Source organism: Dermochelys coriacea, chromosome 2 (assembly GCF_009764565.3).
Source record: "Dermochelys coriacea isolate rDerCor1 chromosome 2, rDerCor1.pri.v4, whole genome shotgun sequence".
Taxonomy (NCBI): domain Eukaryota; kingdom Metazoa; phylum Chordata; order Testudines; family Dermochelyidae; genus Dermochelys; species Dermochelys coriacea.
Genome location: NC_050069.1, coordinates 123,447,326 through 123,565,347, shown reverse-complemented (window position 1 = coordinate 123,565,347; position 118,022 = coordinate 123,447,326). Strand labels below are relative to the sequence as shown.

At 42.1% G+C, this 118,022-nt stretch overlaps 3 protein-coding genes and 1 long non-coding RNA gene across 4 annotated transcripts; 3 read left to right on the top strand and 1 right to left on the bottom strand.

The window, feature by feature from the left end:
* Positions 1-21,146: 21,146 nt before the first annotated feature.
* On the top strand, positions 21,147-48,415 carry SERPINB5 (serpin family B member 5). Its single transcript, XM_043508413.1, has 7 exons — positions 21,147-21,228; positions 34,313-34,490; positions 37,547-37,684; positions 40,626-40,743; positions 42,723-42,865; positions 44,907-45,074; positions 46,811-48,415. The coding sequence occupies exons 2-7, from the start codon at positions 34,317-34,319 to the stop codon at positions 47,201-47,203; spliced, it is 1,134 nt and encodes a 377-aa protein (XP_043364348.1). The 5' UTR covers positions 21,147-21,228; positions 34,313-34,316; the 3' UTR covers positions 47,204-48,415.
* A 12,710-nt stretch (positions 48,416-61,125) lies between these two features.
* On the top strand, positions 61,126-72,509 carry LOC119850511 (leukocyte elastase inhibitor-like). Its single transcript, XM_043508407.1, is given in 15 exon segments — positions 61,126-61,293; positions 64,142-64,283; positions 64,698-64,745; positions 64,748-64,792; positions 64,795-64,829; positions 65,562-65,646; positions 65,649-65,678; positions 66,922-67,064; positions 71,428-71,473; positions 71,476-71,582; positions 71,728-71,825; positions 71,827-71,856; positions 71,858-72,010; positions 72,012-72,094; positions 72,097-72,509. Coding segments are annotated over 15 exon segments (1,242 nt in total). The 3' UTR covers positions 72,126-72,509.
* A 10,998-nt stretch (positions 72,510-83,507) lies between these two features.
* Positions 83,508-93,699, top strand: LOC119850509 (serpin B4-like). Its single transcript, XM_043507116.1, is given in 7 exon segments — positions 83,508-84,293; positions 86,771-86,914; positions 88,958-89,075; positions 89,848-89,949; positions 89,952-89,989; positions 91,992-92,147; positions 93,184-93,699. Coding segments are annotated over 7 exon segments (1,104 nt in total). The 5' UTR covers positions 83,508-84,125; the 3' UTR covers positions 93,562-93,699.
* A 9,723-nt stretch (positions 93,700-103,422) lies between these two features.
* Positions 103,423-106,780, bottom strand: LOC119850514. Its single transcript, XR_005290895.2, has 3 exons — positions 106,447-106,780; positions 105,442-105,585; positions 103,423-104,576 (listed from the first exon to the last, which is right to left on the bottom strand). It is a non-coding gene; the product is annotated as an uncharacterized LOC119850514 (long non-coding RNA).
* Positions 106,781-118,022: the final 11,242 nt, after the last annotated feature.

Genomic DNA, 118,022 nt, shown 5'->3' with positions numbered 1-118,022 from the left:
CCTGGCCATGGCTCTTTCGACCCTTTTGTGACTCCCCCCAGTCACCAGATCTTTAAAATTGGACTGTGAGCCGCTTCCAAGCTGGCCCCAGGATTTTCTGTTTGGACGTACAGTGCCTAGCACACTGGCGGGTGCTATGCAATCTTAGCGCTTACATATAGGCCCATGGATCAGTAACCAGCGTCTGGACCATGGAAAAGAAGCCCTTGAGGAATTCCACCAGGATTTCAACAATTTCCGTCCCACCGTCAACCTCAGCCTGGGCTAGTCCACACAAGAGATCCACTTCCTGGACGCTACGGTGCTAATACGCGATGGTCACATAAACACCACCTGAAGGACGAGCCATCACTCTCACAGATCTTGGGAGACAGGCCAGTCCTTGCTTACAGACAGCCCCCCAATCTGAAGCAAATACTCACCAGCAACCACACACCACACAACAGAACCACTAACCCAGGAACCTATCCTTGCAACAAAGCCCGTTGCCAACTCTGTCCACATATCTATTCAGGGGATACCATCATAGGGCCTAATCACATCAGCCACACTATCAGAGGCTCGTTCACCTGCGCATCTACCAATGTGATATATGCCATCATGTGCCAGCAATGCCCCTCTGCCATGTACATTGGCCAAACTGGACAGTCTCTACGTAAAAGAATGAATGGACACAAATCAGACGTCAAGAATTATAACATTCAAAAACCACTTGGAGAACACTTTAATCTCTCTGGTCACTCGATCACAGACCTAAGAGTGGCTATACTTCAACAAAAAAGCTTCAAAAACAGACTTTAATGAGAGACTGCTGAATTGGAATTAATTTGCAAACTGGACACCATTAACTTAGGCTTGAATAGAGACTGGGAATGGATGTGTCATTACACAAATTAAAACTATTTCCCCATGTTTATCCCCCCCCCACTGTTCCTCACACGTTCTTGTCAACTGCTGGAAATGGCCCACCTTGATTATCACTACAAAAGGTTCCCCCCCCCCCCGGCTCTCCTGCTGGAATAGCTCACCTTAAGTGATCACTCTCATTACAGTGTGTATGGTAACACCCATTGTTTCATGTTGTCTATGTATATAAATCTCCCCACTGTATTTTCCAATGAATGCATCTGATGAAGTGAGCTGTAGCTCACGAAAGCTTATGCTCAAATAAATTTGTTAGTCTCTAAGGTGCCACAAGTACTCCTTTTCTATTTCATTCACAGATATCAGGTTTTGTGTTACTCATTTCACTGCAGTATTTTTGTAAGTGTGCCTATGGATCATTACTCTTTATTCCTTTGCCATTGTTGAGCCAAATCCTGACATCCTTATTTTTTACTCAGTCTTTATTTAGTCAACCTCCCATTGACCAACTCAGTAAGTACTGAGTAAAAATTAAGTAAGGATCTCAGGATATGGCTGGTTGTTTCAAATAGATCAACTCTTATTATCTTATAGTGTTTTTTAAAGCAACCAAATATCTTTCCCTCTATGCCTCTTGTATTGTAATGATGCCATCTTGTGGTCAAACACAATCATATTTTGCTGTTAATTTTATATACGTATATATCACACAGTGGGGCAAGGTTCGTCAATATTTTGATTTTTAAAAAGCTGTTTGATCAACTTATACTTTTGTACCTTAATATCATAAAGAATCTTTAAAATAAATTCTGTCAAGACCTAAATCTATTGTGCAAAAAAAAAGAAAAAAAAGTGAGACAGCAAAAGGAGGCTGCCACATGTCATGCATTTTGTGTGAGAGTTGTTTTTTTCACTGGACAATGCTGATTTGTCAAACTATTCATGGGAAAAGATTGGTTTCAACAAATCTTCCACTATAAAATTTTTTTGAAAAACAAGTTTAGAAATGGTTGAAACAAGGCCAACATTTTCAAAATGAAAAGTTTGTTTTCCAGTTCAAAATGATATTTTTGTTTAAAATTTTAATTAATGTATACTAAAAAAAAGTTAAAAAAATTTTTAAAGGTCAAAATCAAAACAAATTGAAACAAACTGTTTTGATTCATCCAAAAATCCAGTGATTTTTTTTTCAGCTTCTCGGTTTGCAAAAATTTTTGAGATTGCAACTTGTCATCCCAGTTCAGGACAGGAAAAGATTTCAAAATCTTGTAAACTCTCATGGCATGGGGACACTGTTTCCTACCCAGCTCTAACAGTTACGCATCTGGTTCTATTACATCCAGCTGAACTTCAGAAAGTCAACAGCCATTCACCTGCAACTGTGCCTTCCTACTGCGTGAAGCTGGAGTGACACCTACTGAGCAATCAGCTCTCTGCCTTTTCTCTTGCTGCTCCCACAGTTGGATCAGAGCCAGGAGAAGATGGAGGTGATGTAGCAATGGCAGTGGCAGCACCAGAATCAGCACCATCAGAGGAATGGCCCAGTGCTGATCTTGGTCTCTCTCATCCCACTGTCAGCCCCCATCAAGCACCTTGCCATGCACCTAGGTACCCCATACGCTGCAGTCCTCATCCACCCACCAGCGTCCCAGGCACACAGCAAACATACTTAGCAAAGATCCCACCATTCCTTGCTACTCAAACACCCTTCTATCCAAACTTCCCTGCACCCAGAATCCACCCTCCAGTACCCCTCCACGTACCCCAGTACCCCTCCACGTACCCCAGTACCCCTCCACACTCTCTCACCTCCCCTACCGACAGAGGCCAAGTTCTGTGCAAGTTTTGTCCTATTTCTGCCAATACAAGCTGATGGTTGTGGTTATATGAACATTATCCCATTAAATGTTTTGCATGTAACGTACAGGTGGAGCTGCCCAAAGCCTGGCAGCTGTTGTGGCCATTTGGAATTTGTTAAGAGCCACTTGGTGGTGATCATACACCTGTGTGCAAGCAAGTGAGCTAACTGAACTTCATCTGTGCCCCAGTTCAAAAGTCAGATGATACCATGACAATTTACAGTGGCCACCAATGTTTAACACAGTGCAGCATTTCTCTATTCCTAGAATATAAAATGTTATCTTAGAAACCACAGTGTATTTGAGGCTGAAAGTCAATCAGGAACTCCTGAGTTCTAACTCCAGCTCTTTTTTCCACCAAATGCACCCGATGAAGTGAGCTGTAGCTCACGAAAACTTGTGCTCTAATAAATTTGTTAGTCTCTAAGGTGCCACAAGTACTCCTTTTCTTTTTGCGAATATAGACTAACACAGCTGCTACTCTGAAACTCCAGCTCTGACATTGACTTGCTCTAAGGTCTTGGGCAAGACCTGAGGCTAACAATATGCCGAGACCCAACTGTATATCACATTCTCCACCGACGCAACCATTGCCACTAAAAAGATGCCTGAATACCTGCAGATGAAGGGAATCTAAAAGTCTGTCTTTAGAAGATACTAAAGAAACCTTCCTCTTTGGCAAAACCTTTACACCATAACAAGAATGATGCTCACATTAATACCTCTTCTACCTGCCCGCAACAACAACACATTTAATCCCTGCCAAACCAATCCACCACCAACCTTACTCCAAACTTTATACCTTAAAAAGAGAGTACAGCCAAAGATTCCATGAAGTCTGTTAGAGACTTTGCTGCAGTACTGCTAATCCATTTTTCTTGGGCTGTGGCTACACTACAGAGCTTACAGTGGCGCAGCTGCACTGATGGGAAAGGGAAGGGGCCCCATGGTGTCTATACAATGAAGCTATTTCCTACATTTTGACATGAATTGTGCATTTCTTTGGATTTTCACTGCCATAGCAGTGTTTAGATGAGCTGTGTTTGTATTTTGAATGTACTAATACTTGAACTTTTTTTGTTTGTAATAGAGCTAGGTGACCCTTTTGGCAAATATTTTATTCATTGAAAAATGCAGTTTTGGATCAACCAAAACTGTTCATGAGTTCAGGTGGAATTCAGTACAAAGTTCTGACAGAAAAAAAAATATTTTTTTTCTGGGAAATTTTGGCAGTTTCACCGGAAGTGAAATGTTTCATTTGACCCGCAACAATTTTTTTCCTTTAGGTGAGGAAAAAGAGAAAAATTGCCATTTTGGGTTGACAGCACACACTTTTTTTTCTGGACTTTTGGGTTCAGCTACTGCTCCAGTTTATAAGCATGGGGAGGCAAAAATATGAAAATGTTTCAGCAAATGGGTGTGATGAGAAACTTCACTTGTAATACTATACCTTTGACTTGAAAATACAAGGTTTGGCTTTGATTTATATGTGTGTGAGAAATATTTTACCCCAGTGTGAAATGCTAAACTTAAAAGGAAATGTGGGCTGTTTAATTTCTTTAATCATTACACATTTCACATTGCATTATATTTTCAATATCTCTTTACTAAGATTTTCACACTAAAGACACAACAGCAATTGTAAGATAATGGTACCATTGTATGTCAACATAAGTTGAAAAGAGCATAGTATATTTTTGTAGGTAGTAAATCAACATTACCTGAGGGTGAGAAAGAAAAAAGAATCAAAGATACAAACAAGTGAAATTAACTCCTTTCTTTAGTAAGTTTAAACAATTGTCAGTGGGTCAAATTCATCCCTGATATAACACCAGTGAAATTATACCTGTATAAATCCAGAGTTATCTCCACTGCAGTTAATGGAGTTTTACACAGATGTAATTAAGAACTGAATTTAGTCCAGAACATCAGTAAAAGAAGTTGAATAGATAAATACAAAGCAGAAGTTAAGGAATGTTGTGCAGATGTTCATGTGATCTTTTGACAGAATGCAGCCACAACAAGTTTAGCTCTTTTTGTTTAGCTCGTAAACTCCATGGGCCAGGACTTTCCTGTGCCATTGTACAGTGCCTACTGCAATAGGAGCCTGAAACTGATTGGAACCCCCTTTTTTTTTAAACCACTATTCTACTTGAATACAAATAAAATCAAATCATGTTAATAATTTAAATAAAATGTACTACCTGATAGTTGCTTGGCCTATATGAAGTGAGCTGGGTGATTTGCAATCAATTCCTCATCACAAATTTGCCTCACGATTGGCACTAATTGGCACCCTTATTGGCAGTGCCAGTACTAGCCCATTGGGGCCCTAATCAGGAATATTTTTGGGCCCCTTCCCACACAACATGTAATAAAAAGCGAATAGCCGTGCTCTCCTCCCCCCCTGCCTTCCCGAGCTGCTCATGGCCCTAAGCAATTGCTTACTCTGTTTAGGCTTAGCGCCAGCTCTGCTCAGTGGCAATCTTTATAGAACAAAATTGGAATAGAGACTGAACTTTCTGGTTGCCCTGAGGGGTAGTTCCTCTAGAAATGGAAAGAGGCACATTGTTTGGAGAGGATCATGTTTTCTGGAGTTCCATTTTTTCTTTCAGCAGTTCTCATGAGATTCACTTCAAAAAATTAATTCAAGCCTCCTTTTCATACTGCTTCATATAAATTATCTAACCAACTAAGTACAATTGAGTGGAATAGTAGGATTCTTATATTTCCTGGTGACACCACTGATGCATACTTGACTAAGCAAACATGACTGGAGGTCTGAGTTGATTCATTGTTGCTCATTTGGGATAGTCAGTGAGAAAGATTTTGTCAACCACAGCTGCTGACTCCTCCATCATGTGGATTCTGTAATGTACATTGTTAAGTTAAGTGCATTGTTTTTCTTCTTGTCTCTTTTTCTTTTAAAATATCTTTACTAGCATCTCTTCAGTTGGGAGCACTTCACAGAGATTAAAAGTCAGTCTTAAGTTTCTACAAAAAACATTTTTTCTGGTTTAAAATGGATATTTATAAAACCTGTTTCATATTACCCTCATTTAATATTTTGATGACCTGTAGAACCATTGGAAAAACTTATCTAGGGACATGGTGGATTCTCCATCACTTGCAGTCAAGTCTTCATATCTTTCCAAAAGCTCAAACAGAAATTCTGGGCTTGATGCAGAAATTACTGGGTAAGATTCTGTGACTGGTGTTATGCAGGAGGTCAGATTAGATGATTATAGTGATATTTTCTGGCCTTAAAATCTACAAATCTAGAAATCTTGCAAAATCTTATTTGTGGGATTCTGCCCTCCAGCGCAAACCAGGTCCACATTCTTATCATAATACCACGACCTTAAGATGTACAGGAATACAGATGCAAACAGAAAGACAGTCACGTCCACTTAGTCTTTCCATAAATAGGTAACCAAATCCCTCTAGACAAATTATGGAAGAAAAATTGTACCATTGAAGCATGGAAGGAGTCCCATTGAGCCGGTAGGAGATGGCACACTGTCCTAACACTGCTCTTTACTACCTCATGAGTTTCTGCAGAATTTAAATTTTAATTAAAAAACCCCAAAATATTTCTAACCTTTATGACTGCAAAGGAAACCTTTTGGAATGACTGAGTTGGGAATAAACGGGAAAAGAAATGAACCAGATTCTTGGCTGTACTGTGAACCCTTTGAACCATTTTTCTTTCAAACTAGTACATACTGTGTTGATTCCTTGGATCAAGTATCTTAAGGAATAAAGGCCTAAATCTGCCCTTTGCTCCATGGGTGCAAAGAGCCCTAAATAGCATTTGGGTATCTGCAGGGAAGTGTGTAAACCTGGAGAGGCCATGAGGGTCTCTGCAAGCCAATCCAGTGCTTCTCTCCACAGTACTGGAGTAGTAGGGGTGTATCATCATGCCTAGGGCCCTACCAAATTCAGGGTCCATTTTGGTCAATTTCACAGTCATGGGATTTTTAAAATCATAACTTTCATGATTTCAGCTATTAAAATCTGAATTTCATGGTGGTGTAATTGTAGAGATCTTGACCCAAAAAGGAGTTGTGCAGTTGTCACAAGGGTATTGTAGGGAGGGTTGTGGTACTGCTACCCTTACTTCGGCGCTGCTGCTGACGGAGGCGTTGCCTTCAGAGCAGGGCAGTTGGAGAGCAGCGGCTGCTGGCCGGGAGACCAGCTCTGAAGGCAGAACCACCACCAGCAGCAGCACAGAAGGATGGCACGGTATGGTATTGCCACCCTTACTTCTGCACTGCTGCCTACAGAGCTGGGCCCCCACTCTCCGGCTGCCCAGCTCTGAAGGCAGCAGCGCAGAAATAAGGGTGGCATGATATGGTATTGCCACCCTTACTTCCGCGCTGCTGCTGGTAGGGCACTACCTTCAGAGCTGGGCACTGCTCTCTGGCCACCCATCTCTGAAGGCAGCACAGAAGTGAGGGTGGCAATACTGCAGCTCCCCCCTAAAATAACCTTGAAACCCCCTGCAATACCCTTTTGGGTCAGGAACCCCAACTTGAGAAACACTGGTCTCCCCCATGAAATCTGTATAGTATAAGGTAAAAGCACACAGAAGACCAGATTTCACAGGGGGAGACTAGATTTCACGGTCTGTGATGTGTTTTTCAGGGCCATGAATTTGGTAGGGCTGACTGAGTAGTTAAGTGGTGAGCAAGTTGCTAGTACAGCTACTAATTTGCAGATTCATGTGCCCAAACCCCTTCTAGGAGGCACACAGAGGCCCCATTTCTATAGTAAGATTATCAGTATCTACCAAACACTTGGGCTGGAAAAGGGAAGATTTCTTTTTCCCTCCCAATCCCTCTTTGATCCTCTGCTCAAAGTCCTTTTAATAGTGCTTTGCATGGGACTGGGAGGTGCCTGAATTTGGGACTAGTAGTCCTTTTCTTTCTCTCATTAATCAGAACATTCTTAGGAAAAAATCTTCATCTAAAGCAGGAGAACTTTTAAATGAGGTTCAGTAACACTTTCCGTGTCATTTTAGCAAACTTATAATCCAAATACAGGTACACTATCGCCTCTTCCTCATTCAATACACTTCTCACTGGCAGTAGGTGGGCAACACATCCCAGCTTATTATTTCATCTCCTTGCACACAGAGTCACAAATCACAAGCAGCCTGATCCAAAGGCCTTTGAAGCCAACAGGAATCTTTCTATTTTACATTGAATTAAAAATCGACTTCTCTCATGAGTTCTTGTAGACCCAATCTCAGACTTCCTAGCTCCTCATTTCAAGGTATCACTTTATGACTGTGACTGTAAAATATGTTAATTCACTGTGCAGCACCTTAAATGTCTTCAGAAGCTTTCCCAATAAACAGTAACAGGGCTTGTCGCAGTGCAGAAGAAATGAAGACGGACAGTTATCAATAGCTTATCCGCTTACTGAGGAAATGCTGTTGGGAGGAGGGGGGAGAACCCTCTCCAGAAAACACTTGTTATCTAGATCCATCACCAATTCCTTGTGCTGTCTTTTATAAAATTATGGAATGGTAGTGTCCTATAATGGCTAATATAATACTCTTTCAAGCATATTTTCTGGCGGAAATGTAGAGATGCTGGGATGATTGGGCAAGATCCTCAGCTGGTATAAATTGGTATAGCTCCAGTGACTTCAAGGGAGCTACACCAATTTACATCAGCTGAGGATTTGGCCCATTATTTCTAAATCTTACATCTGGGAATCAAGAATAGCTTCCATCATAACTTTTAAATCTGAGTATCTGATTTATATAAAGGTGAATGCACAGGGTGTGTTCCTTAAAGTAAAACTTCAAAGGACGGAGTGTGATTTTTGTTGCCCTTAACAGACTTGCCAAGTACCGACTGCAGAAGCAAGAAACAACATGCACACACCTAGCCCTGCCTGCATTCCTAAAATGCAAATTCAAATAAGAAGAAATTATTTGATTTTTTAGTTGGTACCTTTTGTAGACAAAAATTACAAGTTTATTTTCCATTTAACTGACAGAGGAAAGCCCAATGACTAGAAATGAAATCTGAGGTGTGGAAAGTTTGAGCAGATTTTGATGTTATAGTATGTGACTATCAATTGTTTCTTGTATAAGAATTTATGCAAAGCAATTGTGATAACCAATCCAGTAACACCATCTGAACAATCAGATACTGGAATATCTTTGAATAAAATAAAATGTCATATTTTTCGGGAAATGTAGACATGGCCTTAAATTGGAGTGTTGGCTCCAAATAATGCGTGCCCTTCCAAATATACATACACAGCAAGAGAAAACTGAGCTCCAGATTCAGACCAAAACTTTGTGATTCAGGCCCATTTTTAGTGAAACCTATAATAAATATTGATGCTAAAGAGTTGTTTTTTTTAAAATTACAGATATTCTCGAAACAAAATTATACCAGGATGTGTTGATAAAAAATCCCCCCCAAAAACTACTTGGGAAGGTGTATTTCTCCACCCAGATTAATCACTCAGACATTCTGTAACTACCTGGATTTTGGATTAAAGTGACTCATCAGCCCATAGCATTGCTGACGACATTGGATAAAAGAGAGGGTGGGGAGGAAACCCCAAACCCAGAGCTTACTAAAGAGAGAAGTGAGGGAACTTGGATGTTAACTCCTGTGAGCTGTCTTCTAATACATCTATCAACTCATCTTACCTCAGACTATTTAGTAACTTATTCTGAAAATGGATCAGCAATGCCTCATCAACAGCTGTAATTTTCTGGCATGCATGTGTTCAATTCATGGCTTGAATAATAAATATTTAACAAGGGGCGGGACAGGTGAGACTTTTCTTTCCTTTCTGTCCTTGCTTCTACATATTGTATGTTAAATTAGTTTCTATAGTTCAGGTTTAGCTCCCACTAGTTTCCCTCTTTACTAGTGTGACAAAGTTCCTCCTCTACCTTAGTGGATCTTGCACTTATTGGTGGATTTGCTCACTTTGGAGCTTCACAGCAGCCCTCAAAGTTTGGCCATTTTTGTGAACCCACAGTCCAGATCAACTCCTCCTGTGTCTGACCAGAAGTTGGGAGGTTTGGGGGGAACCCGGGCCCACCCTCTACTCAGGGTTCCAGCCCAGGGCCCTGTGGAATGCAGCTGTCTAGAGTGCCTCCTGGAACAGCTGTGCAACAGCTATGACTCCCTCGGCTACTTCCCCATGGCCTCCTCCCAACACCTTCTTTATCCTCACCGTAGGACCTTCCTCCTGGTGTCTGATAATGCTTGTACTCCTCAGTCCTCCAATAGTACGCGTTCTCACTCCTAGCGCCTCTTGCTCCTAGCTCCTCATACGTGCACCACAAACTGAAGTGAGCTCTTTTTTAAACCCAGGTGCCCCGATTAGTCTGCCTTAATTGATTCTATCAGCTTCTTGATTGGCTGCAGGTGTTCTAATCAGCCCGTCTGTCTTAATTGTTTCCAGAAGGTTCCTGATTGTTCTGGAACCTTCCCTGTTACCTTACCCAGGGAAAAGGGACCTACTTAACCTGGGGCTAATATATCTGCTGTGACAAAGCTCTGTCCTTGCCCCCGTGGGTCCTGCGTTTCCTGGTGGATTTCGCTAGCCTCAGAGGCTCACTGTGACCCTGCACGTAACCCTTCTCTCACTAGAGACAAGGGTCACAGTCTACTGAGCCATTTTCATCATAAGCCAGCGAGGTAGGTGAAGAGAAGTCATCCTTCCTTCACAGTCTCTGTTGTCTCCCAGTCTCAGTGCTTAATCAGGGGGCAAAGGTGTGTGTCGGGGGGGGAGCCTGGGCCCACCCTCTACTCCGGGCTCCAGTCTAGGGACCTTAATAGTATCAGCTATGGTAGCTGACCTTTTAGAAACATGACATGTACAATTCCCTGAGCTACTTCCCCCACAGCAGCCCTCACTTCCTCAAGCTCCACTTCACCCTTACCTCAGGGCCTCCTTCCTTGTGCCGGATATGGTGTGTACTACTCAGCCTCTCCAACAGCGCAACTTCCTCCCACAGCTCCTGACATGCACACCCACCTGACTAACTGGGAGGCTTTTAACTAGTTTCAGCCAGCCCCTGATTGGCTTCAGGTGTCCCTATCAATCTAGCTTTCTCCCTGCTTTCTGGAAAGTTCTTAATTGGCCCCAGGTGTCTTAATTGACCTGGAGCAGCTGCCATTTCACTTATCCTGGTACCAGGGATTTGTTTAGCCTGGAGCTAATATATCTATCTCCCACTACTTTTCTATAGCCATCTGGCCTTGCCCTGTCACATATCTCCCCCCACCCCCCCACTCAACACAATAGAGGCCAGGCAGTCCATCAGCATTGCCATGGTGGCATCCAGACCTGTGCCGTATGTGGAACTGGAATGGTTGGAGCAATAAGAACCACCTGGTGACCCTTGCATTCTTTTCCGTATTCTGCTGCATCCACTGGAGGGGTGCATGGTCCGTCACAAGAGTAAATCACTGGCCTTAGAGGTAATAACGCAGTGTCTCCATAGCCCATTTGACAGCAAGGCGTTCTCTCTCGACTACTGCGTATTTCTGTTCTCTTGGGAGAAGCTTTCTGCTTAGGTAGAGGATCGGGTGTTCCTCTTCTCCCACCATTTGTGACAGAACTGCCCCCAACCCCACCTTGGAAGCGTCTGTTTGTAAAATAAATTCCATGTTAAAGTTCAGGGCTATGAGTATGGGGTCATTACAGAGGGCCGTCCGAAAGTCTGTAAATGCCCCCTCTGCTGCATCGGTCCACTTTACCATGTCTGGACCTCGGGCCTTCACCAGGTCCGTTAGGGGACTTGATCTAGTAGTGAAGTGGGGAATAAAACGTTGGTAGTAGCCTACCACCGGATAGGAACACACGGATCTGCTTCTTTCAGGTTGGCAGGGGCCAGTTTTGCCTCTAGCTTATTAGTTTGGGGCTTCACTATGCCCCTTTCCACAATATATCCCAGTACCTAGCCTCTGCTAGCTCTATGGCGCATTTAGTGGGATGAGCAGTGAGGCCAGCCTGCCTTAAGGTGCACAGTACTGCCTCAATTTTCTCCAGGTGGGTTCCCCAGTCTGCCGTATGGATGATGATATCATCTACGTATGCAGCTGCATAACTAGTATGGGGGCTCAGCAGCTTATCCATGAGATGCTGGAATGTGGCTGGGGCCCCATGTAGCCCAAAAGGGAGGACTGTGTACTGGAATAGCCCATCCGGGGTGGAGAATGCTGTCTTTTCTTTAGCTTCTTTGGTCAGAGGAATCTGCCAGTGCCTTTTTGTCAGATCCAGTGTAGTCAAGAATCTGGCACTACCCAGTTGGTCAACCAGTTCGTTGATGCGTGGTATGGGATGTGCATCAAACTGGGATATTTCATTCAGTCGGCGAAAGTCATTACAGAATCTCATGGTACCGTCAGGTTTAGGCACTAGAACAATTGGACTGGACCACTGACTGTAAGATTCTTCAATAACCTCTAATTCTAACATTTTCTTTACTTCGGCCTTGATTTCTTCTGTTTTGGCTGCTGGGATTCGGTAGGGTCTCAATGTTACCTTGGCTCCAGGGATCATGGGATATGGTGATAGGTCTCAGTCATCTGCCCTGGTTTTGTAGAGAACACATCTCGGTTGCGATTAATCATGTCGGCTGCCTTGATCTTTTGGATTGGCGTCAAGTTGGATGATATCCTCACTTGCTCGTGTAAGTTATCCTCCTGGGGAAGGGTCTCCTGAATGACTAAGCATACCTCTCGATCATGCCAAGGTTTTAGAAGATTGATGTGGTAAATTTGCTCCGATTTCCGGCGGCCTGGCTGCCGCACCTTATAATTCACCTCTCCCACGGCTTCGATTATTTCATAGGGTCCCTGCCACTGGGCCAACAGTTTACTTTCTGCTGTGGGCACCAGTACCATCACCTGATCCCCTGGTTGGAACCGTCGAAGCTTCGCTTGGTGCTTATAATGGGTTCGTTGGGTCTCCTGTGCTCTCTCCAAGTGTTCCCATACAATGGGTGTAAGTCGGGCTATCCGATCTCTCAGTACATGCTCAACTATGTTCATTTTGGGATTTGGCTCCTCGTCCCAGGCTTCTCTGGCTATGTCCAATATGCCCCAAGGGTGGCGCCCATATAATAGTTCAAATGGAGAGAAACCCATGGAGGCTTGCAGAACCTCCTGGATGGCGAACATGAGGTAAGGCAATAGGGTAGCCCAATCTTTCCCAACCCGGCTCACCACTTTCCTGATCATGGCCTTGAGGGTCCTATCGAATCTTTCCACAAGGCCATCTGTTTGCGGGTGGTATATAGAGGTCCGTAGGGCTTGTACATGGAGCAATGAACAGAGATCTTTCATCAACTTGGACATGAAAGGTGTCCCTTGATCATTCAATATCTCCTTGTGTAGCCCAACCCGGGCAAAGATCTGTACTAGCTCCTTAGCTATTGTCTTGGAAGCTGTGTTGTGCAGGGAAACAGCTTCCGGGTACCGGGTTGCATAGTCCAGTACAACAAGCACATGTTGGTGGCCCCGAGCTGTCTTCTCTAGGGGCCCTACCAAATCCATGGCTATCTGTTCGAAAGGAACCTCTATTATTGGAAGAGGTATCAAAGGAGCCCGCAAGTGCAGGCGAGGGCTATGTAACTGACATTCCGGACAAGAGGTGCAATATCGCCAGACATCTTCATGTACTCCTGGCCAAAAGAACCTCTGCAGGATCCGTGCCTGGCTTTTCTCTACCCCTAGGTGTCCTCCAAACAGGTGACTGTGGGCAAGACTCAATATGGCTTTTTGATGTTTTCGTGGCACCAGAAGTTGTTGTCTCTCTTGCTCCTGCATTTGCACCTCGCGGTACAGGAGATCTTTCTTCACTATAAAGTAAGGTCCGGGACCCCAGACCTTCCCATTCACGGGTACCCATCGATCTCGGCCATCTCTGTCCTGGTGTTATCATATCTGGGGTCCTCCACCTGGTCCCGCCCAAAAGTCTCTCTCCCAGGACTAACCTGCCCAAGCTCCCAGGGGCCAGCCTGGCTCATCAATAGTTGATTGGTTTCCTGCTATAGCCACATAGACTCCTGTTGTGCCATTGCCTGAACCCGGATGGCCTCCTGCTGGCCTGCCGTGGCTTGTACCAGAGCTCTTACCACCTCTTCCATTGTGGTACAAAGCAAACAAACAAACCAAAACAAAAAAAAAATCCAAAACCCCAGTGCACTTTTTTTTTTAAAAACCTTTCTTCCGCCATACTGTGAACGAAGTCCCACTCCTGACACCAGTAGTGACAAAGCTCTGTCCTTTCCCCTGTGGGTCCCGCATTTCCTGGTGGATTTCGCTAGCCTCAGAGGCTCACTGTGACCCTGCATGTAACCCTTCTCTCACTAGAGACAAGGGTCACAGTCTGCTGAGCCATTTTCATCATAAGCAAGCGAGGGAGATGAGGAGAAGTTATCCTTCCTTCACAGTCTCTGTTGTCTCCCAGTCTCAGTGCTTAATCAGGGGGCAAAAGTGTGTGTCGGGGGGGGGGGAAAGTCCAGGCCCACCCTCTACTCTGGTCTCCAGCCCAGGGACCCTAATAGTATCAGCTATGGTAGCTGACCTTTTAGAAACATGACATGTACAATTCCCTGAGCTACTTCCCCCACAGCAGCCCTCACTTCCTCAAGCTCCACTTCACCCTTACCTCAGGGCCTCCTTCCTTGTGCCGGATATGGTGTGTACTACTCAGCCTGGAGCTAATATATCTATCTCCCACTACTTTTCTATAGCCATCTGGCCTTGCCCCATCACACTGCCTTCTATCACTCTCCTGTAGCCATATGGCCCGACCCTGTTACACTAGTTCAGAATGGTATTGTTGTTAAGGCACAAGATTGGGATTCAGGAAATAGGGTTCACTTCCTAGCTCTGCCATTGACTTTCTGTGACACTTTAGACAAGTCATTTATGGCCTAATTTACAAAAGAGCTCAGCTCCCATTTAGACACTTAAATGCAGTGGCTAGATTTCCAAAAGTGTTCCACATGCAGTAACTCCCGTTGTTCTCAAACGAAGCTGCTTGGTATTGGCTCTGGAGAATCTAGCCTCAATTGAGGGTGTTGAGCACCGTTGAACATCTATACCTAACCTCTCTCTGCCTCAGTTAGCCACCAGTAAACTGGGGAAAATACTACTTCCTGTCTCTCACCTTTTGTCCTTCTTATCTGCTTAGAGTGCATGATCTTCAAGACAAGAACTATCTCATCTCTCACTGTGTGTATCTACAGTGCCTAGCACAATGAGGCCAAGATGTTAGAGCTTGTGGATGCTCCTATGGTACAATAATAATAATAATCAGCGATTAATATTTATAAAGTGACATATGCCCATTGCCTGTGCCTCAAGGCACTTACAAAAATTAAGAACACAATCCTATATTTATCATTATGCTGCCAATCTAATCTCTCAAATTTACCACCACCACCAGCACAGTAAAATACATACACCTAGAGATAACACACTAAAGAATAATGTGGCTAACCTTAACCATAGAATCAATTCCATGGCCATAGGTGCTAACACTTTAGGAAGAAGAGAGAAAAAAGAGAGGGTTAACTGTTTACTGTCATGTTTATGTCCTTTTCAATGCAGCTGTAGGTATAATACATTATCACTCCTGGTCTGTTCTTTTTTAAATCACTTATAGGAGATATTACTGTTAAACAGGGATCAGCACCCTTGTTATTTGAGGAATACAAACCACATGCACAACTGGAGACTTTAAAAAAAACCTATTTTACTTATAGACATTGTATTTTTTAAATTTAGTTAAAAAACAAAAAGCTTGCAAATCAAAGTAAAACTGTAAAAATTATTTTGTATATAGATTCATAGATACTAAGGTCAGAAGGGACCATTCTGATCATCTAGTCCGACCTCCTGCACAGCGCAGGCCACAGAACGTCACCCACCCACTCCTATGAAAAACCTCACCCATGTCTGAGCTATTGAAGTCCTTAAATCATGGTTCAAAACTTCAAGGATCAGAGAAGCCTCCCTCCAGTCAACCATGCCCCATGCTACAGAGGAAGGCGAAAAACCTCCAGGGCCTCTCCAATCTGCCCTGGAGGAAAATTCCTTCCCGACCCCAAATATGGCAATCAGCTAAACCCTGAGCATATGGGCAAGTTTCACCAGCCAGATACCCAGGAAAGAATTTTCTATAGTAAATCAGATCCCATCCATCTAATATCCCATCTCAGGGGATTTGGCCTATTTACCCTGAATATTTAAAGATCAATTACTTACCAGAATCCCATTATCCCATCATACCATCTCCTCCATAAACTTATCGAGTAGAATCTTAAAACCAGATAGATCTTTTGCCCCCACTGCTTCCCTTGGAAGGTTATTCCAAAACTTCACTCCTCTGATGGTTAAAAACCTTCGTCTGATTTCAAGTCTAAACTTCCTGGTGGCCAGTTTATACCCATTTGTTCTTGTGTCCACATTGGTGCTGAGCTTAAATAATTCCTCTCCCTCTCCTATATTTATCCCTCTGATATATTTATAGAGAGCAATCATATCTCCCCTCAACCTTCTTTTAGTTAGGCTAAACAAGCCAAGCTCCTTAAGTCTCCTTTCATAAGACAAGTTTTCCATTCCTCGGATCATCCTAGTAGCCCTTCTCTGTACCTGCTCCAGTTTGAATTCATCCTTTTTTAACATGGGAGACCAGAACTGCACACAGTATTCTAGGTGAGGTCTCACCAGTGCCTTGTATAACGGTACTAAAACCTCCTTATCCCTACTGGAAATGCCTCTCCTGATGCATCCCAAAACCGCATTAGCTTTTTTCACAGCCATATCACATTGGCAGCTCATAGTCATCCTATGATCAACCAATACTCCAAGGTTCTTCTCCTCTTCCGTTACTTCTAATTGATGCGTCCCCAACTTATAACTAAAATTCTTGTTATTAATCCCTAAATGCATAACCTTACACTTCTCACTATTAAATTTCATCTTATTACTATTACTCCAGTTTACAAGGTCATCCAGATCCTCCTGTATAATATCCCGATCCTTCTCCGAATTGGCAATACCTCCCAGCTTTGTATCATCTGCAAACTTTATTAGCACACTCCCACTTTTTGTGCCAAGATCAGTAATAAAAAGATTAAATAAGATTGGTCCCAAAACCGATCCCTGAGGAACTCCACTGGTAACCTCCCTCCAACCTGACAGTTCGCCTTTCAGTAGGACCCGTTGCAGTCTCCCCTTTAACCAATTCCTTATCCACCTTTTGATGTTCATATTGATCCCCATCTTCTCCAATTTAACTAATAATTCCCCATGTGGCACGGTATCAAATGCCTTACTGAAATCTAGGTAAATTAGATCCACTGCATTTCCTTTATCTAAAAGATCTGTTACCTTTTCAAAAAAGGAGATTAGGTTGGTTAGTATATAACTGACTTCCTTGTAGCATCCTTTTAGACAAAAGTCCCAGTTGGATTACAAGACACTTTCAGGATGGGATGTTTTATTTAAGTGTTTTATTTGCTCATCAGTTCAGTTCATGGGTGATTTATCCTGCATCTAAGCCCAGCTTTCATTAATAGGGGTCAGACATGCTAATCCCCTGAACATCAAGGGGAGAAAAAATGTCCCCTAAAATTGATACTAATAATACTTCACATATACAGAATATACCGGGTTGGAGAGAAAAAAGTTTTTTATCAGAGCATGTTAGAACAAAGCTCTCATGAGTGTTCTGAGGGAGTGGCAGGGAGGGTCTGTCAAGAGATCCCTAGCCTGGAAAGCTGAGTAAATAAATGAGCAAACAGTTATAAGGTTACTTCTTACATGCAATGAAAAATACTCCATCTACCACTTTATTAAATAAACCTATATACCCCTTGTGTGTATCTGTTGACTATTAGCTCCCAATGAAGCATCAGATCACGCTCTTGAAAAAATTCCAGGGAGGAGTGCTCAATGGCTATGTATTAAGCTTATCAGCTATCTCAAACAAATCATTTGGTAAGTGAGACAAAGGGAAAGTGGAAAAAAAACGAAATTGGAAAATAACTTTTTGCGGTGAGGAGGGTATGTGCCACTGTACATTTTAAAAATATGGGAGAACTGTTTCTAAAATGAAAACATTTGGTCTATTAAAGGTGGAGAAATTATCTGGAAAAAAGACTTATCTGACAACAGATGATAATGCCAGTCCATGCGAAGTTTCAGACTTTATGTTTAAAATGCTTTCACATGATGTTTCCACTCCTCCAGTGCCTCCCAATTTCTTTCAAATTGTGTCTGTTTTCCTAGTTAAAGGAGTTAAATATGAGCTCTCTAATTCATTTGTTTCAGAGTAGCAGCCATGTTAGTCTGTATCCTCAAAAAGAAAAGGAGTACTTGTGGCACCTTAGAGACTAACAAATTTATTTGAGCATAAGCTTTCATGAGCTGAAGTGAGCTGTAGCTCACGAAAGCTTATACTCAAATAAATTTGTTAGTCTCTAAGGTGCCACAGGTAGTCCTTTTCTTTTTGTTAATTCATTTGTGGTGTTGTAGGCATGTTAGTTTCAGGATATGAGAGAGAGAGAGGATAAATGAGGCACTATCTTTTATTGGACCAACCTCTGTTGGTGGAAGGTACTAGCTTTCAAGCTTCACAGAGTTCTTCTTCAGACTGGGGGAAGGAAACCAGAGTATCTGAGCTAAATACAAGTTGGGATAGATTGTTAAGCATGACGGGATTGTCCCAACTTGTATGCAGCTCAGACTGGTTTCTTTCCCCAGACCTGAAGAACTCTGTGCAGCTCAAAAGCTTGTGCCTTCCACCAACAGAGGTTGGTCCAATAAAAGATATTACCCCTGCCCCCTCTCTCTCTCTCATTCATAACAGGGAAGATATTGTTATTACATTGTTAGTAAAAAAACTGTTTTGAATCTATTTATTTTTAACATAACGCGGGGGATTCAGGTCAAAATCTACAAGTCTTGTAAGTGCTTAGAGTAAATTGAACAAAAGTAATTGAATGAAGGCTAGATAGGCCTGTGGTAGTTGTAGAAGTTGGTAGAACTAACCATTCAGTCAACAGAGTAAGAAAATTTGCTAAGAAAGAGCCAGCAAGTTTTAGTTGGTGTCCCCTGCAAAAATCAAGTAAAGACTTGATGCTAGTTTCTTTTGCTTTTTCCCCTTCTCCCTGACAGAGCAACATTTAAGGCTATTCAAACCCTGCTCCTGAAACCACATATTGTTAATATGAAGGTGCCAGAATTTCAATGCCATGCTAGCACTAGCACTCACATCATGAAAGCTCTGCATATCCATAGGAAGGGGAGTGGGATATTTCACCTAACCCATGTGATATCAGCACTAGTGTCATATGATTACATCTGTAGATTCACAGGCACCATCATTCCAGTACAGCCTGTTGGTATCATAGTAATTGCAAACATAGTAAATTCCTTATTATTATTAAATGTATGCTAAATAACTTATGTATTGATTCTAATAACTTTAGAGGGTTTTGCCAGGGTTGTGAAGTGGATGTGAGTTTTGCTGTTGATTTCAATGGAATCAAGACATGGTTCATGGAGCCTCTCATCCTGGAAGCTTCCAAACTCCTTCAAAATGGACCAAATTCTATAATCTTTGGAAGTTTTGCCTTAATAAAGACTGCAAGCTTTGGCCTTGGATCACTCTGAGTGGAACCCAGTACCTTCTGTGTGCAGCAGGCAAGTCTATAGTCTAATTTTGCAATAATTTCTCCAGGGAAACTACAAATAGATATGTAATGATATTATACTTGGCTAGATCCCCAAGTTTACTATGGAGATTGTATATTTTTGTACTGGGGTGCTGTTGTGGGTAATTTATGATAATGCATTAAGTGTTTGCTACCTTTTTCCATCCACACAGAGCAAATATATTTGCAGTCAGAATGCCTTTTATTTTACATGAGGAAAAACAAGAAAAGAAGCAACACTTTGAGAGAGCATGCATGTGTTTGTGGGTGCTGCAACAAGTCTGAGAGCAAAATGGCTGTTGTCTTCACACAAGTGGAAAACAAAAGCAAAGGTTGCATAGCTTCATACAGCATGTTTGACTTGCTGGACCTTTTAATTAGCTTCTTTAAACAGACTACTATTTTCTCTGTTATGAAGTCACCTATTATTGCAAAGTGAAAACACTTTCCATTTCAATCTCTGGGAAACTGACTGAAAACAAATCCCATGTCACTTTATGGAATTTCACAGGATTTAATTTGGAGGGTTTGTTCAAAGAGCCTCTTTCGGAGCAAGTATTGCTGATTAGGAGTTCACAGTGTAGGCTGTTAATCGGAGCAATATGAAAAATGAAATGAGAAACTGCAGCTTCATAATGTTCCTCTCGGCTTTCAAATTCCGATTGTGTCTGAGTACGTATAACATTTGAAGTGAATGGGAAGAAGTTATCTTGTTTCCTATTCCTTCCCTTTAGACAACTCTAAATGTCAGAGTTTCAAGTTTGAAAATAGACTTTAATGATTATTTTTAGTAATCATTTTTTCTATTGCAATAGCACCCAATGGTCCCAGTACATATGGTCACATTGTGCTATTAAGGTACTAGCCTACACTGGAGGTGATGTGGAGCTCTACTGCCTCAAAAGAAGCTTAGACATTGTACCACAGAAATGCATGCTGCATCCAGGAGGTCCTGGGAAGCACAGATGCATACGCTCCCCTCTCCAGGCAGCTAGATCTGCGGGCCATTGCAAAGGTGTGGGGGAAAGGGACTCAGGCTTTGCCTCCTGGGTAGCTAGTGTCCCAGTGGGCGGTGCAGTCCTTTGCATTCACAAGAGCATGGTCTAGTTTCAGTAACCCTTATGCTAGAGGTGTAAGAAGAAGTGTGCAACTGGTTCTCTCCCCTATGCACCTGCACAGAGACCAATCCCAATCTGGCCATGTGCTTTTTAAGAAGAAAATCAAATGCACCCGGGGCCAATCTAAAATAGTGAAACCATTATTTGGGAGCTAACAAAAGGAAAGTATTTAAAGTGGCCATATGCACACATGTAATTTGCTTATTTTTCTGTGTGTCATTTTCCTAAGTGGCATGAGTTTACATGTATCCTGGAGCACTGGTTTTGGTAAGAAGATCTTTTACTTGCTCATTCGCTTCTATTTTCTATCTTTTAGACTCTTCCCCCCCACTCCAGTGCTCTTGTAATCTGAAGGCAACGTCCAAAGACTGCTTCTGCCTGCTGGAGCATGTTGTCAGTTATGAGAGCTGTGCAAGCAATAGCAGCACCAGTCTGAATCATTATTTTTCTGCTATGTGTGAGTTGCCAAGAAGGATTATTAAGGGGGAAAAAAAAGAGAGAGTCTATGCACAAATTAAGATTGGGAAAGTGGGAGTTGCCTTACTTGTCAGGTGAGTTAATAGATTCTTTCTGCTCTGTGGGGTGGCACCACAAACACTTAGTGCTTTCTGCTGTGCCGATTTAATTTTTGTCTCTTCATTTACCAGGATTATTGCCTAGCAAGGTAAGTGCAGATCAAAATTGTTTACTCACCTCTAACTAATATCCTTGTAAAATATCAGCAAGTGGGATAGAAAGGCCAGTAAGAAAAAAATAATATTTTAAACTGTGGGATGTATTTCTTTTGTTTCATTCAGTAGAGCTTTTCAGTTCCATCCAAAGCCAATTGCTTTTCCTAAGTTACCTTCCTTTCCACTGAAAGGGTGTATCATAAATAGTGAATAAGATCAGGTAGCCGTGGTTGAAAAGAGTAGGAATGATTAAAATCTTCATACTTTCTGTTGTAGAAATTACTTTCCCTGTGTTACAACTGGCTGATTGTGTATTACATGGTCAAGGCACCCTTCAAGTGTGTTTTAGGATTTAGACTATTAAATTGTTGTAAGAGCCTCTGCAGCAGAAGGAATTTTCCTGTCAATTTCTATATGGGTGTGTACACTCTGCTCTGCTTTCTGTGTACTATGACTACTCCTGACTAGGTTGCGCTGTGGGGCTGGGATGTTAACCTAATAATCATTTTGATTTTCAACCTGGCTGTTTAGTCTCCTTAATTCACTCCATATGTACTAGGCACAGTAAATTTTTTGGTTCAATTTGTCTCCTTTCCCCAAAGTTGCTTTCTCTTTCATATCCCCTGACACAGGACCTTATTCTTCTTCCAATAAAATCAGTGTAAAACTCTTTGCTCCCACTGAAGTCAACAGAGCAGGCCTGCACTTTTAAAGAAATGACAGTTCAGAGGAGATCATATCTTTCACGTGTTCTCCTTTATACATCACTGGATGATCTGCCAATATGAAAACTAGTTTTATTTTCTTCTTCTTCTTTTAAAAAGGACAAACAAAATCCTTCTAGTTCTTTTATACCTTTCTTCCTTAAGGGTTGAATTGAGCCCATTTTTGTTTTAAAGGTCAGTGTCCTACACATCAAGCATGGACATGGGAGGTTGACACTATTTACTCTACTCAGTGAAAACTTCCATTCAGTTTCAGTCTTAAAGTGAACATCTTGGTTATATTGACAGCTCCGGAAATTCAAGTCTGATCATTATTCCCATGTGTAGATAGCAGCAACACAGGGTTCCACGCACTACCCCACACAAGGGTGCCCTATGCTTCTTTCAGGGGACTGCTTCTCAGAATAGATGGTCCTTCTCCATAGCTGATTTAACTGCTTCTCCTCTACTTAGACTGCCGACAAGTATGTCTATTTGGTAGTTATTGTATTGTAGATTACTGTCCGATGAAGTGAGCTGTAGCTCACAAAAGCTTATGCTCAAATAAATTTGTTAGTCTCTAAGGTGCCACAAGTACTCTTTTTCTTTTTGCGAATACAGACTAACATGGCTGCTACTCTGAAACCTGTTTTTTACAAAGTGGCCTGAGACCAAAGTCATTTCCCACAGAGCACTTTCACAAAACTGGTTACTGCTGAGTCTGATTCATCTGGATTCAAAATGGGAGACGCAGAGATTAAGAGCTTCCTATCATATTACCAGTCCTCTGAACCATGCAGGTCTCAACATGAATATCAATATTCTCCTGGTTATTACCTATTGTAATAGAGTATGCTATGTGTAGATCTCTGATTAGGTTTGCTTTTTCTTTACTATCTGTGAAGATTTTTGTTGCATTCAGGAATGAAGTTAAAACTCTGTATTGCACCAAGAAACTCCTTTCTGTCAGGAGTCCTCAAACTTGTTCTAAAACCTCCCAGCTATTTTTGAAGCTTTTCTATAAAGTCTTGTCCTACCAGTTTTTTTTTTTTAAATCAAATGCAAGGTCACAAGCTAACTGTGCTTAAAAGATGCCACTATGCCTTGGCCAGCTGTACAGATGCTAACCTATTATTTCCATAGGGTGGGGAAGGAAGGACACAGAAGGAGTCTATGCTGCAGTTTTTTTATTCCCCATTCAATTTTTTCTTGACTCCTCCCTGTGATTATAGATAGATTCATAGATTGATAGATACTAAGGTCAGAAGGGACCATTCTGATCATCTAGTCCGACCTCCTGCACAGCGCAGGCCACAGAATCTCACCCACCCACTCCTATGAAAAACCTCACCCATTCTGAGCTATTGAAGTCCTTAAATCATGGTTCAAAGACTTCAAGGATCAGAGAAGCCTCCCTCAAGTCAACCATGCCCCATGCTACAGAGGAAGGCGAAAAACCTCCAGGGCCTCTCCAATCTGCTCTGGAGGAAAATTCCTTCCCGACCCCAAATATGGCAATCAGCTAAACCCTGAGCATATGGGCAAGTTTCACCAGCCAGATACCCAGGAAAGAATTTTCTATAGTAACTCAGATCCCATCCATCTAATATTCCATATCAGGGGATTTGGCCTATTTACCCTGAATATTTAAAGATCAATTACTTACCAAAATCCCATTATCCCATCATACCATCTGCTCCATAAACTTATCAAGTAGAATCTTAAAACCAGATAGATCATTTGTCCCCACTGCTTCCCTTGGAAGGCTATTCCAAAACTTCACTCCTCTGATGGTTAAAAACCTTCGTCTGATTTCAAGTCTAAACTTCCTGGTGGCCAGTTTATACCCATTTGTTCTTGTGTCCACATTGGTGCTGAGGTTAAATAATTCCTCTCCCTCTCCTGTATTTATCCCTCTGATATATTTATAGAGAGCAATCATATCTCCCCTCAACCTTCTTTTAGTTAGGCTAAACAAGCCAAGCTCCTTAAGTCTCCTTTCATAAGGCAAGTTTTCCATTCCTCGGATCATCCTAGTAGCCCTTCTCTGTACCTGCTCCAGTTTGAATTCATCCTTTTTAAACATGGGAGACCAGAACTGCACACAGTATTCTAGGTGAGGTCTCACCAGTGCCTTGTATAACGGTACTAAAACCTCCTTATCCCTACTGGAAATGCCTCTCCTGATGCATCCCAAAACCGCATTAGCTTTTTTCACAGCCATATCACATTGGCAGCTCATAGTCATCCTATGATCAACCAATACTCCAAGGTCCTTCTCCTCTTCCGTTACTTCTAATTGATGCGTCCCCAACTTATAACTAAAATTCTTGTTATTAATCCCTAAATGCATAACCTTACACTTCTCACTATTAAATTTCATCTTATTACTATTACTCCAGTTTACAAGGTCATCCAGATCCTCCTGTATAATATCCCGATCCTTCTCCGAATTGGCAATACCTCCCAGCTTTGTATCATCTGCAAACTTTATTAGCACACTCCCACTTTTTGTGCCAAGGTCAGTAATAAAAAGATTAAATAAGATTGGTCCCAAAACCGATCCCTGAGGAACTCCACTGGTAACCTCCCTCCAACCTGACAGTTCGCCTTTCAGTAGGACCCGTTGCAGTCTCCCCTTTAACCAATTCCTTATCCACCTTTTGATGTTCATATTGATCCCCATCTTCTCCAATTTAACTAATAATTCCCCATGTGGCACGGTATCAAATGCCTTACTGAAATCTAGGTAAATTAGATCCACTGCATTTCCTTTATCTAAAAGATCTGTTACCTTTTCAAAAAAGGAGATTAGGTTGGTTTGGCACGATCTACCTTTTGTAAAACCATGTTGTATTTTGTCCCATTTACCATTGACTTCAATGTCCTTAACTAATTTCTCCTTCAAAATTTTTTCCAGGACCTTGCATACTACAGATGTCAAACTAACTGGCCTGTAGTTACCCGGATCTTTTTTTTTCCCTTTCTTAAAAATAGGAACTATATTAGCAATTATCCAATCATTCAGTACTATTCCTGAGTTTACAGATTCATTAAAAATTCTTGCTAATGGGCTTGCAATTTCAGGTGCCAATTCCTTTAATATTCTTGGATGAAGATTATCTGGGCCCCCCGATTTAGTCCCATTAAGCTGTTTCAGTTTTGCTTCTACCTCCGATTTGGTAATATCTACCTCTATATCTTCCTTTCCATTTGTCATGCTACCATTATCCCCAAGATCCTCTTTAGCCTTATTAAAGACTGAGGCAAAGTATTTGTTTAGATATTGGGCCATGCCTAGATTATCTTTAACTTCCACTCCATCCTCAGTGTTAAGCGGCCCCACTTCTTCCTTCTTAGTTTTCTTCTTATTTATATGGCTATAGAACCTTTTACTATTGGTTTTAATTCCCTTTGCAAGGCCCAACTCTACTCGACTTTTAGCCTGTCTCACTTTATCCCTACATGTTCTGACCTCAATTAGGTAGCTTTCCTTGCTGATCCCTCCCATCTTCCACTCCCTGTATGCTTTCTGCTTCTTCTTAATCACCTCTCTAAGATGCTTGCTCATCCAGCTTGGTCTACAACTCCTTCCTATGAATTTTTTCCCCTTTCTTGGGATACAGGCTTCCGATAGCTTCTGCAGTTTTGATTTAAAGTAATCCCAGGCCTCCTCTACCTTTAGATCCATAAGTTCTTCAGTCCAATCCACTTCCCTAACTAATTTCCTTAATTTTTGAAAGTCAGCCCTTTTGAAATCAAAAACCCTAGTTGCAGATTTATTTTTGTTAATCCTTCCATTTAGTTTGAACTGAATTAGCTCATGATCACTTGAGCCAAGATGGTCCCCTACAACCATTTCTTCTATGAGGTCCTCGCTACTCACCAAAATTAAATCTAAAATGGCATCCCCTCTAGTCGGTTCAGCAACTACTTGATGAAGTAATCCATCAGCTATCGCATCTAGGAAAATCTGAGCCCTATTATTATTACTAGCACTGGTCCTCCAGTCTCTATCTGGGAAGTTAAAGTCTCCCATGATCACGCAGTTTCCATTAGTATTTACTTTATTAAAGACATTAAAAAGGGCTCTATCCATATCCAAATTAGATCCCGGAGGTCTATAGCACACCCCAAGCACTATCGTAGGAGAGGCTTTACTAGTTTTCTTCCCCAATGTAATTTTTGCCCAGACGGACTCTGTCTTATCCATTGCATCGCTTCTTATTTCTTTACATTCTACCTCATCATTGATATACAATGCTACTCCACCACCTTTACCTTTGTTTCTGTCTTTCCTAAACAGCACATACCCTTCAATAGCTGTAGTCCAGTCATGACTACTGTTCCACCATGTTTCTGTTATCCCTATAATATCTGGTTTCACTTCCTGCACCAGTAGCTCTAGTTCCTCCATTTTGTTACCTAGACTCCTCGCATTGTTGTACAAACATCTTAATTTTTGCTGTTTGGACTCGCTCACATTTTGTACCCTATTAGGCACAGTCATTCTACAGCCAGTATAACCTATTAGACTAGTATCCACACCGCCCTCGCTCCTTATATACATTCTCCTACCCACGGCTGTATCCTTTCTTACTTCATCTTCTTCCCTCTCAATGCTAAAATCTGGCGTGGAGATTTTCTGGACATCTCCCATCCATCTCCCCCCAATTCCTAGTTTAAAGCTCTCTTTATCAGTTGTGCCAGCCTCGATCCTAGAAGTCTATTTCCTTCCCTACTCAGATGAAGTCCATCCCGAGAGAACTGACCTCTGTCCGTGAATGCCTCCCAGTGGCCATACATCCCAAAGCCCTCCTTATAGCACCACTGCCTAAGCCATCTGTTGACAGTCATAATCTTGTCAGACTTTTGTTGCCCTTCTCTAGGAACAGGAAGGATCCCGCTAAAGATCACCTGAGCCTCAATTTCCTTAAGCGTCTTCCCCAGCCTAGCAGAGTCTCCCTTAATACTTTCCAGCGAGAATCTAGCTGTATCATTTGTTCCCACGTGAAGGATAATTAGGGGATTCTTTCCCGCTCCCTTTAGGATCCTTTTCAACCTCAAGATTAATGGCTTTACAGTTTGCTTCTTTTAGAAATACACCAGTATAGTCTTTCTAGGTCTGCTAATGGGCTTTCCTTCCGTAGAAGTCCCAAACCTCCTCTCTTTAGCTATTCCTGTTCCTGTTCCCAAGGCTTTAATGGCAAGGAAATGAGGGACATGGCCCAAGGCTTTCTAACCTTTAAAGGGCCCTGATATTCCATAATATTTAATACAGTAGCTTCCTTTCAAACATTAGATATCAAGTTAAAAGCCTCTAAATCTCATATATCTCTGATAGGAGAACCTCATTCACCCATAATCTGACCATGACTGCTCCGTGTGAAAGGATATTTAAAACCAATGATCTGAAGGTATTGATAGAGTTTGAAGCTGGTTCTGCGTGATGCTGAAATGATTTTATTAAGGAAGATAATGCAGACTTTGAATGGTTACCTTAAGCTTTTCCTCACTTTGAAGTCTTTAGCCTCCCTGTTTCTCTGATTCACATTCTTCTGCCTTCTTTTTGACCCAGATGGATTGTTTTCTTCTGATCCCATCTTTTCCCTTCCTCACTTGTTCCTCCCTCTTGATCCCTTCCCTCTGAATACAAAAGATCAATAGATTGAACATTCCAATCTGGACACAGGGTAATACTTCTTCTGTATTTTCTCTAATCTCTGTGTGGATCCAAGGCATGTCCTACCATCAATAGGGATCATAATCTTTGCTAACAGTCTGCCAACTCAGTTGGGTGTGGGGGATGGTGAGGCCTCAGCAGATCTCCCAGTCTCTCTTGGATGTGGACTAATTACTGTCTTCAGATCTGGTCTGCTGAGATTCCATGACTCAGAGGAAGCCTACCATGTTTGTCTTTGATTCCTATAGGACACCACAGTACTTTAGGTTTAAAGATTTGTGGTGGGCCAGCTGCTCTGATTTGATCACAGATGTTTATCCAGACTGATCCAAACCTTCCTTAACATTTGAATTTTATCTGGCTCAAGGTTTAGGGTGAAGTTCAGGCTGGGTATTTTTACTAACTCATTCATCCACCCCAATTAGGGCAGACAAGAGAGTGTGATGGATGTCACCAGAATGAAAGTGCCTTTTGCTTCCTCCCAGTGGGGATGCTCAGGAAGTAAGAACTAGCCCAACCCTAATGCTGAGTAACACTTGCATGGCTCCAGTGAGAGTTTTGGGAGTGGGGGTGGGGAGACTGGGACATCAGGAATAGATTCCTACACTTTCAAAAAGACAAATAAAACCCCACCCTTGTGGGGAAAAGGGTATTGCTGGGGGCTCTTTCCTTTTCCCCTTCTCTCCAAATGCCAGAAGGAAGGGTGGGGTTCAGCCTTTTTTCCTGGCTCCATTTTCAAGAGCTATAAGCCAAGGAGGTTTGTCTGCAGACACGCTGCCCAACTCAGCCACTCCTTGGCTAACTATCATTCATCCAGGAAAGATCTTGCCCACCTACTAGGAGATCAAGTGAGACACTATATGTGCTCTGTGCCTTCCCTGATGTCATTCCTTCATAATCTCCAACTTCTCCTTAGGGCATCATAAACCTATCTCTAGTGAAGACTATCTGTGATTTCTGCCTGCCCTAGAAATTCCAAAGAAGAGTAATACACTACCAGAAAGAACAGAACCAGATGAAAACCCTTTTGGTTTATAACCCACAGCAACAATCTTTGATACATGCATGTGAAAAAAATGATGGATTTGGCACTATTCTTCCAATCCCAATACAGTATCTTAGGGAAAATGATGACACTAGAGCCTTTTGAAATAAACATTCTATGTTTTACTGATGGCAGTCAGGTCACTAGAAAAAAGAAATTATAAATGTCGAGTAGTTTATCACCCAAAATAGAATCCATTTGGCAAACAGCCTCTCAAATAGGATTAATTATTGGATCAATATACAGTACAATGAAAGGTTCTTCATGCAATACTTTCAATTTTCAGTAAGAAATACACTTGATTACAAAAGAAGCATGAATCTTTGGTCATATCCATTCTTGTTTCTCCAACACTATCAGACTTAGCAAAAGAGATGGAAGGGAAGGATTTCAAAGTCATTGTTTTGCAGCTTTTTACTGGAATAAGCAAGAAGAATTTCACTCAATTTAGCAAAATTTTCGTACTCTTACTCTCTGGAAACCAAGTCAGACACTTAACTCACATGCATTTTCACAGAAGAATGATTTGCATTAAGTATGAGAATAATAATTCTATTATGGCTTTGTAGAATCTTCTAGTTACAATCTGGAAGGACCAAATTCAGGTGTAATATTCTATTCTGATGGTGAATAGTTTAGCATTTAAGAAGAAAATCTTTCAGATAAGTTGCACATTTCATTCTACATTTTGTTAAGTCTTGCCAAGGAAGCCAATTGTCCATTATCTTTTTGATGAGGTCACACTTGTACACCAACTCCCATTAGCACATGGCTGGGACCACATTACTGAAAATGAAACAAAATAATCCCTACTTTCATTATACTAGAAGGGTGGGAAAACGAGTTAAAACGTGTGTGCTGGTGATGGGAGAGATGTGTATGTAATAATGCAGGCTGCTTGGGAAGGGTATGGGTATGTAATATTTTACATATATGCACACACATAAAAGTGAATGTGTGTAACTAGCAAGTTCATAAGAGAGAAAGAGACTGTAGGAGAAATAAAAGGTCAATTTTCACCTGTTCTTTCCTCCCTGTCTCTCGTAACTGTTCTATATTTCATGTTTTGTTTAAAGTGGCTATTGAGCCCTAAACTACTACTGAAAGGGAAGCCTGGCTTTTGGGGTATGGAGAAGAAATTTAAATAAGTAAATCCTCACTTAACGTTGTAGTTATGTTCCTGGAAAATGTGACTTTATGCGAAACGATGTTGAGCAAATCCAATTTCCCCATAAGAATTAATGTAAATAGCGGGGGTTAGGTTCCAGGGAAACTTTTTTTGCCAGACAAAAGACATTGTATACATATACAGTATAAGTTTTAAACAATTTTAAACAAACAGTTTAATATTGTACACAGCAATGAATGATTGTGGAGATGGGTCAGACGGTGGGATATTTCCCAGGGAATGCCTTTCTGCTAAATGATGAACTAGCACTCAGCTGAGCCCTCAAGAATTAATATGCTGTTGTTAATGTAGCCTCACACTCTACAAGACAGCATGGACTGAGGTAGGAGGGAGGAATCACAATAGATACAGGGCAGTAGCTGCAAACACTTCCCTGCAAAAACTGAACATGATGATGAGCCCACGCTACCCAGCTGGAGCACACCACTCCCTTCTCCTGACAGCACATGCATGGCTGCACAGGCACTGACTTTCCAAAGTGCTGGGGGGGTGCGTGCATGAGTGAGAGAGAGAGAGATGTGCATTGCCCCTTTAAGTACGCTGACCACATTTCAAGTATGTTGCCCTTTTAAGCAGATCAGCCAGTTCAGACAGGAAGCAACAGATTCCTGCAAGCTTCCCCCGTTCTGGGGTACGGAGCGGGGGACAGGGGCAGGAACAGGGGGACATCAGCACCCCTCCCCTTCCCGCCCCCCAGCAAGCAGGAAGCTCTGGGGAGCAGCTCCAAGGCAGAGGGCAGGTCAGGAGCAGCACAGCAGTTGCGGGAGGACCACCTGAATTGCTGCTGGGCAGCTGCTGAGCCACATATCTTACAGGGAATTTAGGGGAGCTGATGCGGGGGCTGCTGGCCTCGCCTGGTTCTAATCCCCATGAGGAGGGGCTGGTCTTCCAGAGTATCCTGCAAGCAGTGGACAAAGCAGGCAGCTGCCAAAGGACATTATAAGGGAGCATTGCACAATTTTAAACGAGTATTTTCCCTAATTGATCAGCAACATAACAACGAAACAACGTTAACTGGGACAATGTTAAGTGAGGAGTTATTGTAGTCCAGGAAAAGGAAAAAAAGATAGAGAAACTTAAAAGCAAATAAGTCAAAACAATAAGTGCTTTTCTCTTTTCTTTTCTCTGCTATTTTCTCTGAATGCTTTTCTCACAATGGAAGGATACACTGCATAACTTTTGCTTCTCAAAATTTAAAAATACATTTATGTAAGAGCTCAATACAAAATGTAAAATTAATGAGCTATACTCTACTAGGAATAAGCCATGCCTGTCTGTGGGTCTGAGTGTGTGGCATAGATTTGGTTGCAATTCTTGGGTGGTAGCAGACACATGGCTCTCTGCCTTATGCCTCACAAAGCATAAGGCATGTTTCCAATGCCTTGTTTGCACACCACAATGTGGCATACAGCTTAGGTAAAAATGTGATAGAACATTCATGGCATATGTTTACCAAAACATTTGGTATACTTTGAAAGGTTGCTGGGAAACAGGTGCATCTTGGAAGCAAATTAATCCATTGCCAATAATCACTGACGCTAAGAAAACCTTGCAAGAATGCAGTATAAATTAGGTGTGTTTTTTAAACAGGAACCTGGTATGATGCCATTTGGTTGCTTATATTATTAAATTGTGCAATACATTTCAATAATCTTTTTACATAGTATCTTTTATAGACAAAAGCTATCTCCAAATTCTTTACAAAAGTGAGTCTAGAATTACATATAGAAGTTAATTAAAAAGCAATCAAAGCTATTTTTCTTATAAAAGGCCCTCTCTAATAAAATAACCTTGACTATTAAGATGACAAGTTAATTCTAGTGTACAGGAGACACTAATATGCACACATATGTAATCCCATACAATTTACAAATACTATTGTTTATTTCAGAAGTCTCTACTAAACAGCAACGGCCACATTTTCAACAGGTCCTCTATGCAGCATCTCTCTGCGTACATATAGCAATGTGCATGCACACCACACCTACATAGTTTGTGCATACAAATGTTAGAATTTACAGTCAGAAGTCTTTGCACTTACTATGTAAATGGAGGCAAGTGTGTACAAATTCTTTCACAATGTGCAAAAAAAAAGAGAATTTGCTACATGCAATATTGAATAGGCTAGTCCACATTGCTAGTGGTTCTCATTGCAGTTCCAATATACTCTGCTGCTTGTATCCACTGGGATTAGGGTTGCCAGGTGTCTGGTTCTCAAGTGGAACACCCAGTTGAAAAGGGACCCTGGTAGCTCTGGTCAGCACAGCTGTTAAAAGTCCAGTTGGCGGTGCAGCTGGGCTAAGGCAGGCTCCATGTCTGCCCTGTCTTCACGCGACTCCTGGAAGCAGCCAGCATGTCCCTGCAGCCCCTAGACAGAGAGGTGGCCATGGGAGCTCCACACGCTAACCCCACACAGAGCATTGACTCCACAGCTCCTATTGGCCGGGACTGCAGCCAATGGGAGCTACGGGGATGGTGCCTGTGGGCATGGGCAGTGCGCAGAGCTCCTTGGTCCCTCCATCTAGGGGCCGCAGGGACATGCCATCCGCTTCCGGGAGCCACGTGGAGCCAGGGTGGGCAGGGAGCCTGCCTCAGCCCCGCTGAGCTGCTGACCGGGAGCCTTCTGAGGTAAGTGCTGCCCGGCCAGAGCCCAGACCCCAACCTCCTGCCCCAGGTCAGAACCCCCTCCTGCACCCAAACTCCCTCTCAGAGCCTGCACCTCCTCCTGCACTTCAATCCCCTGCCCTGAGTTCTCTCCTGTACCCCAAACCCTTCATCCCCAGCCCCACCCCAGAGCCCACACCCCCAGCTGGAGCCCACAGGTCCTCCCGCACCCCAACCCACTGCCCCAGCTCTGAGCCCCCTCCCACACTCTGATCCCCTCAGCCCCAGCCCGAAGACACCTCCTGCATCCGCAGCCCCACCCCAGAGCCTGTACCCCTAGCCGGAGCCCTCACAACCTCCCTCACCCCAACCCCTTTCCCCAACCCAGTGAAAGTGAGTGAGGATGGAGGACAGCAAGCGATGGAAGGAAGGGGGAATGGAGTGAATGTGGGGGTGGAGCCTCAGAGAAGGGCAGGGCAGGGGTGTTCGGTATTGTGCGATTAGAAAGTTGGCAACCCTAATGGGATCTTTTCTGGTTATGATGACAGAGTTGTAAAATAGCTTAGTAAATGTTTGAGAATGCAGCAAAAGATTAAGTAGCTAGTCAAGTAAAAGGCCCATCTCAAATGGAAGTAAATAGACTGTGAAAGGTTCACTGAAACTTAGAGAAAACCTAAAGGTTCTTACAAAAGTAGCTTTCTCCCTTTCATGTTAAGGGGGGAAAATTCTGGATGTGGATCTTCAGGATCTGAACCTAGAACTTAACTTGGAGGCAATATATAAAAATGCGAGATTGTCTGGATTCACTTACGTTTTTAACAGCCCTACATGACAAATTTTTGTTATAATTTTGCTCTCTTTTCTGGTAACAGCACTCTCACAGCTAACATCCATCTTCTAGACATCATAGTATTGGCGACAGAAATGGCCCAAATTAACTAAACCAATGGGCCATATTCGTCTGTAAATTCAGAGGAACGCTTAAATCCTACTAATCAAATTTGGCTCATAGACTACAGTACAGCTGAGGTACACCTTCTTACACAAGGGCTGAATTTGGCCCAAATCTGTTCCCAATAACTTGACAGTCTACAAGATCAAAATGTTCCCAAACACTTTCATAGCAAGGACCACATTTTAATACAAAGATTGTCTCATGGACAATCCCTTCCTGATTTTACAGATCACCTAAACATCCCTGTGGCAATGACAGTAATTGCTTACATATAAAAAATCTTAGGAAAGCAATTGCAATGTAAACAGCTGGAAATGATAAGTCAGCACCCTAGCTGGGATTTCCATAGAAACCTAAGGGAGTTTGGTACCCAACTCCCATTGAATTTCAATGGGATTTAGTCTCAAAAGGATACAAAGTGCACTTAACTCATTTAGGCTTCTTTGAAAATCCCAGCCTACAGGACTAGCCTGCTCTTTGCTGAGCACTAGTGTGAGGACCGCCAGTCACAATCTGGGAATGGGAACTTCTGCTCTAGAAGATGGACATGCACAAAAATTCATCATAGGCTTTGATGGAACAGTTCATTGTGAACCAAGAGACACAAAGGTCAATGAAACAAATAAAGGGGTGTTTCAGTGTCCGGGGTACCTAGAGCACAGGAGAGGTACCTTTTAAATCTGTGTAGTTTAATTGTAGACATCAAAAATAGATTAAATACAGATTTGGCCCTTTGTGCCTCAACATGCACTGTTTTATCTTGATCTGACCAAACTTCCCCCGCTTCCCACTGCTGTTATGATGAACAAATCAGTGTTGCACCCCAGAAATCTTTACAGAATGAGCAAGTGGTAGATTTTTTAGTCACCTTGGTCTTTTTTTTTTTTTCCGTTTCAGGAAAATGGCTATCGATGCTTTGCGTCTAGCAAACACTACCTTTGCAGTTGATATGTTCAAAAAATTGTGTGAGAAGGACAAAACAGCCAATATTGTTTTTGCTCCACTGTGTACTTCAACTTCTCTTGCTTTGGCATATAAAGCTACCAAAGGTGACACCGCAACCCAAATGATAAAGGTGAGCCTCTAGTTTCACTTTTAGGTATAAAATTATGCAACTGGCCATTATAGACTATGTATTTACTTATTCTTTTTAAAGTTGAACTCCCCTGCTAGGTAATAGTATACAGTAAAATCTCTTCCAACCTGTGTATGTGGGGGAAAGCGCATGGTTTAGGTGATATTGGTCTATTGCACCAAGGCTTGCATCTCTTTCAGACCAGGGTTTACTCCTGGGGGAATTTTGTGCCCCAAATTTAAAATTTTGCACCAAAAAAATAAAAATTCTGTGCACAATATTTTAAAATTCTGCAAAATTCTGCGTATTTTATTTGTCAAAATAACACAATAATCATGCCAGTTTCAGTTGGTAATTTATTTAAAAATACCTCTCAACAGCTATGTCTATAACAATACAGACAACAAAAAAAGATTCAGGAAATGTTTTTTGACAAATAGATTCCTTACTAGACATAGCAATGCAGAACTCTGAGTAATAATTAATTAAAACTAAAATACAAAACCATATTTTCCCTCACCCCTCAGAAACAGTGCAGAGGCTTGGGGGAATCAGGGTTAATGGAGGAGCTTAGGGAGAGGAAAATAATTGCTGGGAAGGAGCCTGTGTATGAACTTGGAGGGTTGTAAACAAACCCTCCTGGCCTGTCAGCAGATTTCCCTGACGGGCCATGTGCCAAAGCTGCCAATCCCTGATCCATCGCCACACGTCCTTGCATCCTCACGCAGCCACCCCTCCTCCTCCCATCCCCATGTATCCCTTTATCCCCCTCTCCTCTGTATTCATGTGACCCAAACCCCCACTCAGCCACCCCCTCCCGCTGTGGCCCTGCATCCCCTCCCCCAATGTGGTCCTGTACTTCAGTCAGCTAGCCCCTCCTCCGTCCCCAGGTGTCCCTTGACTCTCTCCCCCATCACCATTTGTCCCTTTGTCTCCACTCAGCCACCCCCTCCTTCCATCCCTATGTGGCCTGAAACCCCCACTCAGCCATCCACTATCCCCATGAATTCCTGCATCCTTCTGGTTCCAAATGAAGTGTGTGGTTGACTGGTCAGTTTGTACTCTGGTGTTCATAACTCCGAGGTTCTACTCTAAAAGTACTTAATTCCATTGGCAATAAGATTCACCCTTTCCCCTGAAAGTAGTCAAGAGAAGCTTAATGCAGTAGAACAAGCAGTGATGACCCATGTGGACACAGCTACAGTGCACTGAAAGGTATGTAGTGTACTTTGATGTACTGCCTTTGTGCTCTGTAGCAGTGTGCTTTGATGTACTGGTAGTGCCCTGTTTCAGTGTCCACCCTGGGTGCTACTACGTGGCAAACTAGTGTGCCATAGACTCTTCCTTTCCAGGTGCCAGTGTCCCTGGATAAAATAAGCCCTGATATAGCTCTGGAAGTATTGCTGATGTGCAAACTGCTAAAGAGTCTCCCCCTGCTGGATAACTTACAGAGTTGCAGCTTTACTAACTACTTCATATATGCTGTATTGCCATACAGATATATTTCCCATGCTTAAACAATAGCAATCAAGGTATGGGGCTTTTCATGAGGAGATAATGGGTGAGGCTTGGCCAAGACAATTTTTCTATGGTTACAAAGACAAACTGGAAAGAAGATGACGTAGGCTTGGAGCTTTTCTTTTTTCTGTAGGAGATGCGCGCCTCATTGGTATTTACACAACATCTCCATAGAGATAATGCTCTATATATTAGCCAATCAAATTTCTGGAATCATACTTGAACATTTCATCAGTCATTTTGTGTTCTCTCTTATACCTGCTGAGGTGGGGCACTTAAAGGGTGACACTTGCAGGGGAATAAATAAGGTGGCGGGGGACATAGTGTATGCACACTGGCAGTGAACGGATTACATCTACTGGGGAAGGAATGATGTGGGGAAAAGGCAATTATACTCTACTATTGCCTGTCCCTCATTTCAGGAACTTGAAATAGACACTGTAATGACCAGTGGGGAGTCGATGAGAGCTGGGCGGGGCTTTTTATTTAAAACAGTGTGACAAACTTAATGCTATTGATTAATTTACATTTAGAAGGCGATCTTCAAATTGAAACTGCTAGAAATTCTCCTCCCACTGTCCAAAAGCAAAATCAGCGCTTACATTTAAAGGGGTAGCAGTATAGTCAATTCTCAGGATTTCATTGTGACTTTTGTAATATTTGGTGATTTTCTTAAAGCCCTGGCTCTTAGAGGAAGGCAATTAGTAAAAAAAACCCACTGCTTACATTAAAAAGAAAGTTTCTAGCCCTCATAGTTGCTGAGAAAAGCATAAAAACATGACCGGAGTTTACCTGAAAGGCTTAGAAACCAGAAGACAAAAAGAATCCACTTTTTTTTTTTTTTAAATCTCATGATCCTTTGGAACCTGACCATGATTTTTGAATGCTTGGACTTTGCATTTCTGAGTTAGCTACCCAATTGTCAGCTGTATTTTTCATGTCACTGTAGCTGCTGGCATATGATTACTCTTTAAGCAATTCTGCTTCCGCTTCCCCTCCACCCCCAAATAGTTTATATACCATTGGGTTGTTTAAAAACTGCTCTTCCCTGTTCACTAATTCTTTGGAAGGTGTAAATGCATAAGAAGTTTGAACTACTGATATTTCCCTACCTTAAAGTTATAATTTAATAAAGCTTCTGTAATTTGCTTCAAATGTTTAAAAAGTTTCAGCTGTCCTGATCCTAAGAATGATGTTTTCTCAAGCTACAAGAGGTTACTCGAAGTTTTTTTGGAGGGACTGGAATTTGTGGACACAGTGACAGCCCAATGCTGAAAAGACAAATGTGATTAGCATCACTTGCATGACTAGTCCTATTGATTTCAGTGGGACTACTTCCACAAATAACGTTGCAGGATCAGGACTTTAGCTTTATGTGAGATTTGCAAACAGGGCTTATAAGAGGAGAAAGAAGCTTTGTTACCATTGTAAATATAAGGAGCAATGACAGTGGCCACATACTAGTACTGTTTATTACTGAACAGCTAGGGGTTTTAAGTCAAGAAAAACGCATAATATCTTAACATGTTCATTAACAGGCACTCCATTTAGAAGATGTCAAAGATGTTTTATTTGGGTTCCAAACAGTAACGTCTGATGTTTCCAAACTCAGCTCTTTCTTTTCACTGAAAATGGTCAAACGGCTCTATGTAGAAAAGTCTCTTAACCCTACCACGGTAAGTAGTTAAGGAATACATTTGATAGGCTGCTTGGCCAGTGTATTGATTGGCCATACAGACCTTATGGTTATTTTAACATAATAGACTGTCTCTGTTTGGATGTTACTGTATTGGCCTCAGAATTAAAATGTCTTAAACTGCATTTTAAACAAGCCAACTTATCAAAATGCCTAGCCTACTGTTGACACTAAACAAGTTATTAATAATAAAAAATCTCTCCCTATCCATGCTATTGTAGTAACTTTAGAAAGCAAGCCCCCTTACTTAAAATTGACAGAATGGTAGTTTACTAATTTCTGTCTAGCTATACATTAGCATGGACTGTTGAAATAAAAAACAAAGTTACAAAGTCAAGTGCTCAGAAATTACAAAATGCCAGAATTAAAGTTGCCCATGCTGCCTTAACTCTGCTTCCTTGTGCACAATCATTATGATAATCTTTAAATATATGATTACATCAAAATTTTCCCCTTCCCCTGGGTCTCCCTTTCCCATCAAACATAAATGACTTTTCTGTGTCTTGAAGACCCTGCACAACATAGTAACACTATTAATCAGCTTTAAAATGTTACTGTCTGAAATTGTTTTACCTAGGACAGGGATTCTCAACCTTTTTCTTTCTGAGGCCCCCCAACATGCTATAAAAACTCCACAGCCCACCTGTGCCACAACAAATGGTTTTCTGCATATAAGAGCAAGGGCCAGCGTTAGGGGATAGCAAACAGGGCAATTTCCTGGGGCCCACAGCACAGGAGCCCCAGTGAAACTACATTGCTCAGGCTTCAGCTTCAGCCCTGGGTGGCAGGTCTCAGGGCCCTGGGCTTCAGGCCCATGTGGTGGGGCTTTGGCTTTCTGCCTTGGGCCCCAGTGAATCTAATGCTGGTCCTGCTTGGAGGACCCCCAGAAACCTGCTTGCAGCCCCCTAGGGGGCCCCAGACCCCTGCTTGAGAACCACTGACCTTGGAGACTGTAATCACTTAAAGATAGTTAAAAAATCTATTTCTCTGTTTTTCCAGGCTGAACATTTAACAGGATTCTGTGTAGTGTCAATTTCATCGTTTCTCCTAAAGAGTCAGTTTCACGTTTTCATTTTGGGTCATTTTCCTTGTGATTGTAAAACCACAATAATTAGAATGGGGAGCCAGGGGCAGTCTGTTACCTGAAACTATTTTTTTTACTGACATCTGGAAACTGATTTGATATCAAGTTAGTATCACTTTAAATTAAGAAAAACAAGACCAAATAATTACTCTATAACTTCCACCAATTACAATTTCTTTTCCCTAATATCAGGCTTGAAATTTTCAAGTACAAGACATGCTTACATTTTATTTTAAAGTATTGAGTGGTTAGTGGAAGCTAACTAAAAGGCTCTTGTGATAATACTCTTTAGCGGGTATATTAGTCTTTGTTAGATCTGTATCACCTGATGACTCCTATAAAGGGTCACCACATGGAGGACCATTCAATTTTTAGGGTCACCAGGAAGAGCTATAGTGTTATGATCTTAAATAGGCATGCATTATAGAATTACAATATTGTAAAAAAATAAATAAAATTGCCTATAAGCTGCACGCTATATAAGTATTATTGTATCTGCTCCCTATTTGTTTAGTAGTAATATTTGTTATTAGATGGAAACATTGTGTCAAATAAGAAACACCATCAATTAAGTAATGTACAAGGTAGAATGTTAAAGTTTTATTGTAATTTTACCTTTAAAAAAAGTTAAAAAAAACAAAAAAAGAAAGTGAAAAAAATTAAGTTTCTAGTAGCAGCATTAACACTTCTGCATTGCACATCCTGTGTGGTTTTATGCTAAGTCTTTTATGATGAACAGCTATATATTAAGCTACACGTTTATCCGACAAACAGGAGCTGAATTACTACATGCAATACTGGTACATCAGCATTACATTGGGAACCTTAACTTAGGCATTTCCTGATTTTTGGAGACTTCCACTGTGCAATTAACTTTGCATTAACAGGGTTTATTTGCATTTAATGTGCCAGATTGTTTTACAAAGGAAAATCATTAAGGCAGCATCAACTCTTAGAATAACCTCATATAATTAAGATGGTTAAGAACCTTTTCTGCTAACTTAAACATTTACATCAGGTACGAATGTCAGCTTCCTTACAGCTGCATAAATATTTAAACTTCCTGAAATCTTTACAGTAAAAAGGCTTTAAGGCACAATGGGCATTTATGCTGGGTTAAGGATTTATGTAACCTCAAGTTCTTCAGATCTTAAATTCGTGAGCCCAAAGGTTCAAAAAAAGAGGGTGTATAAGTGTGCCCCTAATTTACATACACACACATTATTATTACATATATCAAGTTTTGAAGCTCAGCTGTTTTTTTTTTTACTTGTGTGGGAAAAAACAAGTGTGACAAAAAGAAAAAGAAAGTGATTGTTTTTTCAACTTGCAAAACTCAAAAAGGGCTGAAGAGGTTTCATTCAAAATTTAAAACAAACAAACAAACCAACCAACCTTCTTTGGACAGAACTCAAACATGGAAAATTTCAGCCCCAAAGCTTTTTTTCAGAAAGCTAAAATCCAGTGAAAACAATCATGTAAACTGTAATCATGTAAACTGTTTTTCAGCCTTATTTTAGTGGAGACCTAAAAGCATCCATTAAACTCTTCAAATATATTGTCAGGATGTTGAGGATGTAGATTGTGTGAATAGTCTGTTTTTACCAATCATTTGCAATAGGAAGACCATGGATGTGATGTCATTTTATCTTCTCAAATTGTGGTAAAATGGGCACTTTTTAAAGGCCATAGGTCAGTTTATTCCCTCATGTAATACAATTGAATCTTTCTCCTGTTGAACCTCTGAGTTGATAACAATCACAGGATCTCTCTGTGTCAAATAAACCCCTGAGGTAGAATTGCACCAGGGATGTATTTGACTCTGTGTATCTTTCAGGAGTTTATCAATGCCACCAAGAGACCCTTTCCATCTGAACTGGAACTAGTAGACTTCAAAGAAAAAACTGAGGAAACCAGGCAGCAGATCAACAAATCTGTGTCGGAGCTAACCGATGGCAAGTATAGTTTAATACAGGAGACCCTAGTTAACGTCTCTGAAGAGAAATGCAAAAAGAAAAGGAGTACTTGTGGCACCTTAGAGACTAACAAATTTATTTGAGCATAAGCTTTCGTGAGCTACAGCTCACTTCATCGGATGCATCCGATGAAGTGAGCTGTAGCTCACGAAAGCTTATGCTCAAATAAATTTGTTAGTCTCTAAGGTGCCACAAGTACTCCTTTTCTTTTTGCAAATACAGACTAACACGGCTGCTACTCTGAAACCTGAAGAGAAATGGAAATTCTGTTCCCTTGTGACATTTTTTGTTAACATTTTCAGACATAAATATATAGTGAAAGAAACAGGAACATGCTTTTTTTAGCGTGATCCTTAAGATAAAGATGTTAAATATATTCTGATCTAGAAAAGATGCAGTAGTGAAACTGAACTAAAGGACTAGATTGTGAAAGCCTTCCTTATCCTGGTGAGAAATTACACATTTGACTTCAATGGGTCAATCTGAGAGTAATTGCTCTTTGATGTAAGGGGTTCACATTCTGGCCTAAAGAAACATTCAAAGAATCGTATTAATAATTTTAATCCAATATATGACCTGCTTTAAAGTTATATGCTAATGGAAAATGTTCCCCAGATTCCAGATTTTGTGGGGGTTTTTCAATTAATTTCATATAGGCCATTCATTCCTTGACCTGTTTGCTGACATAAAGGTGCCAAAAGGTAGAGATGTTTCCTTATCTGGATATGTCTTTATGTAAGAATTGGACTGAGATCACTTACTCATATCAAAAAGGCCACCAAACAGCTGTCAGAAGTTAATGATATTTTGGACACCGCCAATGGATACCAGATTTGAATCAGTGACCAGGAGACTAATGGTCCCAGGACAGAGCGTGCAGAATTCCTTAAGGGGGTTGCATTCCCAGCTCTTGCCAACCTGCTGCTGAGTTTGGTAGCACAGAGCTTGATAGCACTGTGTATTTATTGAGCACTCACAGGATTTCTTGGTCACTAGTAACCCCAGTGGTAGGTCTTTAAAGTTAGATGTACATGATTCAGGTTTTCATTCTTCCAGAACTGGCACAGATGGGATTGTGCAAGTAGCTTGTACTGCCTATTTTGTGCCTAAAACTGTGCATAAAGAGAAGTTATGAGTCTAGAATGCTGTCAATCCAGTTCCTTTCATGACATTATTAAAATTTTAGAGTGTCTGGAAAACAAAACAAAAACCACACTCATATGACTTTAAAGCATACCATGCGGTACTTAGTAGTGTACTATAACTGAAACAGCACTTCTTGCTTTTTTCCATTTGTCTGATACCATCTCAATCTGAAATTAGCAGCAACTGGCTTTGAACTTTGCCTTTTGCTCCCTGTATTACAAACTGTATCTCAAAGACACTTGCTATAGAAGGCTGCAGCTCACTAGCCCCTTACCCTTCTGTATCTAGTGTCTGAATGGCTGCAGCTCTCTCATAATAGCACTTGCTATTTACCCATGACCACAATGGATCAAATTCATTAAGCTCCTTTACTTCCAAGACAGTTACACCCAAGATGAATTTGGTCTCCAGTCCTTAAAATATTCCTTGTAAAAAATGTAACCAACTATAAAAATAAAATAAACACCTGTAACTATTTCACTAAAAATGAAAGTTCAATAGCTTTTAAGAAATTTATTTATTATAATATACCCAATATAGGAAAAATCATCTGGATTTCAACACCACATAAAACACAAAATAAATATTTTGCATCATTTCGAAGTGCAGGTTCTCCCCCCCCCCCCCCCGGGTTGTGCTACAAATACTAAAATCACAAGTAGGGTGTCTTCCTCTTGAATTAAATTTCCTCATCTGTGAGTACAGTATCTAGCCAACCCTAGTATTGTAATCTGGCAGAGTAATCAACTATTCGAACACCAATATTGCTGTATTCTATTAATGACATGCTTTTTTAAAAAACGTGTGCATAGGTAAAATGGAGAACATTTTGTATGAGGGGAGTATAAATGACCAGACTAAGATCCTCCTGGTTAACACAGCTTATTTTGTAACAAACTGGATGAAGAAGTTCCCAGAGGCACAAATCAAAGAATGTTCTTTTAAAATCAACAAGGTATGTTTAAAAAAGGCATTTAAATAATCCTGTTTCAAAGTAAGTAAATGTTTGGAAGAATTGAAATAGAAATCTTCAGTATTTCTATGCTGTCATGGAGCTCTCTACTGAAACTTGTTTTGTAGCCTGGGTGCTTAAACGAGTTAACATTTTAATGGGTTGGTGGTTTTATATAAACCTTTCAAAGACTCAGTTTCAAAGACCCCACTTCATTAGTTTCTATGATCTGAAAAAAACTTACCAGATATATTTTTCTCTATGCTGTGAAGTTTACTGCACCACGTGTTCTCAACCTTCTTCTTTCTGAGTCCCCCCTCTCCAACATGCTATAAAAACTCCATGGCCCACCAGTGCCACAACAACTGTTTTTCTGCATATAAAAGCCTGGGCCGGCGTTAGAGGGTAGCAAGCAGGGCAATTGCCTGGGGACCCACAAAGCTCAGTTGCTCAGGCTTTGGCTTCAGCTCCAGGTAGCAGAGCTCAGGGCCCTGGGCTTCAGCCCTGCATGGCTTTCTGCCCAGGGCCTCAGTGAATCTAACACTGTCCCTGCTTGGAGGACCCCTGAAACCTGCTTGCAGCCCTCCAGGGGGCCCCAGACCCCTGGTTGAGAACCGCAGTAGTACACTAATAAATTTGTTAGTCTCTAAGGTGCCACAAGTACTCCTTTTCTTTTTATGACTAGAGTGTCATTGACAGAAAGGGTGACCGTTAACTGCCATTATGTGAGCAAGGGAGAAGTGCAATCTCACAGGCAACTGCACCCCAGAGATTGTAACCAATACCAGAAACTGCACCCTAAACCAAAGAGGTAGCCAGTGCAGGGCACAGAATATTGGTGTTATATACTCAGAATGGCTCCCCAGCTCGAGACAAATCACTGCACTAGCTGAAGACTTCACATACTCGTGAAGTAACCTTAAATAGCTCAGATTATGGAAATCCAGTCTAGAAGTTACAGAACAGTAGATCACTGTGGTGGGATTTGTGTCAAAGAGAATGGTCACAGCCTGTGGGCCACGCAGAGACTGAAAAAAGTACAACACACTACAACTAACTCCTGGTGATCCAGAGACATCAATGACTCCATCATAACCCAGAGACTGTTAACAGCACTGGTGAAGGCTAGTTGCACCTCCCAGAGAAGGCATACTCACAGTTCCTGCCCATTCCTTAGTCCAAATGCTTCCCCCTACCCATCAGCAACATTTCCATTTTATCAGAGTGGAGACACTAAGCTGGTTTCTAAAGGGAAAGCACAGACAACAGTGTCTGGGCTCTGCAGGGAGATGGTGCAAAGCTATCTAGATCTTCACGTTAGAGCTTTGGAGCACCTAGCTGAAGGTCATCTACAAACTAGGAACATTTCAGGCCAATGAAATGTCATCTAGTGAAATAGCATGTCCTTGGCATGTGTAATGTGGACCGTTATTTTCTTACTGGGTCAATGATATGTTGGTCCAGCTCAAGATCAGTTAATAGTTTTGTTTGACAGTAGTCAAAATGTTAATGACAGGGAACATTTGGCTGTATTGTATGGTTGGACCCCCAAAGTTCCTTCCAGACTAGTACTAAAACAGTTTATGGAAATTGTAAGGTTCTTTATAAAATAGGGGCACTCTTATTGCTTTCCGCTTGTAGCAGAGTTGTTGCTAATTTTTTGCTACCCCATGCTGATTATGTTGTGCCTCAGCCATTGGCATGTCTTCAGTGCTTTAGGGTACTGATATTGCAATGCCCTTTAGATGTTATACATTGTAATTTACAGTGAAATTGGTACCAGAGGCCACCCATCTGAGGCAACCTCCTGTCTTCAGAAACCTCCCCAAAGTGTCCCCCAGTCTATTAAGTAGAATCCTGATCCACCATTATTAGAAGGCCATTTCCACCCATGTTTGTCATTCTGGAATGAAGGCAAACAAATGCCCCAATCCAAAGAAATGATGCATAGGTACCACTCTCATCCAAGCACACACGCTTTCCTTCCTTCCATCCCATTTGTGAAAGAAAGGGGCTGCCAAGTTGTTCCCTGTATGTTTTACAGACTGAAACGAAACCAGTGCAAATGATGAACCTGGAAGCTACATTTTGCTTGGGCTATGTAAAGGAATTAAAAATGGCAATCCTTGAGCTCCCTTGCCTCAACAAGCACATGAGCATGCTCATTCTGCTACCAAAGGAGATTGAGGATGATACCACTGGCTTGGAACAGGTAAGAGAAATAGACAAGGTTTAAGTGTTATTTCCAAGGGAAGCATTTCATTTACAATAATTCTGCTTCTAATGTATATTTTCTGTATTACTCTCAAGTTACTAAGAAGGGAACAAGATATTGGTTCCTTAGGAGTTAATCGTCTCCTTCTGCTTCTCTGCACCTGATGTCATGTTTGTGAAATTGTATTTCCACCTCAGCTAAAGGAAATGAATCACTTGGAGTGCTGTGTCTAGGACTAAGTGTTTTTGTAGAGCCCACTAGGTGCCTTACTGCATCTTTAGGCACCTAAATACCTTTAAAAATCTGGCCCAGAGATCTAGTTTCCATATTAATGTATGTGTAGCCTGGTGATTATAGCAAAGCACTTAGACCCAGATCCACAAAGATACTTAGGCTTCTAACTTTCACTGAAATTAAAATTCGCAGTGTATTTGAAGCCATGTTGGACCCAGGATGTCAGGGAGACAAGGTGGGTGAGGTAATATCTGTTATTGGACCAACTTCTGTTGGTGAGAGAGACAAGCTTTAGAACTTACTCAGCATTCTCAAAGTTTGTCTCTTTCACCAACAGAAGTTGGTTCAATAAAAGATACTATCTCACCCACCTTGTCTCTCTATTGAAATAGAAGGTTGTTAGGAACCTAACTATCTTTGTAGGTCTGGGCATTCCAGTCATGATTATTGGGTTCTCTTATCAGCTCTGACCCAAACTTGTTCAAAGTAAAAAAACAAGTCACTTCACTTTTCATGCCCCAGTCTCCCTCATTTGACAATGGGTATGTACTAGTGATTTATTATACAGATGAGAGGCTTAATTAAGGCTTTTAATGTCTAATTTTGAGCAGAGGGTGCCTGACTATCTCTAACAATTTGCTTTTTCACTGTAACTGCACACAAACTGGAAGAAATTTTTAAAAGCATCCTCTAAAGAGGAACGACATTAGTGTCATTTTATTATAAAGTTATAAATTGATGTGGTTCACCACCATTCACAGCTCAGACATTAAGGGTCAAGGAGCCCCACTTACCTCTGTGCTACTCACTGTGAGTAAGGATCTCAGAATCTGGCCCTAATCATGTTAGCACAAGCATAAGCACATGCAGGTCTGTGGGTAGTAGCATTTATACATGGAATTTGTGTTCAGATCATGAGCCTTCCTTTAATTCAAGTTCATCGTGGATTCCAATGAAATTGCCTGCTCTGCACACCCCTCAGGTATTGGGCCAAATAAAATATCTGAAAACAAACACTGACAAAGCTGATCTAGATCCAGATCAGAATTTTGAAGCTTGAGTCTGTTGTCTAGTTCAAATGGCAGCAATTCCTTTGCTCGTGGGCTTGGGAATCAAGAGGCCTTGGCTCACGTATCAGCTTTGCCTTTTCACTTTCTACATGGCCTTGGGCAAATCACTTAACCTGTCCTTCCCAATTTCCCTGAGGTACCTACCTCACAGAACTATTGTGATGATTACTCACACAGTACTTGTAATGTGCTAAGGACCAGATTATACTCATTTAATGGAGTTACTGTAGAAACCTACACCAGTGAGTTAAACCAGAGTTCTATCAATGGAACTGAAAGCACCATTTACCCTTAGGCATGATAATTACTATATATCAAGGGCAATTTTAAGTCCCTTATCTTTGGTTTTTGAAGGGAGGAGGACAGTGAGGAGGGTCTTTTTTCCCCTTAAACTGACCATTGATATGCTCACTTGCCTTATTCTTTCAGCTTGAACAGGTGCTCACTCCTGAGACGTTAGTACAATGGACCAATCCCAGTGTGATGGCCAATACCAAAGTGAACGTGTTTCTTCCCAAATTTAAGATGGAAGGGGATTACGATCTGAAGCCTGTTCTGGAAAGCTTGGGGATGACAGATATTTTTAATGAGAATGTAGCAGACTTCTCTGAAATGTCCGAGACTAAGGGCGTAGTTTTGTCACAGATCATCCATAGAGTCTCTCTGGAAGTAAATGAAGAAGGTGCTGAATTGAGAGAGGTACCAGGATATCGGATCCTGCAACACAAAGATGAATTTAAAGCTGACCATCCATTCATCTTCTTGTTTAGGCACAACAAAACTCGCAACATTATTCTTTCTGGCAGATTCTGTTCTCCTTAAATAGGGCATATATTGAGAAAAGCAGAATCCGTTTGTTGTGATTCTTATTTCTGTAAAGCTTTGCACTCTGAGTACCACCACTGAAAGGTAATCTAAGATGTTCATATATCAAACAGGCAGCACCATGTACTTTTCACATGCAGCAGTCATATAAAACGATGCAATTTAACTCCTTTTGTTTCACTCACCTAAAATAAGGAATTTACCACCACACAGGAAATCTCATGTCTTTTATCAGGAAATACCCCATCTCCAGCAGCAAACAAACATTCTCTGATGCATTTCTTTTTCTTTTCTGATGTTTCTCTGATGCATTTCTTTTTCTAAAAGAAAATTAAATCAAAGTACATTTTCCTCGAGGAAGGTGAATTGGAATTGGTGAGGGATCTGGAATTTCATAATGAAAGCTGGCTCAGTTTTCTATAAATTTACCTTGTGATGTATCCAGAATCTTCCCAAACCTTTAAAGTATTCCTACTTCCAAAAAAGTAAATAAATAAGTATGTTGACATTTGGGATTATAGCTCTGATCCTTCGGTTGACTGTGCACTGGTGTGCTTGAGTGGAACAGTGAGACTCTATCTGGGTTGAGCAGTGTGTCTACACAGTCTATTGGAGGACTGGGGCTGCCATCTGTAATACGGAGTTAACAATTCTTATTCACCTTCATAAACTGCAGCGATATCTAGGGAAGAAATGTGCTAGACAATAAAATAATTAATGATATTACCTTACCTAAAGTGGGTAAATTAACCTAGACTGAACTCCATATTCCCCAAGTGAGAAGCAGGTAAAGTCAGTTTACCCTCGACTACACTACTGCTCAGTGGCAGTTCCAGCTATAAAGAGCCTATGTTGTGCATATTCTGAAAATGAAAACTGGAAATACTGAATGCACCAAACATTTTCTATGGAGCTAGAACTGCCACACGTCTCAGGCTTGTGTTGCCTGTCATTTCTGACTTCAGAGGAGTAGTTAAAGACAATCCCCGCAATTAATGTGATGTGTAAAAAGGAAATCCAGACATTAACATGGATTAGATTAATATATTTAATTCTTTATGCAAGAATGGAAAAATGATATTTTTTTATGAACAAGGTCTTCAAGCTAAATATAACAGCACTGTAAGTAGGTTTAATTTTTGGCTAAGGTCTTCCTGCTGCATGTGTTCAGTATTAGTTTACCTTATACCATTCAGAATAAAGCATTATAAAAAGAAGTGTGAGTTGTCTACTTTTAAACTGTGGTTCAAAGGCCAAAAATTGGTTTCTGTTATATTCATGCCCACCCTTTAATCCTGTTCTATTGATATTGCAGACAGATAGGAGCTAGACACACTTTGGATATATTTTTTTTGTTTAAAAAATTGTTTTGTGGTGAAAACAGGAGATCAGAAGGGTGGTTACTGCATCTCCAAATACTGAATGAGTTTTTTAAAGATATTGTGCTAAAGCGGGTTATGTAATGAATGGATCACTGATGGGGAGAGATTGGTTAAATAGCGCGTCTCTTCCAGCTGTTCAGATCAAATGTAAACTGGAACTTTATTTGGAGTTCTGCGTTTTTCTAGGAATGAGTTTTCAGCCAAATGCCTGCAAAGCCCCCAAAGTCAGTATGGTGCAATTGGTCCTTGTCTTCCGGTAGATTGTGGGGTTCTGAAAATTCACCTAAGCCTAAGAGCCAACAGACCTAACTGTTCTGGATCACCATGGGAACCAATATATCAGCATTTCACTGTCAAATGTACAATGCTAACGGTTCAAAATCTGCAGTAAGTCCAAACAGATGTGAACACTACAAACAAAAGACTTCTCTTGGTACTTCTAAACTGAAAGTAAAGTCCCTCTCAGTGGGAATGCATGTGACTCAGGCTATGTCTACACTACCACTTATGTTGGTATAACTTATGTCGCTCAGGGGTGTGAATGAGCCCCCACAAGCAACTTAAGCTACACTGACCTAGGTGCCAATGTTATGCTGCCGCGCTATGCTGGAGGGAGAGCTTCTTCCGCCGACATAGCTACCGCTGCTCATTGTGGGTGATGGGAGATCTTTCCCATCAGCGTAGAGCAGCTCCACTACAGAGCTGACAGCAGCGCAGATGCATAGGTGAAGCCAATGGTGGATTTAGAGTTAGTGGGGCCCTGTGCTCAGCTCCATTTTTAGGACCCCTCCTTGGGACCCAGCCAAAAAAAAAGGAACATTGTCTCTTATCCCCCCGCCACCGTTTTTCATTCTTTTTTCTTCCTCCTATAAGTAATAGGAAGTAAATGAAAATAAAGTGAGGTACCTTGATTGTTCTTGTAGTCTAACTGATTCTTCCACAGACCACTTGAAAATCGCTGAGGGTCTCGACGGACCACTTAATGATCTTTCCAAATATTGTTTGTACAGTTAGCTAACTATTGTAAAGTGCTTCGGTTTAGTGCGCTTTATAAAAAAAATGTAAAAAAGCATTGAGGTGCAGGGTCTGGCCAGGATCTAGGGTGAGGGAGGGGGCTCAGGGTTGGGGCAGGAGGTTGGGGGGTGGAGTGCTTACCTGGGGCAGCTCCCATTTGGTGCGAGGGGTGCAGGTGGGAATGTGGGGGGGGGGGTGCAGGAGCTCCTGTTTGGTGCTCAGGGTGGGGGAGGGATGTGGAGGAACAGGAATCAGGGAGGGCAGGGGGTTAGGGGGGATATGTGTAGGGGGAGTGCAGGGGCCTCGTCTTTGCTCCACCCTGCTCTGATTCCACCTCCTTCCCTAAGGCCCTGCCCCTGCCTCTTCCCCGCCTCCTCCCCGAGCGTGCTGCAGCCCCGCTTCTTCCCCTCCCTCCTGGAGCGACCTGAGCACTGCCAAACAGCTGTTTGGTGGCAGGGGAAGTACTGGGAGGGATGGAGAGGGGCAGGAACGCGGCATGCTCAGGAGAGGAGGTGGGAGCTTGGCTGTTGGTGGGTGCAGAGCCTGCAGCAGGAGCCCCAGGAGCCGGCAAGCTTCTGTCCCCGCAGCTGCCTGGCCCTGGGGCCCCCTGTCCTTGGGGGCCCCATGCCAGGGCACCCTGTGTTTCACTGTAAATCCACCTCTTGGTGCAGCTGTGCCATTGTAAGCTCTTTAGTGTAGCCATAGCCTCAGAACATATAGGCATCTACCTTCCAGAAACAACATTTCTGCAACACAGGGGAAACCCTGGGTCTAGTGGTTAGAGAGTTGGTTTGAAGACAGGAGTTCTGGGTTTTACTCACAGCTGTACTATAGACTGTGCGTAACTGTGAGCAAGCCACGAAAGCCCTGTGCTTCAGTTTCTGCATTTCTAAAGTGATGGCAATAACACTTAGCAACCTTAGTAGCATATCTAGAGACTATACAGGCTTGAAGGTGCGACCATAATACGTAGCCATCACCGCTGTGAAATGAGGGATGGCAATCATTTAGTAGAATCCTTGTCTGGGCCTACAGAAAAGGAAATAGTTCACTTCCCAGCAGCCTGCAAATATCTAAATATCTCTCTCCTTCTGAATGGATGTTCTCAATGACAATCAGCTAACACTGTGTAATAAAGTGAGACTCAACTAAGGGTATGTCTACACTGCAATAAAAAACCTGCACTTCTAGCATCCTGTGAGGAAGGAGGGTCCCTGAACTGGGGCTGCAGCCCAAGCCTGAACACTTACACTGCAATCAAACAGCCCCGCAGCCCGAGAGCCCAAGTGAGCTGGCACGGGCCAACAGTGGTGTCTAATTGCAGTGTAGACATACTCTAACTGGCTAATCCTTTTGGAGAAGTGATCTTGTGACCAGGAAACCCAGAGCAATAATTATTTTGGCTACAACTATGACTTTCCAAATTCCTTTTTTCACACCTCCTGCCAGTTTCAGAAGAACAGAGAATGAAAATATTGTATTTCAGAAGAACAGAGAGTAAGGCCCAGTTCCACAAAGTGATTTAGGTTCCTAACTTCCATGGATGTCAATGGAAGTTAGGAGCCTAAATATCTAAATATTCACTTGCTGCAACTTGCTTGCTGTTTGAATTAGAAATAGAACCTTATACACATACTCCATTACAATTAGAAATCAAAGCTTCTCAGACCTAATGCCACCCCACTGTGAGCTGTTATCTCATCTGACCTCACCACCTAATCAGAATTGGGCTTGGACTGTATTTGATGGGAAATATCATAAGAAATACATCTGGCAGGTATTGCAGAAAGTGCTGTTGCTGATTCAATAGGTGATGTGATATCCTTGGAGACACAGTGGAGTGCCAGAGGGTGCAGCTGAAGAAGAATCCCATCTACTTGCAAGTCCATGGAACTGATTGGTTTGCCCACTGATACCAAGCTTCGCCCACCCACTTCCTGGATCCCAATAGGATACCAAGCATTGTTTCATTGTACACATCTTCAATCTCCACGTAGCCCCCATTACCACAGTGTCTGATACCTCACAGACTTTAGAGTATTTATGCTCACAATACCCTTGTGAGATGGGGAAAGTGGAAAAATACACACCACCCCTGAGTGCTTCTAAAAGGCTATACTTCCCCTCTCGCAAGCAGGCTGTGTATGGAAAAGAAAACTTTTAATGAGAAAGGAAAAGGAACCCAGCATTAATTTGAGAAAATGCTACAATCATGATTCAGAAGCATATAACCATAAGCAAAACTCCCAACCCAGAGTACACTGGGCAATGCCCTTTGCCTCAGTTTCTCACAGTCCAGTGTGAAAGTCCGACAAACTAATGTTCTTTTACCATGCCATTCCCCTCTCCCTTCATTGCACCCCACTCACAGTTGTGGTCCTTGGCCAACAGTGACCCAGAGTTCAGAGGTGCGTACATGTGAGTTCACCTCCTGCCCAAGGGGGATGAAAGGCATCAAGTAATGCCTTAACTGCTGCTGCCATGCTATCGTTCACTTCGGTCACTGACCTCCACGCTGCCATTCGCTGCTGTATCGTTTTTCCCTCTGTGACTGTGCTGTTGTTCACTCCACTGCTGTTGGCCGCTGAGCCATCACTTTCTCTGCTGCCACCAGCCTCCCTACTACAACCTTGGGGGTTCTTGAGGTCCACCACTTAACAGAGCTCTCTAATTTCAGCAGAGGCCATACCACAAGGTATAAACACTTGTCACCACACCTCTCTCCCTTTTACTGCCATTTGGCCTCCCTACCCCATGCTTAGCAATTGCAGTTCAGTTGAGGGTGAACCGTTCAGCCAGGGCAGGCCAAGCTCAGCCTCCTGCCCCCCAACTCACATACCAAGGACAACAACCTTTCATCACTCCTGCACTCAACACCGACATGACTTGCAATCCAACACCAGTCAAAAGTGATCATTTGGGCAAATCTGCTCCATGATGCTGAGCATGTAGGTGAAGTAGGCATGTCTATGCAAACAAGGTTGGTTCCTAAAGTCTTTTTCCCCAGCTCATCACTAGATGTCAGTGGAGAGCTCATTCAGACCCTGCTTAGACATAGTTCGTATTCGTATAAGCAAGGAGTCAGATAACTATCACAGAATGTATTCCAAGACAAAGATGTGTACTAGGATGGAGTGCAATGTAAATATAGGCAGTTCAATAGTAAGAAGAGGCTTAGCAGAACATTGCCTTTATCATTAATAAAGAAGCAACCATTAGATTATTCAGAGTGAAGGTTAAACTCAAAAGAACCCAAACATTTGAAATATGGAATCCAGAGTTAAGGTCAATTGTAACTCTGCCCCATAGTGACATCAGCCATCCTGCTTTCTTTTTTTTGTTCCTGATGATCCTACTGCTTAAGTTGTGTTATTTTTGCACCAAGAATTTTTCCTAAGGGCTTTAAGAAGTTACAGCCTACTTTTTTTGAAAAGCATCATATGCTTTCTTCTCATTCCTCTGCTTTCATATTTACCTCCACTTTTTTGGATCATATTGTCTTCTCCCTTCCTTTGCTTCTTCTGTTTCTGTCTGTTTCCCTGCTCCATGTTGCTTTCCTTCCATCTTTTTGCTGTTTCTCTCTTTCCCTCCTTTTTCTTCCTTCTCAAATTCTCCCTGAGGGTCTTCCCACAGGTTGCTATTACTAATACTATTATTTGTATTACCATAGCACATGGGAGCCCTAATCAGGGACCAGCGTCCCATTGTGTTAGGTGCACAAACAAAGAACAGAAACATAGTCTGGGACGCAAAGAGTTTACAAACTAAGTAAGAGCTTATGTCTCCCTGCTCTGAATTTCTTTGCTCCTCCTTCTCCTCCTCCAACTTCTCCCCAGCATCTACCCCCTTTACTCTCCAATTCCTGAGGATCTCTGGAGACCCATGGGTGGAGGGAGGGAATCTGTGATGATAGAGGAAAATGCTTCATGGATCCTGTTCTATGTTCTCCAGCCCACTCTTAAATTTGATTCTCCCCTAAAAAGTGACTTCAAGTGACCTCTCAGTTCTGTATCCAGATGGCTCACTGATTACCACATCTGATTTTCTCAGTTTGCAAGCAAAGAGATTATTGTTTTCATCACCCCAAGATCCAAGAGTCGTGCTGAGTTCTTTTCATCTTGTGCACCACACCCAGTAATAGAGATTCTGCTGAATGATGCCATCAGCTACACCCATGCAAACAAAGGCATTCATGGCAATGGAGCTGCACTGAGACATTACTTAAGGCAGAACTGGATCTGCAGAGTTTTTATTTCTGGTGATGCTACACAAGATGGGAGGAACGCACCTGGCTGGCCACTATGTGGGGCAAGATGAGAAACAAATAAACAAACCACCACCATCATTGTATTTGCTCTGCCACAGAGTGAGCATTTGGAAGTCAGGGAAAAGCCTCCTGTTGAATAAGCTTTACATCAAGTCCCAGGTGGGCTAGACTCCCTCTTGTAAGCTTTACCAGCTGTTGCTCACTGACCAGAATCTGACAGGAAGACCCGTGTTCCGGAAGAAAGTTTGCTCAGGTCCTGATGTTGTTAATTAGGTTGTAAGCACCTGAGAACAGGGACCATGTGTGTTTGGCACCTAACACAACAGGTCTCTGACTGGGTCTTTTTGGTGATACAGTAATATCAATCTGTTGGAGTTTTATCTCCGAGGTGAAATCCTGGCCCCACTAAGTCAATGGCAAAACCCACATTGACCTCAGTAAGGTCAGGATGTCACCTACTGTGCCCAGGCCAAATTTCTAAACTGGGTAGTTCCAGTCTGCCTCCCTAAATTCTGAAAATTAATTTGGATAAGATGTTGTTATGGAGTTGCATCCAACTCTTCTTTCTATTAAAAAGATTAGCAGCATATGACTGAAAAATGGTTTGGCACACCCTGCTTTGAGTAATTATATATCATAGGTTCCCAAACTCATTTCATGTTTTATGAAATGTGCTGTTATGCTCATCATGAAAAGTTTGCAACTCTCCTTGTATTCAGCTTTTCCTTCTTTTTCTCAAGCCCAATGCTGGCTTTAGGGGACAATGTTTAAGGGATATCCAAAAACAGTCCAAAATTAATAATGCAAAACTAGACTCTCCTCCACCTGCTCCCTTATTGATTCCACAAACTTTTTTATTCCCCTACTCCCGTGGCCATGATACTCTGGTTATCTGGGTTCCTGATTCTCCACTGCCCAGCAACAGAAAGGATTCACAACACATGCACAATATAGTTAAAAGAAAAGAGTTTGTGATCTTGTTTTTCCTTTTCCCTTCCCCATTTCTTTGGTTCCTTCTTTCTCTTCTTTTACCTAATGTTTTTCTTATTTCACAGCCATTCTCTTTTTTCTTGATATATGTCACTATTTTGTCCTTTTATACTATTTTACCTTGAGTCTCTCCCTATTCCTCTTTCCTTTTTCTCACCCCACGCACATCTTTCTTTCTCCTTTGGGCCTCTTTCACTGCCCACTCTTTCCACATAATTCCTTCTGCCATTGAGTCTCCTATATCTTTCCCCCTTGTCCCCCCCACCAGTTTTCCCCTTTCCTCATTACATTCCCAACATTCCCCTATCTCTTTCCCTTTTTCTTCATAGCTCACATTTCCTCCCTGGCCCTCATACCAACCCTATTTTGTCCATTAATCTATCCACTGCTTCTTAAAAACATCCCCTCAGCTCTCCTAATTCTCTAACCCTGTTTTGTCTGAATCCTGTACTCTGAAACTTCTTTTCCCCCTCAATACTGCCTTGCTATCCTTCAGCCTTTGTCCTTTTCCCGCAACAGCTGCCATCTCTCCCCATAAAGTTTACACACATTTTCCCAAGGCCTCCCCAAACAATCCTCTCATGACATTCCTTCCCTTCCTTCACCTGCCTGCAGACCTACACGATAGAAGCAGCAAAGATAGTGATTGCTCAGGTTTGAAATTCTGGCAGTTTCCTTCTGGAGATGGGCTTCTAGAAAGCCAGGAGAAAGGGGGTGCTTGCCCTTCCACCAGCCATCGCCTGTTGCTCCATTGTTGGCCTCCACATCAGTAAATCTTGGAAGTCCAGTTGCCTGTGCTGGGTGCTTGATAGCTGAACTGCCCTCCAGTGAGCTTCCTCAAACCTTCTGTAGCTGCAGGATGGGTTTGTGGCTCTGCTGAGGAGCAACTAGCTGCACTTCTTTGTCCAGAATCTCAGAGGACTGTGCTGGCCCACATGACCAGTGGAGGGGACCTTATAAACTGGATGTCCTTAAAGTCAGTCTTGTCTAACTACCTGCCATGTTCCACTACAGAGCTGGCTGTTCTTGTGTGGTAGAACGTACAATGTTGTCACTCACTGGGATAGCTGTAGATAAGACGGTAGTCAGCAGAAGTATGAAGAGGAGTTGTCATTGATACCCATCAGGTTTCCCCCCCCCCCTTTCTAATGTTACTACTGGAGTCAGGGAGAAGGTGGTTTTTAATCAGGTTTTGTTGCAGGGGGAGCTACAACTCAAAAAAAATGTCCAGCTTTTAGAAACACACCCAAGCTGCCACTCCTGATCTATTTTTACTTGTAACTTAACATTTAAAAGCTGTTCTGACTTTGGATTTTTTTTTGTTCAAGGAGACAATTTTCTCTTGATTAAAATCTTTAAATACAAATTAAAACTAGCTTTCTGTATTATCTTCAAATAAAATAAAATAAAATAAAATAAAATAAAAAGAGAGAGAGAGATGCTCCTAGGCAATGGAAAAGTAACACATCTCAATTGTTTCCTCTATTACTGCAATTAGACTGAATTCCAAGCAAGGAGTCTCTGAAGATAATATCACCTTCAGTCTCAACCCATGAAATGAGCTCTGCCTGGACAGATTTCTGTGCACATGCAGAGCCCCATTGACTTCAAAGGGGTGCCCCGAGGGATTCACCTTCACCAAGCTCATTGCAGGTCTGGATCCTGAGTTTCCATGTGAAGAGTATCTTGGTTTTGTGATCAGGAGATGTTGACAACAGATACAGACTGTTAGACTTGCCAGGCAAAATAGTCAAAATAAAGCTCTAATTGCAGATAGTTGGACACTCTGTTCCTCTAAAATGCTGCAAGAAACTACAAGATGATGGGCCTTTGACATGACTAAATTATAATGATTTCACCACCACCGCAGAGAGTGGGTAGACCATTATGCAGGGGGAGTGGCAGAGACTTTTATATTCTAGCAGCCACAGAAAGCTGATTGGAGCTCACTTACTCAGCAGACAAGAAGCAGACAAGAAGGTAAACAATTTTAAAACAATTTTGTTTTTTAACTATGAACTGTGATTGGTGAAGAAGGCTGTTTTAAAAGCAAACTTTTAAAATTAAGGAATTCTGTAGGTTTGCAAAATAAACAATGTTTCAGAGGGGACAGATAGTATGATCTTTTAAGTTGTTCATCTTTTGGAGAACTAGGCAACAAAAGCACCATGAAAAATCTGAATGTGGAGGAGATAAGTTCAAAATCCTTAGAAGCGTATGTTGTGTGATAAAATCTGTTGTGACATATGTATGTATCTGCATGTGATACTGTTGAATTTGTAATTAGTGGAAGCCCTTGGCTAAAATAACCCAAATCTGTTGATTTGCATGGCACAATGCAAATCCTATTCCCTCTCTTTGGCTTTTGGAGAGCTAGAGGTGAAAGGTGGGAGAGTTGAGTATCTTTAGTTTTTCAGTATTGATTGGGAGGTTAATGTTGGCTCTGGAAGTATCGATGTTGGCTTTGATATTTGGATTATGCTTTAATGTTTGGTAAAAAGCACACAGAGCTCAGGATAGATGTAGGTAAATACACAGATATAAAAGATCTTCATTCAGGAACAAACAGAGTCAGAAAGTAGCTGAAGGGATGTATTTTCAAGGCACTAGCTACTAATTAGTGGAGCATTGCCAACGGCTTTACCAAAGAGGATGATCCACATTATTTCATTTTACAAATGGGGAAATTGAGGGACAGAGGTTAAGTGTCTTGTGCAAGGCCACTCAAAGGTAATGGTACAGCTGGGATGAGAATCCAAGTTTCCTGACTTAAGCACAGTGCCACTATGCTGTCTCTCAGTGAAATCCAGTACAGCAACATGGGCACAACAAACGAGAAACCCACAATAGGTCTCTTTAAAGGCAGCTTTGATGACTGAACAGTGCTTGCTTTGCTCATGCCCATAGTTCTATTTAATGGGATAAATCTTATAAATAAGACAAACAGGTTTGTGCAGAAGTCCATAAAAATGGGAGTGTTAGTGACATGATTCTCAGATTAGGAGATTAGGAATCTATCTGGCCCAAAACCAACACAGAGGGGAAGTAGGAGTGCACAACTCATATTCCACTCCCAACAGTAACCAGCACCCTGACCCCATAATATAGAATCATAGAATATCAGGGCTGGAAAGGACTTCAGGAGGTTATCTAGTCCAACCCCTGCTCAAAGCAGGACCAATCCCCAACTAAATCATCCCAATCAGAGCTTTGTCAAGCCTGACCTTAAAAACTTCAAAGGAAGGAGATTCCACCACCTCCCTAGGTAACACATTCCAGTGCTTCACCACCCTCCTAGTGAAAAAGTTTTTCCTAATATCCAACCTCCCCCACTGCAACTTGAGACCATTACTTCTCGTTCTGTCATCTGCTACCACTGAGAACAGTCTAGATCCATCCTCTTTGGAACCCCCTTTCATGTAGTTGAAAGCAGCTATCAAATCCCCCCTCATTCTTCTCTTCTGCAAACTAAACAATCCCAGTTCCCTCAGCCTCTCCTCATAAGTCATGTGTTCGAGTCCCCTAATCATTTTTGTTGCCCTCTGCTGGATGTTGGGAGACACATCTAGACCCCTCCTGACAAGGGTGATAAGATTAAGACATCTCCATTAGCATACAGAATGGAAAACAGAGATAACTCCCCTAGCCTCATCTGCATGAAAGATGGGACAGGAAGACATCACCATTTGCATAAAGAATGGAGAACAGAGACCTGCACTGAACTCTGGGACCAGAAAAGCAGGGACGCACTGCATCATGGGAATCTCTGCTCCAGATGTTACTGAACCTATGCCTGCACACACCCAGCTCAGCAGTTATCAGACCAATTCTAGTAATGAATCCTTCATTGATATCCAAAATACTGAAGCAGACTAGTTGCATTGTGAGCTCCCTGGAAGAAAACACCACCCATAGCCAAGAGTGATCAGATCCTATTGTCTAGCCTAAAGAAAACCCTTGAGTCATCAGTTTACCTATAAACAAATCTAGTGTTCTCCCTTGAACCATTGTATTTTCTCTACAAAAATCCCTGCTCACCCTCCAGTCAGTGTTCTGATGCATGGACGCAAACTCTGCATCAGTTCCACTGGGACTCCATCTTCTCCTGAGTGATCACGCTGGGGGCTCTGCCTGTCTTCTCCACTCAGGACCCTGAGCTACCACTATCACATGGGAACCCCAACCAGTTCATGCTTCTGGGAGCAGTGAGATCCTTTTCTTTCTCTCTCTCTGTTTTCCTTTCTAACTCAGGTATTGACCTTTAATAATGTATGTTATGCTGGTTTAGGCTTTCCTTGTTTAGTTATCACTATTATTCAATAAAAGCTTTTATGGTTAAGCTGGTTGCTTCTCTCTCTCTCTCTTAACTTTACTCTTTTGTGTTTTTAGCTTCCCTCATTTACTCTGCAGCAACGCTTCTTTTACCTAAGCTAAAGATCCTTGTAGCGCCCAAAAATATTGTGGGGTTTGCTCATCAAGTGGGTTATTACCAGTACAATTGTGACATGAAACTGGAGATAGGGACATGTTAAATCTGTGGCATATAAGGGTGGACAGCTGAAAGTGCTGCTTGGCCCAGCCTATTGAGTACAGGGACATATAAGGGGGTCAGCTTGAGAGTGCTGATTGACCTGGTCCACTCAGTCTTGATCTGTTAGTGTATATGTGTGTGTGTGTGTGTGTTCATCTGGTTCTAGGGGTGGAGGAACCCAGTCCTGGGGAACCTAGGTCCTGCAGGATAGCTCCATTGGAAGGGGACTTGCAGAAGGAAGGACTAGAGCTCCATGTGAACATACAAGTGACATAAGCAGTACATTAATAGAATTACAGAACCCTCCCCCCCCCAGAAAAGTAACCCTAATAAATGAGCATACCCCAAAGTAATGGGCACACCTGGTAACAGGGAGGAAATATCTTTTATTGGACTAACTTCTGTTGTTGAGAGAGACAAGCTCTGGAGCTGACACAGAGCTCTTCTTCAGGTCCTCTCACCAACAGAAGGGGGTCCAATAAAAGATATTATCCCACCCACCTTGTCTCTCTAATGTCCTGAGACTGACACGGCTACAACAGCACTGCAGACCATTCAGTAAGGCAGAGAAGAATCATAGAATATCAGGGTTGGAAGGGACCTCAGGAAGTCATCTAGTCTAACCCCCTGCTCAAAGCAGGACCAATCCCCAACTAAATCATCGCAGACAGGGCTTTGTCAAGCCTGACCTTAAAAACTTCTAAGGAAGGAGATTCCACCACCTCCCTAGGTAACACATTCCAGTGCTTCACCACCCTCCTAGTGAAAAAGTTTTTCCTAATATCAACCTAAACCTCCCCCACTGCAACTTGAGACCATTACTCCTTGTTCTGTCATCTGCTACCATTAAGAACAGTCTAGGTTCATCCTCTTTGGAACCCCCTTTCATGTAGTTGAAAGCAGCTATCAAATCCCCCCTCATTCTTCTCTTCTGCAGACTAAACAATCCCAGTTCCCTCAGCCTCTCCTCATAAGTCATGTGTTCCAGTCTCCTAATCATTTTTGTTGCCCTTCGCTGGACATTTTCCAATTTTTCCACATCCTTCTTGTAGTGTGGGGCCCAAAACTAGACACAGTACTCCAGATGAGGCCTCACCAATGTTGAATAGAGAGGAATGATCACGTTCCTCGATCTGCTGGCAATGCCCCTACTTATACAGCCCAAAATGCCATTGGCCTTCTTGGCAATGAGGGCACACTGTTGACTCATATCCAGCTTCTCGTCCACTATAACCCCTAGGTCCTTTTCTGCAGAACTGCTGCCTAGCCATTCGGTCCCTAGTCTGTAGCGGTGCATGGGATTCTTCCGTCCTAAGTGCAGGACTCTGCACTTGTCCTTGTTGAACCTCATCAGATTTCTTTTGGCCCAATCCTCTAATTTGTCTAGGTCCCTCTATAATCCAGTCCTACATTAGGAAATCAGAGTATGTCCAGTGCTGGATCGAGTATCATTGCCCAGGCCCAGCTGCATTCTTGCTGCTAAGCTGGGCACAATCAGGAGCTGTACCTTGGAAAGTGGAGAAGAGTGGAAAGAAGATGGCTCATGGCTATACAAGATGGTTTATGATGATCAGTAGTAGCCTCCTTGGCTCAGGTGCACCTAAGCTTCTGTTGGTTAGCAATCAGATATAGTAATTTCAGTTGAACTCAGGCTTTAGTCTCACAAAGTTGAGCAAAGTAAATTATTCAGATTTGGTTCTCTTCTTTTTTGTTCCTAGCCATCTGTGACTTCACAATGGGCTCCATTTCTCAAGCAATTACTGAAATGGGCCTTGATCTTTACAATGAACTGAACAAAAATGCTGCAAACAAAAATATCTTCTTCTCCCCTATGAGTATCTCTACTGGCCTGGTCATGGTCCTTTTGGGTGCCAGAGGTAACACTGCTAATCAGATGCAAACGGTAAGTGTCAACAAAACACATGTACATGCTTTTATATTTTACATGCTTTTTTCTGCTAAGGCAAACATTAAAAGTAATGACAAACTATGTGAGAATTTTATTAAAAAGTGCATTTTCCAAGGATAATGCAGAATTAAGAAAAGAAACACTGTTTTCAAAATTGCTGCATCATAATTTCTATCACCTGCTTGTAGTGTCTGACTAATGATATGATTAGGATTCAGCGGCGTAGAGGCAGGGCTTAACTCACATGGTGACATGGCAGTCTGCCACCATTCCCTTGCCACCATCTTGGGCTCCATTTTAAAAATAATGTTTTTAGTAGTTATGTTTGTCAAGAAATCCTTAAAACTTATAACCAGTGCAGAGATGTCTGCAGAAAGCCTGGAGCAATTGTTCTGAGAGGTGTGAACTATCCTGTTCATTTTAGTGAGGTGTTAGCTCAGCTGCTCAATGTTGACATTTTGGGGTCTAATTTTCTGAAGTGCTGAGCCCCACAGCTCCTTTTAAAGACAAAGGAACCCGCAGAAGGTCTACTTCTCTGAAAATTAGGCCCTCAAGTTTTTCACTGCTCATCAGAAAGTCAGAAAAGACAGAGTTTAGTTTGCCACTGTGTAGGACTCATCCTCTCAGAAAGCCCTTCAAACTTCCTGTCCACTAGCAAAGTTGTAAGAGTTGGTCAGAAATCAGGATTTTTTTCCTCTGTCAAAAAAGTTTGCCTTTTCAGCCGAAAACCAAAATATTTTAGCCAAAAGCTGCTGAAAAACCAAAAACGTGGTCAAAAACTTCTGAAAGACTGAAAAATTTTACTTCAGGTGTTTTTGGTTTGCTGACATCAACAGTAATCACCTTTTGAAGGAAACAGACGCTTTCCACAAAATTTTGTTTAACTGAGACCCCAATTTTCCTTTTTTTTTTTTAAGGAAAATTTCAACCAGCCCTTTAAAGGATGTCCTTTTGTTTAAGCTACCTACCAATAAGTGGCTCTAGAGTGTATTTACAAATATTGTAGCATCTACATTGTGTGGGCTGTCCTTTAAAAAACAAAAAACTAAATTTTGTCCTGTATTTTCATATCAGTCCCCTTTATTTCCTTGAAACGATAGTCATCCTCTCAAACAAAAAATGGGAGAGGACTTGATTCTACTCTTACACCAGTATTAATTTGTAGTAGTTGCACTATAGTCAGTGGATTTATTTTGCTGTAAAACTGATGTGAGATCAGAATCAGGCTTTTAGTGTGTGAACCACTTCTTAGTCTTAATCTTAGATTTGAAGAAAAATTCAGAATAAAACTATGAAATGCTGGATTACTTAAAATTAGACTATGGGTTAAGAACAATGGGCTGCCTCCTCAACTGTTTCAAATTGGTAGAGCACCATTCAAGACAGGTCCCCGCAGTTCAGATTTGACCCAGTGATTTAATCTCTTTATTTAGAAGAAGATATTGAGAACCATAAAGATAGGAAAACCTTCTGACATATTCAGAAGTACCTAGCAACATCCTAATTCAGTAGAAGTAAAAGGGCTTGGATTCTAGAAACTCTATGATATGGACCCTTTAATTATCTTTACCAATCGAAGTCTAGCACAATTTTTCAACCTAGGTGCCAAAAGTAGGTTCTTAAATCCATATTTATGTACATAAATTGCTGAGCAGCACGAATCCCACTGAAGTCAAGAGAACGTGCAGTATATGATAAAGATGTGAACAAATTAGAGAAAGTCCAGAGGAGAGTGACAAATAATAAAAAGGTGTAGAAAACCTGACCTATGAGGAAAGGTTAAAAACACTGGGCATGTTGAGTCTTGAGAAAAGAAGACTGAAGGGGGAACCTGATAATAGTCTTCAAATATGGTAAGGGATATTATAAGAGTATGGTGATCAATTGTTCTCCCTGTCCACTGAAGGTAGGACAAAAAATAATGGGCTTAATCTGAAGCAAGGGAGATTTAAATTAGATATTAGGACAAAGTTTCTATCTATCCGGATGGTTAAGCTCTGGAATAGACTTCCAAAGGAGGTTGTGGGATCTCCGCCACTGGAGGCACAAGAGCAGACAAGACAAACACCTGTTGGATGGTCTTGGTTTCCTTGGACCAGTCTTATTGCAGGAGGCTGGAAGAGATCAGTGTTTCTCAACCTTTTTGATACCAGCTTGCTGCCTTCCTAAGTGTGTCAGGAAGATCTCAGGACCTGGCGCTGGTCCATGGATAGGTTGTTGAGAAACACTGGACTAGATGACCTCTTGAGGTCCCTTCCAGCCCTACATTTCTATGATTGGTATTCTTAGGTTACCATGTGCTGAACCTGACTGCTGGGCAGAGCTTGCTCCCTTTTCACCCACCCAGCGGCCTTGACAGCTATACTGAATACGCTTATGTTGAAACAGGGATGGAGTTCCAATCATCCCCAGAAAGGGGCTAATACCTCCTCTTCTTTCTGAATTCAAGTGTCAATCTCAAATTGAGATTCACACCTTGAACATTTTCAAAATGAAAATTTTGTTTTCCTGTCAAAATGACTAATTTAGAAACAATTTACTTATAGTTAAAAATGTAAAGTAGAACTTGAAGTGTTTCAAAATCGTCAGAACAAGATGTTTTGATTGACTCAAAATGATTTTTTTTTTTTTGCTTGTCGGTTCAAAAATTTTAGATTTAGACATTTTATCCCAATTTGGGACTGGAAAAATCTCAAAATCTCAAATATTTGTCAGGACAGGAAAACTGTTTCCTGCTCAGCTGGTATCTAATGTAACAAGTGTCTTAAGATAAGAAAAAGCCTTTCTGTGGAATGCATTTATGCTGCTTACAGCTGCCGTAATGTTACAATTTCAATCACAGGTTCTTCATTTGAATAGAGCTGCAGTAAGTGCAAACCTTGGAACTGGGCCTGTCTCGGAAAGTGGGATGACAGAAGCTGAGCCCAAACATCTCAATGAAGGGCAATATCATGAACTTCCTCACTTCCCAAATGGTACTTCTTCTGAACAAGATAGAGTAGCATTTTCATAGTTGTAAGGGGAGCTGCAGGCTGTATAATGGCCAGTGACAGCCATTAGAGGAGTCAGGATCACAGGCAGGAGGCCACTGTAGTATACTAAGAAATACTTGACCTGGAGGTCATGATTGATTGATTAAGGGCCCAGTCCTGGAGAAATCAGTGCGCGCACGCACACACACACACACACACACACACACACACTCTCTCTTTCTCTCTACTAAGAGCCAGGGGAGCAATTCCCCTGCTTTTGTACACTTACTCATGCTAGCTCCCAATGATAGCGATACTCAAACATCTGTATAATGTAACTATCAGTCCTGTTATTTAACTTTATACAAATTAACAAAGAGAAAATTAAGTGTCTTTATTTCTACTTCGTTTGAAGCTGCCTCCTTCCCCGATGTGACTTGGTTGGAGGAATCCACACAGAGTTCCAGACACTCCTTTCCAACTGAAAAATCTCAACAAGAGCTATGTATTGAGCCTGGCCAACGTCTGTTTGCACAAAAGGGATATAATTTTCACCAGGTAAGTTACCTGTGTTTGTTACACTGAGAATTGAATCAAAGCTCACCTTTATACCAGAGATTCAGGGATGCCAACTGTTGTTATTTATTCATAAGTTTCACAATATTTGGCTGTTTTCCTTAAAGCCCTAACTCCTGGACTTACGATTCGGTGAAAATCTCAGCTTTGTGTTTTGTGTTGTTTAAGCAAGCTTCTAGTCCTCAGGAAACTTGAAAACAGACCCCAAGTACCCTAGAGGCTAGAAACCAGAAGGCAAAGAAAAAGGAATCCAAACTTTTGTTAATTAAAAAAAAAAAAGATGTTTGGTGGGAGTTGGCTGCCTAATTCCTCTTTGTGGCCTTGGGAAATCTTCCGTCATGGTCAGGAGACTTTTCCCTTTTTGTCACTACGTTAGTGGGCTGAATGCACCAGATCTCAACATAAATAATAACAACAGTAACTTTCTATGTCTGATCTAATCCTTATTTTTACACTTATTGTAGATAAGCAATTCTCCATGAAAAATCACCAATGTAATAAGGGTCCAGTTCATGATTGTACTATAAGGCAATTAGCTCCATCCAGATGCTCAATGAATAAACTTCTAGTGCTTTAGTTCCCTATCAAATTCAGTCCTGAACAAATTGTAAAAGAGCAGGGCTTTTTTCTAATTGGCTTGAGTGACCCAGTTCATATGGAGGATCTGGTTTATGGATTCTAACATTAATTAATGATCTTTATTTTACTGTACAGCAATATTTAGAAGGCACTAAGGAATTATATGGAGCAATGCTGCAAACAGTTGATTTTGAAACTGCTACGGAAGCAACCAGACAGACGATAATTCCTGGGTTGAAAGCAAGACACAAGGTAAGAAAGCATAGGTCGGATTGTCATTCGCTTTTCTCACCGTTTCAACAAAAGAAGAATCAGGATTGAAAGCAAAAGGTTTCCACCTCTGTGGGTGTGTTTGTGTGTGTGTGTGTGTGAGTCCTCGTCTAAATATTTTAACATTAAAAATATGAATTTGCTATCACATTCTCATTTTATGACATTGCTTACATATCCTGGTTTATGGCAAGAATATGGGTCCACAGTGCTGGGGCAACAAATGGGGGCAACAGAAGCTGGGGTCTAGCTGTGAGGTGCAGCAAAGCCAGGGAATGGGAGAAGACGATCAAGAGTCTGATCACGTGGAAAGTAGAGCCTACAGAGGAATGCCCAGGGCGTGGATGATATCCTAACTGCCCGGGAGGGTCACCTCATGAGTAACTTACATTTTTCGTTACCATCTCATTAAGAACCCTAACATGAGTAATGATCTCTTGCACACTGGCTTGAACAAATATATGGGCAAATTCCCTTTACCTAGGCTGCAGTCTCACCTAGCAAAGAATAATCAAGCTTTGAAATTTCCAAGCTGAATGTGGACAGAATGGCCCAGGAGATTGGTTTTGAGCAGTGGAGCTTTTTCTCTAATCGAGATTTGTCTTTGTCTCTGTAAACAAGTCAGTTGTGACTAGAAGTTATCAACTGATGACTGTCCAGTGACCCATGTGGAAAGAGTGTTGTTTTCAGTCAGGTTCCTAGTATCAGAACCTGAGGTTCCACCTTTCAAAAGCAGCCTCACAACACTGGAAATGCATGCTTGTGCAGAGAACCAGCCCAAGGGCTTTGCATCAATTAACTACAACTTCAGTCCTCAGAATGGAAGTAAAAACTACACAGATTATTACCAATCCCCAGAGCCATTCTGTCCATATTTGGAATAAAAAAATGCAACTGAAATGGTCCTGGGCCCCTACACAGGGGTGAATGTCTGTACCCTCATTGAATGAGATGGATTTTGTGAATTATCTACTTAATCCTTCTAAATCAGGGCTGAGTCATATTAGTAGCAATGCACAGAGAAGCTTACAATGCAGCTGGCTATTTCATCCCTGTTGGTGGAAAAAACGGAAAGATTTAATTTGCAGAGCCAAGAACTAGATTTTCCACATGTTAAATTAACCTTGCAAATAAATAAATATTGATAAATGACAATTCAGCTAGATCTATCTGTCTCGAATAATAATGTAGATTTAGCTTGTTTTTCTCTGACTGTTTTTTTAAGGTAAAATTAGGGAACTTTTTGTTCCTGGTGTTATTGACTCAACTGCTGTGCTCGTGCTAGTGAATGCAATCTACTTCAAAGCAACCTGGGAATACAAGTTTGAAGAAAAACACACAATGCCAAGAGACTTTAGGATAAACCAGGTACTGTAGCAGAATTCTATATTTCTAGCTTTGTTTATCTTAGACACCTTCACCAATGTCACTGCAGAGCACAACTTAGATATGGACCTACAGACACTGGCATATTAACCTTACAAGCAAAATGAGGGTATATATTAAGCATAACCCGACTCTTCTACTATATGAAAGATGTTTTTCAGTAGAGGCCAGTGATCGAAGTGAATGAAGAAAACAAGAGCAAAAACTGTAGCAATGTTAGCTGCTTAGTACGCTACAAACTTGGAACATGGTATAAACACTAGGATACAGATTTATTTATTTTTAACTGCACCATCACTTCCCATAGGCCATGATCCTGGAAAGACTTACACATGTAAGTAATTTCAGCATAGGTCCATGACTCGTGAGTTAAGTTGAGCACATGCAGAAATTTGAGCTTCGACTTCAGAATCTTAAGTCCAGTCCTGCAGGTGCTAGTAACACCAGATAAGTGCCAGAAATCTTAGGGAAGGAAGGTCGGGTTTAGCCATGAATTGGTTTATGGTACTAGTGATGTCACACACAACTGGCAGAGAAACAAGAAAATCTGAAGTTCAGATTTCTCACAATCTTAAGGCCAATTATGATCAGATTTATGAATTGTTCATTCTACTTTAACAAAAAGCATAAGTTTTGGGACTTTAAAAAATAAAATCAGCAACAAATGCCCATTATACTTCACATTGAAAGGCAAACTGCAAAGCATAAACAAAACAAACACCACGAGGTTTGGGTTTGCTTTTCTATCAGGGTCCAAAAAAGCCCTTTTTAAAGAAAAAAAAAATGGTAACTTTTTTCTTTGTTTGCCATAGGATTTCAGGGAATGTCAGCTGGCGTTCCTGTTAGCTGACGCGTCTTATGAGGCCTCAGTGGCCCAGTTTCAAAAAAAGTGGTATGAACTGGAGAGAAGGTCACTAATGATGGAGAGTTACACCGTCATGGTTAACAAAAGAAAAGGAGTACTTGTGGCAACTTAGAGACTAACAAATTTATTTGAGGCATAAGCTTTCGTGAGCTACAGCTCACTTCATGCATCTGATGAAGTGAGCTGTAGCTCACGAAAGCTTATGCTCAAATAAATTTGTTAGTCTCTAAGGTGCCACAAGTACTCCTTTCTTTTTGCGGATACAGACAAACACAGCTGCTACTCTGAACTATCAGTTAACAATTGGCCAGATATTCATATAGATTGGAACCCATTACAATCCTAGATCCAAATTCTCCAGTCATTAGGAAACTTCCAGGGACCTCAGCTAGAGGAAAAACAAAATAGATAAGACGAGACCTGAATTTCTACAGTAATAAAACAGGCAGATTTTTGTTGAGAGTCCTGTTTAAATCTTCTTTACACATTAAAAAAACAAAAAAAGGTCAGCAACCTATATTCCCACCCACCCCTTAGCAGGATTAAGAGATTAGCAAGATGGTGTTGCTAGAATATCTAATGGGTTCATTTATATCCAAAGGGTTTACTATTTCTTCAGAATATGGAAAAAGAGTCTGTTCTATAGCTGAGAACAGTCAATGGTTTTGTGAGCACCATATCACGTACAAATCTCAGCTACACCTTTTTATTTTAATACAAATTAGCAGGGAGGAGAATTTTATTGAACAGTAAAAGAGGGTGTCACCTTAAAGATTCTTCTCTGAGCAAATTGGTTACACCTAAAATAAGACTTGAGCAACAACCTAAACAAAAGACATAAAAAAAAAGGATGAGACGTGTATTAAAGATGGTAACTTCTAGAAGATGAATGATATGAATGAATGACTGCCAGAAAACCTAGATATGATTAAAAGAAAAGGAGGACTTGTGGCACCTTAGAGACTAACAAATTTAATTGAGCATAAGCTTTCGTGGGCTTTAGCCCACTTCATTAGATGCATAGAATGGAACATAGAGTAAGTGTGTATATATATATTTACACACACACACACACACACACACAGAGATAATTGGAAGTTACCATACAAACTGTGAGAGGCTAATTAGGTAAGATGAGCTATTATCAGCAGGAGAAAAAAAACTTTGTAGTGATAATCAAGATGGCCCATTTAGACAGTTGACAAGAAGGTGTGGGGATACTTAATTTAAGGAAATAGATTCAATATGTGTAATGACCCAGCCACTCCCAGTCTCTATTCAAACCCCCCCAAAAAAGGAGAACTTGTGGCACCTTAGAGACTAACAAATTTATTTGAGCATAAGCTTTCGTGAGCTACAGCTCACTTCATCGGATGCATGAAGTGAGCTGTAGCTCACGAAAGCTTATGCTCAATAAATTTGTTAGTCTCTAAGGTGCCACAGTACTCCTTTTCTTTTGCGAATACAGATTAACACGGCTGCGACTCTGAAACCATTCAAACCCAAGTTAATGGTATCAAGTTTGCATATTAATTCAAGCTCAGCAGTTTCTTGTTGGAGTCTGTTTCTGAAGCTTTTCTGTTGCAAAATTACCACCCTTAAATCTTTTACTGAGTGACCAGAGAGGTTGAAGTGTCTCCTACCAGTTTTTGAATGTTATGATACCTGTTATTAAGCTCTGTCTTGTGGGGACAAGGTACAAACAAATGGGGGACCTTCCTGAGTTGAAGTGCTCAGGATTCTAGGAGACAAACTATGGTTTGGTTGCACGGTTCAAAAACAGGGAGGTTACACTTTTACGGCTTGTCAGACATCAGCATTTTTTCCAATCTAAGTCATTCCACAGCTCTTCCTGTGTGGAGCCTCTGAAGAAGCTGTGTCACAGGCAGAACAGGGAGGGCGGAAGTCTCCCTTCCAGAAAGCTTCTATTCTATGGCTTTCAGCAACATTACAATTCTCCTTTACCTAACAGTGCCATAGAGATGTTACTTAAATGACTGGTTAGCAATGATTTTCACCTTTCCTGTGTTGTTTTATTCAAGCCAAGTATTTCCAATGACATACAATGTTTGAAAGATAGCAGGAAGGTAAACTGAACCAGTCAGGGTGTGTGTATTTTCCTTGATGTTGCTATTTGAGTACTGATCCCACTTATGCTGGTTTTATACCAGCATAACTCCAGTAGACCTGATTCTCCTCCCACTTAGTCAGTTAAAACTGGTGTTTCATGGAAACAAAATAGTGGGGGCTCAGCACCCTTCAGCCACCCACTGATCAGCTGTTGGCGTCAGGCAGGAGACGCTGGAGGGATGGCGCAGAGGGGGTGGGAAGAGGCGGACCAAAGGTGGGGGCTTGGGAGAATGGATGGTGTGGGGCAGGTGCTCAGGGCAGAGTGAGGGTGAAGCACCCTCCCAGAAAGAAGAAAGGCCTAGTTTCCCCTACCTTTGCATCCTGTTCTCCTCCACCTCGTGTGTTTATTAAAACAAGAGAAGTCAATAACCTTCACACATCGGGACGGAGAGTAAAAAATAATTCTCTTTTTCATCAAAGAACGGTTGCTGAAACATGGGAGACCAATATTTCACCTCCTGCAAAAGGAAACAAACTTTAATAGGTTTTAATTAAGTTTGTTTTGCATAATCACTCAATTCCAGTTTCACTGTAAATGCTTGTTTTAATGTCTCATTCCTTCTTGTGTTTAATTAATAAACTTTCAACTTTAGAATGAATGTTTTTGGGTGATTGTCAAGGAACAGAGTAAATCCAAGCCATCTGCAGAAAATGACGCATCGTGGGACAGAATGAAAGAGTTGATAAACATTTATCTCTTTCGGCCCTTGATATCAGTTCAACAGCCCCACTGACTTTCAATGATAGTAGGCTCCTAAGTGCCTTAATAATGCTTGAAATGGGACTTAGGCGCCTAAACCTTTCACAGTTTTTGAACATTTTACCCTAAGTTAACATTGCCAGACCACTTGTCTATGATCTGCATTAGGTCCAACTTCTTGTCTCCATTATACTACTTTAATCTGCAGTAATTCCACTGAAGTCAATGGAGTTACTCTGGAATTACATCAACGCTCTGAAAGCAGAATTTGGCCTTTGCACTGGAACTCAGCTGCCTGATTTTTGAGAGTTGATTCTATACCAGAACAGTACTGACTTCAGTAGGGCTATACTGATTTACAGCAATGTTTGAGATCCACATCAGGCCCGGGATCTTTAGGTGTGAAAGATCTACTACATCCTCATTTGTTCAGTTTTCAGCACCTTCTGTCTGTTAAATGATAATCTCATTTAAACACTAGCTTGAGCAATACTTGCTATGCCTTGATTTATAGTTTTTCATTTACTAATATAAATGACTTATAAAATATTTATCCTATCTGCAACCAGTGTTCTGTGAGCACTTCACATTGTCTTTTGTCAAATGCAGGAGGGCACTGTCAGTTGTATTTATGTATTTCTTTTAAATAGAATGAGAGCAAATCTGTGCAGATGATGTATCAGAAAGACACATTTAAAATGCCCACATACAGGAGATGAATGCTCAGATTCTTATGATCCCTTATGCTGGAAAAGCACTGAATATGTTCATACTTCTACCTGATGACATCATTGGTCTGGAACAGGTAAAGGACATTACATCACTGAATATCTGTGAAGTAGCCATGTTGGCTCTCCTTTTATCTGAATTAAACTTGGATAAAGATGTGAAGTGTTCAGAACTTCTCAGTTCCTTTGTCATTATCATGATCTCTCTTTTGGACCCTATAGGTTGAAAGGGCAATGACTTATGAGAAATTAACACGCTGGACTTCCTTGGAAAGTATGAGAGAGAGAGAAGTGGAGGTGTATTTGCCCCGTTTCAAACTGAAATACCTTTGAGCTCAACTTACCTTTACAAGATGGGGATGATTGATGTCTTTGAGCAATCAAAAGCTGATCTCTCTGGAATGGCTCCCTCACAACGGCTGTTTCTGTCAAAGGCTGTCCACAAGGCCTATGTGGAAGTTAATGAGGAAGGCACTTTGGCAGCAGCTGCTACAGGAAGTGTTGTTGAATAGATCCTATCCATCTGGTGATCTGTTTATGGCTGACCATCCTTTCCTTTTCTTTATACAGCATAATCCCACCAATACCATACTTTCTTGGGAAAACTCTGCTCTCCTTAAAATCAAGGCAATTTCTACCTCAGCAAGCACAGACAGATTTGTTATATTCTTCTACATGAATACTAGGACAGGTTTATATTCTTAGTGTTTTATAATCCTTTGAAATAACAAGCTAAGAATTTTGGTGATGGCTCTTTAGATCCTTTCCATAGAGAGGAGAGAATTAGGGTCCATTTCAGGTGCACAGGACATTCCGACAAAGCAGAACCTTTTGCTAAATAGGTCAGCAGATCAGATGAGCTCAAATTCAAGAAGTACTTGGCATAGCACCTTCATGCTTATGATCAGCGTAGTTATAACGGAGCTTATTCTGTTATTATTTTAACCAACCCACATACTACCCAATTGCAGCTCATGTGGCATCTTTGAACCAGGTCTTAAAACATCGTCGGCCAGATTCTTGATCCCAACTAAGAACACTTCATAGCAAAGCAGGCACACAGTTGCTCTGAAAGTGTAGCCAAGGACTCCTGTTGGTAGGTCCTAGGCCCTATGTCATTTCCCCTCCCTCGTCCACATAGGGTACGTCTACAAACAACTTAAACAATCGAGTCTGGCCCAGATCAGCTGACTGAGGTTCGCGGAACTCTAAAACTGCTGTGTAGATTTTTAAGCTTTGGCTAGAGCCTAAGCTCTGGGACCCCATAAGTGGGGAAGAGTCCCTGAGCCTGAATGTCTACACAGCAAATTTTAGCCCCTCAGCCTGAGCCCAAGTCAGCTGACTCACGCCAGCTGCAGCTGTGCTGAAGGTCCTTTATTCCAGTGTATACATCTCCCTAGAGGACATGGTGGGGTTAGAGAAAGGAAAAGTGACTAGTGCTCCACTGATCTGGTCCCTATGTCACGTTGTTACTGCAGCCATTCTAATTTAGGACAGTGATTAGGATGCATTAAATCAGCATAGGGGCTGTTTGGGGCCCTGGCCAGCCCAGTATCAGAAATAGAAAAATGTAGAGAAGGGTCACATTTCTCCCTACCCCTCTTTCTGCGCTGTGTGCCAAGTCTGTACTTGACTCAGATGGCAGTCCAGCCTGAAATTCTCTTTTCTCATTCATATTCAAATAAGAAATATTTCCCTACAGCAAATAACCATGTATGTGCATAAATGCAACGCCTTACTGTGATAATGGATGCTTGATTTGTCTTTGTGCTATTTTACACTACATAAAAATCATTGCACATAAAGTCCCCCCACCCTCTTTTTTTTTTTGGCACATAAACCCACAAGATTTCAGTTTACAAAGGTTTAAACAGGAGAATGATGCAATGTGACTTGGGTGTGTCTTATCTATAGGTATCTGAATTTGTCTCATAGCTGGAGTTGTTTTATTATAGCAGCACATAGGCCCCATATCACAACTGCAACTCCTATCACAGCTCAATGGCTACCCAGTGTACCACACTGGCCTGGTTCGTATGGTCTCACAATCACAACCATATGCTAGGTTGTAACCCTTTCATCATTGTATTATATCCTTACAAAGTATAACAGTGTATGCAAGGCTTACAGTAGGAGAAAGCTTCCGTGCAGCCATCACTCCTCAGCCCAAACTCACCCTCTAAACTTAGAGTCATAGGATTAGAAGTGACAGAAAGGGTCAAGCTTCCCCTTCCTGTTCCTCCCACTGATAGCCTTTCAGTTACTGAGCCCATTGCCCGATTTGTCCAGCAATTGTCATCCCAGTGTTAGTAATCCCCAACAGAAATCTTAATTGGCTTCAATTAAGCCTGCACTCTTCCCAGTGCTGCAGCAACCTCCATGACCAGGGTGCTACTAATAGTGCCCTGTCACAGAGCCCCATCTGTACACATTTTAGAAGATAAGTTCTTCAGGGCAGGAGTTGCAAGACAAAAACAGGGGGGGGAATGGAAGTGCCATCTCTGCTCTACAGATGGGGAACAGAGACAGAGATTAAAGATTTTCCCAAGAATATACAGGAAGTTTGTGGTAGAGCAGGAAATTTAACCCAGATCACCTGTATTCCAGTCCCACATCAGAATCCCCAAACCATCCTTCCAGGGGTATGTTATTATCAGAGGCATGAAAGTACAAAGTCCAGAAATGAGGCCAGGAAAAAAAATAGAGGAAATAGTCCACTACTCATGATCAACAAGCACTTACTATACTGTATCTAAGGGCATTTATCATTCTAAGTCCTACGGGCTTAGGCATTTAGCCATGCCAAACTGTTTCTCCATGTTTCACTCTGTACAAGAGCCACCCCACAATATTTGTTACCATATCACATTCATGTGCACTATTGCAAGGCAACTTTGAAGGAAAATGAAAATCACTAGTTATGGTTATGATTTGGTATTGTCTCTTGCAGTCACAGAGACTGTAGTAAAGAGGCAGGTATGAACTGGGAGAAGGTCACTAATGAGGAAGTTACACATCAGTTAAAAAGTCATTGGCCAGATATTCATGTAGATTGGAACTCATTACAATCCTAGACCCAAATTCTCCAGTCATTAGGCAACTTCTAGGGACCTCAGCTAGAGAAAATCTTTAAAAAGGCTACCAGATTGGCCTAGAAAGGAGTGAAATTGGTACATTTCATGGAATTTCATCTTACTTATTGGTCTTGACCCAATATTCATCCCATAAATGGGATTCTTCCCACAAGCTAGATTGGGCCTATAAAAAAAAAAGCTTCGCTATATTTACAGTGAAGTTTCACTCTGCCATGGTAATTCTTTGGAAGGCAACAATTATCAACTAATAGACATGAATTAAGTGCACCATGCCACTGCTTAATATTACTTAGGCATCTAATCTATGTGTGCAGAGTGTGACAGTATATTATTACTGGTTTATCCAGCCCAACTTTAAATGATTCAGGCAATGGATCCTCCAGCCTTGCAGCGACAAAGTGCCCAGTCTTTGCTGAGCAACAAAGCCAGTAGCAATGCAGTTGTTATAGATGGAAGCATCTGAACAACCCTCAGATTTTAAGCAAGACATAATGCCCCTTGTTTTAGCCAATCTCCAGGGACAGCTCCTCAGCCACTATCCATACTCTAACTCAAAGCCTGATACATGCAAATAAGTGTTTCCCATACCTGACCTGAGTTATTTTGATTTGACTTGGAAGACATTATTCCTTTTTCTCACATTTTCCGATAATGGGAAGAGAGGAAGTCTGTTCCCTTTTCATCTTTCTGTGAAAGTCAATGGCACAGACCCCATAAACTGTAGGGAATTCAGAAAATTATGGTTAAAAATGCATATAAGAGGCATTGCAACAAAATGCATGGATTAACATAAGACTGACTTAATTCATTTGTTTGCACTAATAAAGAGAAGCATTTAGTACTCCTCCCAGGACCTGTAAAGCTACTAGCAGTGCTGCATATATGCAGTGGGTGAGAGCCCCTTGCACTCTGTCCAACTCATGGGCCCCATTTAACAAGACTGTGGGTGGGAGCTGGCTTGTAGACTATAGTTTGGGCAGCTCTGGCATAAAGTACACTATAATCTTTATGGAAGTTCCTTGGAGCAAGCTCCCATGAATTACAGTTTTGTTTTCTACTAGATCAAAAAACCTTTAAGTAGACCAAAAAACTGCAAGTTTTGATGTGTACAGTTACAGCAGAAAGTAGAACTGGTGAAATCAGTTATACTAAAAGGCAATATTAAAGGGACATTCAGGTGGCAAAGTCAAACATTCAGAAGCTAGGAAATACTCAACTTAAAGTTGCCTCTGAAACCTTAATTTTGCACCTTTGTGGCTATGAAACAGTCTTTAATTACAGTAACATCACTTAAAGTAATCTTCGATCAATTAGGGAACATGCTCGTTTAAAGTTGTGCAATGCTCCACTATTACGTTGTTTGGCTGCCTGCTTTCTCCACAACTGGCAGCCTCCCCCCCCCACACAGCGCCTCCTGCTGGCAGACCCCACAGATCAGCCTTCCCTCTGCCCCCCGCCTCCTGCCAGTGGCAATCAGCTGGCTTGTGGCATTTAGGAGGCAGGAGGGAGTGGGGAGGAGCAAGGACTCGGTGCTCAGGCTCCCCTTCCCTCCTGAACACCACAAACCAGCTGATTGCCCGGGCAGGAGACAGGGGGAAGGTCGGGGAGCCTGCGCGCTGAGTCCTCATCCTCCCTCCTAAACACCACAAGCTAGCTGATTGCCCTGGGCAGGATGGAGGTGGGGGAGCAAGGACTCGGCGCGCCCCCCTTCCCTCCCCTACCTCCTGCCCGCGGTAATCAGCGGGCTTGCCGCGTTCGGGGGGGGGAGAAGCGAGGATGCAGAGTGCAAAGTAAAGGGGGGGGAGAAGAGGTGGGTCAAGGGTGAGGGTTTGGGGGAAAGGGTCGAGTGGGCAGGCTGAGGGTTGAGTGATGGCGATCCTGACAGGGAACGCAGCTCCAAAATAATTAGGGGAGTTGGTCATCTAACGACTTGCTATAAAGAAATTTACCAAGAAAAAAAAAAGGAAATAAAAAAACAATCTCTAGATGTGTTTTTTCGAGTTCAGAAAGTTCAGCAAGAGGAGCAGCCAGACAATCCACCCTCTTCCACTCTCTGACTCCACCACCTCAACCAAGCTTCATACTCAGCAATGATGATTGCAGTATTAAACTGCATGTTTAAAATGTATATAATGCCTTTTGTCCCGCAAAATTTTTTCCCCCTAGAATCTAACTCCCCTTTATTTATAATCATTCTTATGGGGAAATTGGATTCACTTAAAGTCACATTTTTCAGGAACATAACTACAACATTAAGAGAGGAGTTACTGTACCTGATACGAATACCCAAACCCAAACCAAACCCCCAGTAAGTCCATCCTGTGGAACCATCCTGACTCCCATCTGGCTCATCAACTGCACTGCAATGCCAAGCAGGCACCGCAGCAGGCTTTTTGAATAAGAGGTTTTCAGATTTCAGCTGAAAACCAAAATGTTTTAGGTTTTGGGCTAGGACATAAAGTCAACATCTGCTGCACAAAGCTGGCGCTTTTTGTAAAATCTTTTAGTCAATGTCACAGCCCCAGTCAACATCCCTCTGAGATTAGACTACTTGATACCCCTTCTTGGAAGTGACCTCAGCCCGATGGCCACTGCTGAACCCCCACAGGCAAGCTCACTCTGCCCACAGCTCCGCCCTCCCAGTGGGCACTCTGGTTTACAGTTTAACCCTTCTGGGGAACCCTTGATGAAGCCAATAAGACACTTTGCAGAGGGATTTCTAAACCAATCCAGTATCGCCAACCCCCCAGGCTCAAAAATCATGAGTCTGTCCCCTAGCCCAATGAGCTTTAAGGGGAACGGAGAGAAATAAATTTTGTATTTATTTTAATCTGACTTTTGATATTTGACCTCCATTGCTCATTTGTGTGTGGTGTGTGTGTGTGTATATATTAGCAATGCCAATACTCCCATATTTATTAAAGTGATTTTCACCCCTGCTGCAGGAACTCACACTCCCTGTCCCCCACCCCGTATCAATTGTGTTTCACCCACAGCTTCACCTCTGCTCTTCCTGAAGCTTCAGGGGCTCTTCAGTCCTCTCTCCCTGGGAAGGGGGATTGCAGCAGGTCCCCCCTTTTCCCTTTATAGACTGGGGACAGCTCTGGGGGATTTTCATCCCCTTCTGCCCTTCCCAGGCCAGGTGCTGCAGGGAGAGAGGGGAGGAGCTGTCCCCATTGCTCACAGGGGGAAGGGGAGCCATCCTGAGCTGCAGGGCTCTTTTGCTTCTTCCTCATTCTCGCCTCCCCCTTGTGAGAATGGCCTCAGCTTCTAAGGAAAGGGGGACGTGAGGTCTGCCTGATTCAGGCAGTCTGGGTATTTTTCCCCCAGGTAAGCTGGAGCTTATGATGTTAACACAGCCTGGCTGCAACCCCAGCCCAACTCTTGTGAATCAGGGGAATATTGCGAGAGTTGACAGAGCTGCCAATCACACTTTCTTTTCAACAGCACAAGCAAAATGGTAGAGCTCCATGCAAAATACAGGACACTTGTATGTCATTCCCTGCCTCAGTTCCTCACCACTCCAGAATGTACCCACTCCTGCATGTCACTCCACCAGCTCAGGGGGCTCTTTCTGTTCTGGTTGGTGAGGGAAAGCGGACGCTGCTCTAAGCAGTCCTGGTCTTTGATAACTTTCAGTCCCCTCTACTGTGGCAAACCTTGTGGTCAGCCTCAAGGCACTCCTCAGGAGATCAAGATCCCACATCATGTGGGCTGTGCTTGGTTACCACCCACCTGGCCGCCAAGGAGGAGTCCAAACTCAAAAAAACTGGCTCTAAGTAGGCTATTGCCCCACCAGCTCCAGTGTTCTGACTAGTTGTAGATCATCTTGAAGGATAATCTAATTCAGAGGCACACCCCCAAGCATGACAACCCTCTCCTTATCACGATTAGTATGGTGAAAGAAGTAGAGCAAGACATCCATAAGACAGTCCCCAAAGTTTACCTTGCCTCCACATTGAACAAACAAAGGCAGAGTTCCTGTGTGAACTGGGAAAACAAAATATCTAGGTCTTTTTTCTTCAGAGGAAAGTAGCACAATTCCAATAACCTTCTCCCAGGATTTAAACCAAGTCTTTAGCTTCTATTTCCTTCAGGGAAGAGATCTGGGAAAAGTTCCAAATGATATTTAAAAAGTCCAATTTTTTTCTTTCTTCATAGAAAAGGTAAGGAAATTCCAAACAGATCTTGAACAATGATGAGCATCTTAGAAAAAAGCCCTCTGTGGCCCATCAGTTTCATACTGCTAGCTAGTCAATGTCAGATCCTAAAAGCTAACTTCCTCTTTCTTTTACCTGCTGCAGCCTGGCTCCGGAGGCCAATCAGCTCCAGCTGTTTCTTGATCCCTGCATCACAACCCTATCTGGAGTTTCTGACCCAGCTACTCTTCTGACCTTCCTGAGCCCCAGAGGGGTAGCAAATTATTCTTGTTACACAAGAATCCTTATTATTTGCACAGAAGGGTCCTCCATTTTGTAAGAAATCATTTAAAAAGTAAATACCCCATTGTGAAAGAGTGATTATATATTATAGAAATATAATATAGAAATTTATATTTTTGCAAATTTACATATATATATATAACAAAACATAACAAAATTCTAGAGTTTTGGTTAAATTGGACAGACTCTTGCAGCAACAGTAAGAAGTGCAGCAGCTTAAGTAGCTCAATTAGCAGAGTCCACACCTCAAAATGGATGCTGAAAATTGGAATATGTTCAGAAAAGAGCTAAAGAATGTTTGAGGTATGGAGAACATACCACGTTGTGAGACACTTAAGGTCAACCTGGTTAGTTTATCCAAGAGAAGGTTTAGCGTTGACTTAATCACAGTCTACATCTACCTACATGGGTATGATTCTCCATCACATGACATCTTTAAATCAAGACTGGTGATTTTTCTGAACGATATGCTATACATAGCTCAGACAGAAGTTATGGGCTTGAAGAACAGTTTAATGGGGGAGGTTCTTTGGCCTGTGTTATGCAGGAGACCAACTAGATCAGTGTTTCCCAGATGGTGGGTCCTGACCCACCAGTGGGTCATGGAAGGTTACAGATCGGTTATCACGTCCAGGGCCAGAACTGGCCTAGACAAACATATACTTCTCCCAGCCCAGCCAGTTTGGAGGGGAAGCCCTGGGGGCGTGTGCAGGCTTGGAGAGCAAGCCCACCCCTTGCTCAGCCCACAATAGCTGGGGCAGGCTTTCTTTCCAAAACCTGTCCCCAGTTGTGCTTCCCACCACACCAGACTGGGATTTGGGTTGTGGAGCCAGGCAGAGGGTACACATATGTATTAATGGATTACCAAAAAAGAAAAGAAAAGAAAATGCAGTTGGTGGTTGCCTTGGTGCAATATTTGGGAACCACTGAGCCAGATGATCATAATGGTCCCTTGTGGCCTTAAAACTGATAAATCTGTTATCCAATCTCGTGCCTTGTCAGATCTCTCAGCTACAAAATAAAACACCACTAGATAATCTCAGAACAGAAATCTGATAATTTATGCGATTGGTGCAAGTATAAAGATTCAGGTCCCAATCCTACAAAAAATTAATCACATATACAACTTTATTCATGTGAATTAAATGGGCCTTCTCATGTTAATAAAGTTATGAACATTCACTTTTCCCTAGCCACACTCTGTTCATTAATCATGGCTACTGTGACTCTATGGCAGTGGAGGAGGATTCCCAAGGGGGCCTAATCCACCATATTTAGGGCAGATTTGTGTTGGAGGATCAGTGAAATATACAGCAGAGGTAGCCTCTGACAAATAGTGTCTTATCTTTTCAGGAGTATAAGAGATAATTATATTTTATGACTAACAAAAATATTTTGTGGATTGCATTCTAATTACTTATGCAAGATACTTTTAAGAAATCGTACATTTAATAATTTCAACATATTATAATGCCAGTGGGCGTTGCAAATGCTTTATGTTCCAGCACCCTGCAAGACACCACACCAAATATCTAGCAAGTTTCAAACTTCCTCTCTACAGCCAGGTAAGCATTTCTTCTTTGTAAGTTTATGGTTTTAGTTACAGTTATGATTTGTGAAGGGAATATTTATAAATCCTTTTGCTATACCCAGTCCAGTTTAGGATTGCATGGATTAGTTCAGCTGTCCAGAATGTTACATCCCCAGTGGAGTGTGTGCTCCTGGTACATGGCTGAGGTTCAGGAGTCTATTCCTGTCTCTGCCATTATATTCCAGTGTGACTGTGGGCAAGTCACTTTGGCAAAATTTTCAGATGTGGGTGCCTAAAGGTAATCACTTAAACCCAGATTTATGTACCTAAATAAACAGCATGATTTTCAGAATGTCTGATCCCCACAGATCTTGTTGGTTTAAGGTAAGTTACGATGCATTTATATCAGTGTAAGAGCAAAATTTGGCTTGCAGAATTTCCATAAGATGTTGCAGGTGTCACCACTTTCCAAAGCATATCACATAGATTCATAGATACTAAGGTCAGAAGGGACCATTCTGATCATCTAGTCCGACCTCCTGCACAGCGCAGGCCACAGAATCTCACCCACCCACTCCTATGAAAAACCTCACCCATGTCTGAGCTATTGAAGTCCTTAAATCATGGTTCAAAGACTTCAAGGAGCAGAGAAGCCTCCCTCAAGTCAACCATGCCCCATGCTACAGAGGAAGGCGAAAAACCTCCAGGGCCTCTCCAATCTGCCCTGGAGGAAAATTCCTTCCCGACCCCAAATATGGCAATCAGCTAAACCCTGAGCATATGGGCAAGATTCACCAGCCAGATACCCAGGAAAGAATTTCTATAGTAACTCAGATCCCATCCATCTAATATCCCATCTCAGGGGATTTGGCCTATTTACCCTGAATATTTAAAGATCAATTACTTATTATGTGTCATTATCCCATCATACCCATTACATACCCACCCAATCCCATTATCCCATCATACCATCTCCTCCATAAACTTATTGAATAGAATCTTAAAACCAGATAGATCTTTTGCCCCCACTGCTTCCCTTGGAAGGCTATTCCAAAACTTCACTCCTCTGATGGTTAAAAACCTTCGTCTGATTTCAAGTCTAAACTTCCTGGTGGCCAGTTTATACCCATTTGTTCTTGTGTCCACATTGGTGCTGAGCTTAAATAATTCCTCTCCCTCTCCTATATTTATCCCTCTGATATATTTATAGAGAGCAATCATATCTCCCCTCAACCTTCTTTTAGTTAGGCTAAACATTGCTACATAAAACCATCAACTCTTGTGAAATCTGTAATTTGCCAGCTTTTGATTAGGAAAAGAAATTCTCAGCAGTCTTCTTATTTTTTCCATAACAAAGCATGTTGTACTAACAATAATACACAAATTTTCTTCTCAACTTCAGACATCAGTAAATCTGTGCATATTTTTGAAAAGAGTCCGAGATGGAAACAATATATTTAAGTAAGGAAATCATATAATGAAGGACCAGAAGGAAACTCAACAGGTCATCTAGTCTAGTGTCCTGCCCTGAGACAGGACTAAGTATAATCTAGGTCATCCCTGACTCGTTTGTCTAACTGGTTTTTAAAAACTCAGTGTTGGGGTATCAGTCCATGATCCGTTCCATCTTGCATTTTACTATGATGGGAGAACTTTCCCAGACCTGAAGAAGAGCTGTGTGTGGTTCAAAGGCCTGTCTCTCTCTCTCACCAACAGAAGCTGGTCCAATAAAAGATATTACCTTGCCTACCCTGTCTCTCTAATATCCTTGCAGTTAGGAGATTTTTCCTAATGTTAAATCTAAATATCCCTTGCTGTGATTTAAGTCCCTTACTTCTTGTCCTGTCCTCAGTGACTAAGGAGAACAATTTATCATTTTCCTCATTATAACAACCTTTTACATACTTGAAGGCTGTGATCATGTCCCCCCTCAGTCTTCTCTTCTGCACACCAAACAACCCAACTTTTTCAATCTTCCCTCATAGGTCATGTTTTCTAGACTTTTTATCACTTTTTTTGCTCGTCTCTGAACTTTCTCCAATTTGTTCACATCTTTCCCAAATGTGGTGCCCAGAACTGGACGCAGTACTCCAGTTGGGGCCTTATCAGTGGTGAGTAGAGTGGAAAAATTATTTTCTCGTGTCTTTCTTACAATGAAGGTGATGTGTATAACACAATTTCGAGGAACAGTAGATTAGAATTTGGAAGAGGAGAACCACTACATTGTTCACTTTGTCAAGGAACAGTAGATTAGAAGAAGAGAGACCACTACATTGCATTGTGTAAAGAAGACAGGGGCTCAATTCAGTCCCTGACCAATGACTATTTAATTTACACAAAGATGAACAGCTTCAGTGGGAAGCTGACTCCACTCCACTCCAGAATATCTGATGGCCTAGTCATTATGGCAATCTCTTGATCGGTGAGAGATTCAAATTGAACTCTCTGTTCCAAACCAGGGAGAGGGATAATTGAACCTGGGTCTCCCACATCCAGGTGAATTCCCTAACCTTCAGGCAGAAGTTATAAGGGAGAGCACCACCACCTAAATACTGGGCTAAAGCTAGAGAGGAGCAAGGACCACGCCACCAACCACTTAACAAATCTAACCTGAAATGTTTTTTGGCCCAACTCTGGTAAATGTGTCAAATTTACAAATAGTTTCAGGTCAACCAGATTACATTTTTTTAGCAGATAAACTATTTGTCAGAAAAACTCCCCCCGCCCCGGATCTTTTAATCAATTTGTGAAAGTCTTGAAATAGTTACCTGGGAAGAAATCAAGGGTATCCCTTTTCAGAGTTAATGGAGATGGATTAGAGTAATTTTCCTCTGAGTCAATCCCAGTTGCAAAATGTATTGCAATAAATAGATGTTCACACATCTTACATAGTGTATATTTCTTTTATAATAGAATAAACTAATTTGGTGATACCCTATCCCATATTAATCAAATAATTTTCTACCCATTGTCTGTTGTTGTTACTTAGATACCAGGGGTCAAATTAGACTCTCATTTACACCCGTGTATATCTGGATTCACTCCTCTGAAGTTGCTCTAGCTATAACTGGGTGCAAAAGAGAGCATAGTATGGCCCTTATCACATACAAACAGAAATTGGAGCATCCAATAATCCCTCTCAGGAAGCCTGATTTTGAACTCAGACTGCTGTAAATCATGAGTAACTCCCCTGAAGTCCGATGGGGAGATGCATCAGTGTATTTCATTGCTCTAAGAAACTGTGAGGGTAGAAGATTTTACTCCTTGTAGCATTCTACATTAGCCCCAGAAGTGGAAGAAAAAGGAGAGTCTCAATTTCCTGAGTGGAGGATTGGAGAGGAGGCTGTTTTCTTAATGGGAATTCTTTTTTTAAAAGTCTGTATCGCAATGTTCCCAAAACTTATGCCCATGCCCATCCTGAGGCTAGACATGAGTGTATAACTAGCAAGAAAGCCACTGAAACCTTCTGATGCAGTAAGAGGTTGAGAAAAGAGATTGTTGAACTCTATTGATTTGGTTTATTTTTTTCCTTGGCAGCTTTTCATTTTCACAATGAAGTCCATCAGTGAAGCAACTACAAAATTTTGCCTTGACTTTTTCAAAGTATTGAACAAAGATTTTGCATCTGAAAATATCATCTATTCTCCTCTGAGTAACTCAGCTGCCCTGGGCATGGTCCTTCTTGGGTCCAGAGGTAATACTGCCACCCAGATAGAAACAGTAGGCAACAATAAATCATTTGTTTTATTCCTTTGTATTTGTTCAGCAATGGAAGATCATTCCCACGTGCAATGTTAGCTGAGCTCCTCAAGGCTTTTCTTTTAATGCAGAGCGTTTTGCTTTACCATGTGTAATATAGCCTGCACAAGTAGCAATTGTCCTAGTTAAGGTCTCAAAGGCACTTTTATATTGAATAGAATTAAACTTTATAGAGTTGAAAAGGTGCCTGGTAGAAGCTGCAGGCTGAGACCATCATTATAAACTGGAAATAACATTTCCAGTCCAAGAGCAAGAGATTTTCCCCCCTCAAGCCCTGATCCTGCAAACCGCTCCATACATGAGTGACATCATGTACATGAGTAGTGCACAATGATACTTGGGTGTGTTATCGTTGTGAGACTATGGCCTATGGTGCAGCTTCACTTACCTTCTGCCTAGGCTGGTCTATTTTGGCCCAGGAAGTTTAAACCTCTTTGCCAATAAGCACAGCCCCAGCAGCAGAAGTCATCTTTGATAAAACCCGAGAAACATTTCCTCAATGTTTGAAATTTCCAGCCCCTCACATTCACTTTACACATACATTTCTGTTGTAATGTTATTGTGAACTGCCTGGTGCCTCTGGTTTTAAACTTTTATTTATTTTGTTTTGGTGACATTTTTGTGTTCTGCATTGTACCAAAAAGAGATATAGAATAAATGGTTATTTCAGAAATGTGTGGATCTCAGATGCAGGGTCCTTTTTAGTTGCTTACTATGGATGTGCTGAGCATCAGACTTACTAGTGCCAAAGTGTCACAATTTTGGGTCATAGTTATTAAAAAAATAAACTGAACATCTAGTTTGGCAAAAGTATTACTTATTTCAGATCCCATGAGCCTGTATGAGTCAACTTTTTTCATTGGAAAATTTTGTACTGCTCAAGCTTGCATTGCACGGAGTTAGTACTAATCAAGCATCACGTATCATCAGTCTTTGAATAAATCAACTGTCATTATTAGAGCTTTGAGATGAATATTTTTCTTTGAAGGCTAGATGTGTGACCCAATACAGTTAGCAGATGTAAAGGGATCTGCAGACGACAGGAATGAAATTAAAAAAACCACACAGGTTCCAATAATGCTGGCACTGAAGTCAATGGCAAAACTCATGTCCAATTAAATATGGGCAGCAATTAATTCTACATTTGACAAACAAACACTGCACTTGTTGGAATTAAACCTAGAAAACTCTGAAAGCATTTCCAGTGGTCTTCAGAGTGTTCCTTACATTTAGGTTTTGTAAAAAAAAAAAAAAAAAAATAAGCTTTTATCCAAGTCCCAAACATGTGATAGGATCCACTATTGCAGATTGCTGTGTGCCTGCAGAACCCTACTGAATTTATTGCCCTATTGCAACACAGTGTAAAAAGATCTAACAAACTGAATATTATGAGCAGTGATTACCTCAATCATAGAAATATAGCTCACTCTTCTAGTGATTTTAAGTAGAATTCACAAAACTGCTTGCTGATTTTGAGGTCAATGGATGGACTGGAGCATCCAGTGATAAAAAGTTGAGAACACCTGCCTTTTGAAAGTGTGATGTCCATCTGCAGTAGAAAGGACAGTAAGTAAGACAGACAACTGAATTTTCTGTGACAAATTCAGTTTCACACATTATCATAAGTAAATCAAAATAGAGTATGACTGTTGCAATGTTACATTTCTACTTCATTTTCTGCAAATTCAAGGAAGTGAAGCACCTGAAAATCCAGGAAGAGGAAGCTCTTTTGAAGCAACAAGAAGTGATGACAATTCAGAGAGCAGACAAACTCTTCATCCCCACATGCTGGTATCTTAGAACAAGTGTTGGAGCTGGAGAAACTTTGGGGAATTTGAATAAAAATTCAAAATTGCCAGATTTGAATTAAAACAAAAAAGGGGTGAAATGCTGTGATATTGGGTGACAAAGTACAGAGAGAAGGATAAAAATGTATACAAGATCGCAAAAAGTAAGGTTTATATTTGTTTTTTTTAATTGAAAATATTGTACAATTATATGCTTTGTGAATGCAATAGTCATAACCGCATTTACAAGCAATAAGTTCAGTTTGCATCTTATTTTATGAGTTTCTACCATGATTGTGAGCACATTTGCATGTATAAATCAGACATACAGAAAGCATTTGAAACTCTTCTACCCTGAACATTTTTCATTGTTCAACAAATTTTCACGTGTGGTGCTCCGTAAGTAATGAGTGGAACATCCCAAAAGAGCCACAAAATACTTAGGCCTTATAACAGGCTTTTGCGCCACAGATCTGCACTGTCAGGAACAAGGACAAGTCAGAGAAGGCAAAGCAAGTTAAGTTATTGAATCTGAATGGTTTAATAGGAGAACAATTATTAAACAAAACAAAAAAAAAAAAACCCACCAACCAGTATTGGTCACTCCCAGCTTTCTTCAGTCAGAAATAAACAACTTTGTATTATTTGAAGGATCCTGATGATCAGTGTGATATACCTGGAGGGATTCATTCCCAGTTTCATGACATCTTCTCAGCAATCAACAAACTCACCACTTCTTATGAGCTGGCTATTGCCAACAGACTGCATGGAGAAAAGACATTCGATTTTCTTCAGGTGAGTTGCATTGGGATTCACATTTATGGCCTCTGACATTGTAGGACAGATAGAGATGATCAACATGGGCTTTATTCATTTGAGGTCCCATTTCCTGCTGACTTGGATGGGAGTTGTGTCCACTTACACAAGGAGTGGAGTTGATTCCAAGGAGGTACTGAATAGTAGGACAGAACAACCAATCATCTTGAAATAAATCCATCTGGTTCCAGAATACAATGTTTAAGAGAACTTTAAAGTCTTAGTTACAGGCTCTGCTCATTTCCCCCGGTCACACCAGCTTTGGAACCTGGTCACAGGAGCATTGTAATTACGTGTGTTGTATTTGTATTTTGGCAGTGCTTACAGGCCAGGGTCTCATTGGGCTAGACACTGTACAAAATATAATAAAGAGACAATGTTATGCAAGCCTGTCCCTCAAAAGCTGTTTTATACAGTACACTGTTACCTATGTTTTTCTTCAGCTTTGTAACTATTAAATTACTTCCATATTTCAACAGCAAAATAAAGTTCAAAGGGTGGCTATAATAAAAAAAAAACACTTTAATTGTGGCACCAGCTAACTCAACAGATATATATATATTCGGAGTTATATCAGCTTATTTGACTGACAAAATTAAGATTTAATGCTTTCTATTCTTGTTAGCACTCTAGAAGTAACACAGTGATAGGAAAGTGAGCTAGAATTATTCTGGCTCATGCGTCAACAACAGAATTACTTATCATGTTCTGGAATGAATTATTCCTCCACAAAGTTTCATGCTACATTTTTAACCAATTCATTTCACGTTATTTACAAGATCTCACCATTTGATTGTGTGAAATTTCATACGCCCCAAAACCATTCACAAATCAGTTTTCAAAATTTACTTCTAGTTTTAAATTTCTTCTGGCTTGCAGTCATCTTTAGTTATCTTGGTTGGTGGGGAAAAACAAACATTAAGAGACAGTAATTCAAAGACATTCATGAATTACATATAAATATACAGTCAGTGACACATAGGTTAGACAGGGACAGAAGTGGCCAGAAACATATATAAGGGATTCTACCTCCAGGATAAATACAAGGTTCTACCTGTCTACCTCTAACTAACAGAAAGACCTGTAGTGGGTCTTGTTCCACCAGTTTCTCTTGTTCTGCAGTCCACCCAGAATGGAAAGTAAAATTGAGACCTAAGCACTGGCTGCTGCAAGAGGAGGCAGCTTTATCAGATCTGGAGCACCCACAGAGTTGAAGCCTATGAGTGGGACTCCAACCAAAACATGCCAACTTCCCAATGGACTATAGCTAGCGTATCCCCCCCGGGCCATATTGTCTGGAGCTGGAGCTGAGGAATGGTCACCAGGGCCAGATTTACACCTTATGCATTCCTAGGCACAGCATCTTCAGTGCTCCCCCTGCCTACAGCTGACCTTTGTGTCGTAAACTGTTTTAGAGAGGTAAGATGCCCCTGGAATGCTGGTGCCCCTAGGCACATGCCTAACTGGAAATCCGGCCCTGATCGTCAGGGACTCGGGGCTTTTCAGCATGTGCGGTTCTGGGTGACTCAGATCCCTCTCGGATGTCCACATGCACTTCGGTGCTGGTCTGAGTCTCCATGGCTCCAGCTTCCACTATCAGGAGTTCCATCTGCTCCTTGGTGGGAGCCAGTAAGGAGCATCCTTCCTCCCAGAAAGTCAGCCCAGACTGAGCTGGGCTACTCCCTTTTATACTAGTGCTGCATCTAGAGCATGCCCAGTAGGGATGTGGGGGCGTGGCTTCCACAGCCCACAGTGAGAAGTTAACCCTTCCCTGTTCAGTGCGATGTGAGTACATAAAACAGTCTGTGACGGGGTGAAAACTCTCCAAACCTATGAAGCCCTTTATCCCTATGGTATACCCAATTGGTCCAGTTCATTCTGCTAGTCCATCCTATCTCTAGGATAAACAAAAACAGTTTTGCAGAACTAAAAAACAGGAACATTTTATTTTTTAGCACACAGTCTAAAAAAAAAAAAGACCTGTTTTCTGATGTATTCTTCTGACATTCTCTTATTGTACAGCAATACCTATTCTGCATACAAAAGTTATACCAGGCAGAATTGGAACCAGCTGATTTTCTGAATGCTACAGAGGAAACCAGAGAACAGATAAATCTGTGGGTTGAAATCTTTACAAACGGTAAGGAGAAGCCAGCCATTGGCTGCTATTTCTTGATATTTAATCACTTAAAGTGTACAAGGTGCTTAAGAACCTGGAGAAGAAAAATGTTTCCTCATAATTGGAGCATGCCCACTATGGGGCTGCAGTGGCAGCTCTCCACAATTTGACCACCTGAGTGACCTAGAGCTAGATCATTACTTCCCACAGAGAAAACATATCTGAGGAGAACAGAGTAGCCAGCAAACTCTGGACCCTACTACAACACCCATTGAAATCAATAGGAATTCTTCTGACAACTTCAGAGGGTGCTGGATGAGACCACCTGTGTGGTAGATCACATGGAGTTTAAGGAACTATCAAATCAGATGCAAGAGGTACTAGAGCAAGTAGTGGGGACCTTGTGAAAGCACCTTGATTTATACAGATAAGGTAAATTGCAGCACCCTACTTAAAATTTGACCTGGAGCCAAGAGTAGTCAGGAAAAGTAAAGAATAAAATTGCCATTTTAGGAGACATCTACTCTCCATTGTACACTTGAGGCACATTAGTGGGTCAGTTTGGGGAAAGTCATAGTGACGCTGCTTGGGTTGCCCTTGTTCTGTGAATAGATAGAGGACTTCAGCTTCTCAGGGCTGTCAGTCTAACGTCTTTCACGTGTGTCCAGTATCAAATGGATATTCTTACACCCAGGTACATACAAGCACTATACATCAGTGTTATTACAACAGATAAATGGAACTAGAGTTACTGATCTGCCAAAACAAACTAATTTGCCTCCCTTTCTTTAAGGTAAATTCAAGGATGTCTTTGCCCCGGACATTCTTTCAGCTCTGACTGTGTTAGTTCTTGTGAATGCTGTCTACTTCAAAGGGCAATGGGCAGTGGAATTTAAGGAAAAAACACCGAAGAAAAACCTTTTCAAATAAATGAGGTAGATTACAGAAGTACACATCACATCACTGCTCCTACTACTTCACATGCTTGGCAGACTACGAGCTACTGGGGGACATCGCCCTTTAAATGTAGTGCTCTATTATGGCCTAGGGACCAGCTTTGGGGGTGGAGAGGGATTTTTTCCCCAAAGCTTCTGCTAGGAGAGTGCATCATGCCTGACACAGGTACAATGCATTACAAAGCCACCGGGGGCACAGGGGAAGCCAGTGTATAAGAAGCTGCAGCATCTGACCTCTCTGTGGCCTGTCAGCTTTTCCGGCAGGAATGGAAGTAGCCCCATCATAGGCACCAGGTTCTCTCTACTCCCCTCTGCTTGACCCCCTCTGCCCGAGGCCCGTCCCCACTCCACCTCTTCCTCCAAGCCCCCACCCCCGCCCCACTTCTTCCCGTCTGTGCTCTGCCCCCAGTCCCACCCCCACTCCACTCCTTCCCCCAAGGCCCCACTCCACCTCTTCCTCCAAGCCCCCAACCCCACCCCGCTTCTACCTGTCCATGCTCTGCCCCCAGCCCCACCCTCACTCCACCCCTTCCCCCAAGGCCCCACTCCACCTCTTCCTGCCCCTCCCCTGAGTACACCCCATCCCTGGCCCTTCCCCTCCCTCCCAGTGCCTCCTGCATACTGCAGAACAGCTGTTTCACAGCATGCAGAAGGTGCTCGGAGGGAGGGGGAGGGGTTGATCAGTGGGGCCGACTGTGGCTGGAAGGAAGTGGGGAAGTGGCTGCTGGTGGGTGCTAAGCGCCTGCTAATTTTTTTCCATGGGTGCTCCAGCTCAGGAGCACCCCTGGAGTCAGTGCCTGTGCTCCCCATCCCCTTTGGGGTTGCTGCCGCAGTTAGGTTCACTACCCTTGTATAGTTTTGCACTCAGAAGAGCAAAGACTGACAGGCCCTTGAGCAGAGGCCTAGCATAAAGATGCATCTTGTACTTTCCCCCACTACGTATCTAATTTGGAGCAGTCCACAATCTGGCATCTAATAATTTTCTACATAGACTCTTAACTGGTTTGCTTGTATTCAGACCTACAATGAGTTGTTCTGCTGCCATGTTTACAATGACTGCCACCAAGAGATCCATTTAGTCTGTATTCAGGTTCCATATTCTGTCACCAGATTGATTTCTCTCCTCATTTTTCTCATTAAGATTAAATATTGAAAGTGGGATATATATTTTTTAGTTTACATTCTGTACACGGTCCCTGTGCTATTCCACCACATGTTGTGTGGGCAATGAATGTAGAGTAGCCAGCTTCGTATTTGCTTCAATTCAGTTTCATCTTCTGTTGGTCACACATTAGCACAATGTAGCAAAAATAGGTTGGCAACCTTGCGAGGGAAACATTTGTTTAGCTAAAGGAAAATTGTTCTTAGTGGAATTTGTTTCCATGAAATTGTTTTGTGGATGTCTGTTGATTTTAGGTTTTGTAAATTTCTGGGTCAACTTGAGCTAAGAACATGCTATTATATTGAAATTTAAATTAAATTAAACAGAAGATGAAAAGCCTGTAGTTTTAATGTCCTTAGCATGATTCTCAAGCTCGATAACCTAACTGTGAGGCACACACTATCAGTTACAACTTCTGAAATTGTTGGTTCTAGGAAATAGCATTAACTGTTCTTCTAAATCTTCTATTCATCGTGGGGTGGGTGCGCCTGAGTGTGGGCACAGGGAGATGATAAATGGTATCTCAGCTTTTAAGGGGCGGGGAGAAGCAGCATGGTGGAATCCTGGATCATGGGGATGGGCTTTATGGGTTTTCCTAGTCTCCATGTTCCCATACCTCACAGTAACCCCTTTCCCTTGACACAGAGATGGAGAAAAAAAAAACTGCTGTGAGATGCTTGAAGAGATTCAAGAGGACTATATTCACCTTTCTTTAGAAGCATTTGGGTCCAAGTGAAGATGTAATAAGAGGAAAAACATGTAAATATAGGAGGATATATTGTATGTAGTTCATTTGTTACTAATTGTCATTGCTTTCAGACTACAAGCAAACCTGTGCAGATGATGTACAATATGGGCAAGTATAGAATAGCTACAATAGAGGAGAATGATTGTCAGGTGCTTGAACTCCCGTACAAGGGTGATGACCTGAGTATGTATATACTGCTGCCAAAAGACTACAAGGGTCTAACACAGGTAAAGTTACCTATGATGAGATGATAACCTTATAACCAGAATATGAGCAATGTTTCTCTGATCACCTGGACAGACAGTATAGAAGAAAATTACCTTTCCTCCTCCTTGTTGCAGAGTATGCAGCATGTTGAATAGTAAATCTGAAGGCAGGCTGCTTATGCTGTTCCTGTGTCTATTGAATTTTCAGAAAACAAACAATTAGTCAGCCTTTTTATTCTCCAAATAGGGCACAATGACAATGTAATTAATAGCTAATTGCTACATTTTTGTATTATCAACCTTTCTAAACAGACTCACACAGACTCGTCTAAAAATGAATGAATAATAAATGCAAACAATATAGGTAACGCATCGGCAGATCCCCAGAGGCTGTCTGCCACATATTGCTGCCAGACTTAACATCTGATCCAGCTCCCTAACCCTTCTCCCATACAATTCAGTTGCAAAACACCCACTGAATTCACTGGTGCAAAATCAAGTCCTTTAGCTTTAATGGTAGAGGTCTGAGCACTGAAGTTAGAAGTTCCACCATTGACTTCCACTGTTGACCCAGCATTGTGGTCATTATATTTACAATGGTGATAGAATCTTATCTTCTTCTTTCCAAATACTGCACACATACTTATTTGGAAAGCTTTAGGGGTACAGCTAGAGGGAGATAAAAGCCCTGTGGGCTGAGAGGCTAAAAAGTGCTGTGCAGATATTGAGGCTCAGTCTGGAGTCAAAGCTCTGGGACCCTGAGGGAGGAGGGTCCAGAGCTTGGACTAGAGCCTGAGCCCAAATGTCCACACAGCAATTTTTCAACCCTGGAGCCTGAGCCTTGTGATTCTGAGTCAGCAGACACGGGCCAACCATGGGGTTTTTTTTAAAATCCCTTTGTAGAAATACCTCAGTAGCATTCTAAGAATTCTACCTGATGTGGCTACCACAGTATGAATGAAAGTCACTTTTCCAACCTGCTCACATAGTTCCATGTCTTGTTGATTTTGATGCGTAACCACAAGATTCTGATTCCCATGTATCTTTATACTTGTAGCTGGAAAAGGAACTTACCCATGAGAAATTAACAACTTGGATCAGCCCCTGTTATATGAAAGAAGATAAAGTGGAGGTGTCTCTTCCTCAGTTCAAAATTGAGACAGAAGCTGAACTCAAGCAATATTTAAAAGCTTTAGGAATAACTGATGTATTTAGCCATGAATCAGATCTATCTGGAATAGCAGAAGCAGATGTCCTGTCTGTCAGTGAAGCTATCCATAAAGCTTATATAGAGGTTAATGAAGAGGGCACTGAGGCAGCAGCTGCAACTGGAATTAGCATAGGTACAATTGTGGCTGATCACCCTTTCCTCTTCTTTATTAGACACCAAAAAACCGAATGCATTCTCTTCTATGGTAGATTCTCTTCCCCTTAAGAAAAATTCTAATTAACATGAATGAGATTATGGACCACAGAACCATGATATGGAAAATACAATGGAAATGTTTATTTTCTTCATTTTTCTCTTTTCCTTCCACTGTATCTAGCCAGTGACTCCATAGTTATGGGTGAAAATGCACACTATACTCATGGCAGGACTCATGTGACATTCTTTTGATGATGCATCCGATGAAGTGAGCTGTAGCTCACGAAAGCTTATGCTCAAATAAATTTGTTAGTCTCTAAGGTGCCACAAGTACTCCTTCTCTTTTTTGCGAATACAGACTAACACGGCTGCTACTCTGAAACCTGTCATTATGTTCTTAAAGTCTGTGTCTGGGGGTTGGTCACCAGCAAAGGTAAAAAACAGGTTTTTTGTCAAACAAGTGATGTTCAGCCACCTACATATTTACATGTAAATTGAGCGTTGTCTCATTCACAATGGGTCTCCTATCACCAGTTTGAATGGAATGCAAATAAAAGGATTGCGAGAACTTCAGAAAGGAACTAATAGGAAGAAAACAGCAGGGAAGGAGAACCTTATCTTGAAGTGCACCTCAAAGGTTTTTTCTACTATATTTGGGGGGCAAAGACAACACCCAGGCATCCCTCAGCTAGGAAGCAAATGGACAGCGGATTTGCTTCATGAAAGTGGGATCTCAGGCAGGCTGGGCTGAAAACTGGAGAGAACTTTGGGTGAGATAAGTTTCTTTAACAGGAGGTCAACCTGTTAGTTAAGTCTAGCTAGTCTATAGAAAGAGCATTATTTTGCTTTATATGTAACCATTTGATTTCAATATTCTTGCTCACTTTTACTTGAATCTTTAGTCTTTGATAATAAATGTATTCTTTTTTTCACTATAAACATATCTAAGTGCTGGGGTGTTAAGTAAAGTGATGATTTGAATTTTACAAGCTAGTGTTTAATGTTTTCTTGGGAATTGCAGGCCTGGTAATTCTGTGAGTGTTCAGTGGATCAGGGACCGGACACTGCAGGGAATGCTCTGAGGACTTGAGGGTTGATGTGTGTCCATCACTACTTGTGCAGAGAAAACAAGGGCTAGAGGGCAGTGCTTGTGTTGTAAGATGCTGTTGGTTTCAGGGAACTGATCCACAGCAGGCACAGAGATGACTTCTTCACACTAAGGGCAGGTGGTGGTGAGGCACCTTACAATCCTGGGTACCCTGAGGAAGTGTCACAGTTGCATTAGCTCTTTTTAAAATGATTTAGTTTTTTATAATTTAACTAAGTCCAGGTGTTTTCCACAGCTGAGAGACTATGTGAACCGGAATATGGGATCTTCCAAAATTTCATGTAGTGATTCCTTCCAGTTGTTAGAGTTTAACACAAAATTAGCAAATTTTGTAGACTTGTCAGAAAAATCTAAATTGTAATTAACCATTGTCTTCCAAAAGGGCAACTGGGGAAAATAAATCTTTCACAGTGCTCTTGAGATTGTAATTTTATGGCTTTTCTTTGTGCAGTATTATAGATGATTTTGCTTTTGACCTTTTAATTTGTGCAATTGCAGTGCATCTATACAGCTATCAAGTCAAGGATCAATAAATCACTACATATTTTGTCATTTTCAGTAGTGGCAGGGAACTAAGCGGAACAGAAGTTGAAGACATACTTCTGTGCATTCAGTAAGACCGAAAGCAGCAAGTGTATAACATACTGCTAGTGTCACCATGGTGATAGACAGCATATTGATCCCTGTTCCAGACAGCACTTGGCCATGCATTTGAGTGTCCCACTGATTGCCATGGGACTCAAGCAGGTGTTTAAGTGCTGTTCTGAATACAGATGCATTCCTTGGGGCCGTAACATACATCTTCTTCTAATCATTCTTAAGTAGACAAGTGAGTATTACTAATACATATGATATTTTGGCAATTCTACTCAGTTTCATTTTTCAGTTTTATACTCCCTTGGTTCTAACCATAAATGGTTAATCTTAAAACATTGTTTCTGTAATAAATCAATATAATCTACCTAGAACTAGTGTTTAGATAATTTATGTCCCCTGAGAAATGATCAAAAGAAAGACATTCTAATCTACAAGGTACTAAGCGTTTCTCATATATGAGGTGAGAAACAAGAAAGCATCCTCCTGTCCATAAATTAGGGCTTGTAGCAATCTGCATGGAACTGGGAGGGAAGAGTTTGGAGCAGGCACTGGGAAGCCAGTCTGTGTGCACATGGCTGGAAATGTCACTGCAGTTACAGCATTGTGTAAAAGTTGTACTCATCGCAGGTGCACCCTAGTGCCTGGGTGTTGTGTAGCAGCTCATCATCTAGCATCCCTTGCTGACAGCTGCTACGGTCTTAGGGTAGCCTCTTTTCTCAGGACTTGGCCTTCTGCCAGGTCTCTTTAGAGTCTCTATCCTGCCAGGGTTTCTGTGTGCTACATGGACAATGCCCTATACAATACTGGTCATCAATCTGCCATCTTCCTCCCCTCACAGACTCCTCTTCCACTCTACTCTTCTATCAGACTAGCAGCCCGAGGGCTTCTCCCTGGAGTTTGTTAACCCAACTCAAAAGCAAACCACAAATTTTAAGGAAAGCAGCATCAGGCCCTTTTCCTGCCTTGAACTTTTAAAACCATCCTTGTCCACTCCCTCTTCCACTGCAGCTTTTTATTCTTCTGCAAAGTGCTGACTTTCAGGGACTATCCTCCTTAGTCTTGCCCTGTTTGGATCCTCAACTCCAGTCCCCTCCCAAGGCTTTCTGCATGTGGGGTGGCCTTCTCTCAGGCCCACTTCAAGATTCCCCATCACCCCTCCTCCCTCTTCCATCCAACTCCTTCCTGAACTTCCTCCATGCTCTACTACCCAGACTACAGGTTTCTTCCCCTTTCTCTTTCTCCCTAAAGCTCTTTTCTACTCTGGGCTTCCTCTCTTTATAAAAACCACCCACATCCTTCACCAGCTGAAAGGTCATCTTTAACTGGTCCTGGCCTGCTCTCCAAGTGCCATCACCTGCGTGTGATGATCTCTCAGGCCCACATTAACCATTTCATCACCTGTGTGCAGTAAACACCACCTCACACACCACTGCTCTCTTCAAAAAGAGAAATTTAGTTTTAGGATCATGGAGTCTTCTCATCTTATTGCCCTGTACATGGTACATGAAACATGGTGTCAATGGTCAGTCTAGAAAGAGAGACAATAAGGAAGAGTGTGTGATTAACAGGCCTACAAAGCACACCTAGAAAGAGAGGAAACAGCGGCATGCAGGTAGTCAGAACAGCAAAAAGGTTGCCAGCCATTCAACTGCCATACTTGCAGCTACAGCAGTAGATCAGTGATTGCTTCCATTCCAGGAAGATTAACTGGAACATAGAGGCTGTGTCTACTCTACAAACGCTACAGATGTAGCTGCACCTCTGTAGTACTGTTACATCAACACTCGCTACAGCAATAGAAGGGGTTCTTCCATTGCTGTAGTAAACCCACCTCTCTGAGTGGCGGTGGTGAGGTTGATGGAAGAATGCTTCTGTCAAACTAGCAGTGTCTTAACTACATTGCAGAGGGTATGAAATTTTTCACAGCCCTGAGCAATGTAGCTAAACTGACCTAACTTTGTAGGGTACTTCAACCCTGATAAACAACACTATTAGACTGGAGAAATGTGAGCAGATGTGGTTATGTATAATAGAACCATTTGGAGGTCAGTGGGAAAATACAGATGGTTGATAAGAAACCCACAAAATGAGAGACAGCTTGGAACTTATAGTAGTTGACACATAGATGCACCACCCACTACTGGACAGTGTAAGCCATGGATTTGATCTTAGTACAACACTAGAATATCTTTAATGTGAGAGAGGAGAGATACCAGTCACCATGCGCCCTGTCCAGCATTCTAACAGAACGCAAGGATGAAATGCAAGAAGATGGACACCTAGAGAGCAAGCTGAAGTTAGAAATATATCCCCACATGCAGCCCAGGATACTACTGAAATGCAGGTTTCAGAGTAGCAGCCGTGTTAGTCTGTATTCGCAAAAAGAAAAGGAGTACTTGTGGCACCTTAGAGACTAACAAATTTATTAGAGCATAAGCTTTCGTGAGCTACAGCTCACTTCATCGGATGCATTTGGTGGAAAAAACAGAGGAGAGATTTATATACACACACACAGAGAACATGAAACAATGGGTTTATCATACACACTGTAAGGAGAGTGATCACTTAAGATAAGCCATCACCCACCGCAGGGGGGGGAAAGGAGGAAAACCTTCCATGGTGACAAGCAGGTAGGCTAATTCCAGCAGTTAACAAGAATAATCAGAGGAACAGTGGGGGGGGGGGGGGGGGGGAGAAATACCATGGGGAAATAGTTTTACTTTGTGTAATGACTCATCCATTCCCAGTCTCTATTCAAGCCTAAGTTAATTGATCCAGTTTGCAAATTAATTCCAATTCAGCAGTCTCTCGTTGGAGTCTGTTTTTGAAGCTTTTTTGTTGAAGTATAGCCACTCTTAGGTCTGTGATCGAGTGACCAGAGAGATTGAAGTGTTCTCCAACTGGTTTTTGAATGTTATAATTCTTGACGTCTGATTTGTGTCCATTCATTCTTTTACGTAGAGACTGTCCAGTTTGGCCAATGTACATGGCAGAGGGGCATTGCTGGCACATGATGGCATATATCACATTGGTAGATGCAGCCATTTACAAAACACACTTTGATTCTCTACAAAAGAAAAAGGACACTAAGCTATCTAAACTACTATATGCCACAAGGCGCCACAACAATGGTTCCCGTAACCCACCCAACAATATTGTTAATCTATCCAACTATACTCTTAGCCCAGCGGAAGAATCTGTCCTATCTCGGGGCCTCTCCTTTTGCCCCTCCACCCCCACGAACATGATACAGTTCTGTGGTGACCTAGAATCCTATTTTCGACGTCTCAGACTCAAGGAATATTTCCAACACACCTCTGACCAACATATTAACCCACAGAGACCTTCCTGCCAACACTACAAAAAGAAGGATTCTGGGTGGACTCCTCCTGAAGGTCGAAACAGCAGCCTGGATTTCTACATAGACTGCTTCCGCCGACGTGCACGAGCTGAAATTGTGGAAAAGCAGCATCGCTTACCCCATAACCTCAGCCATGCAGAACACAGTGCCATCCACAGCCTCAGAAACAACTCTGACATCATAATCAAAAAGGCTGACAAAGGAGGTGCTGTCGTCATCATGAATAGGTCGGAGTATGAACAAGAGGCTACTAGGCAGCTCTCCAACACCACTTTCTACAAGCCATTACCCTCTGATCCCACTGAGAGTTACCAAAAGAAACTACAGCATTTGCTCAAGAAACTCCCTGAAAAAGCACAAGAACAAATCCGCACAGACACACCCCTGGAGCCCCGACCTGGGGTATTCTATCTGCTACCCAAGATCCATAAACCTGGAAATCCTGGACGCCCCATCATCTCAGGCATTGGCACCCTGACAGCAGGATTGTCTGGCTATGTAGACTCCCTCCTCAGGCCCTTCGTTACCAGCACTCCAGCTATCTTCGAGACACCACCGATTTCCTGAGGAAACTACAGTCCATTGGTGATCTTCCTAAAACACCATCCTAGCCACTATGGATGTAGAAGCCCTCTACACCAACATTCCACACAAAGATGGACTACAAGCCGTCAGAACAGTATCCCCGATACTGTCACGGCTAACCTGGTGGCTGAACTTTGTGACTTTGTCCTGACCCATAACTATTTCACATTTGGTGACAATGTATACCTTCAATCAGCGGCACTGCGATGGGTACCCGCATGGCCCCACAGTATGCCAACATTTTTATGGCTGACTTAGAACAACGCTTCCTCAGCTCTCGTTCCCTAATGCCCCTACTCTACTTGCGCTACATTGATGACATCTTCATCATCTGGACCCATGGAAAAGAAGCTCTTGAGGAATTCCACCATGATTTCAACAATTTCCATCCCACCATCAACCTCAGCCTGGACCAGTCCACACAAGAGATCCACTTCCTGGACACTACGGTGCTAATAAGCGATGGTCACATAAACACCACCCTATATCGGAAACCTACTGACCGCTATTCCTACCTACATGCCTCTAGCTTTCATCCAGATCATACCACTCGATCCATTGTCTACAGCCAAGCGCTACGATATAACCGCATTTGCTCCAACCCCTCAGACAGAGACAAACACCTACAAGATCTCTATCATGCATTCCTACAACTACAATACCCACCTGCTGAAGTGAAGAAACAGATTGACAGAGCCAGAAGAGTACCCAGAAGTCACCTACTACAGGACAGGCCCAACAAAGAAAACAACAGAACGCCACTAGCCATCACCTTCAGCCCCCAACTAAAACCTCTCCAACGCATCATCAAGGATCTACAACCTATCCTGAAGGACGAGCCATCGCTCTCTCAGATCTTGGGAGACAGACCAGTCCTTGCTTACAGACAGCCCCCAATCTGAAGCAAATACTCACCAGCAACCACACAACAGAACCACTAACCCAGGAACCTATCCTTGCAACAAAGCCCGTTGCCAACTCTGTCCACATATCTATTCAGGGGATACCATCATAGGGCCTAATCACATCAGCCACACTATCAGAGGCTCGTCACCTGCGCATCTACCAATGTGATATATGCCATCATGCGCCAGCAATGCCCCTCTGCCATGTACATTGGCCAAACTGGACAGTCTCTACGTAAAAGAATGAATGGACACAAATCAGACGTCAAGAATTATAACATTCAAAACCATTGGAGAACACTTCAATCTCTCTGGTCACTCGATCACAGACCTAAGAGTGGCTATACTTCAACAAAAAAGCTTCAAAAACAGACTCCAACGAGAGACTGCTGAATTGGAATTAATTTGCAAACTGGATACAATTAACTTAGGCTTGAATAGAGACTGGGAATGGATGAGTCATTACACAAAGTAAAACTATTTCCCCATGGTATTTCTCCCCCCCACCCCACCCCCCACTGTTCCTCTGATATTCTTGTTAACTGCTGGAATTAGCCTACCTGCTTGTCACCATGGAAGGTTTCCCTCCTTTCCCCCCCCTGCTGTGGGTGATGGCTTATCTTAAGTGATCACTCTCCTTACAGTGTGTATGATAAACCCATTGTTTCATGTTCTCTGTGTGTGTGTATATAAATCTCTCCTCTGTTTTTTCCACCAAATGCATCCGATGAAGTGAGCTGTAGCTCACGAAAGCTTATGCTCTAATAAATTTGTTAGTCTCTAAGGTGCCACAAGTACTCCTTTTCTTTTTACTGAAATGCAGAGTTTCATTACCACGGTTGAAGTCACTGAAGAAGAATCTGTCAAGCCTTCCAAGAAGAGGCATCATTACTCCCATAGAAACTAGCACAGAGTGGATAAGCTGCCTAGTCATGGTGAGAAAACTAACAGGTAAACTGAGGATCTCCATGGACCCCAAACCATTGAAAACAAGTCACTAGCCATTGCCAGTGACTGAGGATATACTACGTGATATATCCAGGGGAAATGCATTCGCTGCTTGTGATGTCAAGAACAGGTTCTGGTGTACTGAGCTAGATGAGCCATCCAGCCACCTGACAACTTGTGTCACACTTTTTGCCAGGTGCCGTGGGTATAAAAGCTTATGGGCATCAGCCTGGCCCCAGAAGTGTTCCAACGGAAAATTGAACTGGGTACCTCAAGAGTATAGTTGACAACATTCTTATTGCAGAGGAAGGAGATATTAAGGAAGCGGCAATCCAAATCCTCAAAACTAAGCTGTGGCAACTTCTAAACAGGTGCCAGGAGCGCAATATTACGCTGAATACAGGCAGGCTGAAAATGAGAAGAACAGAGGTTCTCTACTCCAGGAATTTGACTTCTGAGGGATTTGGTGGCACACTGAGAGACGTTTTGACTGCCATTAAGGAAATGCTCAGACCAAAGGGAGTCCAGCAATTTATAGGGTTGGCCAACGATTTTTCCAGATTCTGTTCCCACCTGTTAGAAGCCTATGACCCTTTGAGACCATTAACATATAATGATGCACCCTGGGAATGATCAGAGACCCAAAATCAGGCTGTGATGCTGGCAAACCAGGTGCCAGTTCTTGCCAAGGCTTTAGGCCTCAGCTGAGTACTGATTCCTTACTGGAAACCAGACCAGCTCACCTGTGTGTTAGTATGGTTAAGATGGATATTAGACTTATAACATGTGTTTAGTCTTTATGAAATGCTTGTAAGTTGCTGCATGTATTAATCCTACTGATAATGTCTGTTTTCCATGCTGTAAGGTAATACTTAGATATTTCAGAACAAACATTTTACAACTGTATAGCAAATACATAACTTATTAACCAAGAAAAAAAACCCATTACCTAGTGCAAAATGCTAAATCCCTATGAAAGGTTTTACCTCTTGTGCATCAGGAGAGGCTATCCAAAACTAAAATGGGCTAGTGTGAGACATCAGAGTATAAAGACTTTGCTAATTGTCCCTGCATACCCATGAAGAGGCTCCATGCAAAAGGACTTGTCCCATCAGCTTGAATTCTGGAAGAAGGAAATAAGTTTGCTTGCTTTAACCTTGTAAAAATCCTCATTTCTTTTCTTAGTTAATAAGTCTTTAGTTAATTAATTACAGGATTGGCTATAAGTGTTTGTCTTTGGTGAAAGATCTAAGGTACAAATTGACCTGGGGTAAGTGACTGGTCTCTTGGGACTGGGAGCAACCTGAATATTTTGTAATCTGTGGTGTATAGCAACCATCTGCCACATAATCCAGTTTGCCTGAGTGGCAAGATAGATCGGAATGCCCAAGAGGACTGCCTGTGACTCCATGGTAAGACAGTTACAGAGATTTAGAAATTCACATTTGTTAGTGGGTTTGTGAAATCTAATTATAACATCTAACCAGTTTGGCGTCTCGGCCCTGCTTCTTGACAGTCTGCCCTAAGGTTGGCACACATGGTTGTGAAACTGGATACAATTAACTTAGGCTTGAATAGAGACTGGGAATGGATAAGTCATTACACAAAGTAAAACTATTTCCCCATGGTATTTCTCCCTCCCACCCCACCCCCCACTGTTCCTCTGATATTCTTGTTAACTGCTGGAATTAGCCTACCTTGCTTGTCACCATGAAAGGTTTTCCTCCTTTCCCCCCCCTGCTGCTGGTGATGGCTTATCTTAAGTGATCACTCTCCTTACAGTGTGTATGATAAACCCATTGTTTCATGTTCTCTGTGTGCGTGTATATAAATCTCTCCTCTGTTTTTTCCACCAAATGCATCCGATGAAGTGAGCTGTAGCTCACGAAAGCTTATGCTCTAATAAATTTGTTAGTCTCTAAGGTGCCACAAGTACTCCTTTTCTTTTTACTCCAGACAGTGTGACACAGGCATTTGAAAGAGTAAAGAAAAGTCCAAAGTAAGCCACCAGTCCTAAAATACTAAAACCCTATGGAATAGCTAGCACTGCGACGTGATGCCTCAGAAGGAGGCCTAGGAGCAGCATGGATGCAAAACCCATAGCATCTTCTGTTACAGCCCTGAGAGACACAGAAAGGGGATATGCTCAGATGGAAAAGGAGCTACTTGCTGTGCTCTTAGGAAAGAAACAATTCCATCAGTTCACTTTTGGGCACAATGCAAGCAAAATGTGCAGCTGGATCAGAAGCCAGTAGAAAGCAGCATAAAGAAGCCACTTCTGAGTGCACCAAAGTCTACAATACCTGTTATTGAGATGGCAGCGTGGTGATTTTCAGGATAAGGCACTGCTCAGGAAAGGGTCTACTGGTGGCAGATGCACTCTGGAAGGTAAGCCTTGCTTAGTGTAACACAAATGGCTCTGCGGAATAGAAGACGGGATTGATGAATATGCCACAATACCTTTGCATCTTTGATGGGAGGTTCCAGGAAGTCCAGTAAAGCACCAAGAGGATGGGGTGCTCCAGACAGTAAAACAATTCAGACTTCAGAACTGGCCAAATTGCAAGGAGTAAGTGCCATAGGCGGTTACCTGATATTATCACATAAGGGATGAGCTGAATATGCATGATAGGATTTTGAAAGAAGGGTGGAAGACATTCCCCACCATCACACAAATGATAACACAAAGAAGAAGTGGGAGACTGGTTTTAAGACCAACACACTTGAAGGAATATGAAGCTTAACAAGCTACAAGGGACTGGTAGAAAAGATCATAGCTCCCTAGTGGGTTATGTACTAGTAATCTGTGGCCCCAGCAACTCAACAGAAAAGTCAGGCGATAAGCATTTCAAATTGGGCACTCCAAATCAATGTATACTGTCAGTGGCACAGGAACATTTTTAGTAGTGGGGGTGCTGAAAGTCAGTATCTTTACCTGTCTGCCCCCCACCCTTGAGGCTGGGAGCAGGGCTGTGTCTCCGGGATGGGGGGACCCAGATAGAGGTAAGGGGGCCAAGGCCACAGCTGGGGGTGAATGTGGGGCCAGGATCGGAGCCCGGGCAGGGGCTGGCAGCCGGGACCCCACCTGTGGGGCCAAAATCAGAGCCCCAGCTGTGGAGCTGGGCACGGGGCCAGCGGCCAGGGCCCCAGGAGTGGTACCAGAGGCCTGGGACGAGGGTGAGACAAGGGGTTGGGGAGCAGAGTGTGGGTGGAGGACATAGGCATGGGAAACATCCCCAGGTTTTATGCACGGAGCCCCACAGCACCCCCACTTCCCACACTGGTGCATACTGTTGACATTGATGTCCCAGTGCTTCCATTCCTCAAGTGTAAAATGGAGAGAACGACACCTCACTGCGACATTGTGAATGTAAATTCATTAACATTTGGGAAGAACTCAGCTGCTACAGTGATGAGTGCCAGAGAAAAACTCATAAGGAAATAAATAATTCTGTTCTCAGTGCTGTGTTTGAACGGTAAGCAGTAAATAAAGCCAAGGGCCACATATTTAACGCAGAAATTTAATAGCTGCTCATTTATTTAGCGCTGTCCATCCTGTGCACTGAACGAGGCAGCAGACCTGTGGAAAAATGTGATTGTGTAATTAGAAACTGTATCATGAAGAATAGACACCTTAATCTGGGTCTTTCCTAACTCTTGTGTGCTTAACTTTGCAATCTTAATGTTCCTTTAACATAGCTTTGTGTGTGCAAACATAGCTAGGTTTTCTTTATTTTTTTAAATGAAAGAACCCAAATCAACCCCCCAGTAAGTCCATCCTGTGGAACCATCCTGACTCCCATCTGGCTCATCAACTGCACTGCAATGCCAAGGAGGCACCGCAGCAGGCTTTTTGAATAAGAGGTTTTCAGATTTCAGCTGAAAACCAAAATGTTTTAGGTTTTGGGCTAGGACATAAAGTCAACATCTGCTGCACAAAGCTGGCGCTTTTTGTAAAATCTTTTAGTCAATGTCACAGCCCCAGTCAACATCCCTCTGAGATTAGACTACTTGATACCCCTTCTTGGAAGTGGCCTCAGCCCGATGGCCACTGCTGAACCCCCACAGGCAAGCTCACCCTGCCCACAGCTCCGCCCTCCCAGTGGGCACTCTGGTTTACAGTTTAACCCTTCTGGGGAACCCTTGATGAAGCCAATAAGACACTTTGCAGAGGGATTTCTAAACCAATCCAGTATCGCCAACCCCCCCAGGCTCAAAAATCATGAGTCTGTCCCCCAGCCCAATGAGCTTTAAGGGGGGAGATTATTTTATATTTATTTTAATCTGTTTTTTGATATTTGACTTCCCATTGCTCATCCCCAGAGAGAGAGACAGAGAGAGAGAGAATTAGCATTGCCAATACTCCCATATTTATTAAGGTGATTTTCACCCCTGCTGTAGGAACTCTCACTCCCTGTCCCCCACCCCACATCAGAACTACTTACCCACAGCCTTACTTCTGCTCTCTCTGCAACTCCTGGGGCTCTTCACTCCCCAATCCCTGGGAAGGGGGTTTCCAGCAGGTCCCCCTTCTCCCCCTTATAGGCTGGGGGCTATTCATCCCCTGCTGCCCTTTCCCAGGCCATGTGCTGCAGAGAGAAAGGGGAGGAGCAGAAGGGTCATCCCCATTGCTCACAGTGGGAGGAGGAAGCTACCCCAAGCTGCAGGGCTCTTTCTGCGCTGTTCTCTTCCTCCCCTTCTCCCACTGTGAGAATGACATCAGCTCCTGAGGAGAGGGGCAAGTGAACTCTGCCTGATTCATGCAGTAGCTTTGCATTGCTGCTCTTCCCTAGTAGGGAAAGCAGTCTGACTGTTTTCCCCCTAGGGAGAGCTAACATTCACCAGGAAGCTGGAGTGTCTTATGTTATCACCAGACTGGCTACAACCCCAGCCCAGCTGTTGTGAGTCAGGGAGATATCATGAAAGTTGGCAGCACTGCAATCACACTTACTTTTCAACAGCAAAAGCAAGATACACAGTACACCTCCATGGAAAATACAGGACACTTATGTCATTCCCTGCCTCAGTTTCCTCACCACTCTGGAATGTTCTTTGGGATTTCTGGACTCCAAGTCCCTTCTCCTGCATGTCACTCCACCAGCACAGGGGTCTCTTTTCCTTCTGCTTGGCGAGAGCAAGCAGGCAGTGCTCCAAGTAGTCCTTGTCTTTTGATAACTTCCAGCCCCCTCAACTGTGGTCAACCTCAAGTCACTCCTTTAGGAGATCAAGATCCCACATCATGTGGTTTGTGGACCTGGAGTCCTGACTTAAATAACTGGCTCTAAGTAGGCTGTTGCCCCACCTCCCCTGGTGTTCTGATGTTATCGTTTGTCGCTAAGTCTCATCAGATACAGAGGCACACTCTCAAACACCATACCCCCCTTTCCTTATCATGATTAGTATGGTAAAAGAATTACAGCAAGATATTCATAAAACAGTAACAAAGTTACCTTGCCTCTACATTGAAGAAACGAAGACCAAGCCCCAGAGGAATCTGAGAAAACAAAATATTTGATGCCTCCTTTCTTTTAGAGAGAAGTAGCACAATTCCAACAACCTTTTCCTCAGGATTTAAACCAAGTCTTCAGCTTCTGTTTCCTTCAGGGAAGAGATATGGGAAAAGTTCCAAACAATATTTAATAAAGTCTCCAGTTTCTTCTTCTTTCACAGAAAAGGTATGAGGAAGTTCCAAACAGACCTTGAACACATTAATGAGCATCTTAGAACAAGCCCCTCTGTGACCCATCGGTTTTGTACTCTTAGTAAGCCAATGTCAGATCACAAAAGCTAACTTCTTCCATTTACCTGCCCCAGCCTGGCTCCCTGGGAGGCCAATCAGTTCCAGCTGTTTCTTGACTCCCTGCATCAAACCCTATCCTGGAGATTCCTGACCCAGCTACTCTTCTGACCTTTCTGAGCCCCAGGTGGGTAGGAAATTATACTTGTTACACAAGATTCTTTATTATTTGCCAAGCAGGGACCTCCATTTTGTTAGAAATACATAAAAAAGTAAATACCCCATTGTGAAAGAGTGATATATATATACATATATAAAAATTTAAATTTCTTCAAAATATAACAAAATTCTAGAGCTTTGGTTAAATTGGACAGACCCTTGCAGCAACAGTAAGAAGTGCAGCAGTTTAAGTAGGTCAGCTAGCATAGTCCACACCTTAAAAGGGATGCTGAAAATTGGAGTATGTTCAGAAAAGAGCTACAACAATGTTTTGAGGTATGGAGAACATACCACGTTGTGAGACACTTAAGGTCAACCTGGTTAGTTTATCCAAGAGAAGGTTTAGAGTTGACTTAATCACAGTCTACATCTACCTACATGGGTAAGATTCTCCATCACATGACATCGTTAAATCAAGACTGGTGATTTTTCTGAACGATATGCTATACATTGCTCAGACAGAAGTTATGGGCTTAAAGAGGAGTTTAATGAGGGAGGTTCTTTGTCCTGTGTTATGCAGGAGGCCAACTAGATCAGTGTTTCCCAGATGGTGGGGTCCTGACCCACTAGTGTGTCATGGAAGGTTACAGATCGGTTATCACGACCAGGGCCAGAACTACCCTAGACAAACATATACTTCTCCAAGCACAACTGGTATGGAGGGGAAGCCCTGGGGGAGGGTGCAGGCTTGGAGAGCATGCTCACCCCTTGCTCATCCCACAGCAGCTGGAGCAGGCTTTCTTTCCAAATCCTGTCTCTGGTGGGGCTTCCCTCCACACCAGGCTGGGATTTGGGTTTTGGAGCCAGGCAGAGGGTTCAAGTATGTAATAATAGATTATCAAAAAAAAAGAAAAGAAAAGAAAATGCAGTTGGTGGGTCACCTTGGTGAAATGTTTGGGAACCATTGAGCCAGATGATCATAATGGTCCCTTGTGGCCTTAAAACTGATAAATCTGTTATCCAGTCCCATGCCTTGTCAGATCTCTCAGCTACGAAATAAAACACCACTAGATTATCCGATCTCTGTTCTGAGATTCTTTATGCGATTGGTGAAAGTATAAAGATTCAAGTCCCAATCCTACAAAAACTTAAGCACATATACAACTTTATTCATGTGAATTAAATGGGCCTTCTCATGTGAATAAAGTTATGCGCATTCACTTTTCCCTAGCCACACTCTCTTCATTAGTCATGGCTACGGTAACTCTATGGCAGTGGAGGAGGATTCCCAAGGGGGCCTAATCCACCATATTTAGGGCAGATTTGTGTTGGAGGATCAGTGAAAATATACAGCAGAGGTAGCCTCTGATAAATAGTGTCTTATCTTTCTAGGAGTATAAGAATGATAATTATATTTTATGACTAACAAAAAATATTTTGTGGATTGCATTCTATTTAGTTATGGAAGATACCTTTAAGAAATCGTACATCTAATAATTTCAACATATGATAATGCCAGTGGGTGTTCAAAATGCTTTATATTCCAGCAACTTGCAAGACACCACACCAAACATCTAGCAAGTTTCAAATCTCCTCTCTACAGCCAGGTAAGCATTTCTTCTTTGTAAGTTTATGCTTTTAGTTACTGTTATGTTTTGTGAAGGGAATATTTGTAAGTCTTTTTGCTATAACCAGTCCATTTTAGGATTGCACGGATTAGTTCAGCTGTCCAGAATGTTACATCCCTAGAGGACTGTGTGCAAAAGGTGCAAGGCTGGGGCTCAGGAGTCTATTCCTGACTCTGCCATTATATTCCAGTGTGACTGTGGGCAAGTCACTTTGACGTAATTTTCACATGTGGGTGCCTAAAGGTCATCACTTAAACCCAGATTTAGGTACTTAAATAAAAAGCCTGATTTTAACAAGGACTGATCCCCGCAGATCCTGTTGGTTTAAAGTAAGTTATGATGCATTTATATCAGTGTAAGAGCAAAATTTGGCTTGCAGAGTTTACACAAAATGTTGTAGGTGTCACCACTTTCCAAAGCATATCACATTACTACAGATACTCATGAACTCTTCTGAAATGTGTAATTTGCCAGCTGTTGATGATTAGAAATTCTGAAAAAGAAATTCTCAGCAATCTTCTTACCTTTTCCATAACTAAGCATTTAACACACAAAGTTCTCTTCTCAACCTCAGACGTTGGTAAATCTGTGCATCTTGTTCAAAAGAGTCTGAGAAGGAAACAAAATGTGTAAGTAAGAAAATCATATAATCATAGAAATGAAGGACTGAAAGGGATCTGAACAGGTCATCTAGTCCAGTCTCCTGCCCCAAGGCAGGATTAAGTATTTTCTAGATCATCCCTGACAGGTGTTTGTCTAACCTTTTCTTAAAAACTTCCAGTGATGGGGTGTCAGTCCATGATCTGTTCCACCTTGCATTTTGCTGTAATCCTCAGAGAACCTTTCCCAGACCTGGAGAAGAGCTCTGTGTGGCTTGAAAGCCTGTCTCTCTCAACAGAATTTGGTCCAATAATAGAGGATACCTCACCATTCTCGTCTTTCTTGCAGTTAGGAAGTTTTTCCTGATGTTAAATCTAAATACCCCTTGCTGCGATTTAAGTCCCTTACTTCTTGTCCTGTCCTCAGTGAATAAGGAAAACAATTTAACATTCTCCTCATTATAACAACCTTTTATATACTTGAAGGCTGTGATCATGTCCCCCCTCAGTCTTCTCTTCTCCAGACTAAACAAACCCAACTTTTCCAATGTTTCCTTATTGGTCATGTTTTCTAGACTATTAATTTTTTTTTTACTCTTCTCTGGACTTTCTCCAGTTTGTCCATATCTTTCCCAACGAGTGGTGCCCAGAACTGGACACAATACTCCAGCTGGGGCCTTATCAGTGCTAAATAGAGTGGAAAAATTATTTCTCTTTTCTTGCTTACAAAATGAAAGGTGATATGTATAACACAATTTCAGAAGAACAGTGGATTAGAATTTGGAAGGGGAAAAGCACTAGATCATCCATGTGCAGTGTAAAGAATCTCAACTCGAGGAGGGAGACTCACATTTAACCCCTGCTCCAATGACAATTTAATTTACACAAAGTGGAAAACCTTCAGTGGGAGAGATTCTAGACTACCTGATAGCCTAGGCCTCATGGCATTCTCCTGAGCAGTGGGAACTTCAAATTCAACTCACTGTTCCAAAACAGGGGGGAGGGGGGGGCATTGAACCTCTGTCACCCACATCCCAGGTGAACACCCTCTCCTTTGGGCAGAAGTTATATGGGACATTGCCACCACCTATATACTGGACTAAAGATAAAGCTGGGCAAGCAGTACACCTCCAGCCACTTAACAAATCTAACCTGAAAATGTTTTTTTGGCCCAAACCCTTTGGTAAATTTGTGTCAAATTCACAAATAGTTTCAGGTTGACTAAGATTACATTTTTTAGCAGATAAACTATTTGTGAGAAAAACTTCACCCAGGCCTTTTTATCTATTTGTGAAAGTCTTGGAATATGTCCCTGGGAAGAAATCAAGGGTATCCCTTTTCAGAGTTAATGGAGATGGATTAGAGTATAATGTTCCTATCACTTAACCCCGATTGGAAAATGTATTGCAATAAATAGATGTTCACACATCTTACATAGTGTATATTTCTTTTATAATAGAACAAGCTGATTCAGTGATACCTTATCACATATTAATCAAATCATTTTCTACCCATTGTCTGTTGTTGTTACCTAGACACCAGGGGTCAAATTAGGTTCTAATTTACATCTGTGTATATCTGGATTAGCTCCTCCAAAATTACTCTAGATATATCTTGATGCAAAAGGGAGCCTAATGTAGCCCTGATCTCGTACAAACAGAAATCAGACCACCCAATAATCCCTCTCAGGAGGCCAGATTTTGAATTCATACTGCTTTAAATTATGAATAACTCCACTGAAGTCCAAGGGGGAGTGCATCAGCATGCTTCATTGCTCCCAGAAACTGTGCTGGTAGAAGATTTTACTTCTTGCGGTGCTGTACATTAGGCACAGAAGTGGAAGAAAATTGCCTGAGTGGAAAGCTAGAAATGAGGCTGCTTTCTCAGTGAGAATCCTTTTTCTAAAGACCTGTATCCTGTTCTTCCCAAAACTTACGGGTAAGAAACTTAAGTATTATTCCCACCTATATTATTTAGGTGGATTCCCATCCTGAGGCTAGATATGTGTGCATAACTAGCAAGAAAGCCATTGAAACCCTCTGATGCAGAAAGAGGTTGAGAAAAGAGATTGTTGAACTCTATTGCTTTGGTTTATTTTTTTCCTAGGCAGCTTTTCATTTTCACAGTCAGCTCTCTCAGTGAAGCAACTACCAAATTTTGCCTTGACTTTTTCAAAGTATTGAACAAAGATCATCCATCTGACAATATCATCTATTCTCCTATGAGTATCCTTTGAGCCCTTGCTGATGGGATTTTATGAATTCTGCAGGAGGCAGTATGCAGGCTGGAAAAAGGTGCACAGATCTAGACTTCTGGTATTCTCCACACTTCAACAGTATGGACAATTTTTTCTGCCTCTGGTGAGGAAGCAGGCTGTCCCCCACAGAAACACCTTTTCAACTATTGCCTTTTTTTTTTTTATGTTACTGTTCTTACTATGATGTGATGTGGGGTCGAGTAACTTAGTCTACTATTGTTAATTTTTCTCTTTTTTGCTCAGTGGAAGCCCACGTGTACATAGTTATGCAATAGTAAACTTTGTTCAAGTTAATATAGTTTGTTTATCTGGTAGTTACAACATTGGAAGCATTCATGAGGCTACATGAGTGAAAGGCAGAAAGTACTGGGGCCCTGGAGCTACCTGCCTTTTTCCAGCCGCAGTGCTGCCTTTGCCTCTCTGAGTGCGCAGAATCACACTGGATACTGCTGGCTGTGACATCATCAGGTAAAGGAAATACATTGCTAAGGAAACAACAAATGTTATCCAGGCCCTCATGAGTCTAGCCTTATAGAGGAGGCACCACTGATGTTCAGGTGACCATGTATTAGGTAATATCCCACCTTTGAAATGAAGATGACAAGAGCACCCTTCCCCTCTCTGTTGCAATAACAAGCTCCCCTTTTTAAAGTAGGTAGAATAATGTAATTGGAGACAATAGTCAGGGGGAGGAATAGCTCAGTGGTTTGAGCATTGGCCTGCTAAACCCAAGGTTGCAAGTTCAATCCTTGAGGGGGCCATTTAGGGATCCAGGGCAAAAATTGGGGATTGGTCCTGCTTTGAGGACTAGATGATCTCCTGAGGTCCTTTCCAACCCTCATATTCTATGATTCTATATGTGTTTGCTTAACAGCCAGATGGGAAGTCTTCCCTTGTCTTCCAGCTGGTGAGATGAGCTCCAGGGACTGTGTAATCAGCACAGTTTTTGAAGGGTTCTTCTGACTGGCTGCAGTGATATTTTAGTCAGTCCAAAGTAGGAAAGCAGAAGGCAAATAGAGAGTAGCCCAGCTTACGCGTAGGTATAGGATGGTTGTCCTCAGAAAGTTAACTAAACCATCAGCTGGGGAGGCTTTTTTTTTTTTTTTAAACTGTGGTTATATGGAAGACTAGCCAAGGAAAGTTCAGATTAAAAACAAAAAATGCCCCCATGGAATTAATAAAATGCATGCCTACCAGCCAATCACTGTGCTTGCACAGCATAGCCCATTTCCCCTCCCTGCATAGATCTTGTAAACTCTTCAGAACAGAGACTTTCTTTCTGTGAGTTTGTACAGTGCCTACCAATGAGGCCCCAATTCTGCTTGGAACCATTGAGTGTTGTGTCAGTATAAATAGAAGAACCATGAGTGTAGACCTCATGCTTATAAATACTTCACTAATGGTCCAAAATAAACTCTACAGCTTGCAGTAGTGTAAGTGCCGTATAGTGTGTTAATAGTGGACTTTTTGATTTAAAAGACAAATGATGGATAAATCTCTCCAAATACTATTACCTAAAGGGGACAATATTTCCTTTACTCACCAGAGATAGAGAGAAAATTCATGCAAGAGGCCCAAACTCTGCAATATACAGATCCTTGGCTCAAGAAACGTTCTTGCAAAAGTCTAAAAAATGCCAAAACTCCATGTAAGCTTCAGCCTAACATTCTTGGTAACAATTTACCAAATACCTGTAACCTACCATTATAGTTTCACATTCTGACCAACAAATTTGTTGAATTAAACACCTTTGTAGACTTTATGCTATATGACATGAGATTGATTTTTCTGTTGGGGGTGGGGGAGAAATCTCATTGCCAAGTTTCCCTTTCATCCAAGAGGTGTCACAGACTTTTGTAAATATTGAGCCTGTTATGTAGCTTATTCTTTTGTTCCTGTCTTGAGCTGTGTGGTGAATGATGTGCTGTTAATAGCTGCAGCATTCTACCCCAGAGATGAGTATACAGCAGCAATGGATTAAGTGATTGCTAGGCAGTGGTCCTCGTTAAACTTCTCAGTTTTGTCTTTTATAAAAGATACCTCAGTACTTCCTAAAGTTTCCCTTACTTACTAAGGGGAACATGGAGAAAAGCTGGGGTGAAGTTAGTTACCTTAAAGGTACAATGAACGCACAATTGGTAAGTCTATGGCATCACTTCACCTACAACAGAAATGCAGTCACCTCTGAGCTGGAACAGATTTTCAGTATTGCATGTGAGCACTAGTTTACAACAAAGACTGAAGAACGGGTTAATGTAGGGGGCAGTTAGGTTGCAGAATGCCTTAACCTAAGCTGGGATTTGGTCAGGACACCACTGCAAACAGCACTTGCTCTTATTTTCTATTTTCAATGCCTAAGAACTTAACACTGAAGCATGTGACTCTAGGATTTTAAAATCCTAAAACTATGGAAGTAAAACAAAGAGTGCTGTTGCTGCTTAAGTTAGTTACATGAAGCAACTTCTTAAACACTTCTTAAATGTCAAAGAATTGTAGGCCAAAAATCATTACTGAGGGAAGCATGAGCAACTCCTCTGACGTAGGTTGTGGTGTTCCTGCTTATGCCACCCTAATAGTGAACTGGCTCAACTGGTAGGAGGGTTTCCCTCAATTTCTTCACAGTTAAGGAACTGCTGTGGTGCATGCCCGCTGTCAGCTGCCATGGCAGCTTAGACTGCTCCCGCTCTGCCCACAGGGATTGTTCCTTTTCACCTCCTTTAAAGTCAAGTCAGTGTTTCTACTTCCTTACAGTTTTGTGGTTAATGCTGGACTCTGTTCCAGTGCCTGTAGGGGCAAAGATTGTGAAGGGTCACGATTTGTAGTTGGCAGAGGGAATGAAAACCTTGCATACAATCCAGGACTGGTATCTTATTGCAATTTATAATATAGTGAAAGGTTATTTTCAACAACGAGGTTTTCACTGAAACTAATTCCATCCATAAAGAGACAACTGTGTCATTACCTACTCAGACTTCACTCTGCCAGGTTATGAGGTGCTGTTGGGAAACCTAATTAGAGACAAACCAAATGAGCTGTACAACTCAGAACAGCACTAAATTCAATGTTCCAAGTTAACCACCCTATTGCCTCTATTTACGTATGTTCTTGTCAGCCAAGTATTATAAAGGAGGCAATAAATACTGGACTTCATTGGAGGTGGGAGCCCTGCTAGTGTAGTCAAAGGCCTGGTCTACACTACAAGGTTAGGTCGAATTTAGCCACGTTAGGTTGATTTTATAATGAATGCATCTACACAACCAACCCTGTTCCATCGACCTAAAGGACTCTTAAAATCAACTTCTGTACTCCTCCCCGGCGAGGGGAGTAGCACTAAAATTGACCTTCCTGGGTCGAATTTGGGGTAGTGTAGACACAGCGCTGTGCAATTTGATGGTATTGGCCTCCGGTAGTTATCCCAGAGTGCTCCATTGTGACCACTCTAGACAGCACTTTGAATTCCGAAGTACTAGCCAGGTACACAGGAAAAGCCCCTGGAACTTTTGAATTTCATTTCCTGTTTGGTCAGCGTGGCGAACTCAGCAGAACAGGTGACCATGCAGTCCCAGAATCACAAACGAGCTCCGGCATGAAGTGAATGGGAGACACTGGATCTAATTGTTATATGGGGAGAAGAATCTGTGCAGGCAGAATACCGCTCCTGCAGAAGAAATGCAAATATATATGCCAAAATTGCACAGGGCCTGGTGGAGAGAGGCTACACCAGGGATGCACGGAAGTGCCACATGAAAATTAAAATGCTCAGGAAAGATTATCAAAAGACAAAGAAGGCGAATGGTTGCTCCAGGTCAGAACCCCAGACATGCTGCTTCTATGATCAGCTGCATGCCATTCTAGAGGGGGACCTACCAGTACGCCAACACTCTCCGTGGACACCTGCAAGGCAGCGGCCTCACTCAACAAGGATGAGGATTTTGTGGATGAGAAAGAAGAGGAAGAGGAGGAGAATTTGCAGCAGGCAAGCGGAGAATCCATTCTCTCCTGCAGCCAGGACCTTTTCCTCACCCTGGAGCCAATACCCTCCCAGGGCCTATTGTTCCCAGACCCTGAAGGTGGAGAAGGCATCTCTGGCAAGTGCACATTTGTAATGACACTACAGGGGTTAAAAGCAATTGTGTTTAATGTTTGATTTGCCCTGAAAAATTGGGATGCATTCGTGGCCAGTACAGCTAATGGAAAAGTCTGTTTACATGTCTGGGGATGGAGTGGGAATCCTCCAGGGACATCTCCATGAAGCTCTCCTGGAGGTACTCTGAAAGCCTTTGCAGAAGGTTTCTGGGGAGGGCTCCCTTATTTAGTCCTCCACAGTAGAATACTTTACCAAGCCAAGCCAGTAGCAAGTGGTCTGGAATCACTGCAGTACAAAGCATGGCAGCAAATGGTCCTGGGTTTTGATCGCATTCATGCAACATGTTATTGCTGCAATGGGAATATTGCTTTTGCTGAGGTCTACAACTACTCAGCAAACTGCACCATCACCCTTTTAAACGTCCACAGGCACATTCTACCACCATTCTGCACTTGCTCAGCCTATAGTTGAACTGCTCCTAACTGCTGTCCAGGCTGCCTGTGTTCGGCTTCATAAGCCATGGGAGCAAGGGGTAGGCTGGGTCCCAAAGGATAACTATTGGCATTTCAACATCCCCAATGGTAATTTTCTAGTCTGGAAAGAAAGTCCCTTCTTGCAGCTTTCCGAACAGCCCAGAGTTCCAAAAGATGCGAGTGTCGTGCACCTTTCCTGACCATCCCACATTGATGTCGGTGAAACGGCCCTTGTGATCCATCAGTGCTTGCAACGCCATTGATAAGTACCCATTGTGGTTTATGTACTCTTTGGCAAGGTGGTCTGGTGCCAAGAAAGGGATATGCATTCCTTCTATTGCTCCACCTCAGTTAGGGAACACCATTGCAGCAAAGTCATCCACTATGCCCAGAAGGATATTGATTGCCCTGGCTACTTGGATCACAGCAGACCCCATGGTAGATTTGCTCACTCTGAATTCATTCCTGACTGACTGGTAGCAGTTAGGTGTTGCAAGCTTGCACAGGGCTATTGCCACTTGCTTCTCAACTGTCAGGGAAGATCTCATCTTGGTATTCCTGCACTTCATGGTGGGGGAAAGCAACTCACAATGTTCCAGGAAAGTGGCCTTGCACATGCAAAAGTTTTGCCCCCACTGGGAATCATCCCTTACTTGCAACACTATGCAGTCCCACCAGTCTGTGCTTGTTTGCTGGGCCCAGAATCGGCGTTCCATGGTATCAACATGCCCCAGTGCCACCATGATATCCCAATTGCCACATCTTGTGCTTTCAGGAACATTTGTGTCCATGTCCTCCTTACAATCTTCCTCGTGCTGGCAGCTCCTAGCTAGGCTCCGCACATATTGCAGGATAATGTGCGAGGTGTTTGCAATGCTCACAAAAGCAGGGTGCGGCTGAGCAGGCTCCATGCTTAATGTGCTATGGCGTCTGCATGGATAACCCAAGAAAAAAGGCACAAAATGATTGTTTGCCATTGCTTTCAAGGAGGGAGGGAGGGAGGGGAGACTGATAAAATGTACCCAAAACCAGCCGTGACAATGTTTTTGCCCCATTAGGCACTGGGAGCTTAACTCAGAATTCCAATGGGCAGCGGAGACTGTGAGATAGCTACCCACAATGCACCACTCCATGAGTCGATGCTAGCCACGGTATTGAGGATGCAGTTGGTCGATCTAATGCACTTAGGGGGGACATGCACGATCGACTGTATAAAATCAGTTGCTAAAAATAGACTTCTACAAAAGTGACCTAATTTCGTAGTGTAGACATGCCCTTAGAATTGTAGAGCCTGTCCCTGCTAGTTATTGACAGCAAAATTTGCACAATGTTTGTTTCAGTCACACTCCAGCTGAAGAACTACACAATTAAAACCAAACAAAAACTGACTTCGCATCAGTTCCTTTATTGCTGGTTCAAGGAGCAGAAACAGACTAATAATGCTAAACCATACAGCCATAGTGGTCTTATCCAGTGATTTTGGTCTTGCTAAGCAAAAAAGATATACAAACTGCTGAGTTACATATTGCCTTTGTGGTTTGTTACATTAGATACAAATATGAGAGCTCTCGCATTTAAGTGACTGTATGTGTCCTGGAAGTTCTTTATTATAATCTTTCCTATAGATGGAAATGTGTGTCCTATATCACAAGTGTTAAAAATATTAGTGTAACCCAGGTTAACTAGTGATAAGACATATGCAGAGTGAAATTCTGACCCCAATGAAGTCAATAACAAGTTTTACCATTGACTTCAATGGAGTTGACTTCATTCCTAGTCTTGAATAAATACTTGCTCAATTTTTCCCTAACAGTAGTGTTAGCATCTTTCATAAAAATCTGTTAGATGGCCTACATCAGCTTTTTTTTTTTTTTTTTAAATGCAGACACAGGTAGACATGAAATGAACCAGTCTGGAAAATGAGACAGGAAGAAAGGAAATTTGCAAAAATCATTTGGAGGTTAGTCAGAAGTCAGTCCTCTTTCTTTTTCCTCTCCCCATGAGATCTTACCACTTGCTACTAAGTAACCTGAAGTATGAGAACCAAATTTCTAGGGGAATATGTACAGAGATGGAGGGATGCATT

Coding starts and splice junctions, on each gene's coding strand:
- SERPINB5 (XM_043508413.1), top strand. CDS start 34,317: ATGGCTATCGATGCTTTGCGTCTAGCAAACACTACCTTTGCAGTTGAT. Junction 42,866..44,906: donor GTTCTTTTAAAATCAACAAG/GTATGTTTAAAA, acceptor TATGTTTTACAG/ACTGAAACGAAACCAGTGCA. Junction 45,075..46,810: donor ATACCACTGGCTTGGAACAG/GTAAGAGAAATA, acceptor TTATTCTTTCAG/CTTGAACAGGTGCTCACTCC.